The sequence below is a fragment of the Jaculus jaculus genome, chromosome 15, assembly GCF_020740685.1.
Source record: "Jaculus jaculus isolate mJacJac1 chromosome 15, mJacJac1.mat.Y.cur, whole genome shotgun sequence".
Classification (NCBI taxonomy): Eukaryota; Metazoa; Chordata; class Mammalia; order Rodentia; family Dipodidae; genus Jaculus; species Jaculus jaculus.
This window is the reverse complement of record NC_059116.1, coordinates 33,147,658-33,249,826: the sequence shown is the minus strand read 5'-3', so window position 1 is coordinate 33,249,826 and position 102,169 is coordinate 33,147,658. Positions and strand designations below refer to the sequence as shown.

The 102,169-nt window shown below is 53.0% G+C and overlaps 6 protein-coding genes and 1 non-coding gene across 9 annotated transcripts; 2 read left to right on the top strand and 5 right to left on the bottom strand.

The window, feature by feature from the left end:
• Nucleotides 1-2,347: 2,347 nt before the first annotated feature.
• Nucleotides 2,348-9,322, bottom strand: Gzmm (granzyme M). Its single transcript, XM_045135433.1, has 6 exons — nucleotides 9,261-9,322; nucleotides 6,692-6,790; nucleotides 4,677-4,836; nucleotides 3,598-3,727; nucleotides 3,256-3,519; nucleotides 2,348-2,590 (listed from the first exon to the last, which is right to left on the bottom strand). The coding sequence occupies exons 2-6, from the start codon at nucleotides 6,747-6,749 to the stop codon at nucleotides 2,387-2,389; spliced, it is 816 nt and encodes a 271-aa protein (XP_044991368.1). The 5' UTR covers nucleotides 6,750-6,790; nucleotides 9,261-9,322; the 3' UTR covers nucleotides 2,348-2,386.
• A 402-nt stretch (nucleotides 9,323-9,724) lies between these two features.
• Nucleotides 9,725-17,881, bottom strand: Cdc34 (cell division cycle 34, ubiqiutin conjugating enzyme). The gene is made up of 5 exons (XM_004654858.2): nucleotides 17,667-17,881; nucleotides 13,528-13,614; nucleotides 13,273-13,370; nucleotides 12,943-13,077; nucleotides 9,725-9,977 (listed from the first exon to the last, which is right to left on the bottom strand). Exons 1-5 carry the CDS (start codon nucleotides 17,841-17,843, stop codon nucleotides 9,767-9,769), a joined length of 708 nt encoding a protein of 235 aa, XP_004654915.1. The 5' UTR covers nucleotides 17,844-17,881; the 3' UTR covers nucleotides 9,725-9,766.
• A 5,644-nt stretch (nucleotides 17,882-23,525) lies between these two features.
• LOC123455219 lies at nucleotides 23,526-23,652 on the bottom strand. Its single transcript, XR_006633764.1, has one exon. It is a non-coding gene; the product is annotated as a U6atac minor spliceosomal RNA (small nuclear RNA).
• Nucleotides 23,653-34,355: 10,703 nt separating this feature from the next.
• Tpgs1 (tubulin polyglutamylase complex subunit 1) lies at nucleotides 34,356-39,019 on the bottom strand. The gene is made up of 2 exons (XM_004654857.2): nucleotides 38,646-39,019; nucleotides 34,356-35,049 (listed from the first exon to the last, which is right to left on the bottom strand). Exons 1-2 carry the CDS (start codon nucleotides 39,017-39,019, stop codon nucleotides 34,512-34,514), a joined length of 912 nt encoding a protein of 303 aa, XP_004654914.1. The 3' UTR covers nucleotides 34,356-34,511.
• Nucleotides 39,020-39,978: 959 nt separating this feature from the next.
• On the bottom strand, nucleotides 39,979-53,114 carry Madcam1 (mucosal vascular addressin cell adhesion molecule 1). Of its 2 annotated transcripts, XM_045135405.1 has the most exons (6): nucleotides 53,073-53,114; nucleotides 44,704-44,886; nucleotides 43,901-44,014; nucleotides 43,312-43,638; nucleotides 42,150-42,563; nucleotides 39,979-40,181 (listed from the first exon to the last, which is right to left on the bottom strand). In XM_045135405.1, the coding sequence occupies exons 2-6, from the start codon at nucleotides 44,756-44,758 to the stop codon at nucleotides 40,060-40,062; spliced, it is 1,032 nt and encodes a 343-aa protein (XP_044991340.1). In that variant the 5' UTR covers nucleotides 44,759-44,886; nucleotides 53,073-53,114; the 3' UTR covers nucleotides 39,979-40,059. The 2 variants fall into 2 exon arrangements, with proteins under 2 accessions (XP_044991340.1, XP_044991341.1); XM_045135406.1 differs by lacking the exon at nucleotides 43,901-44,014.
• A 6,720-nt stretch (nucleotides 53,115-59,834) lies between these two features.
• Nucleotides 59,835-63,859, top strand: Odf3l2 (outer dense fiber of sperm tails 3 like 2). Its single transcript, XM_004654673.2, has 4 exons — nucleotides 59,835-59,961; nucleotides 60,550-60,657; nucleotides 62,553-62,666; nucleotides 63,375-63,859. The coding sequence occupies exons 1-4, from the start codon at nucleotides 59,835-59,837 to the stop codon at nucleotides 63,857-63,859; spliced, it is 834 nt and encodes a 277-aa protein (XP_004654730.1).
• A 1,790-nt stretch (nucleotides 63,860-65,649) lies between these two features.
• On the top strand, nucleotides 65,650-101,587 carry Shc2 (SHC adaptor protein 2). 2 transcript variants are annotated; one of them, XM_045135239.1, is made up of 14 exons: nucleotides 65,650-66,042; nucleotides 77,819-77,889; nucleotides 79,088-79,148; nucleotides 79,238-79,357; nucleotides 82,041-82,094; nucleotides 82,254-82,305; nucleotides 82,410-82,536; nucleotides 83,341-83,497; nucleotides 83,642-83,705; nucleotides 85,305-85,349; nucleotides 93,415-93,576; nucleotides 96,018-96,328; nucleotides 98,537-98,670; nucleotides 100,700-101,587. In XM_045135239.1, the coding sequence occupies exons 1-13, from the start codon at nucleotides 65,650-65,652 to the stop codon at nucleotides 98,663-98,665; spliced, it is 1,746 nt and encodes a 581-aa protein (XP_044991174.1). In that variant the 3' UTR covers nucleotides 98,666-98,670; nucleotides 100,700-101,587. The 2 variants fall into 2 exon arrangements, with proteins under 2 accessions (XP_044991174.1, XP_044991175.1); XM_045135240.1 differs by lacking the exon at nucleotides 85,305-85,349.
• The last annotated feature ends 582 nt before the right edge of the window (nucleotides 101,588-102,169 follow it).

Here is a 102,169-nt window from a genome sequence, read left to right as displayed (position 1 = left end):
GGAGGCCCTAGCACACCTATTCTTATCTCTCTGTCTCCTGTCTATCTTTCTCTGCTTGAAAAGAAATAAGTTAAAAAATTTTTTTTGTTTGTTTTTTCAAGGTAGGGTTTCACTCTAGCCCAGGATGACCTGGAGTTCACTATGTAGTCTCAGGCTGGCCTCGAACTCTCAATGATCCTCTTACCTCTGCCTCTTGAGTGCTGGCATTAAAGGTGTGCGCCACCACGCCTGGTTTAAATATTTTATTTTTATTTATTTATTTATTTGACAGAGAAATAGGGAGAGAGAACAGGCACGCCAGGGCCTCCAGCCACTGAAAACAAACTGCGGATGCGTGTGCCCCCTTGCGCATCTGGTTAACGTGGGTCCTGGGGAATCGGACCTGAGTCCTTTGGCTTGCAGGCCATCCCTCCAGCCCCTGTTTTATTTTTTGATCAAGGGCCTTGCTGGAACTTTTCTATCTTTCACAGCCTCAACCTTGGGTGTTGTGCCCTGCATGTCCAGCCTTGTTTCTTCTTTTTTTGTATGTATGTATTCATTCGTGTGTGTGTGTGTACCAGGGTCTCTTGTTGCTGCAATGGAATACCTGCCTGATTCTATGTGAGTTGCTGGAGAATTGAACACAGGCTGGCAGGTTTGGCAAACAGTGACCTTAACTGCTGAACCATCTCCCCAGGCCCTATCTTTTTATTTTATTTTTGGCATTTTATTTTATTTTATTTATTATTAATTTATTTATTTTGGTTTTCCAAGGTAGGGTCTCACTCTCGCCCAGGCTGACCTGGAACTCACTATGGAGTCTCAAGGTGGCCTCGAATTTATGGCAATCCTCCTACCTCTGCCTCCCAAGTGCTGGGATTAAAGACGTGCATCACCACATCCAGCTTATTTTTGGCATTTTAAAGGTAGAGTCTCACTCTAGCCCAGGCTGACCTGAAACTCACTCTGTAGTTTATGCTAGTTATAACCCCGTGCTGATTGATCCTCCTGCCTCAGCGTCTTGAGTGCTGGGATTAAGGGCATGTCATTGCACTGACTTGTCTGCATTTTTCAAGCCCTTTTCTGAGTTCATTTGCTGAAACCTTTGAAACAATCTACTACTTTATGGAGCCCAGGTGAGGCCAGAAGGAGCCTCCCTGGGCCTGTGGGGAGGTGGCTGTGCAGAGCCAGGTTTCTAGAACAAAGTGCAATGGGGAAAATAAATCAGTATAGATCTTCCATCTGCAGTACTGTAATTTTGTCCTTTGACTTCCAGTTGACTGTTCTCAGACTTGCAAAGTTGCCTCTTGTGCAGCTCAGGCTGGCCTCAAACTTGATTTCTTCCTGTTTCAGTTTCCTGAGTGCTGATATTATAGGTCACCAAGCCCATTTGGTCTCATGTATATAATGGTGGTTTGTTTCCTGTGAATTTATTTTTTGTTTTCTGGGGGATAGGCAGGGTGTCACTCTAATCCAAGCTGACCTGGAACTCACTTTTTAGCCCAGGTTGGCCTCAAACTCGTGATCCTCATGCCTCAGCCTTCTGAGTGCTGGGATTAAAGCTGTGAGCCATTGCAGATGAATCTGTTTTTATTTATTTTTATTTTTTGGGTTTTTGGAGGTAGGGTCTCACTCTAGCTCAGGCTGACCTGGAATTCACTATGTAATCTCAGGGTGGCCTCGAACAGTCCATGATCCTCCTACCTCTGCCTCCTGAGTGCTGGAATTAAAGGTGTGCGCCAACATGCCTGGCTTTGGTTTTTGATCATTTTTAACTCATAGCTCAAGGAAGTTGAGGAAGAGAGGCTCTGACAATCACACAGTGTGGAGAAACCTCAAAGACACCTCATGCTCAGTTACAGGTGAGAAAACCAGACCGCCACAAAAGGCCACATGGTGTGGGACTCCATGATAGAAAAAGTCCAGAACAGAAAAATCCGGAAACAGGAAATGAGTCTGTGGGTGTCAGGGGAAGTTCACAGGATGGGTCTTCCTTTGGTATGATTGGATGTTCTGGAATTAAATACAGATGAAGGTTGCAGGACCTTGGATGTGTTTAAACCTTTTGGAGTGGGTAGTATTACATGGTACTTTACATCTCAATAAGTGTTAAACAAAAGACTGGAGACCTTCTGTTGGGGCCTCCTTCCATGACAGAGCCTGCACCCCCCTGCTGACCTTGAGGGCCATGGCTCGGGAGGGCAGGCCAATGCTGCCTCCAGCTGGCACTTCTGTTGTCCTGACCCTGGGGCCTCCTGGGAAGGACCGCCTCCATTTTATAGAGAAAGTCGAGACCCGACATGGACAGGTAGGTCAGCCCCAGACATACTCAGCTAATTCTTCATCACACTTTATTGTTCCTCAGAGACACACCTGGATCCACCCCATCTCTGTTCTTCCTATGACCTCAAGGGGAAAGGAGCTGCCACCCAGAGCAATAGGCCGAAGGCTGGGATGGCCAGGGGCGGGTGACCTTCCGGATCCAGGACAGGTAGGGGGCCACAGCGGTGGCCACCGGTGGTTTGAAGACATCAGTGCAGGTTTTGGAGCTGAAGGACAGGATCCCGTCCACCTGGTTTTTGCCACAGACAAGGGGACCGCCAGAGTCACCCTGCCAGAGAGAAGGACACAGATCAGCCTCTACACCTGTGGTGGGGAGCAGGGGTCCTCTGGTGCCTGGGAGACACTGAGGCTATGTCCAAGCCCCCCAGTGCCCTCCACCTGCCCCTCTCCTCCCTCCCTTCTTGTCTTCTTTCCTTCCTTCTTTGCTTTCTTTCCTCTTCCCTCCCCTCCTTTTTTGGGGGTGGTTCAAGGTAGGGTCTCACTCTAGCTCAGGCTGACCTGCAGTTCACTCAGGGTGGCCTTGAACTCACGGCAACCCTCCTACCTCTGCCTCCCAAGTGGAGTGCTGGGATTAAAGGCGTGTGCCACCTCACCCAGCTTCTCCCTCCCTTTTTGTCTTCCTTCTCTTTCTCCCTTGTCCTCCCTCCCTTGCTTCCTGCTCTTTTTCGCTCTCCCCCAACCCCACCACCCAGGACCTTTGCATGCACTGTGCTCTGGGCCCACAGGGTCTGTGGTGTTAGTTCAAATCATATCTCTGCCCTTCTGATGTAACTCTGGACATCTTCATCCTCCCCCCTGTGTCTGGTTTCTCCATCTGAGACATGGGGTGAATGCCAGTCCCGCTCTCCCAGACTCCCCAGAGAGTGGGTTGCTGGTCTGGCATGGAACAGACTTGATTTGTGTGTTGCCAGACTACGTGTTCACACCCATCACCTTGCAGGGGGCTTGGCCCTTGGTGTCAGCTGCCAAGCACAGCATGCGGCTTGTGATGGTGCCATTCCAGAAACGACTGTTATTGCACATCCGGGTGTCCAGCACGCGGAGGTCCAGCTCCTGCAGCACCTGGGCCAGGCGCCCACCCTGATGGGTCTGACCCCAGCCAGCTATGCTGCACTGTGTCCCCACTGGCACCACATGGCACTTTTTGGGCATGGCTAGGGGCCGGATGGTCCTGCTGGGCTTCACCTGTCTGTCCAGCTGAGGGGACAAGAGGGTAGTGAGCGCATGCAGAAGGGTGAAGGCCCTGGCAGACACTCAGCCCCTCTGTCCTTGCACCTTAAGCAGCATCAGATCGTTCTCCAGCCTGAGGTTGTAGCCGGGATGCTGGACAGCTGCCTTGATGTGGAAGGTGAGGCCGGGGTCGCGGAGGTCATGGAGGCCTAGCACCAGCTTCAGTCGCTGTATTCTACAGGCAAAGGGGCATCAGGTCCCAGAGCCTCATCCACTGCCCATGGATAGTGGAGGGTTGCTGCTCATCCCTTCTGACCCATTCCCGAGGACTGCAAAACCCAGCCTTCTCCCATCCAATCCCGGGAGTTTTCATGTTCTTGCCCCTGTCTAGCCCTCCCCTGGTTGGTTGAAAAGGGCCAGTCCCCTAGACAGGGGCTTCATGAAGACCCCTGACCCCAACCCCTGAGGTTGGCATGTGTCAAACCTCATGCCTTTGCCCAAACTATGAAGAAGTAAGATCTCTCACAGATCTGGCTTCACCCTTATTGTCGTATTAGAGGTCTAAGCAAGCACCTGGATCAAGCTGTAGCTGAGGCTAGGCATTTTGGTTACATAAAAGCCAACAGAAACCTTCCTGTTGCTTCATTTTGAGCAGGGGTCTGGCTCGGTTTTTTAATTTTTTAAAAATATTTTGAGAGAGATAATTGGCATGCCAGGGCCTCCAGCCACTGCAAATTAATTCTATACACATGCGTCACCTCGTGTATCTGGTGCACATGGGTCCTGGGGAATAGAACCTGGGTCTTTTGGCCTTGCAGACAAAGAGGCTTAACCACTAAGCCAGCCCTGGATTTTTTTTTTTTTTTTTTTTTTTTTCAGTGCTGGGGATAAAAACCTAGAGGCTTTACCTATGCTCGACAGGTGCTAACCCCCAACCAGGACTGCTCAATTGAATAGCTTTGTGATGGTGGTAGGGACCAGTTTTTCCTGTGCTGTTTTGCTCATAGGCAGGCTGGTGGCACACACACTCCTTAGTGTCAAAAACCCAGATAGAAGGGGACTGCTTTTTCCTGTGCCATGTGAGCTCCTTCCAACCAGAACCATCCTGTGTGGTCTCAAGAGGACGGAAAAGAGCCCCCGTGGATGGGAATGGAATCTTGGGATATCTGGGGTGGGGTACTCACGGCTTGGCTAAGCAATGAGCAGCAGTTAACACCCACCGCGGGTGCACGAGAACCCCCCCACACAGGTGGGATCCAGCTTTCTGCAGTGAGGCCATGTATGGACGGGAATGGGGGGCTGCCTCACGACCCCCGATGATTTTGGTCTCAAGTACATTTCCTTCTGGAGAGGACAAAATGGACAGGTTAGGACTGGTGACCCTCCCCCAGGCCTGGACACAACAGATCCTGATAGTTTCCCAACCCTCATGTCAGGCCCCATCAGGCTCTACCACCCAGACTCACAGCTGCCACCCTCCTGGGGTGGAGGAGGCAGGGGCAGGTGAGGGTTCAAACCCAAGGCAAGGACTCTCTAGGGCAGGTGTGTCACAGGAAACTTAAGCACCATGTCTACCAACATGAATCACAATAAGTACCTGGGAGAGGGGAGCCCGGTGTTCATGTTGGATGGACAGTATGGAACATTGCTCAGCTATAAACACCAGCCAGGTCCCAACCTACACCTCAGGGTGGAGAGACCCTGAGGACATCAGGTTGAGTGACACAATCAGACACAAAAGGCCACACTGTGGAACTCAAGACAGGAAATGTTCACAACAGGAGAACCCACAGGCAGAGGTTTGGGGGTGACTGCTCATAGGAATGGCCATTTCTTTTGGGATCATGGGATGATTGTAAACTTCAGAGGGTGAGGGTGGCAATTACTAAAAAAAGTTGCTTTGAAAAAAAAATCTCATTTTGGGGGCTGAGGAGATGGCTTAGTGGTTAAGGCACTTGCCTGAAGCCTAAGGACCCAAGTTTGATTCCCCAGAACCCATGTAAGCCAGATGTACATGGTGGCACATGCATCTGGAGTTCATTTGCACTGGTTAGAGGCCCTGGAGCACCCATTCTCTTTCTCTTTAAATGTTTTAAGAAAACTGATTTTTGTCAGGCATGGTGGTGCACGTCTTTAATCCCAGCACTTGGGAGGTAGAGGTAAGAAGATCGCTGTGAGCTTGAGGCCACCCTGAGATTACATAGTAAATTCCAGGTCAGCCTGAGCTAGAGTGAAACCCTACCTTGAAAAACCAAAAAATAAAAAATATAAATAAATAAATAAAATTGATTTTTCCCATTTGCCTAAAACCTAGCTAGATATGGTGGCACATGCCTTTAATCTTAGCACTCAAGAGGCAGAGGTAGGAGGATCACTGTGAGTTCAAGGTCAGCCTGAGACTACATAGTAAGTTCCAGGTCAGTCTGGGCAAGAATAAGACCTGCCTTGAAAATACAAAATAAAACAACAGACAAAAATAGGCTGGAGAGACGGGTTAGCGACTAAGGTGCTTGCTTGTGAAGCCTAAGGACCCAAATTTGGTTCTCCAGTACCCATGTAAGCCAGATGCACAAGAGGGTACATGTGTCTGGAGTTCGTTTGCAGTGCCTGGAGGCCCTGGGGCTCCCATTCGTCCTCCCCCCTCTCTCCAATAAACAAGTCTTAAAAAATTTATTTATTTTTTTTTCGTTTTTTGAGTCTCAGGGTGGCCTTGGAACTCACAGTAATCTTCCTCTCCTACCTCTGCCTTCCCGAGGGCTGGGATTAAAAGGTGACTGTCACCTCACCCAACTTCTCCTTCCTTTTTTTTTTTTTTTGGGTGGGGGAAAAAAAGAAGTTTGACATAAGCAGAGGGTGGACATCATCTGCTGGCCAACATCGAATGGACAGCAGCAACAGGAGTGTGGCCCCCTCCTTTTTTTTTTTTTGGACAGTGTAGCCCAGGCTTGCCTCAACGTCCTTAATGCCAGGATCCCAGGCTTGTACTATCAGGCCCGGCATGAGTCAGTTTTACTTTCTGAGTAGCAAAAACATTTAAGTAGAAAAGCCCAAGCCAGGCAAGCTATACCCAAAGAGAAGGGCGAAGGACCCAAAATCAAAAGCCGGCAGGGAGGGTCTGAGCCACTGCCAACACTCAGGACGCTGGCATCCACCCTTGCATGCCTGAGCTCCCAGCCTCAGATTCCCCAGGTCAACTCACCCACATACAGTAGTACCCCAAGGGCCAGCAGGAGCAGCAGGGACCGATGGGCCTCCATTGGGCCACGGGTCTTGTGGTGTCCTGCTCCTAACCCTTTTCCTGTGGGGGAGCAGGAGTCATTCACAGCCACGCCTCGCTGTCACAGCCCCTCCTCTGCTGGCCTACTTCACCTCAGCACAGAAAAACCACGCTACCATCACCCCCAGGAGTGACTAAATCCCCACCTCTTGTCTTTCACATGGCTTTATTACTCTAGTGGGAGGGGGTGGAGGAGAGAGGGATGAAGCATGCTGAAGCATGCTGAGTCCTTCCACACTGATCTGTATCCCAACCTCTCTCTCCTTCCCCACTCGCCCCAGGTAGGGAGGGTCTCACTCTAGCCAAGGCTGACCTGGAACTAACTCTAGTCCCAGGCTGGCCTCAAGCTCACAGAGATGCTCTCTGCCTTCTTAGAGCTGGGATTGAAGGCCTGCACCACTAGGCCTGGATCTTTTGTTTTTCAAGGTAGGGTATTGCTCTAGCCAGGCTGACCTAGAATTCACTCTGTAGTTTCAAGATGGCCTCAAACTCACAACGATCCTCCTACCTCTGCCTATCAAGTGCTGGGATTAAAGGTGTGGGCCAACACAGTTGGTTTTCATTTCTTTTAAAACAGGATCTCATGTAGCCCAGATTGGCTCCAAACCATGCACCAGAGGTTGGCCTTGAACTTCTGATGCTCTTTGCCTCAACCTTTCCAATGCCAAAATGATAGGCATGTGCTTACTGGTTCCATCCCTTTTTTTTTTTTTTTTGGTGATAAACTCACACAAAGGGCCAGGTGTGGTGGCACACACCTTTAATCCCAGCACTTGAGAGGCAGAGGTAGGAGGATCACTTTGAGTTCAACTGCACTGAGACTACATAGTGAATATTCCAGGTCAGTCTGGGCTAGATGGAGACCCTACCTTGAAAAAAAAAAAAAGAGGTGGACATGGAGGTGCATGCCTTTAATCCCAGCACTAGGGAGGCAGAGGTAGGTAGGAGGATCCCTGTGAGTTCGAGGCCACCCTGAGACTGCAGTGAGTTCCAAGACAGCCTGGGATAGAACAAGACCCTATCTCTGGGAGGGGGGGGCGCGGTTCGGAACCCCCCACAAAACTTACATTACCTACTTTAACAAGTAAAGGTTAAGAGGCATGAGATCCATTTACACAACTGTGCACCCTTGCCCACCTTTCTTCAGGACTTTTCAACTTCCCACAATGAGGTTATATCCCTTTTTGTTTTTTTCAAGGTAGGGTTTCATTCTAGCTCAGGCTGACCTGGAATTCACTATGTAGTCTCAGGGTGGCCTTGAGCTCACAGAGATCCTCCTACCTCTGCCTCCAGAGTGCTGGGACTAAAGGTGTGTGCTACCACACTGGCTGTCTCAACTTTTTTTTTTTTTTTTTTTTTTTTGAGGTAGGGTCTCACTCTAGCCTAGGCTGACCTGGATTTCACTATGGAATCTCAGGGTAGCCTTCAGCTCAGGACAATCCTCCTACTTCTTCCTCCCCAGTGCTGGGATTAGAGGCGTGCGCCACCACGCCTGGCTGTCTCAACTTTTTAAAGTATTTACTTGAGAGAGGAGCGGCAGAAAACAAGTGCACCAGAGCAAATGAATTCCAAACACATGTACCACCTTGTGCAACTGGCTTTTTTGTGGTTAGTGAGGAAGTGAAGCTAGGTCTTTTGACTTTGCTGGCACCTTAACCGCTCAGCCATCTCTCTAGCCCAACTTATTATTATTGGTTTTTCAAGGTAAGGTCTTACTCTAGCCCAGGCTGACCTGGAATTTGCTATGCAGTCTCAGGGTGGCCTCAAACTCACCATGGTCCTCCTACTGCTGCCTTCCTAGTGCTGGGATTAAAAGCCTGCTTCACCATGGCTGGTGCTTTTTTTTTTTTTTTTTAGGTAGGATCTCACTCTAGCCCAGGCTAACCTGCAATTCACTATGTAGTCTTTGGTTGGCCTCAAACTCATGGTGATCCTCCTGCCTCAGCCTTCTTAGAACTCATGGTGATCCTTTTGCCTCAAACTCCTTAGTGCTAAAACTGGCTTCAGTACTCTCTCAAACCCTAGCATGTGCTATCCCACCTCTGGTCATTTGTTCTTTGGTGTCTGGTTCCAAGATATAGGTGAGGTGACTCATGAACACCCAAAATAAGCTGGGCAAGGTAAGGCACACTTTTAATCCCAGGACTCGGAAGGCCGAGGTAGAAAGACTGTTGTTTGAGGCCACTGAAATTGCACAGTGAATTCCAGGTCAGCCTGGGTTGTGTGGGTAGGTTCCTCAACTACCATATTGAAAGCCTCGGGGCTCCAACTCTAGTGGCATATAAATCCGGTGTAGTACCTATGCCTATCTTCCCTCCCAGCCAGCCTGGCCCCCACAGAGGCTTTGTACATGGCCACACATGCCGGCATGGTGTGTGTGGCCAGGAGCCTGTTCCCCAGTGGCTTTGTGCCTCTCCTAGGGGACACTCAAGGCATAATGAAAAACAGGCCCTAAGGGTGCTGTAGACTGGATTCAGCCTTCCAAACCTACCAAGAGCAGGCCCAGAGGTTGACAAAAGCTACCGTCTAGGGCAGACACAGTTGTTGTCACCCATCAAGTGGCTTCCAAGGCCCCTGGCAATTCTGATGAACACTCTCCAGGTTACCAGAGCTCTCGCCCCTCCCAACCCAGGTGCACAGGTCTGCAGAGGCACCTGGTGACAAACAGCCTTCTTGCCTCCTCTCCTGGGCCTTCTCACAAAGCTGTTTTATTTAATTTCACACAGGAAGCAGGGGAGCCGCAGGCCCTGAGTTTCTGGCTGCCACAGCTGGCAGTCTCGGCCCTGGCCCGTTGTCTCCTGGTTTGGGGGGCCTGGGAAGTGGGTCTGCCTCACGTGAGGGCCACTGCTCCTCCTCAGGGAGGGAAACGCACAAGCAACACCTAAGGACGCTGGGACGGAGCCTACACGAGGCCTCCGTGAGGTAGTCTGCGCCCGAGGCCCACACAGGTCCTAGTGAGGTAAAATTTGTAAGTTTATTTTGGCGGGGGTTGCTGTGTCAGGACTCCTCGGCGCCAGAGTCATCCTCGTCGTCCCCGAAGCAGCTATCGGCCTCCTCCACCTCACCGTCCTCGTAGTAGTCATCATAGAAGAGGTCCGAGCCCTCCTCGGGCGCCGGCGCCTTGGTCTTCACGCAGTACTCGGCAAGCGTGGTGGGTACCTTCACACCATCACGCTCTGCGTCCACCTTGGTCCCCAGGACCTGCTTCCTGGGGGAGGGACAGATCAAATGACAGCAGCTCAGACATGGCAGGACCCTAGAAATTGACATAGGGAAACCCTATCCACAGGCTGAGTGGATGCCCTCAAGCCAGATAAGGATAAAAAATGAAGTGGGAGGGGGCTGGAGAGATGGCTTAGAGGTTACGACGCTTGCCTGCAAAGCAAAAGGACCCAGATTTGATTCTCCAGGTCCCACGTAAGCCAGATGCACATGGTGGCACATGCATCTGGAGTTCATTTGCAGTGGCTAGAGGCCCTGGTGCATCCATTCTCACTTTCTCTCTCTCCCCCTCTGTCTCAAATAAATAAATAATAAATGAATGAGGTGGGGGTTAGGAATAGTAGTGGTGCCTCCCAGCATTTGAGAGGCCAAGGTAGGAGGATCACCCTGAGTTTGAAGCTACCCTGAGAGCACATAGTGAATTCCAGGTCAGCACGAGCTAATGCGAGGAAAAAAAAAAAAAAAAAAAAAAAAAGCCAGGTATGCGTAGTGGTGCACGCCTTTAATTCCAGCACTCAGGAGGCAGAGGTAGGCGGTTCGAGGCCAACCCTGGGACGACACAGTGAATTCCAGGTCAGCCTGAGCTAGAGTGAGACCCTACCTCAACTCCTCACCTCAAAAAGAAAAAAGCCAGGTGTGGTGGTGCAAGTCTCTTCAAACCCAGCACTAAGAGGTTGAGGTAGGAGGAAAGCTGTGAGCTCAAAACCAGCCTGGGGGCTGGAGAGATGGCTTAGCGGTTAAGCGCTTGCCTGTGAAGCCTAAGGACCCCGGTTCGAGGCTTGGTTCCCTAGGTCCCATGTTAGCCAGATGCATAAGGGGGCGCACGCATCTGGAGTTCGTTTGCAGAGGCTGGAAGCCCTGGCGCGCCCATTCCCTCTCTCTCCCTCTATCTGTCTTTCTCTCTGTGTCTGTCGCTCTCAAATAAATAAATAAATAAATAAATAAATAAATAAATAAAACAAAAACCAGCCTGGACTATGTAGTGAGACCCTGTTTCAAAGCAAAACAAACCCCAGAAGACTCCCAGCCCTCAGCCTGGGGCTGTGTGCTCTGAATCATGGGCAGGTAAGGAGCTGGGGAGCTGCCGCGGCAAGAGCCATAAGGTGGAGGCAGCAAATTGCAAGGGGAGCCGTTGGGAGCCATGGCCTGTGTGGGCTTCAGGATGGACTCAGTGTCAGGGGCTGCTGGAGCAGTGAGCAGTGGACACACAGATTGCTGGGTGCAGGTTCCTATGGCACCATAGGCAGCACTATGAGGTGAGACCATCCTACAGACTGCAGGCAATGCAAGCCCCCACCCCACCAGCTGCTCCTGGGGCTTTCCTGTCCCCACACCCTCACAGGGCTAGATAGGTAAAACAGTCCAGTGCTTTCTGCTGTGTGCTGGGTATTGGCAGGGAGTAGTGGGAAGAACTGGGCCATGAGCCAACCATGTGAGCTTGACCCAGTGTCCAAGGGCTCGGCATTCCAGGACTGGTGCACGGTGGTGGCCACTGTTAAGTTGTAGTGGACAGCAGGACAGGCTGTGTTCTACCCCTGGGGATGGTGGGGTTCACACGTTCAGAGGAACAAGGATAGCATGTGGCCATGAGCAGTGTCTCAAGCTTAAAAACATGATGCATCTATACATAATGATAATTAAAAAAAAAGAACAACAACAACAAAAAACACCTCTGTTTCTGCCAGGCATGGTGGCGTATGCCTTTAATCCCAGCACACAGAAAGCTGGGGCAGGATGATTGCCACATACTGAATTCTAGGTCAGCCTGGGCTAGAGGGAAACCCTACCTTAAATAAACAAACAAACAACAACAACAAAAAACCCAAATACTTTCTGCTTCCACATGACACATCACACAAGTGTCAACAACAATAAGGCAGAACTAAGGCTGGGAAACTGCACAATCCCACCATGGAGGTCTGATGAAGCAGGGCCACTGATCCTGTCTCCTGCCAAGTGTGACAACCAAGGAGCAGCTATCAATCCCAGTGGGGGGCTGAGTGTAGCCACCAGCTCAGGACAGGTCTACCTGCAGGAGAAGGGCTGGCACCTGCCACCCTAGCCCTCAGGAGGGTGAGGCGGGAGGACTGTGAGTTCAAGACCAGTGGGAGGCCAAGGAAGTTCGGGTGCCCAGCAGATGAAATGGACTGATGCAGTGGTCTTTTCTTTGACCCAGAATCAACCAGGGTCAGGCACTTCACATGTGCTAGGCCAAACCTGATCACCAAGCTGTGGCTCCATCTAAACTCTGAGGTCTTGGACTGCTCTCTGCATGACAAGGCCAGTACAGGGGACAGGTTTAGCTCCTCTGCTGTTGGGCTTGGGCACCAGCAGTGAGGTAGTAGCAGGCTGTATGTACACTCAGTCACTGAGGTCAGCACTAGAGAAGAGAACGGCTGAGCACGTTACTTTTAGCTGAAAGGTAAATGAAGCTGGGTGTAGTGACCCTTCACTACAGAATTCTAAGCCAACCTGGGCTATGTAAGACCCTGGCTCAGCAAACACTAACATAAGGTAAATGAAAATAACTCAACAAGAACAAGTGGGGTAGCCAGGTATGGTGATAACACACCTTTAACCCCACTGCTTGGGAGGCAGAAGTGAGTTTGAAGCCACCCTGAGACTACACAGTGAATTCCAGGTCAGCCTGGGCTACAGCAAGACCCTACATCAAAAATAAATAAATAAGTAAGTAAGTAAGTAAGCAAATAAAGCTGGAGAGATAGTTCAATGGTCGGGGCACTTGCCTGCAATGCCTAGCAACTTAGTTTGATTCCCCAGTATCCCGTAAAGGCAGGTGCACAGAGGGGCACGCGCATCTAGAGTTCATTTGCAGTGGCCCGAGGCCCCACACACCTATTCATATTCATTCTCTCCCTCCTTGCAAATAAACGACAAACACAACAGAAAAAAACAGGCACAGGGAGGCTAGCACAGGGCCCCAGGCTCACCGGATGATGTCTGTGTACTCGCGGTCCTTGCCCTTGCTCTCCTTCCACTTCCTGTACATCACTGAAGCGTCCACATTGGCGGGTGAGAAGGTGTTGGGCTCGTTCAGCAGGGATATCACACTCAGCAGGATGGTCCTGGCATAGCATGGAAAGTAAGCTCCTGGCCATTTGGATGTCCCAAGGCCAACACCACTGCCCTCCCCCAACTGGGAGAACCCAGGCAGCAGGGGCTGGAGCAGCAGCAGTGTCCTTGTGGACACTACCCTAGGGCACAGTGGAGGAGGTGCCCCAGGGCTATTTCTTCCCACGTGTCCCTAGTGCCAGCTTCACCTGACATTCTGTGTGGGGTTCCACCGCTCCGAGGGCAGCTCCCCACTCTGAGGGTCATCAACCGGTGGGTGCAAGATGGAGATGCACACGTCCCCTGTCTACGTAAGGACAGGATGGTCAGTCTAGATCTGGGCTCCAAAGCTGGGTCAGATGGGCGAGGTGCAGGGAGGCACGTGGGGGGTAAGTGTGTGGAAGGTGACTGCATGCCAGGTAGGCATGTGGGAGGCCTGTGTGTATGGGAAGGCATGTGCTCACCTCATAGATGTTCGGGTGCCACATCTTGGTCAGGAACCGGAAGGCTGGTGGAGAGTAAGGGTAGTCGATGGGGAACTTGAGGCGAGCCTGTAGGTGGAAGAAAGCAGGGGTGCTTAAGTGGAAGGTGGCCCCATGAGCCCCACTGCACAGACAGGGCAATTGAGGCTTGTTCTCTAAAAGCAGGTGTTTGGGGTGTACCCAGGAAGGACAAGGTACTCCTCATTCACAAGAGACCGTCTGTCCACTCAGGGCTGACCCCAGATCCTGTGCAACCCAGTAGCTAAGCCCAGCAGAACTACAGGAAAGGTGGACCCCAATGCTCAAGCAACACAAGGGCCCCAGGCAACCAGGCCAAGGGGTTAGGCTGGAAGCTGTCCACCTGGCCGGAGCAGGCCTGGGAGATGACTCAGCAGGGCCTTCTGCCCTGGGGGAGACATTCATGCCAGCACCTTCCCACCAGTACCGCCCAGGCTCCAGGCCAAGGGCCACCTGCCTGCCAGGGCCGCTCATTCCCCGCTGCCCTCCAGGCTGAGTGGGCAGAAGAGGAAGCCTGCAGTCTGCAGCAGTTCTTAGGCTTCAGGCTCAGGACCCCACTTAGCAGAGTCCTGTGGGGCACAGGCAAGCAGCTCCTGAAGTCCGGGGGGTGGGGATGGAGTGGGACTATACTATGCTGTGCTGGGTTTCTTTTCTTTTTTTCTTGTTTTTGGTTTTTTGAGGTAAGGTCTCACTTTAGCCCAGACTGACCTGGAATTCACTATGTGGTCTCAGGGTGGCCTTGAACTCATGGTGATCCTCCTGCCTCAGCCTCCTCAGTGCTGGTACTGGCTTCAATACTCCCTCAACCCCTAGTATGTATCATTCCAATTCTGGTCATTTATCCTTTCATGTCTGGTTCTAATTTAAGGGTGAGGTGACTCAGAAAAGCCCAAAAATGAGCTGGGCATGGTGGCACACACCTTTAATTCCAGGATTCAGGAGGCAGAGGTAGGAGGATTACTGTGAGCTGGATGCCATCTTGAGACTACATAGTGAATTCCAGGTTACCCTAGGCTAAAATGAGAAACCCTACCTCAAAAAAAAGAAAGAAAAAAAAAAAAGATAAATAAATAAAATATTTTCTTTATTTGAAAGAGAAAGAGGCAGACATAGAGGGAGGGAGAAGATAGGCACAGCAAACAAACTCCAGATGCCTCCACCCACTGCAAACAAACTTCAGATGCATACACCACCTTGTGCATCTGGTTTTATTGATGGGGAATTGAAATTGGGTCCTTTGGATTTGTTGGCAAACGCCTTAACTGCTAAGCCATCTCTCCAACCTTTGGGTCCCATCCTCCCCCAACCGAGGTAGTGTCTCACTGTAGCTCAGGCTGACCTGGAATTCACTATGTAGTCTCAGGGTGGCCTCGAACTCATGGCACTCCTATCTGTCTCCCAAGTGCTGCGATTAAAGGTGTGTGCCACCACCCCCAGCTTCTGGGTTTCTTTTTTCTTTCTTAAAAGATTTATTTGAGGCAGAGAGGGGAAGGCAATGCAAATGAACTCCAGACACATATGCCACCATGTGCATCTGGCTTATGTGAGACCTGGAGACTTGAACCTGGGCTTCACAGGCAAGTGCCTTAACTGCTAAGCCATCTCTCCAGCCCTTGGTTTCTTTTCTTTTTTTAGTTTTTCGAGGTAGGGTCTCATTCTAGCTCAGGCTGACTTGGAATTCACTAGGTGGTCTCAGGGTGGCCTCAAACTCATGATGATCCTCCTACCTCTGCCTCCCGAGTGAGTGCTGCGATTAAGGGCGTGTGCCACCATGCCCGGTCCCAGCTCTTTTATTTGTTTGAGAGTGACAGACAAAGAGGCAAACTGAGAGAGAGAAAATGGGTGCACCAGGGCCTCCAGCCACTGCAAACGAACTCTAGTTGCATGTGCCACCTTGGGCATCTGGCTTACGTGGGACCTGGGGAATTGAGCCACATATCAGGGTCCTTGGACTTCACAGGCAAGAGCTTAACCGCTAAGCCATCTCTCCAGCTCTATTTTTTAAAATATTTTATTTGTGAGGAGAGAGTGCTGTGTGCATGCCAGGGCCTCTTACTGCTTCAAAGGAACTCCAGACACATGCACCACTTCATGCATCTGGCTTTTACGTGGGTACTTGGGGATGAAACCCAGGCAGTCAGGCTTTGCAAGCAAGTGCCTTACGACTGTGCCATCTCTCCAGCCCTTGTGCTGGGTTTCTAGCCCTTGGTCCTTGGGAACAACTGAGTGGGGAGAACCAGTCTCAGTCCCATCAAGTCCCATCATGCCCCTGCGCAGAAGCAACTACCAACATGCCTTGCACTGCCATGCCAACTGAGGCCCAGAGACTGAGAGCATCGTGCCTAATGGCACACAGCTGGTGGGCCATGGGGAGGGTCACCCTGTCCAGTCTAGAGCCTGCTCATGGAAGAGAATGGATGAAACTGGGAGACCCAGAGCAAGCACAGCAGAAGCTCCCAGGCAGCAGCGGTGACCCTGGGCACCTCATCACTCTGTAGACACATTCACACTCCCCCTTCCGGTTGCACAGGTCTTTCCCACATTCCAGCCACTCATAACAACAGCGAGGGTCCTATGTTGGCTTCTGAGGACACAGCCTTTGGACCCTCCCCAGCTGTTCCTAAGTTAATGAAAGCTTAGGAGTCTCCACCCACGGGTGAGAACCAGTCGCAGACACAAGCCCCTCCGGATCTCAGACATGTTTGCAGTCCTGGCCACTAGGAAGGATTCAAATGTCACTGCTCTGGGCGGAGCCTTCACCCTACCAGGGGAGGTACAGTGTGGACACATCTTAAAGGTGTCTCAATCCAGGGCCTACCAAGGTGGGAAATGAGGGCATCTGTACCCCACACCACACTCTAGCCTATACTCAGGAATCCCACTTCAAGAATTACCCCCAGCAGGAGTCTGTGGTAATACACAAACTTAGCATTCACAAAGCCTTGGGTTCTGTCCAAGCACCCCATAAACCAGGAGTAATGGTGCACGCCTGTCATCCCAGAACTCGGGGAAGGTGGAGGCAGGAGAATGCATAGGTCAAGGTCATCCTCAACTACATGTAGTAGTTTGAGGCCAGCCTGGGCTACAAGAGACCCTGTTTCCAAAAAACAAAAACAAAAAACCAAACAAACAAAGAAACAGACACCACATCACCCCCACTCCCGGCAGGAGGCTGTTGCTGTCAGTTAGAACATTAGCACAGTGCAAACACAGACACCTGTCACTCCCCCCACCTGCACAGCCACGCCTGGCTGCAGCTTCGGCTCTCACCTGCTCCACACACGGCAAGAAGGAGGGAGCCTCCAGCCTTGTCCTTCTAGCCCCACAACAAGACTGTGACCCTGTTGGGAGTCCAGATCTATGGCTGGGCTCAGGCAGAGACGAGAAAATTCCTTCTGGAGACAGCCCTGGGCTCCCAGCTCCCCACCAAAATATGAGGCATTATCAGCCAGCTGTGGTAGTTCATGCCTATAGTCGCAGTACTTGGGAGGTTGAGGCTGAATGATCACTGTGAGTTCAAGGCCAGCCTAAGCTACAGAGACCCTGCCTCGACAAACAAAACAGAACAAGACAAACAAAAGCTGGGTGTGGTGGCTCAGGTCTATAATCCCAGCACTCTGGAGGCGAGGCAAGGGCTGCCTTGAGTTCCAGGCCAGCTGGCGCTACAAATCGAGTTTCAGGTCAGGCTGAGCTAGAGAGGCATGCATACAATGGGCCCTAACCCAGCAGAGGGCAGAGGGAAAGTGCCCTGAACACGAGGCCAAGGCTCTAGTGAGCCACCTGCTTCGTGCAACCTGAGAAGGGATGGCTGGAGCTCGGGGATCAGAATGGCGGCCAGCCCCCTGCCTCCACTATCCCACTATCCAATTGCAGCCAGATCGGCTGTATGGACAAAGGGTGGCCACCATGCAAGCGGGTGTGCCTACCAAGACTCCATCTGGGTCCCTCTCCCTTCCCTGGGGTGGGAGGGAACATCTTGACCAGCAGTTTTTAGGGAACCGACTGCCGCCAGAGTGAGATCAGAAGGCGCCCCAAGAAAAATAAGTGAGACTCCTGCATCCCCTGCAAGGCCCGGCACCAAGGGGAAACTGAGGCACGCTCACCTTGAAATAGCCTCCCTCGTAGTAGGTGTTGGGGGGTCCGAAGATGGCCACCTCCCAGTTATACAGGTCGCCCTCGTCCACCAGCGTCACGCGGAAGCCCTCCACCGGTTCCTCTTGCAGTCCCTTTAGCTCCAGCAGCAGCGCCTTCTGCGAGCTGGGCACGAGCGGCCGGGCCATGGCGGCGGCGGCGGCGGCGGAAGACGGACCCGGGGCCGGACCGGGCCGCTGGACCGCCGCAAGCTCGCGGGACGGGCCGGGCCGCGCGCCGGCCGGGGGAGAGCCGCCGCCTTCCTCTTCTGCGCCGCCGCCGCCGCCACCCGGGGCCCCCGGAGGCTCCACTCGCTCTGGTGTCGCCGCCCGCCCGGCGCTGGCTTCGGCCCGGCCCGGCCCGCGCCGAATGCGCCTGCGTGTCGCTGCCGGGCCTCGAATGCGCCTGCGTGTCGCTGCCGAACCTTGAGTACGCTTGCGCACCGCCGCCGCCGGGTCGTAAATACGTCTGCGCGCCACGGCCGGGTTTCGAATGCGCCTGCGCGCTGCTTCCACTGGGTTCCGGAGTGCACCTGCGCGCCCGCCCGCGGGGCACGCTGGGAAACGGAGTCTTCTCCCACACCCCTGCCCTGCCGCGCAGGCGCCTTGCGTTTCAGGCTGTGCCCGGAGGTCGTTGTCTCCGCCGCGAAGAGCTCCGCGGATGTCTGTGTACGGGGTGGCGGGCAGGGCTGGGCTGCGCCGTGCCGCCGGGTCGTCGCGGCTTTGGGATCCTTTTTTTGTGACGTCTCGGACAGGGGTGTGGCCGCGAGCGGGAAGCGGGCGTGACTGTGGGGCGGGGCGATGCCTGCAGTCCACCCAAGGTTTTGCACTTTGAAGCTGCTAGGAGGTGGGGATGTCCTCTTTGGGCTACTCTGGGCCTGCGAGAGGGTGGCCGGCAAAGTCGGCTACAGACCCGGCTTTCAGATGGTGGAGCCTCAATTTCTCGCTGAATGGGTCCGAGCCAGGATTAGGGTGAGAGAAAATGGCTCAGCTTTTAGGGTACTGTTATTTCACCTGACACTGCCGGTCCCGCCTTGATGGAATGTAACCCTCCCGCCCTGATGGGAGTGTCACCCCATTTTGTTCTCCCACCCTGATAAGGCTCCTGAACACTGACCCTGGGAGTACCTTCATCTCAGGTTGACCTTTGACCTCACCTGTTCCATCAGAAGACCAGAATACCCTGGGGAGGCACGACGAGGGTCGTGGCGGGCGAGGAGTGTTACAAGAGAGGGGGCAGGTTGAATCCTGACCTCCCAGCTTCACCAAGACCTTACCTGATCAGCCTGGACAGCCACACTCCTTTCCTGGAACTTGATCATGAATGTTGGGGGCGTGCGTGGTATCTGTGGCCTCCAGCGGTGGGTGGTTCGGGCTCCAGGCTGCCTGTGAGTGAACCAGCAGCTGCAGCTGCGTCAACACCTAGGCTGGGCAAGGACAGCTCCCACTCACAGGTGTTCAACATCAAGCCAAACCCAAGTGAGACTGAGACCTGGTGTTGAGGCTGGGGACAGGAAAACATCATGTAGAGGTGTTCAAGAAAGAGCCTCGGGATCCAGTGGCCACTTCAAGTGCTGCCCAAGACTGGGCCTTGGCTTCCCTCCCCTAACTTGGTACTCTGGGGTCTCTCTTCAGAGTACCCTGATGACCAGAACCAGCATACTTTCTGAATATGCATGTCTTTCAGAGGGGTCCTCAGTGTTCCTGGACCCTTTTCTTTTTGTCAGGGCTCTCGGTTCTCTCATGTCAAAGTTGTCAACATACAGTAGTTAAAATTAGAGGCTGGGAAGCCGGGTGTGGTGTGCACGCCTTTGATCTCAGCATTCAGAAGGCGTAGGTAAGAGAATCATGAGTTCCAGGCCACCCTGAGACTACATAGTGAATTCCAGGGCAGCCTGGAGTAGAGTGAAACCCTACCTTGAGAAAACCAAAACAAAACAAAAATTAGGGGCTGAGGAGACGGTTAGTTGGTTAAAGGTGCTTTCTGGCAAAGCCTGCCAACTTGGGTTTGATTCCCCAGTATCCACATAAAGCCAGATACACAAAGTGGTACATAGGTCTAGAGTTTATTTGCAGTGGCAAGAAGCCTTGGCGTGTCCACTCCCCCTCATTTACCTGCCCCCCAACAAATTGAGAAAAGCAACAACAACAAAAACTAGTCATAGCTCTTCCAGGATGTGAACCTCTGGTGGGTGTTAGGAAAAGCAGGAAAATGAAACAAGAGGGAAAACCAGGCCCAACAGTAGAGTCGGCTTTATTCAGGGGCAGCTTGAGAAAGGCTCTAACCAAGCAGGTTAAAAAGCCACCTCCCTTGCAGACTTAGGTGGCTCTAGAAGTAAAGCCATACTTGAAGGCATTCTCAGAATCCCAAATAGTAACAGGTACTTTTGAGACCATTTGTAACTGGAGCTGTGAAACACACTATTGTATAGGCAAATAAAAGATTAACTCAGCTAGGCATGGTGGCACATGCCTTTAATTCCAGCACCAGACAGAGGTAGGAGGATTGCTGTGAGTTGAGGGTCACCCTGAGACTACATAGTGAATTCCAGGTCAGTCTGGGCTACAGCAAGACCCTACCTTGAAAAACCAAAAAAAGGGGGGGGGAGGGGCCTGGAGAGATAGATGGCTTAGTGGTTAAGACATTTGCCTGTGAAGCCCAAGGTCCCAGGTTTGATTCTCCAGTTTCCACGTAAGCCAGATGCACATGGTGGCACATGCGTCTGGAGTTTCTTTGCAGTGGCTAGAGACCCTGGCGTGCCCATTCTCACTCACTCTCTCCCTGTCTCAAATAAATAAATAAAAATTAAAAATAGGGGCTGGAGAGATGGTTAAAGTGAATGCCTGTGAAGCCTAAGGACCTAGGTTTGATTCTCCTGGTCCCACATACGCCAGATGCACATGGTGATGCATGACTCTGGAGTTCATTTGCAGTGGCTAGAGATCCTGGTGTGCCCATTCTCTCCCCCTTTCCCTTTCTGTTCCTAATAAGTAAATAAAAATCTTTAAAAAAATAAAACAAATAAAATATTGAGCTGGGCTTGGTGGAGCATGCCTTTAATCTCAGCACTGGGGAGGCAGAAGTAGGAGGATCACCACGAATCTGAGACTACATAGTGAATTCTAGGTCCTGGGCTAGAGTGAGACCCTATCTTGAAAAACAAAAAACAAAAAGAAAAGAAAAGAAAAAGATTGACTCATGACATTGGAAAGAGAAAAATCTCAGTAAACGTGAGAGAGGCTTGGAAGACGAGAGAGTGAGTTTTACTTCAGGAGAAATAAGGTCTGTATAGGTCCAGTTTAATAGGAACATGTCTATAAGAACTCTAACACAGGACGCTAAACCTCCCAGCTCTGAGCTTGTTTCACACCTCACCAGGGCCCCAACTGGAACCAAGAGTAATTGGGGAAGTGAGCAAGGATGCTGCTGTTTTGGTGAACCTGGAACCAGCAAAAGAGTGAAGGAGATAGTCACAGAGAATAATCAACTCCTACCAAACCAGATATCCAGAGACAGAGGCTCCCAAGACCTCATCACTAAAGTAGACCTAAAACGAATTCAACATGGCTCAGGGAAATTTACAGAAGAGGGGGCGGAAAGATTGTTAGAGCCACATGTTGGGACATTATGCACAGAGACATTGACTCTTCCCCATTAACTGATGGCCACCCCCACAATGCATGACCCACATTTCCCAATGAGGGTGGGTACCTTCAGAAGGGGGAGGACAGGGAAGAGGTTAGCGATGGTACCAACATAGCTATTTACACACTGAGTATGTACATAACTAATAAAGGAAAAAAAAGAAAAGACCTGTAACCCAGAACAACAGATGCCTCAGCTGGTCACAGAGATGTCATGTCATACACAGAAAAACATGATTGACATGGAGTACAGAGGTACATGTGGAGCACAGAAAAAGGTAATAAACTGGATTTTTTTCCCCTAAGATAAGGTTTCACTCTAGCCCAGGATGACCTGGAATTCACTATATAGTTTGAGGGTGGCCTCAAAATCATGGTGATCCTCCTACTTCTGCTTCCTGAGTGCTGAGATTAAAGATGTGAACCAACACTCTGGCATCAATTTGTATTATTATTATTATTATTATTATTATTATTATTATTTTATTATTTTAGCTTTTAGTTCCAGTTTATTTTTTTTTTTTTTATTTTTTTTTTTTTTTTGGTTTTTTGAGGTAGGGTCTCACTCTAGCCCAGGCTGACCTGGAATTCACTATGGAGTCTCAGGGTGGCCTTGAACTCACAGCGATCCTCCTACCTCTGCCTCCCAAGTGCTGGGATTAAAGGCGTGCGCCACCACGCCTGGCTCCAGTTTATTTTTTTATTAACAACTTCCATGATTATAAACAGTATCTCATGGTAATGCTCCCCCTCCCCCCACTTTCCCCTTTGAAACTCCATTCTTCATCATATCCCCTCCTCCTCTCAATTACTCTCTCTTTTATTTTGATGTAATGATTTTTTCCTCCTATTACGATGGCCTTGTGTAGGTAGTGTCAGGCACTGTGAAGTTATGGATATACAGGCCATTTTGTGTCTGGAGGAGCATGTTGTAAGATGTCCTATTCTTCCTTTGGCTCTTACATTCTTTCTGCTACCTCTTGTGCAATGGACCCTGAGCCTTGGAAGGTGTGATAGAGATATTTCAGGGCTGAGCACTCCTGTCACTTCTTCTAAGCACCATGATGCCTTTTGAGTCATCCCAAGGTCACTGCCATCTGAAAAGAGAAGCTTCTCTAACCAAAAGTGAGAGTAGCATTCATACATAGCTGTGAACATTAAATGCTTACTGGGAAGCTTGGTGAACATAGTATATCTATTTAGCTAGATACCACCAGACATTACCCCCTAGGGCTCATGACTACCTCTGTTATAGGTTTTCAGTATCAGGGATGTATTCCTTCCCATGGAGCGGACCTCCAGTCAAATTAGAGGGTGGTTGGTTTCCCCCATAACAGATGTGCCACTATTGCACCCATTGGCTCATTTGGTCTGGCTGGCCAAATACAAGATTTGCAGTGTCCACTGTTGGGGATCTTCACAGGTGATTTCTCTTTCTTCCATTGAACTGTGTACAGCATGGCTTTTTACAGCTTTCTGTCAGCTGGCCTACATGGAGGAGGTTTTCAGCTTAGCTCCAGCAGAATTTCTCAGTGGCCTTGCAGCCCAAGTATGTGGAGTCCTCAGCAATAGGGTCTTACCATCTATTTTTGATGGGAAACCAAGGGCCTTGGCAATGACCTGTAATGTTTTGGGGGCATCAGGGACCTCCCTGGTCAACAACTCACTGGAAAGTGTCCTATCCCTGGCACTGAAAATTTTCTAGTAACAATCTATGGCTCTTGTGTGTTCCATTGTCCAAAAAAGTAGGTTTCCATATGACTTGTTTATATTCTCTTAGATTTTGATTGGCCCTCCCTCCACTTTTCCTTTACTCAATCTCTTCCCCTAACCCCACTTAGGCCTTTTCACCCCATTAATCTGTTCTTCTACTTACATATATACAATACCATCCTATTAAGCCCCCCCTTCCCTCCCTTTCTATTTCCTTTATATTGCCTTTCTAGCTTACTGGCCTCTGCTTCTGAGTTTTCTTCCTACTCACACAGAAGTACAATAAAAACAGTGGTTAAAGCTGAGCATGGTGGTGCACGCCTTTAATTCCAGCACTCGGGAGGCAGAGGCAGGAGGATTGCTGTGAGTTCGAGGCCACCCTGAGAATACAGAGTTAATTCTAGGTCAGCCAGAGCTAGAGTGAGACCCTACCTTGAAAAACCAAAACCAAAACAAACAAACAAACAAAAAAACAAAACCCAGTGGTTAGATGCTACACAAAGTAGGTAGTCATGACTTAATTTATGCATGTTGTAAGGCCCAATGGCCTTTTCCATCCTTGTCAAGGGGAGTGCTAACCTTTTCTCCTTTCATACAACACATGACTTGGTTTTCAATACTCATAGCTTAACATAGTAGGAAACCTATGTATTGCCTAAACGTTTTTTAAAGCAGATTTTTAAAAATATTTTATTTTTATTTATTTATTTATTAGAGACAGAGAGAGGAAGAGAGAGAGAGAGAGAGAGAGAGAGAGAGAGAATGGGCTTATGTAGGACATGGAGAACTGAACCAGAGTTTGTAGGTTTCGCAGGCAAGCGCCTTAACCGCTAAGCCATCTCTCCAACCTTTTGTTTTGTTTGCTGACAGGAGGTTTCATTCTAGCTCAGGCTGACCTGGAACTCACTATGTTGTCCCAGAGTGGCCTTGAACTCACAACAATCCTCCTACCTCTGCCTCTCAAGTGCTGGGATTAAAGGCATGTGCCAACATGCCTGGCTTAAATATTTTATTTCTTTTTTCTTTTTTTTTTGTTTTTTTGAGGTAGGGTCTCACTCTGGCCCAGGCTGACCTGGAGTTCATTATGTAGTCTCAGGATGGCTTCAAACTCATGGTGATCCTCATACCTCTGCCTCCTGAGTGCTGGTATTAAAGGCATGCGCCACCACAACCGGCAAATATTTTATTTTTATTTATTTATTTGAGGGAGAAAAAGAGGGAGAGAGAGAATATGATTGGGCATGCCAGGCCCTCTAGCCACTGCAAAGAAACTCCAGATGCATGTGCCACCGTGTGTATCTGGTTTACTTAGGTACTGGGGAATTGAACCTGGGTCCTTAGGCTTTGCAGGCAAGCACTTTAACTATTAAGCCATTTTTCCAGCCTTCCAGCCTAGTTTTTAAAATAAAAAATTATTTAATAAAAAATTTTTTTGGTGTTTTGAGGAAGGGTCTCACTCTAGCCCAGGCTGACCTGGAATTCACTATGGAATCTCAGGGTGGCCTTGAACTCACAGTAATACTCCTACCTCTGCCTCTCGAGTGCTGGGATTAAAGGCATGTGCCACCATGCCCATCTAAAAATATTTTATTTTTATTTATTTGACATAGAAAGAGGGAGAGTGGTGCACCAGGGCCTCCAGTCAATTCAAACAAACTCCAGATATGTGCGCCCCCTTGTGCATCTGGCTAACGTGGGTCCTGGGGAATGGAACCTGGGTCCTTTGGCTTTGCAGGCAAATGCCTTAACCGCTAAGCCATCCTTTCAGCCCTAAAATTATTTATTCATTTATTTGTGAGAGAGAGTGCGAGCATGGATGTTTCAGGGTCTCTAGCCACTTCAAATGAACTCCAGACATATGCAGCACCTTGTGCATTAAGGTTTACGTGAGTATTGAGAAATTAAACCTGGGTCCTTTTTGCTTTGCTGGCAAGCACCTTAACCACTAAGCCATATCTTCAGTCCTATTGTCCAATCTATATTGTGGACAGACTGTTTTGCAATAAAAGTGTGGTATTTGGACTTTACGTCTCCTTTTGGTTCAAGGGTCTGGGACAGATGTGGGGGGTGGGGAGCTCTGCCCAGTGGAGAGGTATGAGGGGAATGTCTGGGGAAGAATGTGGTAGTCTCAAAGCTCTGGAAATAATCAGGAAGAGAGCAATGGGGTCCTGAACCCTGCCCAGAGGGACTTGATCCCAGTCACCTGGTTTATCAGAGAATGGAGCTAGCACTGAAGGAAAAGCCAAAAGGCAGGGGTGAAAGGAAAGGAGGGGAGTCTGCTGAGGCAGTCAGTTTGGAGGTACTTTCATCCCTGGTTTTATAATAGAGGACTAAAGCAGATAGCATTCTGGATCTAGGAGTTTATTAAACTGGCCATGGAGACAGTTTAGCTAGAAGGAGAGTGGAGTTTTGGAAATTTGAGAACCCATGGGGGGTAGAAGTTTTGGGGCATCAGACGGCCCTGGGCAATTGTTTCTGGCCTGAGGTGTTGCCTCAGGGCTTTGGCCACTTCAGGGAAGTGAAAATCATGATGCAGGATTTTGGGGTTCAGGAGGGGTCTCCCCAGAATTCATGAACCTTGAATTTGGGTTCTGTCTTGTCTTTAACAAGGAATTGATAAAGATGGACTCAAGCAGGATAAATCATGAATTACTATGTTTATTTAGGAAGAAATCAATTATGGGGTTTATTTAAGGGAGACTGGGAGCTAGAACAGAGTCAGAAATGTGGGAAGCAAGAAATACTGTCATGTGGAAACACTGCATGCTTTATGAGGTACATTTAAGAGAAGTTAAGGTTTGTTTTTGGGAAAAACTGGAGCAGAACTGCAAGCACGTGGAGGGGGTTAGACTGAGGGTTTCAAGGAAAGACTGAGGTAGGTCTATACGCATGTGGAAGACAGAACTTAGGTGTGTATATAGAGAGAAGGAACACTCATGGCACCATGGCCTCTGCCAGGAGCTTTCCTATGGAAGAAAGCTAAGAGAGCAAATAGTGAGACTCAAGGAAAAACAAGAGGAAAGGGGCTGGAGAGGTGGCTTAGCAGGTAAGCACTTGCCTGTGAAGCCTACGGACCCCGGTTCGAGGCTCAATTCCCCAGGATCCGGCTTACAGGTGATGCATGCATCTGAAGTTCATTTTCAGTAGCTGGAGGCCCTGGTGCACCCATTCTCTCTCCCTTTCTTTCTCTGTTTGTCACTTTCAACTAAATAAATAAACAAATAAACATAAACAAAAAAATTCTTAAAAAAAAATAAAAAAGAGGGAAAGTATCAAAGCAAAGACCAAGAAATCCAGAGGAGAAATGAGTAATGAGGAGAGCTACACTCATGGTCACCCCAACTTTTAAAAAATTACACAGGTGGCAAGCCTAGAGTTAGTGAAAGCACCCACATGGTGGATCTAGAGCGTCAGGGAAATCGCATGTGGTAGGTTAGAAGACCAGAGGAAAATCAGGCATGTAATCAAAATGAGAAGTTACCCCAAGCCATAAAGCAGAGGCAAAAACTACAAAATAGTTTTATGTCCCTCCCCACAACCCAGCCAGGCTACGTGGGGGGGATGCCAGGCTCAGGTGTGTCCCTGTGGCCAAGCGAAGAGAGGCAGAGCCACAGTTGAGCAGGAGAGCCAGAAAAACAGTGGATCTATCCGGAGCTAGCCACAGAAGAACACAGTAGGCTTTATAGGCCAGGGAAAAACCCTATTGGTTTGCAGATTTGAGGGTGGACCCCAGAGCCAAGACCAGCCAGGCGGTGGGCTAGACTGGGCAGCAGGAGGCACTGTAGATGTTTTGATCAGACATGTGTTCCATCTTTTATTTTTTAATTTTATTTTTTTCAAGGTAAGGCCTCACTCTAGCCCAGGCTCACTTGGAATTCACTAGGTAGTCTCAGCGTGGCCTTGAACTCACAGCAATCCTCCTACCTCTGTCTCCCAAGTGCTGGGATTAAAGGTGTGCGCCACCACGCCCCATGACGCGTTCTACTTTTTTTTTTTTTTGAAAATTTTTTATTTATTTATTTGAGAGCGACAGACACAGAGAGAAAGACAGATAGAGGGAGAGAGAGAATGGGTGCGCCAGGGCTTCCAGCCTCTGCAAACGAACTCCAGACGCGTGCGCCCCCTTGTGCATCTGGCTAACGTGGGACCTGGGGAACCGAGCCTCGAACCGGGGCCCTTAGGCTTCACAGGCGAGCGCTTAACCGCTAAGCCATCTCTCCAGCCCGACGAGTTCTACTTTTGCCAAGAGTTCTGTTCTTGTGTCAGGGTGAGGTGGCATGTGGGGTGGCATCTCCTGATTCTCTCTGGGCCTCAATTTCCTTTTTTAAATTTTTTACTTTTTGGTTTTTCGAGGTAGGGTCTCACTCTAGCCCAGGCTGACCTGGAATTCACGATGTAGTCTCAGGGTGACCCCGAACTCATGGTGATCCTCCTACCTCTGCCTCCCGAGTGCTGGGATTAAAGGTGTGTGCCACCATGCCCAGCTTCAATTTCCTTTTTTTAAATTAATTAATTTATTTTTATCAACAACTTCTGTAATTGTAGACAATAACCCATGATAATTCCCTCCCTCTCCCCTCTTTCCCCTTTGAAACTCCACTCTCCAATGTATCACTTCCCCTCTCAGTCCCTCTTTTATTTTGATGTCATCATCTTTTTCTCCTATTATGATGGTCATGTATAGGTAGTGTCAGGCACTGTGAGGTCATGGATATCCAAGCCATTTTGTGTCTGGAGTTGTAAGGAGTCCTGCCCCTCCTTTGGCTCTTACATTCTTTCTACCACCTTTTCCACAATGAACCCTGAGCCTTGGAAAATGTGATAGAGATATTTCAGTGCTGAGCCCTCCTCTGTCACTTCTCAGCACCATGGTGACTTCTGATTCATACCAAAGTCACTGTCATCTGAAAAAGAGAAGCTTCTCTAACCAAAAGTGAGAGTAGCATTAATATATGGGTATGCACATTAAAAGAAGTGCTGACTGCACAGTTACGTGAGCATAGTGCATACATTTAGGAAGACACCAGCAGACATTACAGCCCTCGGGCTCACAATTACCCTCTGTTGTAGCTTTTCAGTATCAGGGATGTATTCCCTCCTATGGAGTGGGCCTCCAGTCCAATTAGAGAGCAGCTGGTTTCCCCCATAATGGACATGCCACTATTGCACCTGTTGGCTCATTTGACTTGGCTGGCAAATTTAAGGCTTGCAGTGTCCACTGTTGAGTATTCCCACTGGTGATTTCTCTCTCCCAGGAACTGCATGCCGTGTAGCTTTTTTCAGCTTTCTGTCAGCTGGTCTGCATCAATTTCCTTTCTGTTCCTTTTTTTTTTTTTTTTTTTAGTTTCAAGGTAGGATCTCACTTTTGGCTCTGGTTGTCCGGGAATTCACTATGTACTCTCAGTATGGCCTTGAACTCATAGCAATTCTCCTACCTCTGCCTCCCAAGTGCTGGGGTTAAAGGCGTGTACCACCATGCCCAGCTATCTGGGCCTCAATTTCTAAATGCAACTGCCTGGGCTGGAGAGATGACTTAGCAGTTAAGGTGCTTAACTGCAAAGCCTAAAAACTCATGTTCAACTCTCCAGGTCCCACGTAGCCAGATGCACAGTGATGCAAACACCAGGGGGTGCATGTGTCTGGAGTTCATTCACAGCAGGCTGAAGGTCTTGCCATGCCCATTTTCTCTCTTTCTGCCTCCCAAATAATAATAATCAGGCTAGAGAGAAGGCTTAGCAGTTAAGGTGTTTGCCTACAAAGCCAAAGGACCCAGGTTCAACTCCCCAGGACCCATATAAACCAGATGCGCAAGGGGGTGCATGGGTCTGGAGTTTATTTCCATGGTTGGAGGCCCTGGCGTGCCTTCTCTGTCTGTCATTTCTCTTTCTCCTCTCTCTCTCTCTCAAATAAATAAATAAATAAATATGAAAAAACTTTAAACTAAAAACTGAAACTAGAGGATGATATTCAACCTTACCACTTAATTAAACAAATAATAATAAAATAAAATAAAATAAAATAAGCTAGCTTTCAACTAGCCTCCTTCAATCAGAGAGGTGGTTTGGATCATTCCAAGAATGTGATAATTGAGAAGGGTGGTTGGGTCACTCTTGGGAAACAGAGTAATAATGAAATGGCAGTCAGAGTCCAAAGATGGAGTCATTCTGGTTCTCCTGGGGCTTGCCAGCTTTTGTTGTCAGCAGTCAGTTCTCTTATGGGATTCCCTGACTCACCGCCTGAAAGGTTCAGACTTGAGTTGACTCCAATTTGCAGCAGCAGCAGCAGCAGCAGCAGTAGCAGCAGGGATGAGAATCCAATAAGAGAGTTGCAGCCTCCCTCCCCACCCCCTGCAGGGATTAGCTCAGGAGCAAGCATGTGACTTGTGTGACTATGGAGTGGCAGCCCTGGGAGCCAGTGCTGGGGTGGTGGCTGAGCTGGGAGCCTCCGGAGTGGAGTCATGCTGCTTGTGCCCTGTGAACAGTGTGACTGAGGGTGTGGAGGAACAGTGTGGCAAGGAGCCGGGACAGCCAGAGGCAGAGTCAAGGAGGGGTTAAGAAGTAAAAGGAAGGAGTGGAGCCTCTCAACTTGCCTTCTGTATGCCAGCCTTGTCCACAGGCCTCTTTGTGACAAGATGGCTACAGAATACAGCCCAGGCCCTCCAGTTCAGCATCCCAGCACCGTGTCCCCATGTTAGGGTTATAACAGGAAGATCAGGAATACCAGAGTATGTAAATAAGAGGCCTGGCAGTCAGGTATGAAGTAGCCCTTTTCTCCAGTCTTTTTTTTTTTTAAGTTTTCCGAGGTAGGGTCTCACTCTGGTCCAGGCTGACCTAGAATTCACTATGTAGTCTCAGGGTGGCCTTGAATTCACGGTGATCCTCTTACCTCTGCCTCCCAAGTGCTGGGATTAAAGGCGTGCACCACCACTCCCGGCTCCTAGTCAATTTCTTAAATCTATGGTTCTTTTATCCATATTCCCTCATTTAAGTTTTTTAAATTTTTATTTATTTGAGACAGAGAAAGAGGCAGGTAGAGGGAGAGAGAAAGAAAATGGGTATGCTAGGGCATCCAACCACTGCAAACAAACTCCAGACCCATATGCCACCATGTGCATCTGGCTCGTGTGGGACCTGGAGAATCGAATCTGAGTCCTTTGGCTTTACAGGCAAGCACCTTAACCACTAAGCCATCTCTCCAGCGGCCCCCCTCCCCCCATCGACTTTAACAGACTGATTGTGGGCAATAAAGGCTTCTAAGAAAGTCACCTGTTTCAGAACATCCAGTGAGGTTGTTTAGGGTGACTGGGCCCTGGAAAGTAAACAGCAGGAACGCCCTTGAGCCACTTTGCTAGAGATCAGAGAAGGATGGACCTTATTTCTTGCCTAATAGGGTTCCCTAGATCTGTTTTTGTATAAACTACCTGAGTCTCACCCTGGAAAGGAGTTCCCTTTTCCTAGAATTAAGATTTCTGGGGCTGGATGCTTTGTGGTTAAGGTGTTTGCCTGCAGAGCCTAACAACCCGGGATTTGATTGCCCTGTACACACCGTAAATCCAGATGCACAAGGTGGCACACACATCTGGAGTTCATCTGCAACAGCTACAGGCCCTGTTGTGCCCATTCTCTCTCTCTGCTTGCAAGTAAATACCAAAATAAATAGATTTCACTGGATGTTGTGGCACACACCTTTAATCTCAGCACTTGGGAGGCAGAGGTAGGAGGATCGCTGTGAGTTCCAGGGCAACCTGAGACTACATAGTGAATTCCAGGTCTGCTTGGGCTAGCTACAGTGAGAACCGGGTTTGGGGACGGGGGAGTCCTGGAGAGGTTAAATCTGATCCTGGCGTTGTGACTGGTTAAACTCAGCCCTGAAACTTGGTGTTATGGATGGTTAGCTCAGTCCCCATTCATCTACAAATGACCTCAATTTGGGTTACAGGTGAAGGAGGATAGGAGAAAGCTAAAGCTATCTTTTTGTTGTTGTTGCTGTTAAAGGCAGTGTCAGTTAGGGATTAAGGCTCAAAGAGAACCAAGACGTACCACCCCACTTGCCATCTCTCCCTTACCGAAGAACAGCAGAAACGGAATCATGTCTGATAGAGACTGGTCTGCAGCGCCCCCTGTTGCCCAGTCTGGTGCACTATCTAGACAGAGGTCCTGGATGGGCTGGCCCAGGGATCCGCCCTCTAAATCTACCAACCGATTGGGTCTTCCCCCTCCCTATAAAGGCCCCTGTCTTCTTCCTGTCAAAAACTGCCTGCTCGGGCTGGAGAGATGGCATAGCGGTTAAGCGCTTGCCTGTGAAGCCTAAGGACCCCGGTTCGAGGCTCGGTTCCCCAGGTCCCACGTTAGCCAGATGCACAAGGGGGCGCACGCGTCTGGAGTTCGTTTGCAGAGGCTGGAAGCCCTGGCGCGCCCATTCTCTCTCTCTCCCTCTACCTGTCTTTCTCTCTGTGTCTGTCGCTCTCAAATAAATAAATAAATAAAAATTAAAAACAAAACAAAACAAAACAAAAAAAAAAAACTGCCTGCTCATCTCAGCTTTGCCTCTCTGCTGCGCCGGCAGACCTCTCTTGGTTTGGACCACAAGGATACACTTGAGTCCAGCTTCCCGACACCCCAGCCAGGCTGGGGTGGTGGGGGAGAAGAGCATAAAATAGTTTTTTGGTTTGGATGGCTTTTCTGTTTGTTTCTGCTTTATAGTTTGGGGTAACGTCTCTCTTTTTTATTTTTATTTTGTCGAGGCAGGGTTTCACTCTAGCCCAGGCTGACCTGGAACTCACCATGTAGTCTCAGGGTAGCTTTGAACTCACAGTGATCCTCCTACCTCTGCCTCCCGAGTGCTGGGATTAAAGGAGTGCGCCACTACGCCCAGCTCTTTTTTTTTTTTTTTTTTTTTTTTTTAACGACTTTCCTCTAGTTTCTGAGTCTACCATGGGCAGATTCTTCCCAAGGTTCCCTACGCAAGCTCCTGGATCTAGTTTCCACGTCCCAGCAACTTTACTCTAGTTTCTCTTTAAGAGCCTCAGTTTCTCTTAAGTCCACACGCTTGCGGCTTTACTCCAGTCCACCCCCTCACCAAGCCTCCCAATTTATCTTAAACGTTATAAACTAAACTATGCAGTGTTTCCATATGAGACTTTCTCAAACCCCCCAATTTGTGATTTTCCCCTCAATAAACTTAATAATTCATAATTTATCCTTCTTGAGTCCATTTTTATCAATTCTTTGTTAAAGGTAGGACAGAACCCAAACTTGGGATTCATACAATGGGGGACTACTCCTGAACCCCCAAATCCTGCATCAACAGGGTGAGCTTTACCAAAGCTCTCTGTGCTTTTTTCTTTCTTTCTCTTAATCTAATAAAGTCTCCCTGAGCATGGTGGTGCACACCTTTAATCCCAGCACTTGGAAGGCAGAGGTAGGAGAATCGCCAAAAGTTCAAGGCTACCCTGAGACTACCAAGTGAATTCCAGGTCAGCTTGGGCAAGGGGATACCCTACCTCGAAAAACCAATAAAAAAAAAAAGTGGGGTGGAGAGATGGCTTAGCAGTTAAGGCGTTTGCCTGCAGAGACAAAAGATCCTGGTTCGATTCTCCAGGACCCACGTAAGCCAGATGCACAAGCAGGCACATGCATCTGGAGTTTGTTTGCAGTGGCTGTAGGCCCTGGCGTGCTCATTCTCTCTCCCTCTCTCTGCCTTTTTTTTTTCTCTCTCAAATACATAAAGAAAAATAAAGTTAAAAAATAGTTTTAAAAAAGTAATAAGGGGGCTGGAGAGATGGCTTAGCGGTTAAGCGCTTGCCTGTGAAGCCTAAGGACCCCGGTTTGAGGCTCGGTTCCCCAGGTCCCACGTTAGCCAGATGCACAAGGGGGCGCATGCGTCTGGAGTTCGTTTGCAGAGGCTGGAAGCCCTGGCGCGCTCATTCTCTCTCTCTCCCTCTATCTGTCTTTCTCTCTGTGTCTGTCGCTCTCAAATAAATAAATAAATAAATTTAAAAAAAAGTAATAAGGTCTCTCTAAACTTTACCCTCTGGTCTATGGATTTCAATTATATTATTATAGGTTTTTCAAGGTAGGATTTCACTCTAGTCCAGGGTGACCTGGAATTCACTTGGTAGTCTCAGGGTGGCTTTAAACTCACAGTGATCTTCCTACTTCTACCTCCCAAGTGGGATTAAAGGCGTGAGCCACCAAGCCCAGGTCTACTTCTGTTTTTTTTCTCTGGCAGAAATAAACCTTGATTACTTGTTAACTACCTGTGCCCAACAGTGAATTCCCTTTAGGAGCGTATGAACTGGGACTGTGTAGGTTGGATCACACGGAGTGTGGGAGGATTCCAGAGCAAGTCTGGGGTGTATCTCGTTCGATATCTGGGCTCACATGCCTATCACCATCAATGGTAGGGCTCCTGCCTAGAAATTGTGCTGGGAGTATGATCAGCTGTGGAACTCCTGCCTAGAACCCACAGTGAGGGCTGGGGGCGTGGTCAGAGGTAGAGTGACAGCCTAGAACCCACAGTGAGGGCTGGGGGCGTGGTCAGAGGTAGAGTGACAGCCTAGAACCCACAATGAGGGCTGGGGGCGTGGTCAGAGGTAGAGTGACAGCCTAGAATCCACAGGGAGGCAGGGGGCGTGGTCAGAGGTAGAGTGACAGTCTAGAACCCACAATGAGGGCTGGGGGCGTGGTCATAGGTAGAGTGACAGCCTAGAACCCACAGTGAGGGCTGGGGGCGTGGTCAGAGGTAGAGTGACAGCCTAGAACCCACAGTGAGGACTGGGGTGTGCTCAGTGGTAGTGCACCCAGGAGTCCTAGCTAGCAGAGCAGTATAGACTGAGGCCCAAGGGTGACCACTGTTATCATTTGTGGCTCTCTGAGTTCCCATGGAGTCTGCTCCACAGACCTGTGTGTGTGGACTCCTGGGGAGTTCAGGAAGGAAGAGCAGACATGCAGAGTGCAGTCCCCAACAGAGACTCTGAGTTGGCAGGCAGTGTGGGAAGTTCCTGGGTGGTTTCCTCCTGGGCTGTGTCCCTTCACCTTCCTGGACCCTGGGTCCCTCCCTACACGAACTCTTCACCTTCCCAGGGCTGCAGCTGTACTGTCGCTGGTAACTGGGAAAACAGAGGACCAGGGAGGCTCTTAGGAGAGCAGAGCTCCTCACGGGGCTCCTGCCTCTGAGAAGCTGCCACTGCCTTGTGCAGGGCCAGCCTCGGCTCCCCTTATCCTGTGCGGTAGTCATGAGGGGCCTCATGGGACCTGTAGGGGTTGCAGGCGGTGCACAGGAACACACAGGCACAGCCAGAAATCTCCGTATAGGCTTTATTTCTCCTAAGCAGGCCCGAGGGTAGGTGCAGGAGGCAGTTGAGGCAGGGCGTGGGTCTCGGGGGTGTCTCACTCCTGCATGCAGACACGCCGCAGTCCCCGACCAGTGCCATCCTAGAGCTGGGTGTGAAGTATGGACTCAACCCACAGGCTTGACCTTGGCAATGAAGAGAGCAGCAGCCTTCTCCAAGAACTCCTCCCGGGACATGGGTAAGCTGGGCCGTCGTCCAGCTGTTGCCCGGTCCAGGGCCCGTGCCAGGCTGTCGGGCCCCAGGCGTGAACCAGCCTCCAGGTAGTGTGCAGGTGTGGCAGCCTGGTCCCCAGCACCCAGGGCTCCCTCAAGGGTGTCCAGTACTGCCTGGCCCACACGGCGGTCAGCCATGGACAACCCTGGGTCTTCTAGAAGCTGGAAGAGGGCTCCAGCCCGTGCTACGAACTCCAGCAGCACGAAGCAGGACAGCATGCCAGAGCGGAAGATGCCCAGTGGCACTGCCTCATGGTCACGGCACTGGATCTTGCGTAACAGGGGTGCCACGACCTCCTTGGGGGCCCCGCCGTCCCTGCAGATGCGTGTCAGTAACTCACTGTAGGTGCGTCCATCCAGCCCTGGCTTTTTCTTGCGCCCACTGGCACTCAGGCACTCATAGGCCACGCTGACGTTGTTATTGAAGGCTGTCCTGTGGGTGGGAGGACAAAGTGTTAACGCAACGCCTGGGGGTTCCAGCATCATGCCTGTTGCTCATGCCACAGGCCTATTGGCTCCAGGGCCTTTGCACAGCTGAAGCCCTTCTCTTACCCTCTCCCACTCTCCTCTTCCACCTGCTCCAGCCGGGTCTTCTGCCCGTCATTGACTGTGACTCATACTAGGACTTTCATTTGTCTTTTTTTTTTTTTTTTTTTTTGGTTTTTCAAGGTTAGGGTCTCACTCTGGCCCAGGCTGGCCTGTAATTCACTATGTAGTCTCAGGGTGGCCTCAAACTCATGGCGATCCTCCTACCTCTGCCTCCCAAGTGCTGGGATTAAAGGCGTGTGCCACCACGCCTGGCTTTTTAAAAATAGTTTTTATTTTTACTTATTTATTTGACAAAGAGAATGAAGGAGGGAGGGAGGGAAAGAGAGAGAGAGAGAGAATGGGCACGCCAGGGCCTCTAGCCACTGCAAATGAACTCCAGATGCATGTACCACCTTGGCTTATGTGGGTCCTGGGGAATCAAACCTGGGCCCTTTGGCTTTGCAGGCAAGCGTCTTAACCACTAAGCCATCCCTCCAGCCCCTGTCGTTTGTCTAGTGTCTCCCTCTAGTGCATCACTGTAACCCCAGCACTAAGGACAGGGCCTGGCATACAGAGAGATGGAGCTCTGTGTCTGTTGAACTGGTCTCAATTCTCCTGCCTTAGCCTCCAGTGCTGGAATTCCCAGATGTGTGCCACCAGGTCCAGGTGGTAAAGTTTTTTGGGGGGACACAGCATGGCTGATCCAGATGTGGCTGCATCACAGTTCCACCCAAGAGGTGATGGTTATCGAACAACCCCAGACTTAATGACAACCACTGCCTTGGGTCTTCACAGATTGCTTGCTGGCCCTCAGTGGGTGGTTCTTCCCCTGCTACAGGTACGTACAGATGGTAGCAGAGCCCTTCATCCCACCCAGAAGCCCATGGCAGTGAGCATGCAGAAGGGAAATGGGAGGCTTTCAGTAGGCTGATGGTGTGGCTGAAGGTCCCAGAGAGGAGTTGCCTGACACTTGCAGGGCTCAGTGAATAGACTGTCCTTCCATGTTGGGGTTGCACAGTAGAGCCCTCATGCAGAACCCTGGTCATGTGAAGAGCCACAGAGGTATGGGGGCTGTTTGTTACTGAGGTGCCACACAGCTCTTCCTGACTGATACACTTTGGGTCCAAGATCCACTCATCTCTGTGGCCATTTCTGTTGATGTCCACCCACTAGCTCTCTTGTCCTGACTGTAACTTTCTAGGGACATCCTCCAGTGAGGCAAAACCTATCTGTCTGGTTTCTGAACAGAGCCTATAGCTGCCTTGCAGGGTCACCTGAGTTCCTGACATGTCACTGAGCCTTTTTCTTCTTGCCCAGGTGTGTGTGTGGGGGGGGCAGAGATGGGAGTTCTGCACCTCCAGATTTCCTAGAGGATGGAAAAGCCCAGGCCAGGTGCCCCAGCCATGCTGGCCTGTGGGAGCGCCACATCCACCTTGGTCTTCTGAATGCTGTTGATGGCCACACAAGGGATAATTACAGCCCCAAGGATTAGGGACCAGCTTGGGGATGGGGATGCCCACTTCCCAAGCCACTCACCTCTGCTTCTGGCTCCCTGTAAGTCACCCACAGGTGACAGGGAGCAGCTCCAAGGCAGTGAGCTCCAGCCTTGGGTAGGCCTCGGTTGGCTATTCCTGCTCTGCTGTGACCTAGCCAGAGGTCTCAGTTCTGCCAGAAGGCTTTGCACAACATACTCAGTTATAGACTGTCCCCATAAGGAGCTATGGGTGTGTGTGTGTGTGTGGGGGCTCCTTCCTTCTTCGACCAGTACTCCCTATCAGGAGGGACCCAGCATGATGTCTGGATGTCATGACTGGGGTGGTGGTGGGAAAGATCCTGGCATGGAGTGGTGGAGGCTGGGGACATAGCTCAGCCTCTGTAGAGCCCAGGACACCCCACAGAAAAAAGTGTGATGCTCAGGGACCTAAACCTAGGCTGGTTGGTCCTTTAGGGTGCCCTGCTTGCATTCAGGGTACCTCTTGCTGTTATACTTAGCACTGTGGTGGCCATGAAGGCCACACAGCCCTTTGGGTCTGACTCACAGTTCAGTCCCCTAATGGCTGTAGCCTTTACACATCATGTCACGTCCAGCAGAGGTGGTGGACGGAAACACTCGGCTGTGGGTGTCTTTTTCCAGATGTGATGTGCCGTCAGTGTCTCTCACTCAACCCCTTATCAATGGAGGACAAAGAGCCCAACTGAGTCAGGATGGAGATGCCCAACTTCTGGGCTGGCAGGTGATGTTCAGTCTGAGACAGGGAGGTGGCAGCCTGGGTTGCTCCCAGGGAGGATGGGACAAGCTTGGTTCCAACTTCCACCCCCACCACAAGCTTTATCTTCAGGAGCCTCACTAGCTTGCAGGTGCCTCCCCCTGTCTTCTGCTGTCTTGAGATGCCTCTAGGCCTTAGGGTGAGTAGTGACCCAAGTTTATGTCCATGCAGAACCTAGAAATGTGTCCTCCAACACATGTGTGTAAGCCGTTAGGGTGAGGCTGTGGTGGAGGACATCAGCAGTCAATCCAGTGACTGGCAGGATTAGGACAGAGACATGGAGGTCAGGTGGGGGTTGGTGAGGAAGACAAGAGATGGAATGGCGCCAGAGCTGCAGATGCGCAATGGCCCTACCCCAGAGCGCTATGACTTCAGAATTCCAGCCTCAGCTCTGAAGAACGCTTCTATTTATGCCTCCAAGTTAGTGGTAACTTTGTCAAAATGGACGTCTCCATCATGATGTCTATGGAGTGCCCCATGAGGCCTTGTGCAGTGCTTGGTCTGAACCACCATTCATGGTGGTCCTGTCACTAACCATTTTTGTCCTTAGAAGACCGCCTTCCTGATGTCCCACAGGAAGCTTCTGCATGCTCCCTCCTTCCCCGGGGACTCCCGAGGCTGTGGTCCTGAGCTCTGTTCTTCTCTCCTGAAGCCTTCATGGACTCTCTCCTGTTACCACTGCCTTAGTTGTGGACGCTCTGTCCACTTTCCTGCTGTGGGATGCTCGCTAAGTGACCAGCGAATTCCCAGAATCACGGGGCTCCTGTCCTCCGGAGTGTGCCCTTTCCACCCCCAACTCTGAGCGCCAGATTCCTCCAGGCTCAGCACGGTAGCCATTTGTTCTTTGGCTACAGGAACAGAATCTCCGCTGAGTTTTCTAAGGCTCCTCAACCTCCAAACTTCTAAGCTACGTGGGGAAACCTGGCACTTGTTCAATTGTAGCCTTCCCAGCCCTCAACCCATCAGAGGCTCAGGAAGTGGGCCGACTACAACTCCCGACACACCGCGCGCCAGGACAACAGCTCCCAGAAGCCCCGTGCCAACAATGGGCGGAGTGTCTGCGGAGCACCTTGGGAATTGTAGTTCTGCCTCTGCCCCGCTTAACCTTACCAGGCCCATGCTAAAGGCTCACAGACTACAACTCCCATCACTCCCCGTACCGGCGGTGGGATGAGTCCGCGCGGGGCTCGTCGGGAGATGTAGTCTGGCCACCCCACCCGCCGACGGCCCGCACCTCTGAGAGTGATGAGCCAGACGAAGGTGCCACAGCGCGCGGCCCAGGCGCTGCTGCTGCAGGAGGAGCTGCCCCGGAGGGTCCCCGGCGCCGCCGTTGCCTGGCGAGCGCAGGTCCACGTTTTCGAAGTAGTGAGCCAAGAAGGCTATGGGCTCCTCAGGCCGGGTTTCCAGCACTTTCAGTAAGGCTCCGCGCAGCATCTCCGTCACGCCGACCTGCCGCAGGAAGTCCTCCTCGCTCTCGGCTGCCGCAGCCGGCTGGGACACCGACGTCCGACCATTGTCCATCATACTGGCCGCTGGTGCCACCGTCGGCCGTCGCTTCTCCACTGCCGCCATCTTCGCTAAGGGCAGCGGGACCGGAAGTGCCGCCATACTTGTCAGTAGAATGAGGCCTCTTGGAAGCCATCTTTGTTATGGGCAGAGCCCAGACCCTCCCCCTGCTGGCCGACTCCTGGAAATAACAGCAGCGGGTCACCCACTTTCCTAGGTTCTAATTGGCAGAGTGCCAATTTGCTTTTATTTTTGCTATGGTGACTGAAACCTGAGTTTGCCTGACTCCGAAATATCTCCTTAGGAGGGGCTCAGTGTCTGGCATGAAGTCGAGTTGTTTGCCATCTTGGTAGTGGGCAAGTCTTAGCAACCAAGCTCTCTGGGTTCCACCGAAATCGGACCAGTCCGGCTCCAGGACTGAGTGCTGCCTGCAGACTCTTCTGACGCTCGTCCCAGCTTTTGTGTTTGGGTTGGGCCGGGGTAGGTCTTTAGTCTCGCTGGGTCTTGGACCGAGCCCTCTCGGTAGCCTGCCTCCTGCTGGGCGGGGCTTGGCTCTGGTTTCCCCAGGTCATTATCCTTCCTGACCAACAGAGGGCGAGGTTCCCCCGTTGCTTCGGCTCCACTCGCCTGCAAGCTTGCCCTTCATCCTTACTACTCTCACCACCCCTGTCTTCCAGCCACGCACAAACACATGTATTATTCCCTCTTAAATTGCATCTGTGCCTACACTCCCCCAGCTGTTTCCCCAATTTGGGAGAAGCCCCTAGTTAAACTCCACGGCAGGTCTGGGAAGATGGCGCAGTGGTTAAAGGCATTTGCGTGCAAAGCCTGTCCGCCAAGATTCAATCCCAAGCCACAGGGGTAAGAGTCCCCGGCGCACCCCTCCTCCATTCCAGTAAATAAACAAGCAAATTCCAGTACCTAAGGCCAGCCCTGCACCCCCTTGTTTCCTCTGCCTTGACCTCCCAAGGTGGACTAGGGTGTGTCCCCAGCTCTGGATGTGGGGCCAATGAGAGATGGGTAGAGGGTCTCCAGGTCCCCCAGCCCAACAGGAAACTGTGGACAGACACACAGCCTTTATTCTTTTCTGCAAGGGTGGTGGGAGGCCGAGCAGTCAGGAAGGGTGGGTTTGCAGACAGGTCCTAGGTTGATGGTCGGCAGCGTTTCCACAGGGAGTAGACGAGGAACCCCAACACGAGCAGCCCCAGCACCAAGCTGCCAATCCACAGGGCAACAGGCGGCCCAACCATCTCAGGGGCTGAAGCTGGAAGAGCAGGAGGAAGGACAGTGAGGAACCCTGACTCCTGTAGACCCACAGAGCTTCTGCACTGATTAGGGCCCTAGCTCTGGCAAACTTCTGAAATGTTCACAGGACCTTAGAGTTTGTGAAGTGGCTACTGGACTGGAAAGAAAAGAGCCATCTCACACATCTGCTTTGCACCTCAAGACTTAGTGTGAAAAATTCAGAGTAGATTAAAAAGAAAAGAATGGGAAGCTGAGCGTGCACAAGACTTGAATCCCAGCACTCAGGAGGCAGAGGTAGGAGGATTGCTGTGAGTTCAAGGCCAACTTGAGGCTACAGAGTAAGTTCCAGGTCAGCCTGGGCTAGAGTGAAAACCTACCTTGAAAAAAAAAGTGCACCACTATGCCTGTCTCTAAATCTAACATATTTTTAACCTTTAATTTTTTTATTTATTTGAGGGAGAGGGGCGTGTGGGAGAATGGGCACGCCAGGGCCTCCAGCCACTGCAAACAAACTCCAGATGCATGTGTCATCTTGTGAGACTGGGGTTTATGTGGGTACTGGGGAATGGAACTGGGGTCCTTTGGCTTGCAGGCAAGCACCTTAACCATTTAGCCATCTCTCCAGTTAACCTAATTTTTTCAAATTTTGAGGCAGGATCTCACTCTAGCCAAGGTTGACCTGGCCCTTATTCTGTACCATAGACTGGCTTGGTATTCAGTTATTCTCTGACTTTAGCCTCCCAGTTGCTGGGATTATAGGATTAAAGGTGTAAGTCAACACACTTGACTTTACCTTTAATTTCAGTTACCAAGTTGGCATGGTGGTGCCGATCTATAATCTCATCACTCAGGAAGTGGAGGCAGGAGGATCAGGAGTTTGAGGTCATCCTTGGCTACATAGCAAGTTGCAGGCCAACCTAGGATACATACATGAGACCCTTTATCCTTTCTTTTTCTGTTTTGTTTTTTCTTTTTTTAAAATTTTTTAATTTTTATTAACATTTTCCATGATTATAAAAAAATATCCCATGGCAATTCCCTCCCTCCCCCCCCCCCGACACTTTCCCCTTTCTGTTTTGTTTTTTCGAGGTAGGGTCTCACTCTGGCCCAGGCTGACCTGGAATTCACCATGTAGTCTCCAGGTGGCCTTGAACTTGTGACAATCCTCCTACCTCTAACTTCCGAGTGGTGGGATTAAATAAAGGCGTGCCCCACCACACCTGGTTTGAGACCGTTTTCCAAACAGTATATATTTCTTTCAATTTCTCTATGTGTCTGCACACACACACACACACACACGAAATAATGAACTCCAGTTGCATTGCATTTACCACCTTGTGCATCTGGCTTTATGTGTGTACTGGGGAATTGAACCTTGGTCCTTTGGTTTTGCAGGCAAATGCCTTAAACACTAAGCCCCTTTTCTAGCTCTGTATTCTTTTTTTGCTTGTTTGTTTTTTCTAGCCCAGGCTGGCCTGGAATTCACTATGTAGTCTCAGGGTGGCCTAAAACATACAGGGATCCTCCTACCTCTGCCTCCCGAGCCCTGGGATTAAAGGTGTGCACCACTACACCCGGGTTCTACATTCTTTTTCTGTATTTGTTCTGTGGTCTGTTCTGATCTCTTAGAATCCACCCAGTGTTTTGAATTTTACCTGATCCCTAAAATCTACCCAATACCCACAGCCAGGAAAGCCTACCGAGGCTGGGCAGGGTAGTTTTAAACCTAATTGCCAGGCTGGGGAGATGGCTTAGTGGTTAAGGCGCTTGCCTGCATAGCCAAAGGACCTAGGCTCGATTCTCTAGGACCCATGTAAGCCAGATGCACAAGGTGGCACATGTGTCTGGGTTCGCTTGCAGTGGCTGGAGGCCCTGGCGTGCCCATTCTCTGTCTCTGCTTCTTTCTCTCAAATAAATGAATAAAATGAAAGTAGTTTGAACCTAATTGCCTGTCTCTCCCAAGCCCGCTCCAAGCCCCAGCACTCACGGGATTTTGGGAACACTTGGCCGGGCACATACAGACTGGTCATTTGCCCTCCAGGGTCCAGGCGGCATTGGAACCAACCCTTGGGGATAGAACTGGAGGGTGACACACTCAGCCATGCCTGGGCCCCAGCTTCCCTCTTCTTGTAAGCCTCCAGGCCCCCTGGGGCCACAGTCCAGTGAACAGCCACTCCAGGGCCACAGCGCGCCTCACACACTAGCTCCCAGGTGGTCTTCCTCTCCTGGTGAATCTCTGGGCGGCAAGTCCCAGTGGAGCTCAGAGCCTTGGCACTGAGCGTGGAGTCCTGTTGGGGTGTGGTCAGCAACGTGGGGATGTCCAGGGCTTCTGTGGAGACAGCTTCGGGGGGATCTGAAGACGTTGGGCTCTGGGGCTTCAGGGAGGTCTGACTCTGCAAGACTGGAAACATTGTGGCCATTTTACCTTTATGCTGCCCTAGGCCATTCTCCTTGCATCAGCCTTCTCACGTGGATTCCTGTGTTAGTCCAGAACCTTTTTAAAGTCCCCTCTCTGGACCACCAAATGACATGGGATATTCTAGTGGCTTGGACTGGAAGCTGATGATGTGAACGGAGCACCTACTATATGCCAGGTCACAGGTTGTGTCCACTTAGCCTACACTTATAAAGCACCTAGCTGGTGCTGATGCCATCCCAGCTGCTCAGAAAAGAGGTCCATCTTGGGCTGGAGAGGTGGCTTAGTGGTTAAGGCACTTGCCTGTGAAGTCTAAGGACCCATGTTCAATTCTCCAGATCCCACACAAGCTAGATGCACAAAGGTGAGGCAAGTGCAAGGCTGCACTTGCCCACTAGGTGGTGCAAGTGTCTGGAGTTCGAATACAGTGGCTGGGGCCCTGGTGTGCTAATTCTCTCTCCCCCTCTGTCTCTCTAAATCAATAAATAAAATTTAAGAAAGAAGTTCGTCTTGGCACAGCCAATGATGTGGGGACAGAAAGAGACAGGTGTGGAGCAGGGTGCCATCTCAGAGTAGTCACACACTTACTGTGTTAGCACAAAAGGTCACAGGAGGATGGCCTGAGGCCAACTCCCAGGCTGCCCCACAGAGCGGGCACTATTACCAGTCCTGTTGGGTACGCATAGGTGGGGATTCCTGGTCCAGACTCCAAAGCAGCTGGGCTTGGGCTCACCTGGAAGAGCCTTGCGGTGGGTCAGCTGCAGGCCGGGTAGCTGCATAGTAACTTGGCAGTGGAGGGTACGTGGGGCAGGGGTCTCCAGGATGGGCAAGAGCCAGCGTTGTGTGACTTGGAACAATGGGTCCTCCTCAGCCTCCTGGATCTCCTCCTCTTGCTCTGGCTCCAGGGCTTGGACACCCTCCAGTTCCTGATCCCCCAGGAGCAGGGCAAAGGAGAGCATGTCTGGGTCTGTATGCGAGACATTATGGGCCGTGCAGGACACTTCTTGGTCCTGTCCAGGTACCAGGGACGCAGGCAACGTCACCAGCTCATTCGGGAAGGCTGTGGATACAGGGTGCGGACCCAGGGCTGAGTTCAGAGGCCAGGGCTGGACCTGGCAGAGGCTCTGGGCTCATAGTGAGGTTGGGGCTCTGGGACTTGGGGAACCAGAGATGTAGGGGCGAGGTGTTTGGCCCTGCAGGCTGGGGTTGACTGGGGACAGTGAAGTTTGAGGACCTGGTGAGGTGGTGGGCATTGGGGCTGTGGGCAGCATCGGGGCCTTCAGAGCAGAAAGCACCTGGAGGGGCAGAGCTGTGGATCTCACCATACACAAGGATCTCAACCCGGTGCTGGAAATTTTGATTCCCACAGGTGCCCACGCACACACGTGTGCCTGCGTCTGACAGCTTGGCGCTGCTCACAGAGAGGACGCTGCTGCCTGGGACGGATTGCACGGCGCCTAAGACAGTGTCCAGGCCGCGCCACTGCACCCGGGCTGTGCCCTCTGTGCAGGGCAGGCTGCAGGTGAACTGGCGTGATGCTCCCATGGCCATGGCCACCACAGGCTCAGGGGGATCCACGTGGAGGGGCAGTCCTGGGGGTAGACGCTATGCTAGCCATGTGGAGGGTGACATGGCCCCAGAATCCAGCCCCTCATGTATAGCCAGACCCTTACCCATACCTGACACTGGCTCTTCCCCAACCCCAAGACTCTAGCCTCAGAGGCTATCCTATCCCTAACCTTAGCACTGACCCGATGCCTAGCCTGTGCCTCAGACCCCACCACTAGACTGGAACCCCAGACGTCACCCAGGTCATTGCTTCAGACACAGACCCTGATTCTCACCTGACCCTCACCCAGTCCCCAGACCTCACCGCACCTTGTCAGAAGCAGCCAGAGCCTCTCGAGACGTCCCCACGGCCTCTCCGTTCCCATGGCCTCTCCATCCCCACGCCCTCTCCATCCCCACGCCCTCTCCATCCCCATGCCCTCTCCATCCCCACGCCCTCTCCGTCCCCCCTGGCCTCTCCGTCCCCACGGCCTCTCTGTCCCCATGCCCTCTCCATCCCCATGGCCTCTTCCCTTGGATTCGTCCTCTCTCCATGATTCCCCTCTCCCCTTCTCACCACAGCTCGGCTGGAGGAGCCCTAGGGTCAGCAGGACGGCAAGGCTAAGCTTCATACTTGTTCCCTCTGCCTTCTGTCCGTTGGGGAAGCAGTTTAAATAGCAGTGGCCTCGTGGTGACCCAGCTTCTCCGCCCCCTTCTCTCTGCTCTCTGGGGGGTTTCCCAGCAGGGGGGCTTTCCCAGCCTGTTGAAAACCAGGAGAGGGAGGTCGGGAACAGAATTGGGGTGAGGACCCTAGGACCAGAGTCAGAAGGACCAGGAAGGACTGAGCCTCTTCCAGAGAGGAAGGCTGAGGCTGGAGGTGGGGGTTTCAGTGGGTCAAGAGCATGTGAATCAGACCTCCCCTCCCCCACCACACTGCTTCTCCTGGCTGGCCTCTGCAGAATGGCCTGGGCTGGCTCCTGGCTGGCTGGAATCCCCTGGTGTAATGTGTTTCCGGGTGGTGATTCTTTGGGACTGGCTCCTGCCCACCTGTTTGTGCCCCTCCATCACAAACAGGCAGAACAGCCTCAAGCCTGGGCGGAGAGCTGGTTCCCTACCATGTCCCATGTGAAGACCCAGATCTGGGGTGTATTCTGAGCTCTGAGAGCATCTTCCACAGCTCTGGACTTCATTTCCACCCTCCTCCAAGCCCAGCACGCTGCCTGTTTCCTGACTGGCTCTTCATGGCCTGTCCCTCCCTCAGACCCAGGGTGATGTTGGAGCACCCCCAGACTGTGCTTGGCATAAACAAGGCAAATCCACAACCTTGTGTGACCCATCCCTCTCAGGCGGCCACCGGGCCTTTGCACGGCATTTTCTGTGTCCAGTTTCTAGAGTCCTCCTCCTTCTCTGACTTCCTCAAGCCCTATCCCACTAAGGTCATGCCTGCAGACACCTACAGCCCTTTGGCATTCCACGTGGGAGGGCCTGTGTCTGCTCCCACCGTGACCCCAGACCCCTACACGGCAGACGCAAGGAACAAACTGCACGAGGTGGTGGTGGTCTCTTCTAATCTCAGGTGTGGCCTGTCGGTGCCTCAGTCTCCCTGACTGAGCAGTAGAAGAAAGCAAGCAATCCCTGCCTGACTGGGTTTTCTTAGAAGTGAAAGTGAGAGCCTGGCGTGGTGGCCCACGACTTTAACCCCAGCACTCGGGGGGTGGCAGAGGTAGGAAGATCGCAGTGAGTTCGAGGCCACCCTGAGACTACAGAGTGAATTCCAGGTCAGCCTGGGCTAGAGTGAGACCCTCCCTCGAAAAAACAAAACAAACAAACCAACAAAAAAGGTGAGAGCTGGGCATGGCGACTGCACACGTTTTTAGTCCCAGCACTCTGGAGGCTGACTTAGGAAGATCGCTGTGAGTTTGAGACCAGCCAGGAGTGAGCTCCAGGTCAGAGTGGGTTACAGTGAGACACTGCTTGCAAAAATAAAGCGACAACAAAAAGGACAAGTAGAAAGTGAGGTCGAGAGGGGGCTGCTGGAGCAACGTGAGGAAACAGGCCCACAGAGAGTGGTCCCCATCAGGTGTGTGAAGTCAGGGCTGCTGCTCCCTGGGACCCATCCCCCTGGCGCCCGCATGGTGCCGGAAGCAGCACAGGAAGACAGCTCCAAGGCACAGGCCCTTCCCGGGGAAGCTGGGCCCTTAACCCGGGTGGGGGGCCCCTGGCTTGGTGAATGGGCTGCTTCCTAGCCCCTGACCCGGCTTCCTGCTGCCCTTGAAGGCAGCCCGGGGCAGGTGGGGAGGGGGCTGGCGGGCGCCAGGCTGGCAGGGGCCCTGTAGGCCGGTCCCTGAACTTGGTTCAGAGCCTACCTGAAGGACTGTGGAGTTCATGGTGGGGAAGGGAAGGTGGGCTGGAGCCATGGCTGTGCTATGCCGAGTGTAAATGGCCAGAAGGAAGGACGGATGGGGACAGAGACACAGGGACAGAGAGCAAGAGCGACAGAATGACAGTGACAGAGACAGAGACAGCAACAGAGAGAGAGAGAGTCAGAGAGAGAACAAAGAGATGGAGACAGTTATAGAGAAACAGAGATAGACAGAGACATAGAGGGACAGGGACAATGGGAGAGGATGCCAGAGAGGGCATAGGGACCTGCAATGCTGGCTCGAGGACAGCATGAAAAGCCACCAGAGGTTTTGTGCCCAGCAAGGCAGAGCACCAGCAGAATCTTGAGCTTTATTTCCTGCCACACCTGAGGCCCTCGTCCTCACCCCTGAGAATCCAGCCTGCTTTTCCTGCAGCCCAGGGCCCCCGACCACCCTTCCCGGCATTGTCCTGCTGGGAGGAAGCTCTCCTGGATCTGCTAGGAAGCCTTCTTCCCATAGAGGTCCCGCTCTCTCCACAGACCTGACAGCCTGGCCTTCCTGTCCAAAGCCTGGCAACGAAGGTTCCAGAAGACAGCCCTGCTTCAAAAGGGGCCCTTCTGCATGCCTTTATCTACCTGTCAGTTCTGCTTCTTCACAGCTCCCAGGATCCTAGGTCTGGGGTGTCGGCCGTGGTCTCACGGGCCACGCTGTGGTGGATATCCACGGATTCCCACCTATACCTTCACCATCCATAGCACTAAGGGTTGGGGTCTGAGCCACCCAACCATCCATGGGGGGCATAGCCAACTGTAGTTCACACCGCCCTGGAATCACCTCCGTTGAGCCCCCTTAGCCTGATGGGTGCAGTGATGCTAAAGGCCCCATGGTGAAGGGATGAATAAACCACAGGAAATGTCTTTTTCTTCAGAACCAGGCATAATAGCTGGGTGTTGTGGCGTACACCTTTAGTCCTAGCACTCTAGAGGCAGAGGTAGGAGGATTGCTGTGAGTTCGAGGCTGGCCTGAGACTACATAGTGAATTCCAGGTCAGCCTGGGCTAGAGCGTGACCCTGCCTAAAAAAAAAACAAAAACAAAAATAAAAACAAACAAATAAAAAAAAACAACAAGCAAAACAAGCATAATCTGGCAAAATGAGGTGGATAGTGGTCGTTTCAGTTTTCACACTGCCCACTGGCTGCCATCTGAAGAGAGGGCAGGGGAGGAGGCCCACCTGCCAGGCTTTGGAGGTCATGAAATTCCAGACCTCACTAGCCATGGAGGCTCTGGGTGCTGAGGGACCCATTGAGGCCTCAGGGGACCCCTGTTAGGGGTAGGTGTGGCTCTGTTATAAGAGTCAGGGTGGCTCATGTGGGTCTCTACATCAAGGATCAGGTTGCTAAGGCTGGGGCTCTGTTGCTAGGGGCTGAGGTCACATGACCAAGGCTGGGGTCCTGTTGCTAGGGCTTGGACCAGGTTGCCAAGCCTGAGGCTCCATTGCTAAGACTGGGGTCCTGTTGCTATGGATGTGAAGTTATGGCAAGGTTGCTAGGCAGCAGGCCTTGTCACCAGAATGGAGTCATGTGTTGGGGCCTGGTCTCACTGCTCTGCTTGAGATGTTGTTGGGGAATTTCAGTGCTTTATTTTAATAAATAAATAAATAATAATAATAATTACGATTTTTTATTTATCTGAGAAACAGAGAGTGAGCGTGGGCATGCCAGGGCCTTTTAACCCTGCAAACTCCAGACACAGGCACCATCTTGTGTGTCTGGCTTTATGTGGGTATTGGGGAGCAAAGAGGGGCCATCACGCTTTACAAACAAGCACCTTTAACCATGGAGCCATCTTTCCACTCCCTTGATGCGGGGCTCCTTCCCGGTCAGGTAGTGCCGAGGGAAGGACCAGGCCTGATGGTTCCTCCCTAGGGGTTGCGGGGATGATGAGCGTCAGACGACTCAGAAACCTCTCCTGGCCACCGGGGAAAAACCACACTGAGTCGGGAGTCTTTTCAATGCAGGAACTCGCAGAAACCACTCGCTTTATTACTCTGAGCAGTTGCCTATATCATGTTGGGGACGAAGGTGGGGATTTTAGGATGGGCAAACAGGTAAGGGCCAATAGTAAACTTTAACTATTGAAATGGTAATTACAAGTGCCACGTGGAAGTGGCAGGTCAGAAGCCATTAGGCATCCTGCTGAGTCCTAGCTGGCCAGAGACAGGTCGCCAAACCTTAGCTAGGCTCGGGAAGTTCCACTAGATCTCACTCCTGGGCCTTTCAGAGCCCAACACCTTGGTACTACTATTTTTGAGACAGTGTCTCATTGTATAGCTCAGGCTGTCCTGAAACTTACTATGTAGCCCAGGCTGTCGTCAAGTTCTGAATCCTGTCTCAGCCTCACAACCACTGGGATTACAGGTGTGCATCACCACACCTGGCCAGTGCTTTACCTAATGTCCTCAGAGTGGTTCTGGGAATGGCAGAGCCGTGCTGGAGGCGAGGGGCCTTTTGAGGTGATGGTTTAGTGGCAAATGCCTTGAGGTCTGAAATCAGAGAGCAATTACTAGCAAATACACACGTATTGACTGGCTACAGAGAACCAAGCACTGTTCTAGGTGTCAAGAAGACAGCGGGGCAGAGAGCACACAGACCTTACCTCAAAGAGCTTATGTTCCACAGTCACTGCTGGGTGGTGTTGCGGGATGGAACTGAGGGCCCTGTGCGTGCCAGGCAAGAACTCTGCCTCTGACCACGCCCCCAGCCCTCACTGTGGGTTCTAGGCTGTCACTCTACCTCTGACCACGCCCCCAGCCCTCACTGTGGGTTCCAGGCTGTCACTCTACCTCTGACCACGCCCCCAGCCCTCACTGTGGGTTCTAGGCTGTCACTCTACCTCTGACCACGCCCCCAGCCCTCACTGTGGGTTCTAGGCTGTCACTCTACCACTCACCACGCCCCCAGCCTCACTGTGGGTTCTAGGCTGTCACTCTACCTCTGACCACGCCCCCAGTCCTCACTGTGGGTTCCAGACTGTCACTCTACCTCTGACCACGCCCCCAGCCCTCACTGTGGGTTCCAGGCTGTCACTCTACCTCTGACCACGCCCCCAGCCCTCACTGTGGGTTCCAGACTGTCACTCTACCTCTGACCACGCCCCCAGCCCTCACTGTGGGTTCTAGGCTGTCACTCTACCTCTGACCACGCCCCCAGCCCTCACTGTGGGTTCTAGGCTGTCACTCTACCACTGACCACGCCCCCAGCCCTCACTGTGGGTTCTAGGCTGTCACCCTACCTCTGACCACGCCCCCAGCCCTCACTGTGGATTCTAGACTGTCACTCTACCTCTGACCACGCCCCCAGCCCTCACTGTGGGTTCTAGGCTGTCACTCCACCTCTGACCACGCCCCCAGCCTCACTGTGGGTTCCAGGCTGTCACTCTACCTCTGACCACGCCACCAGCCCTCACTGTGGGTTCTAGACTGTCACTCTACCTCTGACCACGCCCCCAGCCCTCACTGTGGGTTCTAGGCTGTCACTCCACCTCTGACCACGCCCCCAGCCCTCACTGTGGGTTCTAGACTGTCACTCTGTCACTGACCACGCCCCCAGCCCTCACTCTGGGTTCTAGGCTGTCACTCTACCACTGACCACGCCCCCAGCCCTCACTGTGGGTTCTAGGCTGTCACTCTGCCACTGACCATGCCCCTAGCCCTCACTGTGGGTTCTAGGCTGTCACTATGCCTCTGATCACACCCCCAGCCCTCACTGTGGGTTCTAGGCTGTCACTATGCCTCTGACTATGCCCCCAGCCTCACTGTGGGTTCTAGGCAGGTGTTTACCACTGACCACGCCTCCAGGCCTGAAGTTTAGGTTCTTTGAGGGGGAACCTGAGCCCTGGGTTACTGTTACTGTGAAGTGCAAAGGTTTGTTGTGTCTCACACCCAAAATCCAAATCACACTTGATTGGTCTTGTTGCTTTGGGGCCTGTGGTGAGACAACATGTCATGGTGGAGCGCACAGAGCAGAGCAAGCTGTTTGCCTCATGGTTAGGTAACAAGACAGTATCTATCATTTCAGCACTCAGGAGGTTGAGACAGGAGTCTCGCCAGGAATAGGAGACCAGCTGGATTACGTAGTGACACCTGGGTGGTTATATTGTCATGGGAACCATGTGGGGTTCGATTGTGTGGACAGAGGAAGGTTGTTCAGATGGGAGGTCAAAATCCTTCAGGTCTGGAAGCCAGGGAGATGCAATGTCAGACGAGCAAGGACATGCCAGGTAGAAGGCACGGCAGGGCTGTGGTGTGAGGCTTCTGGAAGCCACCAGAGACTAGAGGAGGGAGGACTTTGTGGGTACATAGTGCCTGCTAGGACCCCTCTCTAGCCCCCCATATCCTCAGCTCACAGACATTTGCTCATCACGATGTTCGTGTGCTGGACCTGGGCTTAGACACCAGCGGAGCACAAGAAGTGGTCCTGGCCTCACTCCTCAGTGACCCTGGGGGACGGTGACTCTGGGAAGGAAGGGCAGAAACTCAGCAGTTTCTCTGTATCCTCAAAGGAGGGACATGACTCCCTTTGAAGAGTCCTTTGGGATGCAGAGGGTAGGTGGCTGCCCAGCTTCATGACTGAATCAGAGAGCCAGGACATAGGACAGAAACCAGCACCCCCTCACACACACCGGAAGTGGGAGGACAAATCACGGTGGCTTAGAGGTCAGAGCATGGGCTGGCATCTGCAGACACCCAGCTTCCTCTGGTCCTGTTGCCACCATGGGCCAGGGATATAACAGGAGCCCAGCCTCTAGCAGGAGGTGCTTGACTGGCCCTGGATTTTTTTTTTTAATTAACAACTTATATGATTGTAAACAACATCCCATGGTAAAGCCCTCCCTCCATTTTCCCCTTTGGAACTCCATTCTCTATCATATCCCCAACCCCTCTCAATCAGTCTGTCTTTTATTTTCATGACATGATCTTTTCCTCCTATTATGATGGCTTTGTTACACCTTGGGTGCTGGGGAATCTAATTAGGATTTTCAAGCAAGTGCTTTAACTGCTGAGCCATCTCCCTAGCCCAAACCTATACTGTTTTAATCCATTAAGTTATTAATTGTGAGCTGGGTATGGTGGTGCACACTTTTAATCCCAACACCCTGGGGGCCAAGGGTAAGAGGGTCATTGTGAGTTCAAGGCCACTCTGAGATTACATAGTGAATTCCAGGTCAACTTGGGTTACAGCGAGAGTCTACCTCAAAAAACCAAAAAAGAAAAGAAAAGAAAAGAAAAAAAAAAAGCTGGGTGTGGGGCACACACCTTTAATCCCAGCACTTGGGAGGCAGAGGTAGTAGGATCACTGTGAGTTCAAGGCCACTGTGAGAGTATGTAGTGAATTCCAGGTCAGCCTGGGCTAGAACAAGACCCTACCTCAAAAAAAAAAAAAAAAAAGAAAAAGAAAAAGAAAAAGAAAAGAGGGGTGAAGAGTTGTCTGTGGTTAAGGCACTGGCCTCAAAGCCTAAGGACCCATGTTCAACTCTCCAGATCCCATGTAAGCTAGACTCACAAAGGTGAGGCAAGTGCAAGGTCGTACATGCCCACTAGGTGGCGCAAGCATATAGAGTGCAATTGCAGTGGCTGAGGCCCTGGCATGCCAGTTCTCTTTCTCTCTCGGTCTCTCTTTTTCCCTCTCTAAAATAAATTAAAAAAACTAATTGTGCAAACCATGGTGACAAGCCAGCACATAAAGGTAAGGACAAGGCACAGAGGCAGAGGCAAGTACTGGGGTCTTCAGGGAGGACTGGAAAAGTCTGTGATGCCAAATAAGAAATTATTACAGGGCTGGAGAAGATGGCTTAGCAGTTAAGGCGTTTGCTTGCAAAGCTAAAGGACCCCGGTTTGATTCCCCAGGACTCACGATACACAAGCCAGATACACAAGGAGGCGCATGCATCTGGAATTCGTTTGCAGCGGCTGGAGGCCCTGGCGTACCCATTCTCTCCCTCCCTTCCTCCTTTTTTTCCTCCCTCTCTCTCCCTACATCTCTCTCCCTCTCTCTCTCTTAAATAAATAAAATGTAGTTTTAAAAAAGAAATTATGGGCTGGAGAGATGGCTTAGCGGTTAAGCGCTTGCCTGTGAAGCCTAAGGACCCCGGTTCGAGGCTCGGTTCCCCAGGTCCCACGTTAGCCAGATGCACAAGGGGGCGCACGCATCTGGAGTTCGTTTGCAGAGGCTGGAAGCCCTGGTGCGCCCATTCTCTCTCTCCCTCTATGTGTCTTTCTCTCTATGTCTGTCGCTCTCAAATAAATAAATAAATAAAATTAAAAAAAAAGAAATTATTACAGCTAAAGCATCCTAGTAACACAGGGCAATAGACAAACGCCGTGTCTCTCCTGTCTTCAGCCACCCCACCCTCCACCCCACCGCCCCTTCTCCATCGTTTAGCATCCTCCCGCTGCCCTCCCACAATTCTCCAGCCATCCCCCAGGACCATTCTACCATCCTCCATCATCCTCCACCTCTCCCCCAATGCCGGCACCCTCCCACTACCCTAGATCACCCTCCAGCATCATCCCACTGTCCTCACCCTCCTCCACCGTCTTCTCATCATGTTTTCAGTCCATCTCCGCATCTCTGCCTTCAACTCTCTCCTCCCACCCGGTCCTTCCCACCACGCCTGCTGGTTTAGTGCTGTTCTCATTGAGTCCACCAGAGGGCGCGCGTGAGCTCCCACCGCAGAGTGGAAGCGCCGGGTTCGGGGGTTCGCCGCAGCGAAGGCTCCCTTGCCTACGATTCACAGCACGCCACAGGCCTTGTGTGACCTGCCCTGTCCTCTCCCGGCTCCCTCTTACCCCAGCCCTGTGCGCACACTTCATTTCTTCAGCACTGAAGGCTGAAGTCTTGCCTTAGGGCCTCCACTTGCTTCCTTTCCCAGTCACAATGGAGACAGGGACGCCCAAGGGTGGATGGAGTCCTGGCTTCCTGTACTTCATGGCTGTCTGGATGGACTAGGCCTGGGGACCGGCCTTGGATGAGGCTCAGGGAGCTAACTCCTCCGGCCCTGCCCTCCCACAATTCTCCAGCCATCCCCCAGGACCATTCTAGCATCCTCCATCATCCTCCACCTCTCCCCCAATGCCGGCACCCTCCCACTACCCTAGATCACCCTCCAGCATCATCCCACTGTCCTCACCCTCCTCCACCGTCTTCTCATCATGTTTTCAGTCCATGCTCTCTGCTGACAAGTTCCTGAGGACTTGATACTCATACCTCCTTGAGCTTCCGTTTCCTCCGTCTGTGACCAGAGAAGAAGGCGTTGGACAAAATGTGGTGCTGTGACAACTGTGATGGTGCCTGCAGAATGCTGTGTGGCAGGGGACTGCAAATGATCCTACTCGACAAGGGAAGACCAGTGAATGTGGGGTCCATGATGATGTCACATTAGTTAATTAATTAATTAATATTATTATTTTGTTTTTTCGAGGTAGGGTCTCACTCTGGCCCAGGCTGCCCTGGAATTCACTATGGAGTCTCAGGGTGGCCTCGAATTCTCGGCAATCCTCCCACCCCTGCCTCCCAAGTGCTGGAATTAAAAGGGTGTGCCACCACACCTGGCCTTAATTTATTTTTTCAAAATAAAAAAAAAATGGGGGCTGAAGAGATGGCTTAGAGGTTAAGGCGGTTGTCTGCATAGCCAAAGGACCCAGGTTTGATTCCCCAGTACCCATGTAAGCCAGATGCACAAGGTAGCACATGTGTCTGGAGTTTGCAGCAGCTTAAGGGTCTGGTGTGCTCTCTCTTTCTCTCTCTCTCTCTCCATCTTTCTCTCTTAAATAAATAAATAAATAAATAAATAAATAAATAAATAAAAAATCTTTAAGAAATTGCCAGGCTTGGTGGTGCATGCCTTTAATCCCAGCACTCGGGAGGCTGAGGTAGGAAGATTGCTGTGAATTCAAAGTCACCCTAAGACTACATAGTGAATTCCAGGTAAGCCTGGACTAGAGAAAGACCCAACCTTGAAGCCAAGCAAACAAAAATATAGGGCTGGAAAGATTGCTTAGTGGTTAAGGCACTTGCTTACAATGACTAATGATCTGGGTTCTATTGCCCAGTACCCACATAAAACCAGATGCACAAGGTAGGGCATGTGTCTGGAGTTCATTTACAGTGGCTAGAGGCCCAGGCACACCCATTCTCATTCTCTCTTTCTCTGTATCTCTCTGCTTGCAAATAAATAAATAACACACACACACACACTCACACATACACAGGTTTGGAGAGATGGCTTAGTGGTTAAGGCACTTGTTAGCAAAGCCAAAGAACGCAGGTTTGATTTCCCTGTACCCATGTAAAGCCAAAGCACAAGGTGGCACATGCATCTGGATTTCCTTTGCAGTGGTTAGAGGCCCTGGCATGCCCATTCTCTCTCTCTCTCTCTGCTTTTTTTCCTCTCATTCAAGTAAATAAATAAAATATTTTAGAAAGTACATATATATATGTGTGTACATATATATATAAGTATGCATATTTTATATATATATGGCTAGAAAGAGCTCAACAGTTAAGGCACTTGCCTGCAAAGCCTAATGACCTGAGTTCAATTCCTCAGTACCCTTGTAGGATCAGATGCACAAAGTGGGCACAGGCATCTGGAATCCATTTGCAGTGGCTGGAGGCCCTGTCATGCCCACTCTCTCTCTCTGTCTCTCTTCTATCTCTCTCTGCTTGCAAATAAATAAAAATATTTTTAAAAAGGCTAGAGAAGCTGGGCATGGTGGTGTACACCTTTAATCCCAGCAAGCACTCGGGAAGCAGAGGTAGGATCACCATGAGCTCGAGGCCACCCTGAGACTCCATAGTGAATTCCAGGTCAGCCTGGACTAGAGTGAGACCCTACCTAGAAAAACAAAAACAAAACAAAAGAAAAAGGTGTGCTCCATCACGCCCTGCACATATGCCTTGTTCTTGCTTAGCTTGTGTAGAGAACTTTTTTGTTTCAAATTTAATATTTTTGTTTATTTCCTTGAGAAAGAGGGGGGGGAGAGGGAGTGCTCCAGGGCCTCTAGCCACTGCAGGTGAACTCCAGATGCATGCATCACCTTTTGCATTTGGTTTATGTGAATACTGGGCAATCAAACCTGGGTCCTTAGGTTTTGATACAGGAAACTAAGACACACAGAACTGGCACCGACAAATGAGTGGAGAATCAGTTTATTTTCACACCAGCATGGTCCCAGAGGAATCTCTTGCAAAGCCTGGACCCTGAGCTCTGATGGCTCGGAGTTTATATACCTTATCTTGGGCTAATCACTATTGTTAGTTCTCAGAGCTCAGAGCCCTGGCCTAATGCCAGAGACTTTGAGTCTGCGATAGGTAAAGTTTTACAGAAACAGAGAAAAAAATGGTTGACTAGTGAGCAGATGTCTGTAGGTGAGCTATGGAGATAAAAAGAAGCAAAAGCTCATTTACAATAAGGGCTTCAATACAGCTCATGGTCTTGAAACAGTACAAAAACTTTAGTGTCAGCACAAAACAATATGTAGTACAGGACATAATTAATACAAAAGTCTATGCAGGGCCTGGAGAGATGGCTTAATAATTAACGTGCTTGCTGGCAAAGCCAATGGACCCAGGTTTGTTTCCCCAGGACCCACGTAAAGCCAGATGTGCAAGGTGGCGCATGCATCTAGAGTTCATTTGCAGTAGCTGGAGGCCCTGGTGTGCCCATTTCTCTCTCTCAAATAAATAAGTAAATAAAAACTAAGCGGCTTTATGGGCTGGAGAGATGGCTTAGCAGTTAAGTTCTTGTCTGTGAAGCCTAAGGACCCTGGTTCGAGGCTTGATTCCTCAGTACCCATGTAAGCCATGTACACAAGGTAGTGTATGCATCTGGAGTTTGTTTGCAGTGGCCGGAGAGCCTGGTGTGCCCATTATCTCTCTCTCAAATAATATAAGCAAATAAAATTAAAAAAAAAAATTTAAGCTGGGTGTGGTGGCGCATGCCTTTAATCCCAGCACTCAGGAGGCAGAGGCAGGAGGATCGCCATGAGTTTGAGGCCACTCTGAGAATATAGAGTGAATTCCAAGTCAGCCTAGACTAAAGGGAGACCCTACTTCAAATTTTTTTTTTTAAAATTATTTATTTATTTATTTATTTGAGAGCAACAGACACAGAGAGAAAGACACATAGAGGGAGAGAGAGAGAATGGGCACGCCAGGGCTTCCAGCCTCTGCAAACGAACTCCAGATGCGTGCGCCCCCTTGTGCATCTGGCTAACGTGGGACCTGGGGAACCGAGCCTCGAACCGGGGTCCTTAGGCTTTTCAGGCAAGTGCTTAACCGCTAAGCCATCTCTCCAGCCCTCAAATTTTTTTTTTAACTCTGTGTAGTTCAAGACATAACTTTGGGTTTGGGAGCTTCTAAATTTTCCTTCATCCAATTTCCACCTCAGCTTCACAGGCAAGCACCTTAATACCTAAGCCGTCTCTCCAGTCCTCCAATTTATTGATTGATTAATTGTGTGTGTGTGTGTGTATGCACATGTGCCAGGGGACAACCTCAGGTGTCATTTCTTAGGAATGCTACTGTATTAGTCAGGGTTCTCTAGAGGAACAGAATTACTAGAATGAATTATTTTAAAAAGGGAATTTATTGGATTATCTTACAGTAGTCCAATAGCAGTTGCAGGCCCGAGAATCACGAACCTGGTAGCTGCTCAGTCCACGTGTCCAGATACCTCAGCAGTCCCGACCGGCACTGCAGATGGTGCCGGAAAGCCTGGAGGCTTCCTGGGGAGCCGCTGGGTTTCGATCCACGTGGATCTTCAGTTGATGTTGGTCTTTAATCAGTAGTCCAATAGCAGTTGCAGGCCCAAGAATCACCGAACCTGGTAGCTGCTCAGTCCACGCTAGAAGGTAGGGAGCAGCTCCGGCAGCCAAGTGGAAGGAAGGAAGGAAAAGGGAACTCTTCTGCCCAGAGCTTCCTTATATCAAGTCCCTCTCTGAGCGGGGCCGCCCACTCTGGGGGAAGGGCTCACCCTGGGAGAAAGACCTCCTCCTTTAGTTGATCCTTCCTAGAAGCAGCCTGTGGATTACTAAACAGATCAAGTTGACAACACCTTAACTATCACAGCTACCCACCCCTTTTTAGGTCAGTGTCTCTCTGAACCTGGAGCTCACCACTTAGGCTAGACTGGCTGGTCAAAGAAGCCAGGGACTCTCCTGTCTGCACCTCTGCAGGGCTGGAGATGGACGCATTGCATAGTACATGCTGTCATGCCTGGCATTGCTTTTGTCTGTTTTTTAGTTTCCGAGGTAGGGTCTCACTCTGGCCCAGGCTGACCTGGAATTCACTATGTAGTCTCAGCGTGGCCTTGAACTCACGGCAGTCTTCCTACCACTCACTCCCAAGTGCTGGGGATTAAAGTTGTGCGCCACCATGCCCGGCTCTGGCATTATTTTATGGTGTGTGTGTGTGTGTGTGTGTGTGTGTGTGTGTGTGTAGACCAGAGGTTGATGTTGGGTGCCTTCCTCAATCATTCTCCACTTTATTTGCTAAGGCAGAGTCTCTCACTTGAGCCCAGACCTTGAAGATTCAGCTAGTCTACCTAGACAGCTCCCCTGGGGAATCCCACCTCCGCCTGTTGAGAGCTGGGATTACTGCCCACCTGGTATTTATGTGACTGCTAGGGACCTGAACTCAGGCCCTCACGCCCAGCTCCCAGCTCCATACCTGGCATTTTATTATATGGGTTCTGAGGACTGAACTCGGGTCCCTGAGCCGTGAGGTAAACATCTCACAGACTGAGCCGTCTGCCTGCCAGGTTGCTCTTTTTTTTTTCTTGAGGCAAGCCCAACAGACTGACCTCTTTCTTTTGAAAAAGATTTTATTTTTATTTACTTATTAGAGACACAGAGAGAGAGAGGGGGGGAGGGAGAGAATGGGCACACCAGGGCCTCTAGCTACTGCAAATGAACTCCAGATGCATGTGCCACCATGTGCATTTGGCTTACATGGGCCCTGGAGAATTGAACCTGGCTCCTTAGGCTTCACAGGCAAGCACCTTAACTGCTAAGCCATCTCTCCAGCCCCCCTTTTTTTAAATATGAGTGAGAGAGAAAGACAGGGAATGAATATTGGTGCACCAGGGCATCCAGCCACTGCAGTCAAACTCCAGATGTGTGCAGCCCCCTGTGCACACGTGTGGCCTTGCACACTTGTGTCACTGGGCATCTGGCTTACGTGGGCCCTGGAGAATTGAACATGAGTGTTTAGGCTTTGTAGGCAAGCGCCTTAACCGCTAAGCCATCTCTCCAGCCCCAGGCTTGCTCTTTAGAAGCAGCAGTTCTGGGGGCTGAGGCTGTTGTCCCTATTCCTATAGTGTTCTGGGTCATGAATTTTTCTCTCTTTTTTTTTTAGTAGCCCAGGTTGGCACTGAACCCACCATGCAGTAGAGGATGACCTTGGATTCCTGAGTCTTTTGCCTCCACCTCCTGAGTGCTGAGATGACAGATGGGTGTCACCAGGCCTAGTTTATGCGGCGCTAGGGACGGAACCAGGGAAAGGTGTGTCATTCCAATATATTGGCAAGTCGCGGCAGAGGATCAGAATTCAAGGTCATCCTCAGCTATACAGCGAGTTTGAAGTCAGCCTGGAATACACGAGAGTCTTTCCTAGCCCCTGCCTCAGGGCCTTTGCGCAGCATGCCAGGATAGCACATGTTCCCTCATTAGGTTCCCGTGCTCATGGCTCATTGTGTTTTCCCTACCAAGCACATCAGCCCCTTGCCTGTGAACTCCTGTCCCATCCCTAGTGCCCCAAACAGAGCTTGTGCACAGCAGGTGCTCAGTACACTTGCTGGAGGGATGAAGTAAGGGAGGAATCAGTGAGGCGGGTCAGGACTGTGTGGTGCGTGACTGTGGTCTGCTGTGGAAACGCCCCTCCCCAGCGCCTTGGCCTCCCATCCCTACCGCTGCTGTGGGTGTCGTGTTGTGAGCCCCGTCTCCCTGGGGCCTGCTCTGGCCCCATGGCCCAGCTTGGCCAGCTCCCCGGAGACCTGCTCTGCTGACATCAGATTCTTTCCTGGACCATCCAGACACCTGGCAGATACTTGATCTCGGCTCCACTTCCAGGCCAGCGTCCGGCCGACCAGCCTGGCTTGGGCCCCGGGGCTCCGAGATCCTTGCTCAGGGACAAGGCTTCGTCTGTGCCTGTGGCAGGAGGGTGTGGTGAGGCCCGGGCTCTGCCAGCACCTGCCGGGCTGTGAGGATTGGGTCCAGTGCCTGGCCAGTCGAGGCTTAGCCGTAGGGCCGAGGAGGAGCCGGCAGCAGACTCTTACCTGCTGGCCATGGGGACCCTGGGCTGTGACCTCCAGACAAGGTCGGCTACGGTGCCCCTGGCCCAACGGGTGGCCGAGGGCCACATTCCAGAGACAGGGCTGAGGAAGTCCTGTGGGATGGCTGCTCTGGAAAACGGTGGGTGCTGGCCTGGGGGAGGGCCCCTCCTGTCCCCCCCCTTCTGGAATGTTCTGGAACTCAGCAGGAGGCAGGTCCTCCCCACAGCATGGGCCCTGCACACATGTCCTTGCACGGGGCTGTGTTCCCTGGGTGGTAGCTTCTCAGGGAGGGAGGGCCCTGGAGTGCGGGGCGCACAGCGGCACAGAGGGAGGTGCCGGGGGTGGGTGGCAGCGGCGGCGGGGGGCTCAGGAGGAGCAACTTCAGCGTGGCGTCCAGGCTGCAGCCTTTGCCTCAGTTTCCCCACCTGTGACACACTGTTTCCCGGGGACTGGCTTCAGTCTGCACCAGTGATGGTCTCTCTGGCCCAGCCTCCGTTTCTCCCCAATGACTTTCTCTTTGGCCCCAGTTTCGGTTCCTAAGTGCCCCTCACCCCCATCATCCCCTATGACGGTCTCTAGCTGGCCTCTTCTCCCCAGCTCTGATTCATGACTGGCACACAATCCAGGTGTTACTTGGTCCTCCTGGGTAGGTGGGCCCTGGGTAGAGCTCCTTCCTGGCCTCTCAGGGTTGCCAGCCTCCAGCCCTGACCTGGTCCCTGGGTCACAGGCTCTGGCCCAGGCTTGTACGTTCTCCCCTCCACCGTGGGCTACGTCAACCACGACTGCACCAAGGCAGCGGGGCCCGCCTACTCGCTCGCAAGGAGGCCCAGCGAAGGTAAGGATAGCTGGGAGTGCGGGGGGGGGGGGGGCTCCTTGAGCCTCTAGTATCCCCCTGGAGCAAATCACCCTTCAGATCCAGGCCCCAGGGTGAGTGAGGCAGGAAGAAGGTTGGGCTGTCTCTCACTTGTTTTGTGAGTTCTGGCCAGTTGCTGCCACCCTCTGGTCCTTCCCCCACCCCCAGGGTCTCACTCTAGCTCAGGCCGACAGAATTCACTATGGAGTCTCAGGGTGGCCTCGAACTCTCGGCAATCCACTTACCTCCGCCTCCCAAGTGCCGGGATTAAAGGAGCGCACCCCCACCCCGCTACCTTTATTATGTTTTTTTTTTTGTTTGTTTGTTTTTTAAGTTTTTTGAGGTAGGGTCTCGCTGTAGCCCAGGCTGACCTGGAATTCACTATGTAGTCTCAGTCTGGCCTCAAACTCACTGGGATCCTCCTAACTCCACCTCCTGAGTGCTGGGATTAAAGGCGTGTGCCAGCATGCCTGGCTTTTTTTTTTTTTTTTTTTTTTTTTTACTGATTTGCATAGGGGCGGTGTGGGTGTGTGCGGAGAATGGGCCCATCAGAGTCTCAGCTGCTGCAAAGGAACTCCAAGTATGCACCACTTTGTACATCTGGCTTTATGTGGGTGCTAGGGAATCAGATCTGGGTCTTCAGGCTTTGCGGGCAAGTGCCTTAATGGCTGAGCCATCTCTCTATCCCTGTGTTTTTTTTTTTTTTTAATATTTTATTTATTCATTTGAGAGTGACAGACACAGAGAGAAAGACAGATAGAGGGGGAGAGAGAGAATGGGCGCGCCAGGGCTTCCAGCCTCTGCAAACGAACTCCAGACGCGTGCGCCCCCTTGTGCATCTGGCTAACGTGGGACCTGGGGAACCGAGCCTCAAACCGGGGTCCTTAGGCTTCACAGGCAAGCGCTTAACCGCTAAGCCATCTCTCCAGCCCTCCCTGTGTTTTTTTTTTGAGACAGAGTCTAATGTAACTCAAACTGGTCTTATACTTGTTAAGTGGCCAAGGGTGGCCTAGCACTTTCTAATCCTCCTGCCTCTACTGCCCAAATGTCAGTACAGCCATATCTGGCCTAGATATCAAGATTTTGAGGGGTCAGAAGTGTTGGGTGATTGGGAGTGTGGTCAATGATAGAGCCCCTGCATAGAACCCACAGTGAGGGCTGGGGGCATGGTCAGAGGTAGAGTGACAGCCTAGAACCCACAGTGAGGGCTGGGGGCGTGGTCAGAGGTAGAGTGACAGCCTGGAACCCACAGTGAGAGCTGGGGGCGTGGTCAGAGGTAGAGTGACAGCCTGGAACCCACAGTGAGGACTGGGGGCGTGGTCAGAGGTAGAGTGACAGCCTAGAACCCACAGTGAGGGCTGGGGGCGTGGTCAGAGGTTGATTCCCTGCCTAGTACATATGACACTTGGGTTCCAGCTCCAACACTACAAAATAAAAATAATGGCAACCTAGCCAGGCATGGTGGTACATTGCCTTTAATACCAGCACTCCAAAGCCTCAGGCAGGAGAGTCACTGTGAGTTCTGAGCCAGTCTTGACTACAGAGTGAGTTCCAGGTCAGCCTGGGTGAGAGAGCCCTACCTAGAAAAAAAGCAACCACCCTCTCAAAAAACATGGTGACCCTAGTCATGATTCCAGTGCCCACTTTGTTCCATGAACCACGCTAATGTCAGCATGTTTGTGGGGGTGGCATGCTGCTCAGCCTGTAAGCCCCTGAGGTCCTGCTGGTCCTAACAAGGGGCTTTCTCCGCTCAGGCTCTTCTGGGTGCCTCAGTGCCTCTGTTTGGGACATCCTTCAGGCTATCTGGGGGGCTCTGGGCTGGGCAACGGGTGGGCTCACCTTAGGGGCACCCTTGGGACTCTGGGTCCACTTCTCAGCACCTCTGCAGGACGCCAGCCCTGGGCCTGTCTATTTCCTGGATCCAAAAGTCACCCGCTTTGGCCGCATCTGCCCCCCTGCCTACTCTATGCAGGGCCGGGGTAAGACTCGGGGTGAGTATGCACGAGTGGGACACAAGCATTCGCCTGCAAGGTCTCCTTGTCCTCTCCTCCCCTGAGCCCTCCCAGCTCCGAGAACTTCCTCGGGTTGTTAGATGAGCGATCACTGCTCCGGCGCCCGCGGGCCTTGAGGGGGTCTGCGTGTTTGAGATGACCTGACACCCTGCTCAACTGGGTCTCATCGCCTGACTCCATTCTCAGCTCACGTCATCCATCTACCCGTCCACGGCTAGGGCTAGGGTTAGATGGATCTATCCATCTCCCTGTGCTTCGTGCTGCTGGGGAGGAGTAGCTTAGATGTCCACCTTCTGTGGACTCCCAGCCTGGGAGTGGACTCATGTTCAGGCAGAGTGCCTCCTCAGGGTCTCAGGTCTTCAGAGAAGCCAACCTAGGGTATGAGTAGGGTGTGAGGTGGGGTCTCAGGAAGGGTGGAGGGCTCTGCCCAGGAAGGGTGTGGAGGCAGCAAGGGGCAAGGCTAGGCTGGGTGGTGGCTGGCAGGAGGAAGAGTGGCAGTGGGAAGTAGGCTTGGCTGGCCAGGGGCTGAGTGTGGGAGGCTTGGGAAATAGAACATGCTGGAGACTGGAAGAAGGGAGACTGATGGCTGAATGAGCTCAGGAGCTAGGGTAGGCTGTGGGGCACCATGGAGGGTCTTCGAGCAGGTGAGGCCTCTGTCCTGTGTCAATGGCTTGATCCACTCTCTAGGTCTGGAGGTGACACCGGGCCCTGGGGCCTACAGCCCTGAGAAGGCACCCCCTGTGCGCCAGCGGAACCCCCCAGCCTTCACCCTGGGACCCCGCCTGCCACCCAAGGCCCTGGACACCTCAGCTCCTGCCCCCAATGCCTATACCATGCCACCGCTCTGGGGCTCTCAGGTCTTCACCAAGCGCAGCAGCCCCAGCTACAGCGTGGTGGGCCGCACACCCCCCGCCCGGCCCCCACAGGATCCTGCCGAGATGCCAGGCCCCGGCCAGTACGACAGCCCGGACCCCAATAACTACAGGCAGCGCCGGCCTGCCTTTACCATCCTGGGCCGGCCCAGGGCCCCGCGGCCCCTGGAGGAGACTCCTGGCCCTGGTACACACAGTCCTGAGCAGGTCACCGTGAACCGGGTCAGGGCCCCGGCGTACACCATGGGCATCCGCCACTCCAAGCGGGCGTCTACCATGGCTGCTGCCACCATACCTTGACAGCTGCAGGCCGCAGGCATCAGGGCCCTTCCTGGGGCTTATTTCCTGCATAGGTCAAGGGGTGCTGGCACGGGAGCTGCCTCCTTCCCGTTCTGCAGTCTGAGGTCCTTCCAGGCTACCTGAGCCTCCTGTCCCCTGGGGCCATGACCTGAGGCCTTGGAAAGGGTGCAGGGTGAGTCCTCTTCCAGGGCCCCAGTTTCTTTTCACTGGGTCAGGGCCATGCCAGGCCAGACAGGGAGACGCATTCCTTTTCCTAGCTGGACATGGAGCTAAGTGTCCTAGAACTTGGTGTCCGGACCCACTCGGGTTTCTGCAAATTGAGGTATGCACTGGCCTGGAGGTGGCCCCCCCACCTCAGGCCTCTGCCTGCCCCGACTCCACCTTCTAGAATTGCTTGCCAATAAAGCTGCCGTCAGCACCTACGCCTGAGCACCATCACCCTCTGGTTCAATGTCTCTATTCACACCACGGAAAGCCAGCTCTGCCCTCCAGGGCCAGATCTACAGCTGCGCAACCCCCACGGGGCTCAGGAGGGACCTGACTGGGAACCCAGACTGTATACTTGGTGCAGTCTGCCACTCAGAGACCCTAAGTCGAGCCACATGCACAGGGTGCAGCCCAGCACCCTGAGAACTGCAGCCTGCATGCACACAGCCCCCAGACACCACAAGGCACTCTGGGTGACTGCAGGTGACCTGGCTCCTCTAGCATCACTGGGGCTCGGCTTCGGCCCTCCACCCCTCCCCTACACTGTGATCTCATTTCTGCTATTATCGACCCGCGTGCTGCCTGGCCCCTCCTCCTCACCTGCCCCTCCCTGGCCTGCCTTTGTTTCCTGGCAGGACTGTTCGGGGCTGGGCGGGCCACCGAGGCAGGGTGATAGAGACAGACATTTCCTCCACGCGCATTTCTCCTTGGCTAGCTCTGAACTCCTTTGCAGCGGCTGGGACAGAACGGGTCTCAGGTCTGGGAGGCCAGAGTTCAGGCCATCTTATATACTCCAGGAACGGATGGAGGAGGGCCTCAGCCCGGGAAACTGGGGCCAGCAGGAAACAGCAGGGGTGGCCCGTGCTTGCTTTTCAGATGCCCTTGTAGACTTCCTTCCCATGCCTCAGTTTCCCCATTGTGTGTCTGTCCTGCCCCAGGCCTGTTTCTCCATCCAGAAGTAAAGTGTGGACACCATCTGGATGGAAGAGTGGTGAAGTCGAGGACCAGATCTTGCCTCCACCCCTCTTCAGGGACCTTTGCCTCAGTTTCCCCATTGTATCCCCTGCCCCGCTCCAGGCCTGAGCTTCTCCACTGTGTCTCTGCCTCTCTCCAGGCCTCAGCAATAAAGTATGAGCTCGATACGGATGGAACAGAGGAGAGGCTGAGGGCCAGATCTCACCTCCGTTCTGTCCCAGGGACCCCCCTGCCTCAGTTTTCCCATTGCATCTCTGCCCTGACCCCGGCCCCTCTCCAGGCCCGTTTCCCCATTCGGAGAATAGTCTGGGCGTGATCTGGCTGGAAGGGCAGCGAAGGCGAGGAACTGATGGTTCCTCCGCCCTGCCTCAAGGGCGCCTGCCTCAGTTTCCCCCTCCGTCCAAGGGTAACTTCGGGAGCCGGGGCGGGGCCTGGCCTCTCGCCCGTTCCTCTCTCTCTCTCTCTCTCGCCCCGGGCCGGGGTCCCAGGGGTACAGCCCCCCGCGGCTGCGCGCTGGGCCCGCGGTGACATCACCGGCGGCGGCGGCGGGGAGGAGCGCGCGCGGCTCGGCGCAGGCAGCCGGGGCGGCTCGGTCGGCGGCCGCGGCCATGACGCAGGGTCCGGGCGGCCGCGCGGCCCCCGAGCCCGAGGCGCCCACCACGTTCTGCGCGCTGCTGCCGCGCGTGCCGCTCTGGAAGCTCGCGGCGCCCGGCGGCATCCTGGGCCGAGCCCCGCCGCGCGCGGGCACCCCGGAGCCGCAGCCCGAGCCCGCCGCGCCCGCGCTCCTCCCCGCTGTGCTGGGCGCCTGCGAGCCGCGCTGCGCCGCGCCCTGTCCGCTGCCCGCGCTCGGCCGCTGCCGGGGCTCCGGGGCGCGCGGCACGCGGGGCGCCCCCGACGCCGCCGAGTGGGCGCGCAAGGGCGGCTTCATCCACAAGCCCGCGCACGGCTGGCTGCACCCTGATGCCCGCGTCCTGGGGCCCGGGGTCTCCTACGTCGTTCGGGTGAGTGCGCCGGGTCCCTCAGGTCCGTTTCCCACTACCCGGGAACCCCACCCCCCCAATCTCCAGCTCGGCTACTCCCCACCAGGTTCCCACGCGTCACGTGGGGAGGAGGGGGACACGCATGCGCAGGTTGTGCACCCCCTTGCTGTCGGTGGGGAGTATCCATAGGATGAGGACCACGAAGGCGATGTCCGTCCACCCTCAACGCTGGAGCAGAGGTTGGGGGGGGGGGAACCAGATGCAGGGCTCTAGATGTGGCACCCAGACCTTGTGATGGGGCTCTGTTTCTTCACCCCCCCTTTATGAGGGGAGATTTTGAGACCTGGTTTCACACTGTAGCCCACCTCTGTCTCCAGTTCACGGCAGTCCTCTTGCCTCGCCAGATGAGCCTTAACTGCTGAGCCATCACTCCAGTCCTGTCCCCCCCACCTTTTTTTTTTTTTTTTTAAATAACGGACCTTTTCAAGCATGGGGCGAGGCGTGGGGGTTGGTTGTGATCTGCTGTGTGTCCACCTGTCACTGCTGACATTTTACTCTGCTCCATGCATCAGGAAGGGCAATGTTGGATAAACCATTTGAACGTTCGCCTCGTGTGCGACACTCATCCTCAGGGACCCCTCATGAACCACAGTGTACGCCAGAAGCCATCCCCAAAGCCGTGGAGCACGGGACTGGACTGGCATAGCTCTGCTGCTGGCTGTCCCCACAGGGGTCCTGAGAGGGGCCTGGCTTTCTCTACAGCAGTCCTCTTTATGACCTCCTCCCTCTGGGATGGGTTGAATGTATGCCAACATTCACAAACTTAGAGATCTGCAAATGGGACCTTAAGAGTTGCTTCACTCAAGCATGGGGGCACACACCTTTAGTCCCAGCACTTTGAGGTAGGAAGAACCACGAGTTTGAGGCCAGCCTGGGCTACGGTGAGACCCTGCCTCAAACAACAACAGTAGAGTTGCTTCAGCCAAGCATGGTGGTGAACTCCTATAATTTTAGCACTGGAGCAGGTAGAGACAAGAGTTCAAGGTCAATCTAGGCTACATGAGATCATCTCAAACATACCGCTAATGCAGCCACAAGCTGAGGGCCCATAGAGATTTCTGGAAGTCCATAGACACTGGAAGAGGTCAAGGACCCTCTGTAGAGTCCCTGAGAGGCGCTGCCTGCACAGACCTGACCTCCCACGTCCAGTCTTCATAAGGGAGAGAGATCAAATGTCTGTTGTTTTCAGTCCCTGGTTTATAGTACTTTGTTGCAGGGAGAACTGAGAAGCCTCCCCCATTGGTGGCCTCCACTGAGAATGTTGCAAATGCTCCATGCGTGGTCCAGGCCAGGGCTTTGAATTCCATGCAGATGTTTAGCTCAGCTCTAACCATGGTTCCCAGGTCTGTGCGGATGTGGGCTGGCTTTGGCTGTCTGGATCCAGCTTTTGTCCTCTTTGGGTCTGGCTAGGATGTGGTGTGACACCCTGAGCCAGACCATCCCTTGGAGGCTACTACACACCCATCCCACCAGGGCTGGGTCACACCTGGCGGATATATGTTCAGAATTCAGAAACTCAAATTACTGGGGCTCATGATGTTGGGTTATAAGAAGCGTGAGGCTCTGTATCTCTGCCTGCTCCTTCAGCTGCTGACCATTTGGAGGACACAGAAACGTTCTGGGCTCTGCTCCCAGGAGCTTTGTTTGTAGTGGGAGAGATACAGCGAATTGAGGGGAAGCTGTGGTCCCAGTAAGGGTCAAATCATGGGATGTGAGAGTGAGAGACCTGCAGCTACTTGTGCTGTGGTGATCAGGAGCTGGCGCTGAAGCTGAGACCCGAAGCCTTGGAAGCCAAGAAATATCCAGGAGAGGTCTTCTGGCAGTGCAAAGGCCCTGTGGCAGGGAGCACGCCTGGCCTTTCTCCCTAACAGTGGACAGAGCTTCTAGTTGAATGGCACTAAGCCATTTGGTAGCAAGGTGGAGCTTGGGTTTTTCCAAAGGTCTCTCCAGGGTCTTGTGGAGATGGCATCTAGGGGTACTCGGGGAGGGACCAAGGAGAAACGAAGAGTGTTGACAGTGGCCTGCTCTGGAGTGACTTTGGGAGGCACGTATCAGTGTTGGAGTCCAGAGAAGTTGGGCAGGGTAAGGGCCAGCGTGGTTGGGTGGTGGAGAGGAGGAGCATCCTCGGAGATCACTCTGCTCCCAGGAAACTGCCCCTAGCTTGAGATATCTGTCAAGAGCCGAGTTGGCCTCCTGGTTGTTGAGGGAGGAGATGGAGGTGGGAGGCAGCCACAGTGCCACACAGGGAGACGGATGAGGGGACCAATGGGGCTCTTGGAAGAGGTCATGCCACCTCGCTTACAGACGGAAACTCCAGTCGCAGCTGTGAGCAAAGTTGCCCTGTGCACATCATAAGCACCAGACCTGGGACAGAGGCTGTGGGGGCCAGCACGCTCCCAACACCTGCCACTGTGGCCAGCTGAAGAATGACCCATGGCCGGGCGTGATGGTGCACGCCTTTAATTCCAGCACTCAGGAGGCAGAGGTGGGAGGATCGCTGTGAGTTTGAGGCCACCCTGAGACTACAGAGTGAATTCCAGGCCAGCTTGGGATAGAGCGAGGCCCTACCTGGAAAACACACACACACACACACACACACACACACACAAATGACCCTCATGGCAGCTCCTCATGTCCACAGCCCATGAATCTGTCATCTGTGGCAGAGGGGCCTCTGCAGGTAGGGACCATCCTGGATCATCGAGGGCCCAGCAGCATCACACTCTGGACACTTCTGGGCCTCACAGACAGAGTTGCTGAGGAGTGAGTGGCCGAGCACCCCCTCGGGGCTTTGGCATGGGGCGTGAGTGCTCCGGTCAGGCCAGCCTGGTTTGGTGGTGACACAGACAGGCCCACATCTCTTTTGAGAAGAAATCCCTGGTTGTAGGGTCAGCTCAGCAGGCCGCTCAGTGGCTTTGCCTGTGTTGAGGCTGTTGGCGTATGTCCTGGGGTGAGCTGTGCCCCTTCAAAACCACGTCCACTCAGGATCTCAGGATAGAACCTGCAACACAACCACTGCGGGGTCGTCAGTTGAGATGGGCTGGTGCCAGAGGAGGCTGAGCCCCAAAGCCAGTGCCTGCTGTCCTTGTAATGCCGTGGGAAGACATGGGCAGGGACACCATGAGATCATAGAGCCTGAGATGTGAGTGAGGTGACCATGAGCTGAGGGACACAGAGGACCACGGCAATCCAGGTGCTGGGAGAGACAGGAACGAGCCTCTCTTGGCCTGCACGGATCTGAGTCTCAGAACATAAATGGACACGTTTCTGTGTGTCAACTGTCCAGTGTGGGCATTGTTAGGATGTCCCCAAGAGATGTTCTGACCTTGTCGTTCTGTCCTTGGTGTCTCCACTGTTCTGGGTCAGCTCTCCTCCTGGTGGCTGTGGACCTGGACAAAGGACCCCCTTTTCCTGTGGGTCTCCTTCAGGGTGATGACCCTGCTCCTGAGTCTCCAGCTGCTTCCTGGTCCAGCCAGTTGGAATGGGCCGCATGGCTCCCCGGACCACACCACCTGGGGACTTCCTGTTTTTTTTTTTTTTTTTTTTTTTTCGAGGTAGGGTCACACTCTAGCTCAGGCTGGCCTGGAATTCGCTAGGTAGTCTCAGGGTGGCCTCGAACTCACAGCGATCCTCCTACCTCTGCCTCCTGAGTGCTGGGATTAAAGGCGTGCGCCACCACGCCCGGCACCTGGGGACTTTTTATAGCTGTGCTGCGTAGCCTCCCTCGAAAGTGGCTCCCGCAACCACAGGACTACATTTTGAATCTTACTTTTAGCTGAAAGGGGGCCATACCATGTGAGCGGGAGCCCTGTGGATACCTCATCTCTGGCCTTTGCACTTGTCGTGTGGAGGAGTAGAGGTGACAGCAAGGACTGCACTCCCAGGGCTCTCTGCCTGTACTCATGCGGGGCTCCTCCCAACACAAAACTCACTACGAGAGCTTCCTGTTTTCCACAGCACCATCACAGGGCAGCCATGATCCCTGCCCAAGAGAAGAAGGACCTGGGTGCTTGCTTCTGCAGCGGAGCTGGGTGGGGGAAGCTGCCTGTCCACAGGACACCTTCGCTGCCAGGGAAGGATGCAGAATGCTCCTCGGTGCGATGACAGGGCCTGCTGCCCCTTCCCCTGAGTCTGGCTCTAAAGCCAGCAGGGCAGGGGATATAGGATGTCACCAAGTGGCAAGAGAAGCTCCAGCCATCACTTGTGGACCCAACCTTTCCACTGGAAGATAAGAAGACCCTTCCCTGGGCTTCCTTTCCCCCTCTCTTCCTCCTCCTTCTCCTCCTCTTCTTCTTTAAATATATATTTACTTATTTGAGAAAGAGAGACAGAGAGAAAGGCAGACAGAATGAGAGTATGGGTGTGCCAGGGCCTCTAGCCCCTGTAAATGAATTCCAGATGCATGTGCCATTTTGTGCATCTAGCTTTGTGTGCGTACTGGGGAATGGAACCCAGGCTATCAGGCTTTGGAAGCAAGTACCTTTAACCACTGATCCAGCCCCCCACCTTTTTTCTTGAAGTAGGGTCTCACTCTAGCCCAGGCTGACCTGGAACTTAGTCCATTGTCCCAGGCTGGACTTGAACTCACAGAGATCCTCCTACTTTTGCCTTCCCAGTGCTGGGATTAAAGCATTGCCAACCACACCTGTCCACCCTACCCCCCAGCCTTTTTTTTTTTTTTTTGGTTTTTTTTTTTGTTTTGTTTTTCAAGGTAGGGTTTCACTCTAGCTCAGGCTGACCTGGAATTCACTGTGTAGTCTCAGGGTGGCCTTGAACTCACAGCAATCTTCCTACCTTTGCCCCCCAAGTGCTGGGATTAAAGGCATGCACCACCACTCTTTTTTGAAGCATGGTCTCACTTTACCCTAGGCTGGTCTTGAGCTCATTGCAGCCCTCCTGCTTGCACAGCCTTCTGAATGCTGGGATTAAAGGTGTGGGCCACCATGCTGGCCAATCATCCTCCTCTTCTTTGTAGGAGGCTCCATCTCTGTCTCCCACAGTTCATTGCAGGCAAAATGGGGCCACTCCTTTAAGGCCATGATGAGCAGAGTGGGGACCACAGACAGTGGCACCATAGAATCCTTTACCCTTTGACCCCGGGACAGCAAATACTCATAGGGATGCCTAACACAGAGAAGATGTTGTGCGTGAGGGAGGGAGGAAGGAGCAGTTGAGTCCTTCCAGAGTTGTCCTCTCTGGTCCAGGAGACAGGAACCTTGGCTGATTGACTCTGATGTGCCACATGACTGAGACATGCTCCATCTGCTGCCCACTGTGCATTGATTCTGCATCCACCAGCATCACCTATCCACCCACCCATCCATCCATCCACCTGTCCACCCAGCTTTCATCCATCCACCCATCCATCCACCTGTCCACCCACCTTCCATCCATCCCTCCACCTGTCCACACACCTTCTATCCATCTGCCCATCCACCCACCTGCCCATCTATCTATCCATCATCTACCCGTCCATTCATCTATCTATCCATCCACCCACCTCTCTGTCCATCTGTCTATCTCTCTCTCCCTCCCTCTATCCCTCCCTCCCTCTATCCTCCAGCAAGGCTGTCAGTGTGCTTCTGTCTGCACCCCCCTCCGTACTTCCTCAGCTCACTCAGCTCACTCATGGCCCCTTCACAGCCCCAGGTCCCGTGGCCTCCTGGTCTTTGCCCCTTCAACTCTGCCCCAGCCACATTGAGGGCGTCAGGTCCGCCACACTGTCTCCCACTTCAGTCCTGGCATTGCTGCTCCTGTCATCTGCGTCCTTGCTCTCTGCCTGCTCCCTTTGCTTGGACACTGTATCAGTCAGAGTTCTCCAGAGGCACAGAGCCAAGTGAATGAATGGGCATTAAAAAGGGAATTTAGGGCTGGAGTGATGACTTAGAGGTTAAGGCGCTTGCCAGCAAAGCCAAAGGACCCAGGTTTGATTCCCTAGGACCCATGTAAAGTCCTATGCACAAGGTAACTGTTACACCTAGAGTTCATTAGCAGTCGCTGGGGGCCCTGCCATACCCATTCTTTATCTATCTGCCTCTTTCTCTTTCAAATAAATAAATAAATAAATAAATAAACTATTTTATTTTTATTTATTTATGAGAGGGAGGGAGGGAGGGAGGGAAGGAGAGAGAGAGAGAGAGAGAGAGAGAGAGAGAGAGAGAGAGAGAGAGAGAGAAAGGATACACCAGAGCCTTCAGGCACTGCAAACAAATTCCAGAAACATGCACCACCTTGTGCATCTGGCTTATGTGGGTACTGGGGAATCAAACATGGGTCCTTTGGCTTTGTAGGCAAGTGCCTTAACTACTAAGCCATCCCTCCAGCCCTAAAATATTTTTAAAAAGGGAATTTAGGGCTGGAGAGATGGCTTAGTGGTTAAGCGCTTGCCTGTGAGGCCTAAGGACTCTGGTTTGAGGCTCAATTCCCCAGGACCCAAGTTAGCTAGATGCACAAGGGAGCGCACATGTCTGGAGTTCTTTTGCAGTAGCTGGAGGTCCTGGCACACACATTCACCCATTCTCTCTTTCTCTCTCTCTCTGCCTCTTTCTCTCTGTGTCTGTTGTTCTCAAATAAATAAATAAACCAAAAAAAAAGGGCGGGGGGAATTTAGGCCGGGCATGGTGGCTCACACCTTCAATCCCAGTACTTTTGAGATCTAGGTAGGAGAATCGCCGTGAGTTTGAGCCCAGCCTGAAACTACATAGCGAATTCCAGATCAGCCTGGGCTAGAACGAGATCCTACCTTGAAAAACAACACAGAAAGGGTGGAGGTGGTGGAATTTATTGAGTTGGCTTATGGCAATCTGACAATAACAGGCTTGAGAGTCAGGGAACCCTGTAGCCGCTCAGTGTGGGACTTGGATGCCTCAGCAGCTCCAATCCGACTCGGAGGGTCTGGGGCTTTCTGGAGAGCCGCTGGCCTTCAGTTCACTGGAAGGCTGAGGAAACTTGGGTCCAATGGCAAGGAAGGACAGCCGAGCAGGACAGATGTTTGTGCAAGTGAAGCAGTCAGCAGCGGGAGCACAGGCAGCAGGCGGGAAAGGAACTGTTTCCTCTCGGGGCTCCTGGGGTAAAGCCCACCCCTGGGGAGGCCGCCCACTCTGGAGGAAGGACTTCCTCCTTCCGTTAGGTTAATCCTTCCTGCCACTTGAGCAGTGGATTCTTTTTAAAACATACTTTTATTTTTATTTATTTATTTGAGAGTGAGAGAAAGAGGCAGTGGGGGGTGGAGAGAGAATGGGTGCATCAGGGCAGCCAGCCATTTCAAACAAACCCCAGACACATGCGCCACCTTGTGCATCTGGCTAACATGGGTCCTGGGGAATTGAACCTGGGTCCTTTGGCTTCACAGGCAAATACCTTAACTGCTAAGCCATCTCTCCAGCCCTGTCTGTGGATTCTTAATCCCCTCAAGTTGACAACAGGACTGAACCGTCTTATTACCTGTATGTTTTAGGTTAGTGGAGTGATCGTGGACTCTTGTCACTTGTTTTTTTTTTTTTTTTTCTTTTGAGGTAAGGTTTTACTCTAGCTCAGGCTTACCTGGAATTCACTATGTAGTCTCACGGTGGCCTCCTACCTCTGCCTCCTGACCTTGTCACCATTTTGTTTGTTTGTTTGGTGAGGGTTAAGTGCTTTCTTTCCTCATGCCCTCTGTGTGGTGATGGTAGATGGGTCATGTGACTTGTCATCAGTGGCTGGGGTGGTCACGGGACCCTGGAGCACCGCCAGGGGCATGTCCAGGGCATCTGCGCTTCTGAGACTCAGGGTCCCCTTCTCTGATGTCCAGTTGGTGGCAAAATTGTTTATGTGGTCAGCCTGAGGGTGGGTGGGGGAGGACGGCCTGAAGCTGCTTCCAGTAAGCTAGGGGCAGCCTGGTCCTCCTCCTCCTGGGCCACAGACTGAACCCCACATTCGTCATCTGCTCCACATAAGTGCTCTCTCGCAGCATCTGGCTTAAAACTTGTCAATCAAAACTGTACCCGATTCACACATTGCAAACTCAAGCCCTGTGTGTGATGCTCCTCATCTGCTCCTCACAAGTGCTGTCTCGAAGCACCTCGACTCATCACTCAAAACTGCCTTTAAAAAAATATTATTATTTTTTAAATTTTTTTGGTTTATTTTTATTTATTTATTTGAGAGCGACAGACAGAGAAAGAGGCAGAGAGAGAGAGAGAGAGAGAGAGAGAGAGAGAGAGAGAGAGAGAGAATGGGCACGCCAGGGCTTCCAGCCACTGCAGATGAATTCTAGATGCATGTGCCCCCTTGTGCATCTGGCTAACGTGGGTCCTGGGGAATCGAGCCTTGAACCGGGGTCCTTAGGCTTCACAGGCAAACTCTTAACCGCTAAGCCATCTCTCCAGCCCTAAAATATATATACATACATACATATTTATTTATTTATTTATAGGACTTATTTATTTTTGGGTTTTTGGAATTAGGGTTTCAGTCTAGCTCAAGATGACCTGGAATTCACTATGTAGTCTTAGGGTGGCCTCAAACTCACGGTGATCCTCCTCCTTCTGTATCCCGAGTGCTGGGATGATTAAAGGAGTGCGCCATCGTGCCCGGCTTTCAAAACTGTCTTGTAGATGATTTTATAAAACCTTTGCTTGCTTGCCTGCTTGCCTGCTTGCTTCCTTCCTTCCTTCCTTCCTTCCTTCCTTCCTTTCTTCTTTCTTTCTTTCTTTCTTTTTGCTTTTAAAAAAAAATTTTATTTTCTTTCTTTATGAGAGAGGGGAAGAGAGAATGGGCACGCCAGGGCCTCCAACCACTGTAAACAAACTCCAGATGCACGTGCCATATTGTGCATCTGGCTTACGTGGGTACTGGGGAATTGAACCTGGGTCCTTAGGCTTCGTAGGCAAGTGCCTTAATGGCTAAGCTATCTCTCCAGCCCCAAAATCTTTTTTTTTTAATTTTTAAATTTTTATTAGCATTTTCCATGATTTAAAAAAAAAATCCCATGGTAATTCCCCTCCCCCCACCACTTTCCCCTTTGAAATTCCATTCTCCATCATATTACCTCCCCATCACAATCATTGTACTTACATATATACAATATCAACCTATTAAGTACCCTCCTCCCTTCTTTTCTCTTCCGTTTATGTCTCCTTTTTAACTTACTGGCCTCTGCTACTAAGTATTTTCATTCTCACACATAAGCCCAATCACCTGTAGCTAGTATCCACATATGAGAGAGAACATTATTTATTTATTTATTTGAGAGAGACAGGAAGGGAGAGGAAGATAGAATGGGCATGTCAGGGCCTTCAGCTACTGCAAAGGAACTAGAGACGCATACACCACTTTGTGCATCTGGCTTATGTGGGTCCTCTGGCTTTGCAGGCAAGCCCCTTAACCACTAAGCCATCTCTCCAGCTCATAAAACCTTTTCTTTTAGCAGGTGTGGTGGTGCATGCCTTTAAGCCCAGCACTCGTGAGGCTGAGGTAGGAGAATCACCTTGAGTTTGAAGCGAGCCTAGAGCTACAGAGTGAGTTCCAGGTCAACCGGAAGAATGAGAACCTGCTTCGAAAAAAACAAAACAAATTTTTTTTTTTTTCTAGGTAGGGGTCTCACTCTAGCCCAGGCTGACCTGGACTTCATTATGTAGTCTCAGGGTGGCCTTGAATTTATGGCAATCCTCCTACCTCTGCCTCCCAAGTGCTGGGATTAAAGGGGTGTGTCACCATGCCAGCCTACAAAACTTAAAAAAAAACAAACAAAAAAACACTTGTCTGGTTCAGGATGCCCCTAACTTACTGCAGGCTATTTCAATTAAATGCCACCATAAGCACAAAATAGACTGATTTAATTTTTTTTTTGTTGTTGTTTTGATGTAGGGTCTCGCTTTGGTCTAGGATGACTTGGAATTCACGATGTAGTCTCAGGGTGGACTTGAACTCACAGCAATCATCCTACCTCTGCCTCCCGAGTGCTGGGATTAGAGAGACATGGGCCACCACACCTGGCTGCATCTGGCTTTTACATGGGTCCTGGGGAATTGAACCTTAGCCGTCAGGCTTTAGAAGCCATTGCCCTTAACCTCTGAGCCATTTCTCCAGTCTTGATTTAAATTTCTAGGAAACAACAGATAAGTCTCAGGCTCCATGCAAACCATGCATGGCTGGCAATATACTTAATGCTGGAAAACCATTTATTTGTTTATGGCAAATTCAGCTGTAAGGCGTGTCTGTAAGGCCTGTCTGCAGATCCTGCCCCTGCTGGGTTTAGGGTGTCTCTGGTTTCTCTTGGAGCTGTAGGGCCTGTCACAGCTGCTCAAGCAGAACTTGCAAGTGGAGGCCAGGATGGCAAGAGCCTGCAGGGGAAGGATCTCGGCAGTAGGTGTTTCCTCAGCCCCATGAGAACCCTGCCCACATGGCATGGGGCTGGTGTGGCTGTCCGCGGGGCAGGCCTTGGAATGGAGTCAAAAGCGTGGGTTCAGTCATCATTTCTTTTGGAGACAGGCTCTCCTGTAGCCTAAGTTGGTCTCGAACTATATAAATCAAGGGTGACCTTGAACTCCTGATCCTCCTGCCTCAGCTGCCTGAGTACTGGGATGACAGGTGTGTGCCACCACGCCCTGCTTCCCCGCCAGCTTTGAAGGCAGGCTTGGGGGCTGTGTCTCGTCCTTCTCTGAATGTTTGTCCTTTTCCATGGAGATACGTGTCTGGATAGGAGATGGCAATTTCTGTACAAGGTGCATGGCTAGTATTTTCCTATTTGTCAGCCACATGGTTTCTTTCTTTCATTCTTCTTCTTTTTTTTTTTTTTTTTTTTTTATTTTCCTTGAGGTAGGGTCTCACTCTTGCCCAGACTGACCTGGAATTCACTATGTAGTCTCAGGGTGGCCTCGAACTCACACTGATCCTCCTACCTCTGCCTCCCAAGTGCTGAGATTAAAGGTGTGCGCCACCACGCCTGGCTTCAGCCACATGGTTTCTATCCTTATTATTTACTTAGCCTGTGCCCAGCACCTGTGTTCAAGTTACATGAGTGTCACTGGTCTTTTTTTACACACACACACACACACACACACACACGCACCGAGAGAGAGAGAGAGAGAGAGAGAGAGAGAGAGAAAGAGAAAGAGAGAGAGAGAGAATGATGGGCACAGCAGTTGCCACTGCACACAAACTCCAGACACATGTGCCCTTTGTACATCTGGCTTACGTGGGTCCTGGGGAATTGAACTTGGGTCCTTTGGCTTTGCAGGCCAAACACCTTAACTGCTAAGCCGTCTCTCCAGCCCTCTCTTATGTTTTAGAGGAAACAATTATGAGCCAGAGGCAGCATCAGGCAGAGTCTGGACTTTTTTTTTTTTAATTTTTTTATTTATTTATTTGAGAGCGACAGACACAGAGAGAAAGACAGATAGAGGGAGACAGAGAGAATGGGCGCGCCAGGGCCTCCAACCACTGCAAACGAACTCCAGATGCGTGCGCCCCCCTTGTGCATCTGGCTAACGTGGGACCTGGGGAACTGAGCCTCGAACTGGGGTCCTTAGGCTTCACAGGCAAGCGCTTAACCGCTAAGCCATCCATCACTCCAGCCCGAGTCTGGACTTTTATAATTGATCCTTAGGATCAGGGAGGAGCTGGGCTAAGTGGTAGGTGGGTGAGAGGTCATGCTGGACAGCAGGTGCCAAGGCCCTGGGGCAGCAGCTGCAGCAATCCAGGGCGGGAGAAAGGGCCCTGCAGCTTCTTGCTGGACTTTGTTGTTCTCTCTCTTCAGTACATGGGCTGCATCGAGGTGCTTCGATCCATGCGCTCCCTGGATTTCAACACCAGGACCCAGGTGACCAGGTGAAGCCTTGGGATGGGCTGGGAGGCAGGCGAGGGTGGCAGTGCCAGGTTGGAGATGACCTGCCAGCCACCCAGAGACAGCGGCTGATGGCCGTTCCCTTCAACATGTCCACTTAGGGGTTTGGCATGGGTCACATGTGGGCTCTGTGTCTCGGTTCTGTCCCTGCTTGTCTTGCATTGGGTATGGTTTCAGGGGACCGCTGGGAGAGGCTTGCATGGGCAGGACCCACAGATATTGGCTGCTCTCCTGGACCCTCTTGGCCACTGCTGGGACAGAGGGCAGGTTTGTGTCACCAGGTTAGGGCCCAGAAGGGTCACCACACATTTAGGCCTTTGTGGGGAGGGAACCATGTCTTCCGAGAAAACTGCTTTATCTAACTGATTATCTACTTGTGACGGGTCTCACGCACTTGTGATTCTTTCCCTGAGGGCTGCTCTGCAGTGGACTGTGTCCGAGCCTTCTGTGCGTGGCTGAGTGGTATCCAGTGTGTGGCTGGACCATACTGCATGTCCACTCATCGGCATAGACACTGGGCACGCAGGACCCTGCATCCCCCATCATCCCAGTGTCCTCTTTTTGTCCTGACCCTCCCCTTTTTTCTTTTCTTCTTTTCTTTTTGAGGTAGAGTCTCACCCTAGTCCAGGCTGACCTGGAATTCACTAAGGAGTCTCAGGGTAGCTTCAAACTCATGGCAATCCTCCTACCTCTGCCTCCCAAGTGCTGGGAATAAAGGCGTGCACTACCACACCCAGATTTTTTTTTTAATTATATAGATAGATAGATAGATAGATAGATAGATAGATAGATAGATAGAAAGAAACAAAGAAAGGCAGATAGATAGAGAAAGGGTGCACTGGGGCCTTCAGCCACTGTAAACGAACTCCAGATGCATAAGCTACCTTGTGCATCTGGCTTAGATGGGAATCGAACCTGGGCCCCTTGGCTTCGCGGGCAAACGCCTTAACCGCTAAGCCATCTCTCCAGCCCTGTTCTTAAGTTTTTGAGCCGGTGTCATGCAGCCCAGGCTGGACTCCGACTTACTATGAGGCCGGGGACGACTTTGAGCTCCTGATCGTCCTGCCTTCACCTCTCCAATGCCGGGATGACCTACGTGTGTCACCTCATCTGCCGCCCTCGCCTTCTCTGAGTTCCCACTCTTCCCTGTGACCCCTCTGAGCTGGTCCCTTCCTCCTGCAGGGAAGCCATCAACCGTCTGCACGAGGCTGTGCCTGGCGTCCGCGGCTCCTGGAAGAAGAAGGTGGGTGCGCGCGGTGGCTGGGCGCAGGACCGCTGGGCGCCTCCCCTGGCCCGTGTGACTGCTCATTGCGCTTTGTCCCCCCACCCCAGGCCCCCAACAAGGCGCTGGCTTCCATCCTGGGCAAGAGCAACCTCCGTTTCGCGGGCATGAGCATCTCAGTTAACATATCTGTGGACGGCCTCAACCTCTCTGTGCCGGCCACACGCCAGGTGGGAGCCATGCCCTCGTCTCTCAGACCTCAGCCATGCTCACAGCCTTGCCTACAATTCCTGCCTCACTCGCCCGCTCGCCTAAACCCGACCCGCATCCCTGCCTGAGCCCCACCCCTTAACAACGCCATAGCGCACCCGCATCCCTGCCTAAGCCCCTTCCTCAGCCACATTTCTTGCCCCCTACCCACCAGCCCTCTTATTAGCTCCACCCACCTCTCAACTATGCCCACAGCTCTTAAACCCCGGAACACCGCCCATCTCACTTGACCCCTGCTCACAGCTCCTCCCCGCGCACAGCCCCACCCGCAACAGAGCCTCAGCCCTGCGCACAGTGCCATCCTCTCCGCCCCAGCCGTGCCCTCTGTTGTACCATCCCCGCGCCCCGCAGCCCCACCTAAAGCCTACCTTTTGCTCTGCCCTTTCCCCACTCCTGCCCCCTTCAGTCCTGCCCTCAGCGCTGCCCTAGGCCTCCGCACAGCCCATCCCCATCCCCAGCCTCCAGCCTTCCTCCCCGTAGTCCCACCAACGGTTCACCCATAGCCGCTCCCTCGGCCCCCTGCAGCCGCAAGCCCCGCTTGGAATGCCAGGACTCAAGGATTCCCACCTGCCCGGAGCTTGGAGGGTGGTGGGAATGAGGGCTGGCCTGGTATTCGTGTGTGTGTGGGGGGCAAGGACGCTGCTCAGCACCCCACACTGCCCAGTTTAGTGTCCACCATACCTAGGAGCGATCCCAGCTTCCAATCTCCCGGTGGAAACAAAGGATCAAATCCACGGTTGCCCAAGAGAGGGGGGAAAATGACCAATCCTGAGCTCTGTGCGGTGGGGGAGGGCTGCTGCCAGCTCCTATAGAAGGGGCCTGCGAGGTTGACTGAGGAAGCTCCAGGAGGGCGGGGGCAGCAGTGGTCAGCGCGACCCGGGGTCAAGGTCAGAGTCTGTCTGCAGAGCAGGACCAGCAGAGTTCCAGTCTCCCCGTGCTTGTCACAGGCCAGGGCCAGGCTGAGCAGTCCTGGCAGGAGGAAGACTCCAGGGTAGGTCCCATAAGCAAGGGAATTGAGGCCGGGCGTGGTGTTGTTAATCCCAGCACTCGGGAGGCAGAGGTAGGAGGATTGCCATGAGTTCGAGGCCACCCTGAGACTACATAGCTAATTCCAGGTCAGCCTGGGCTAGAGTGAGACCCTACCTCGAAAAACCAAAAAAAAAAAAAAAAAAAAAAGGGAATTGAGGACAATACCTACACAAGACCATCATAATAGGAGGGAAAGATCATGACATCAAAATAAAAGAGAGACTGAGATGGAGAGGGGCTATTCAATCCTAATTCTGATCAGGTCACCAGGTCTGGGGCAGTCCTGGGTCTCTGGTGCTTTGAACACAATTCTGACTCTGTTGGTGTGGAGTTGTATCATCTGGCTAGACGCAGGCTGTGTGGCAACCCTAACTGTGGGACCCTGAATATGCCTTCAACTGGTGGTGGCTCCACCGGTGGTTCGACAGGCCTCTCGTGCTCCTGGGCACGGCCAGCCCAGGCGCCTGTCATGGTGGAGACATGGTAGAGCCCAAGAGGCCATGCAAAACCACGCAGGCTGCCTCAAAGGCCAGCTTCACGTCACGTGGGGCTGGCACCAACCTCATGTAGTTGAGAAATGGGCTGTGGCTCTTTCAGTGGGAAGATCCCCACCACAGAGTGAGGCCTGGATCCCTGAGGTGTGGCATTGGGAACCATAAGGCCAATTGCCATGAAAGCCATGGGGGGGTGGGGGTGGAATCCCTTCCTGAGCCCAGGATTTGGCCCTGGGCTGTGGCCGGTGAAACGCCTGGCTGGAATGTAGGGCCCTTGGTGTTGGGAGTTAGTGAGGAGCAGTCAACTTGGGTGTGAGTGGGCCTCACCACCAGCCTAGTGAGTGAGTGGGGCTTTGGGGGCCCTGTGGCATGGAAGGGTGTCTCTGAAGAGCTTCCTGGAGGTGGTGACTCTAGGACTGAGTGGACAGAACATGAGAGGCCACCTAGGAGAGGCCCAGGGAGCAGAGCAGGAGCTGAAGCCAGAGAGGGTGGTGGGAATAAGGAGAAGGATCTGGGGGCTCAGCAGTGGCCTTGATCCTTAGAAGGGGTGGTGTGCTCTTCCTGCGTCTCCCTGACTTATGGTCCTGCAGAAAGGTCATTGGGATCTCCTGGCAGGGAGTGCCAAGCAGTGGAGAGCCTCAAGGGTTCCTGAAGGCTGAGCAGTAGCCATTTTTGTATATGGAAGACATGGCTGCATGGCCCTCCCTAGGTCAGGAAGGAACCCGAGTGAATGACAGCTGGCAGACGAGACTGAGGCCATGGAAATGCATGCAAATGAACACAGAGATGGGAGCATGTGTGTCACTGTCCCTCTGAGGGTATCTGTCCACAGTGGCAGTTTGCTCTCTCACACATCTGGCCCCTTGACCTGGCCCTGCCACCCCCTCCCTAGGCCCTAGAGTCCCATCCTCACAGGGGTTCCACATCTAGTGCGACTCTTGGGTCTTAACTGAGTGAGGCCCAGCTCCAGTGGACACCAGTGAGAGAGACAAACGTCCATCCCATGTCCCTGCCTCACACTGCGTCCCTGTGGCTGGCTCTGGTTCATCTGCGGGGCTAAGCCGTCCCTGGAAGTGACCTGTGACCACTTTTGACCACACCTGCCTCCCTGTCGCCACAGACCATTGCCAACCATCACATGCAGTCCATCTCCTTTGCGTCGGGTGGCGACACGGTAAGACTGGGACAGGGCACACCCCTGTGTCCTTCACCCGTACAGCCCTGAGACCCCGTGGCCCTTCCCCAGACCCTGTCTGCCTCTCCACTGTCTGTGTACCCCCTGGCGGGGGGTCCGGCGTGTCCCTCTGACCCCTTGCATTTGGCCTCTCCCCAGGACATGGCAGATTACGTGGCCTATGTTGCCAAGGACCCAATTAATCAGAGAGGTGAGTCATGCTAGGACACCGAGGCCTGGGCCGAGGACATCCTGGAGTGCTGTCGGGGCGGGGAGGTGAGAGGACGGGTGCCACCTGACCCTGTCGTCCCCCAGCCTGCCACATCTTGGAATGTTGTGAGGGCCTTGCCCAGAGTGTCATCAGCACCGTGGGCCAAGCCTTCGAGCTCCGCTTCAAGCAGTACCTGCACAGTCCTCCCAAGGCCGTCGTGCCCCCCGAAAGGTAACAGCACACCCGGGCTAGGCGGCCGACTTCTGTCTTTTCACTCCAGGCCTGGGCCTGGCTTTGCCCGTTCCCTTGTGGCCCTGAGTCACGGGCGTCGTCATGTCACCCTCAGGCTGGGAGCCCGGTTCCCCCCGAGCATGTGACTGTCCTTGCTGCCATCCTCCTGTTGCTGCGCAGGCTAGCCGCCCCCGCCTTGCCAGCCAACATGACTGACTGTGCTGGTGTGGAGGCAGCTGGGAAACCAGACAGACGCCAGGAAGTTGACTCTCGGTGCGCCAGTCTCACCTTCCCTGTGAGACTGTGAATTCCTTCCCGAGCCCAGGATTTGGCTCTGGGCTGCGGCTGGTCAAGCACCGGTGGCGATCAGTGTGACAGTGTCCCGCGTGCACGTTTGTCCCCTCCCACGAGTAGGAATCGCTGCGTTTCCTTCCCACGGGGCTTCTCCACCTTCACTTACCCCATTGTGGCTGAGCAGCCAGCCCCACGGGGCTCTGAGGAACTTCCTTGCCAGACCCTGTGGGGTGACCTAGGAGGGCAGGCAAGGGCCCCCAGGGCGGGGTGTCTTGTGCCTGGGCGTTCTGATCCCCCCCACCCCGCCCGTTGTTGGTTCTGATACAGATCAGTGTTGCGCGCTGGGTGCTGGTGTTTGTGCCAGTGGTCTGGAAAGGGTGAGGCCTGTCACGTCCTAGCTCAGTTACTGTCCCTAGCATTTCCCGGGGGAAGGCATGGTTGACCGGTTGGGGGGGTCGGGAAGAGGTAGGCCAAGTGTCTCTCCCACAGCCGCCTTGCTCTGTCCCCCAGGTTGACAGGGCTGGAGGAGTCAGCCTGGGGAGATGAGGACGAGGCCACGGAACACAACTACTACAACAGCATTCCCGGGAAGGAGCCACCCCTGGGCGGTCTGGTGGACTCCAGACTGGCGGTCACACAGCCCTGCGCACTGGCGGCCCTTGGACAGGTTAGCCTTTGCCATCCCTGGGGGCCCTGGGACAGACGTGGGGCAGTGCTTCTGCACCAAGTCTCCAGCCGTCGGGGATGAAGTGGGGAGTGCGATGCTGGCAGAGCGGGCCTTGCACCCACTGGGTCCCCGTCCCTCTTTTAGGGAACATCGCCTGTGAGGAGAGATGCCCGTGCCTTGCAGTGGGACCTGGGTCCCCCTGGTCTGGGTAGGTCATGCCCAGCCTTACAGGGACTGGGTCCCCACCTGTCCCCGATGTCCCTTTCTGTGTTATTGGCGTACCCTGGCGGCTATGTGCCCCACGCTCTGCTCCGATCAGGACCATCCTTGCCTGGGCACAAAGTCTTTGCCATGGGGCTGGATTCCTCATAACGTGGTTCAGCACCCCAGGGAGCATGGCTGTCTGTGTTTGCATCTCTCTACCCTGACCATGCGCGTGTGTGCTCAGTGATCCTGAGATTTCCAGAATTCTCTGTGCATACTCAAGCATTTCTTTGCTTTTTTTTTTTTAAATTGTTTTTATTTATTTGAGAGTGACAGAGAGAGAGAGAATGGGTGCCCCAGGACCTCCAGCTACTGCAGACGAACTCCAGATGCATGCGCCCCCTTGTGCATCTGGCTTACGTGGGTCCTGGGGAATCGAGCCTCGAACTGGGGTCCTTAGGCTTCACAGGCAAGCACTTAAATGCTAAGGCATCTTTCCAGCCCCCTATACTCAAGCATTTCTAATATGTCTGCCTTACTGAGGCATGCCAAGCAGATTTTACACTTTGCTTTCATCCACGTGACAGCCCATACCTGTGCACCACAGACTTCGTGTTTTTGTTTTTTTTTTTCGAGGTAGGGTCTTGCTCGAATTTACTATGTAGTCTCAGGGTGGCCTTGAATTCACGGAGATCCTCCTACCTCTGCCTCCTGAGTGCTGGGATTAAAGGTGTGTGCCACCATGCCCGGCAACTTCTTCTGTTTCTTAAAAGTACTTATTTTTAGTTATTGGGGTGGGTAGGGAGAGGATGGGCATGCCAGGGCTTCTAGTCACTAGAAATGAACTCCATCTGACATCTGCACGTGCCACCATGTGCATCTGACTTACCTGGGTACTGAGGAACTGAACGAGGGTTCTTAGGCTTCGCAGGCAAGTGCCTTAACCACTGAGCCACCTCTCCAGCCCCACAGACCGCTTTTCTGTGACTGCATCCTGCTCCTCCTCACAGAGGATGGTGACTGCTCTTGCCCACTCTGATGTTTGATATTTCCCGGGACAGTCATGAGTGACATAAGCCCTCACTGTCGCCTCTCACTCTCCCCGAGGTGGTGAGGCTCCTCTGTCTTCACAGAGATCATGCCTGGCACCTGCTTTCCCATCTGGAGTTGGGGCATCAGTTCCAACAAAGTCCCTCCACGCTCAGCCAAGCAGTCAAAACAGACCACAGCTCGCACCTGGCAATAGCCTTGTGGGAGTTTTTGAGTTAGTTTAAGACAGGGTCTCATGTAGCCCAAGCTGGCCTTGAACTTCTGATCATGCCTCAGCCTCCCAAGGGCTGGGATGACAGGCATAGGTCATCACGTCCAACTAGGTCTTTCTTTCTTTTCTTTTTCTTTTTTCATCTTTTTTTTTTTTTTTTTGAGGTAGGGTCTCACTCTAGTCCAGGCTGACCTGGAATCCACTATGTAGTCTGAGGGTGGCCTTGAAATATTTTAATATTGAAACAAAGTCTCACTGTGCAAACCAGGCTGGTCTCAAACTCACCACCCTCCTGTCTCAGCTCCTGGCTTAGTTAAGTGAAGCTTTCTTCCTATTTTACAGAGGAGGACACAGGCACAGGGAGACAAGTGACCATGTCCACAGAGGGTAAGGCTTTGATGTCCTTGAAGCTGTTGGTTAAGTCACATGGGCAGAGATCGAGGACTACAGGTCTGGGAAGGAACATTAGATATTGACTTTCCAGGATTAAATTCGGAGAGACAGTGACTAGAATGTCCTCTGACTTGGGAAAAGAGACTCAGTAGAGCTCAGATCGGAGAAATGAAACATTATCTCAGAATGCTATTTTCTGTCCGTGAAGTGACCCATGGGGTTTGACCCAGTGGGCAGATGATCCACCTGCCATGGGGCAGAGATGAACTGGTCAGGACCTCACAGGACATGGATGACCTCTGAGAGATGCTGAGGGCCCTTGTGATGCCATCACTGAGTTGTAAATGCTTCATACAGTTCAAAAGTAAACGAAGAGCTGGAGAGACGACTTAGCACTTACAGCATTTGCCTTCAAAGTAAAAGGACTCAGGTTCAATTCCCCAGGAACCACGTAAACCAGATACACAACGGGGCACATATGTCTGGAGTTTGATTGTAGCGGCTGAAGGCTCTGGCAAACCCATTCCCTCTGTCTACCTTTTTCTCTCTATCTCATATAAATAAAAAATAAAATATTTATTAAAAAAAGAAATGAAGGGCCGGACAGATAACTTACCAGTTAAGACACTTGCCTGCAAAGCCAAAGGACCCAGGTTCGATTCCCCAGAACCCATGTAAACCAGAGGCGCTGAGTGGCGCATGAGTCTGGAGTTTGATTGCAGCAGCAGAAGGCCCTGGTGTATCCATTGTCTCTCTCTCCCTAGCACCCTAGAGTAAATAAATAAATAAGAAGAAAAAAGCTAGTCCTAAATTAGAGGCAAGACAGCAGGCCCATTGTCCTGTGGCTGAGCACAGCCAGGGATATTACTATTTAAACGAGGTAATGATGTAAACATGGAGGTCCCCTGAGCCTGGAAACCCTGACCTTGTTGCATGGGTGATGACAGGAATCGGGATACCATTTCCTGACTCAGGCCCCCTCTCCCCTGTCCACTGACAGACACTCAGTACGTTAGCAGACCCAAGCAACCCCTCCCTCTCCTCCGACACACACTCAGCGTGTTCTCTGACTCAGGCGCCCTCCCTCTCCTCCGACACACACTCAGCGTGTTCTCCGACTCAGACACCCTCCCTCTCCTCCGACACACACTCAGCGTGTTCTCCGACTCAGGCGCCCTCCCTCTCCTCCGACACACACTCAGCGTGTTCTCCGACTCAGGCGCCCTCCCTCTCCTCCGACACACACTCAGCGTGTTCTCCGACTCAGGCGCCCTCCCTCTCCTCCGACACACACTCAGCGTGTTCTCCGACTCAGGCGCCCTCCCTCTCCTCCGACACACACTCAGCGTGTTCTCCGACTCAGGCGCCCTCCCTCTCCTCCGACACACACTCAGCGTGTTCTCCGACTCAGGCGCCCTCCCTCTCCTCTGACACACACTCAGCGTGTTCTCCGACTCAGGCGCCCTCCCTCTCCTCCGACACACACTCAGCGTGTTCTCCGACTCAGGCGTCCTCCCTCTCCTCCGACACACACTCAGTGTGTTCTCTGATTCAGGCATCCTCCCTCTCCTCCGACACACACTCAGCGTGTTCTCCGACTCAGGCATTCTCCCTCTCCTCTGACACACACTCAGCGTGTTCTCCGACTCAGGCGTCCTCCCTCTCCTCCGACACAAACTCAGCGTGTTCTCCGACTCAGGCGTCCTCCCTCTCCTCCGACACACACTCAGTGTGTTCTCTGATTCAGGCATCCTCCCTCTCCTCCGACACACACTCAGCATGTTCTCCGACTCAGGCATCCTCCTTCTCCTCCGACACACACTCAGCGTGTTCTCCGAGTCAGGTGCCATCCCTCTCCTCTGACACACACTCAGCGTGTTCTCCAAGTCAGGCGCCCTCCCTCTCCACCGACACACACTCAGCGTGTTCTCCGACTCAGGCGTCCTCCCTCTCCTCTGACACACACTCAGCGTGTTCTCCGACTCAGGCGCCCTCCCTCTCCTCGGACACACACTCAGCGTGTTCTCCGACTCAGGCAACCTCCCTCTCCTCTGACACACACTCAGCGTGTTCTCCGACTCAGGCATCATCCCTCTCCTTCAACACACACTCAGTGTGTTCTCCGCCTCAGGCGTCCTCCCTCTCCTCCGACACACACTCAGTGTGTTCTCTGATTCAGGCATCCTCCCTATCCTCCGACACACATTCAGGATGTTCTCCGACTCAGACATCCTCCTTCTCCTCCGACACACACTCAGCATGTTCTCCGACTCAGGCATCCTCCTTCTCCTCCGACACACACTCAGCGTGTTCTCCGAGTCAGGCGCCCTCCCTCTCCTCTGACACACACTCAGCGTGTTCTCTGAGTCAGGCGCCCTCCCTCTCCTCTGACACACACTCAGCGTGTTCTCCGAGTCAGGCGCCCTCCCTCTCCGACACACACTCAGTGTGTTCTCTGATTCAGGCGCCCTCCCTCTCCTGCAACACACACTCAGCGTGTTCTCTGGCTCAGGCGCCCTCCCTCTCCTCCGACACACACTCAGCGTGTTCTCCGACTCAGGTGTCCTCCCTCTCCTCGGACACACAGTCAGCGTGTTCTCCGAATCAGGCATCCTCCCTCTCCTCCGACACACACTCAGCGTGTTCTCTGGCTCAGGCGCCCTCCCTCTCCTCCAACACACACTCAGCGTGTTCTCCGACTCAGGCGCCCTCCCTCTGCTCCGACAAACACTCAGCATGTCCTCCGACTCAGGCGTCCTCCCTGTCCTCCAACACACACTCAGCGTGTTCTCCGACTCAGGCATCCTCCTTCTCCTCCGACACACACTCAGCGTGTTCTCCGAGTCAGGCGCCCTCCCTCTCCTCTGACACACACTCAGCGTGTTCTCCGAGTCAGGCGCCCTCCCTCTCTTCTGACACACACTCAGCGTGTTCTCCGAGTCAGGCGCCCTCCCTCTCCTCCGACACACACTCAGTGTGTTCTCTGATTCAGGCGCCCTCCCTCTCCTGCGACACACACTCAGCGTGTTCTCTGGCTCAGGCGCCCTCCCTCTCCACCGACACACACTCAGCGTGTTCTCCGACTCAGGCGTCCTCCCTCTCCTCGGACACACAGTCAGCGTGTTCTCCGAATCAGGCACCCTCCCTCTCCTCCGACACACACTCAGCATGTTCTCCGACTCAGGCATCCTCCTTCTCCTCCGACACACACTCAGCGTGTTCTCCGACTCAGGCGCCCTCCCTCTCCTCCGACACACACTCAGCTTGTCCTCCGACTCAGGCGTCCTCCCTGTCCTCCAACAAACACTCAGCGTGTTCTCCGACTCAGGCGTCATCCTTCTCCTTCAACACACACTCAGCGTGTTCTCCGACTCAGGCGCCCTCCCACTCCTCTCACACACACTCAGCGTGTTCTCTGGCTCAGGCGCCCTCCCTCTCCTCCGACACACACTCAGCGTGTTCTCCGACTCAGGCGCCCTCCCTCTCCTCCGACACACACTCAGCGTGTTCTCCAAATCAGCCGTCCTCCCTCTCCTCCGACACACACTCAGCGTGTTCTCTGGCTCAGGCGCTCTCCCTCTCCTCTGACACACACTCAGCGTGTTCTCCGACTCAGGCGTCATCCCTCTCCTTCAACACACACTCAGCGTGTTCTCCGACTCAGGCGCCCTCCCACTCCTCTCACACACACTCAGCGTGTTCTCCGATTCAGGCGTCCTCCCTCTCCTCGGACACACAGTCAGCATGTTCTCCGACTCAGGCATTTTCCTTCTCCTCCGACACACACTCAGCGTGTTCTCTGACTCAGGCGCCCTCCCTCTGCTCCGAAACACACTCAGCGTGTCCTCCGACTCAGGCGTCCTCCCTGTCCTCCAACACACACTCAGCGTGTTCTCCGACTCAGGCGTCATCCCTCTCCTTCAACACACACTCAGCGTGTTCTCCGACTCAGGCGCCCTCCCACTCCTCTCACACACACTCAGCGTGTTCTCTGGCTCAGGCGCCCTCCCTCTCCTCCGACACACACTCAGCGTGTTCTCCGACTCAGGCATCCTCCCTCTCCTCCGACACACACTCAGCGTGTTCTCCGACTCAGGCGCCCTCCCTCTCCTCCGACACACACTCAGCGTGTTCTCCGACTCAGGCGCCCTCCCTCTCCTCCGACACACACTCAGCGTGTTCTCCGACTCAGGCGTCCTCCCTCTCCTCCGACACACACTCAGCGTGTTCTCCGACTCAGGCATCCTCCCTCTCCTCCGACACACACTCAGCGTGTTCTCCGACTCAGGCATCCTCCCTCTCCTCCGACACACACTCAGCGTGTTCTCCGACTCAGGCATCCTCCCTCTCCTCCGACACACACTCAGCGTGTTCTCTGACTCAGGCATCCTCCCTCTCCTCCGACACACACTCAGCGTGTCCTCAGACTCAGGCGTCCTCCCTGTCCTCCAACACACACTCAGCGTGTTCCTCGACTCAGGCATCCTCCCTCCTCTCCGACACACACTCAGCGTGTTCTCCGACTCAGGCGCCCTCCCTCTCCTCCGACACACACTCAGCGTGTTCTCCGAATCAGCCGTCCTCCCTCTCCTCCGACACACACTCAGCGTGTTCTCTGGCTCAGGTGCCCTCCCTCTCCTCTGACACACACTCAGCGTGTTCTCTGGCTCAGGCGCCCTCCCTCTCCTCTGACACACACTCAGCGTGTTCTCCGACTCAGGCGTCCTCCCTCTCCTCCGACACACACTCAGAGTGTTCTCCAACTCAGGAACCACTCCCTCTCCTCTGACACACACTCAGCGTGTTCTCCGACTCAGGCGCCCTCCCTCTCCTCCGACACACACTCAGCGTATTATCCGACTCAGGCGCCCTCCCTGTCCTCCGACACACACTCAGCGTGTTCTCCGACTCAGGCGCCCTCTCTCGCCTCTGACACACACTCAGCGTGTTCTCCGACTCAGGCGCCCTCCCTGTCCTCCAACACACACTCAGCGTGTTCTCCGACTCAGGCGCCCTCCATCTCCTCCAACACACACTCAGTGTGTTCTCTGACTCAGGCATCCTCCCTCTCCTCTGACACACACTCAGCGTGTTCTCAGTCTCAGGCACCCTACCTCTCCTCTGACACACATCAAGGTGTTCTCCGACTCAGGCATCCTCCCTCTCCTCCGACACACACTCAGAGTGTTCTCCGATCAGGCGCCCTCCCTCTCCTCTGACACACACTCAGCGTGTTCTGCGACTCAGGCGTCCTCCCTGTCCTCCATCACACACTCAGCGTGTTCTCTGACTCAGGCGTCCTCCCTCTCCTCCGACACACACTCAGCCTGTTCTCCGACACAGCCGTCCTCCCTGTCCTCTGACACACACTCAGCGTGTTCTCCGACTCAGGCGCCCTCGCTCTCCTCCGTCACACACTCAGCGTGTTCTCCGACTCAGGCTCCCTCCCTCTCCTCCGACACACACTCAGCGTGTTCTCCGACTCAGGCGCCCTCCCTCTCCTCCGACACACACTCAGCGTGTTCTCTGACTCAGGCGCCCTCCCTCTCCTCTGACACACACTCAGCGTGTTCTCCAACTCAGGCGCCCTCCCTCTCCTCCGACACACACTCAGCGTGTTCTCCGACTCAGGCATCCTCCCTCTCCTCCGACACACACTCAGCGTGTTCTCTGACTCAGGCATCCTCCCTCTCCTCCGACACACACTCAGCGTGTTCTCCGACTCAGGCTTCCTCCCTCTCCTCCGACACACACTCAGCGTGTTCTCCGACTCAGGCTTCCTCCCTCTCCTCCGACACACACTCAGCGTGTTCTCCGACTCAGGCTTCCTCCCTCTCCTCCGACACACACTCAGCGTGTTCTCCGACTCAGGCATCCTCCCTCTCCTCCGACACACACTCAGCGTGTTCTCCGACTCAGGCATCCTCCCTCTCCTCCGACACACACTCAGCGTGTTCTCCGACTCAGGCTTCCTCCCTCTCCTCCGACACACACTCAGCGTGTTCTCCGACTCAGGCTTCCTCCCTCTCCTCCGACACACACTCAGCGTGTTCTCCGACTCAGGCTTCCTCCCTCTCCTCCGACACACACTCAGCGTGTTCTCCGACTCAGGCATCCTCCCTCTCCTCCGACACACACTCAGCGTGTTCTCCGACTCAGGCATCCTCCCTCTCCTCCGACACACACTCAGCGTGTTCTCCGACTCAGGCGTCCTCCCTCTCCTCCGACACACACTCAGCGTGTTCTCCGACTCAGGCATCCTCCCTCTCCTCCGACACACACTCAGCGTGTTCTCCGACTCAGGCATCCTCCCTCCTCTCCGACACACACTCAGCGTGTTCTCCGACTCAGGCGTCCTCCCTCTCCTCCAACACACACTCAGCGTGTTCTCCGACTCAGGCGCCCTCCTTCTCCTCTGACACACACTCAGTGTGTTTTCTGATTCAGGCATCCTCCCTCTCCTCCGACACACACTCAGCATGTCCTCCGACTCAGGCATCCTCCTTCTCCTCCGACACACACTCAGCGTGTTTCCCGAGTCAGGTGCCCTCCCTCTCCTCTGACACACACTCAGCGTGTTCTCCGAGTCAGGCTCCCTCCCTCTCCTCCGACACACACTCAGCGTGTTCCTCGACTCAGGCATCCTTCCTCTCCTCCGACACACACTCAGCGTGTTCTCCGACTCAGGCGTCCTCCCTCTCCTCCAACACACACTCAGCGTGTTCTCCGACTCAGGCGCCCTCCTTCTCCTCTGACACACTCTCAGCGTGTTCTCCGACTCAGGCATCCTCCCTCTCCTCCGACACACACTCGTGTTCTCCGACTCAGGCATCCTCCCTCTCCTTCGACACACACTCAGCGTGTCCTCCGACTCAGGCATCCTCCCTCTCCTCCGACACACACTCAGCGTGTCCTCAGACTCAGGCGTCCTCCCTCTCCTCCGACACACACTCAGCGTGTTCGCCGACTCAGGCGCCCTCCCTCTCCTCCGACACACACTCAGCGTGTTCTCTGATTCAGGCGCCCTCCCTCTCCTCCGACACACACTCAGCGTGTTCTCTGACTCAGGCGCCCTCCCTCTCCTCCGACACACACTCAGCGTGTTCTCCGACTCAGGCGTCCTCCCTCTCCCCGGACACACAGTCAGCGTGTTCTCCGAATCAGGCACCCTCCCTCTCCTCCGACACACACTCAGCGTGTTCTCCGACTCAGGCATCCTCCCTCTCCTCCGACACACACTCACTGTGTTCTCCGACTCAGGCATCCTCCCTCTCCTCCGACACACACTCAGTGTGTTCTCTCACTCAGGCATCCTCCCTCTCCTCTGACACACACTCAGCGTGTTCTCCGACTCAGGCATCCTCCCTCTCCTCTGACATACACTCAGCGTGTTCTCTGACTCGGCATCCTCCCTCTCCTCTGACACACACTCAGCGTGTTCTCTGACGCAGGCACCCTCCCTCTCCTCCGACACACACTCAGCGTGTTCTCCGACTCAGGCATCCTCCCTCTCCTCTGACACACACTCAGCGTGTTCTCCGACTCAGGCATCCTCCCTCTCCTCTGACACACACTCAGCGTGTTCTCTGACTCAGGCACCCTCACTGTCCTCCGACACACACTCAGCGTGTTCTCCGACTCAGGCATCCTCCCTCTCCTCTGACACACACTCAGCGTGTTCTCTGACTCAGGCGCCCTCACTGTCCTCCGACACACACTCAGTGTGTTCTCCGACTCAGGCACCCTCCCTCTCCTCCGACACATACTCAGTGTTTCTCCGACTCAGGCGTCCTCCCTCTCCTCTGACACACACTCAGTGTGTTCTCTGACTCAGGCGCCCTCACTGTCCTCCGACACACACTCAGTGTTTTCTGTGACTCAGGCGTCCACTCCCTGTCCTTTCAGATACTCAGTATGTTTCTGACTCTGGTACCCCTCCCTGTCCTGTGACAGACACTGGATATGTTTCCTTACTCGGTGCATTGCTTCCCTCTCCTGCTCCTTGTCCTCTGATTCTCTATTGTCCTTCCTTACCCCTCCACCAATGTCCTTCCTCCAGCCCTCCCAGGGGATGGCTATGTGCAGGCAGATGCCCGTGGCCCCCGTGACTATGAGGAGCACCTGTATGTCAACACCCAGGGTCTGGACCCAGCAGAGTTTGAGGGTGCCCCTGAGGCTACTTTGCCAGAGGACAGCCCCAAGAAGGACTTATTTGACATGCGTAAGTGAGGTGTTCTGCCCTCTGGGATTGCTTGGGGAAGGCCTAGGGGACCTGGGGAATTGAGGAGCTTGTCTAATGGGTGTAGGTGCCCTACCGAGTTCCCTGGTCATGTAGGTGTGTCTGAGGCTCAGCATGTCATGTTGGGGGGTTAAGGCTCAGCCTTTATTTTTTTTCTTTTTAATTTTTTTATTAACGACTTCCATGATTGTAAACAATATCCCATTCCAATGCCCCCCCCCTTTGAAACTCCATTCTCCATCATATCCCTTCTCTCTCTCAATCAGTCTCTCTTTTATTTTGATGTCATGATCTTTTCCTCCTGTTATGATGGTCTTGTGTAGGCAGTGTCAGGCACTGTGAGGTCATGGATATCCAGGCCATTTTGTGTCTGGGGGGAGCATGTTGTAAGGAGTCCTACCCTTCCTTTGTCAGCCTTTTTTTTTTTTAAAAAAAAGATTTTATTTTAATTTATTTATTTATTAGAGACACAGAGAGGGAGAGAGATGCTTGTGCCCCCTTTTGTATCTGGATTACATTGGACAAGGAGAATTGAACCTGGGTCCTTAGGCTTCAGAGTCATGTGCCTTAACTGCTAAGCCATCTCTCCAGCCCAAGGTTCAGCTTTTGTGGTGGGGGGTCCTCAGTTCTCACCGAGTACACTGTAGGAGGCTTGCTCCCAGCTCTGGGGTCTCACTGGCCTGCTGAGTCTGGGGTTTGACCTGTTTGGATAGGGTCCCCCTTCTTCCCAAGTAGGCCACCAGCCAGAGGATGGGTAGGGCTGATGGAGGAAGCTTGTCTTTCTTCTCTGAGGCCTGTAACAGCCTTCTTATTTCCCGTCCTCTTTCTTGGGCACAGTGGGGTGCCAGCTCCTCAAGAGCTTCCCAGTTTCAGTGAAACCCTGTCTGAAAAAGAGGGCTGAGAGTGTAGAGGTAGAGCTCCTGCCTAAAACACACAATGAGGGCTGGGCCCATGGTCAGAGGTAGAGTGACAGCCTAGAACCCACAGTGAGGGCTGGGGGCGTGGTCAGTGGTAGAGTGACAGCCTAGAACCCACAGTGAGGGCTGGGGGCGTGGTCAGAGGTAGAGTGACAGCCTAGAACCCACAGTGAGGGCTGGGGGCGTGGTCAGAGGTAGAGTGACAGCCTGGAACCCACAGCGAGGGCTGGGGCGTGGTCAGAGGTAGAGTGACAGCCTAGAACCCACAGTGGGGCGGGGGGCGTGGTCAGAGGTAGAGTGACAGCTTAGAACCCACAGTGAGGGCTGGGGGCGTGGTCAGAGGTAGAGTGACAGCCTAGAACCCACAGTGAGGGCTGGGGGCGTGGTCAGAGGTAGAGTGACAGCCTAGACTCCACAGAGAGGGCTGGGGGCGTGGTCAGAGGTAGAGTGACAGCCTAGACTCCACAGAGAGGGCTGGGGGCGTGGTCAGAGGTAGAGTGACAGCTTAGAACCCACAGTGAGGGCTGGGGGCGTGGTCAGAGGTAGAGTGACAGCCTAGAACCCACAGTGGGGCGGGGGGCGTGGTCAGAGGTAGAGTGACAGCTTAGAACCCACAGTGAGGGCTGGGGGCGTGGTCAGAGGTAGAGTGACAGCCTAGAACCCACAGTGAGGACTGGGGGCGTGGTCAGAGGTAGAGTGACAGCCTAGAACCCACAGTGAGGGCTGGGGGCGTGGTCAGAGGTAGAGTGACAGCCTAGAACCCACAGTGAGGGCTGGGGGTGTGGTCAGAGGTAGAGTGACAGCCTAGAACCCACAGTGAGGGCTGGGGGTGTGGTCAGAGGTAGAGTGACAGCCTGGAACCCACAGTGAGGCTGGGGGCGTGGTCAGAGGTAGAGTGACAGCCTAGAACCCACAGTGAGGGCTGGGGCCGTGGTCAGAGGTAGAGTGACAGCCTAGAACCCACAGTGAGGGCTGGGGCCGTGGTCAGAGGTAGAGTGACAGCCTGGAACCCACAGTGAGGGCTGGGGGCGTGGTCAGAGGTAGAGTGACAGCCTAGAACCCACAGTGAGGGCTGGGGGCGTGGTCAGTGGTAGAGTGACAGCCTGGAACCCACAGTGAGGGCTGGGGGCGTGGTCAGCGGTAGAATGACAGCCTGGAACCCACAGTGAGGGCTGGGGGCGTGGTCAGAGGTAGAGTGACAGCCTAGAACCCACAGTGAGGGCAGGGGGCGTGGTCAGAGGTAGAGTGACAGCCTGGAACCCACAGTGAGGGCTGGGGACATGGTCAGATGTAGAGTGACAGTCTAGAACCCACAATAAGGGCTCAGGGCATGGTCAGTGGTAGGGTGACAGCCTACAACCTACATTGAGGGCTGTGAGTGTGATCAGAGGTAGGGTGACAGCCTAGAATCCACAGTCAGGTCATGATTAGCAGTAGAATGCCTACTTGGTAAGAATGAGGCTCTGGGTTCCATTCTAGTATTGTTTAAAAAGAAATGACTCACAGGACCCTTCGAGGATGCTCTGAAGCTTCATGAGTGCTCCGTGGCGGTGGGTGTGACAACATCCCCTCTTACCTTGGAAGACCAATGGCCCAGTCCCCCCACACGCCGGGCTCCCATTGCACCCACTGAAGAGCAACTGAGACAGGAACCTTGGTACCATGGCCGCATGAGCCGCCGGGCGGCCGAGAAGCTGCTTCGTGCCGATGGGGACTTCCTTGTGCGAGACAGTGTCACCAATCCTGGGCAGTATGTCCTTACAGGCATGCACGCTGGGCAGCCCAAACACCTGCTGCTGGTGGACCCTGAGGGCGTGGTAAGGTGGCTCTTAGTGGGAGGGAGAACGGGACTTCAGGGCCATGGGACATTTTCCAGACAACAGAGCTTTGTGTAGACAGAGACAGCTTCAACTCACCCGCCGATGCAGAATTGAAAGTTATTTTCCAGTTTGAAAGGAATTTTTAAGCTAGGTTTGGTGCTCCTGCCTGTCATCCCAGCACTCAGGAGCTAAGGCTGGAAGACTGCTGTAAGTTCAAGGCCAGCCTGGTGTGCTACAGAGTGAGACAATGTCTTATAACTTGTTTTTGTTTTTTATTTTTGCTTTTGTGTGTGTGTGTACATCTGTGTCCCGTGTGGTCATCTGTGGCAGGACACTCTCTTGTGTGGCTGGAACCCAATGTCAGGTATCCAGTTCCACCACTCTTGCCCGTTCTTGCCTGAGCTGGGGTCTTACTGGTACCCGAGCGTACTGTTGTTCACAAGCCTGGCTGACTGACGCTCTGCTCTCTGCTCCCCTTCACACATGCCACACCCAGCTGTTTAGTGGGATCTGGTTTGGTGAATCCTCCCAGACCCTCATGCTTGCATGCGAAGCTCAGTTACTTAACCACAGAGAAAGCTATCTCTCCAGCCCATGTTTGAACTTTCTTTCTTTTCTTCTTTTTTCTTTCTTTCTTTATTTCTTCCTTCCTTCCTTCCTTCTCTTTCTTTTGTTCTTTCTTTTTCTCTTCCTCCTCCTTTTCTTCTTCCTTTTTTTTTTTTTCAAGGTAGGGTCTCACTCTAGCTAAGGCTGACCTGGAACTCATTTGTTGGCTTCAAACTCACAGTCATCCTCCCATCTCATCAATCTATCTTAAACTTTTATTTATTTATGTGAGAAAGAGGGGAGAAAGAGAGTGAGTATGAGTATCGGTGTGCCAGGGCTTCCTACCATTCCAAATGAACCCCAGGCACATGTGCTACTTTGGGCATCTGGTTTTACGTGGGTACTGGGGATTTGAACCTGGGCCATCAGACTTTGCAAGCAAGCACTTTTTTTTTTTTTTTTGGTTTTTCGAGGTAGGGTCTCACTCTAGTCCAGGCTGACCTGGAATTCATTATGGAGTCTCAGGGTGGCCTTGAACTCACAGTGATCCTCCTACTTCTGCCTTCCTGGTGCTGGGATTAAAGGCATTGCGCCACCACCATGCCCAGCTCAGACTCACTTTTTATTTATTTGCAAGGAGAGAGAGAGAGCAAAAGGGTGCACCAGGGAGGGCCTCTTCCTACTGCAAATGAACTCCAGATGCACATGCCACTTTGTGCATCTGCCTTTACGTGGGTACCGGAGATTCAAACCTGGGTCTCCAGCCTTTGTGGGCTAGCACCTTTAATGATTGAGCCATCTCTCCAGTGCTCAGGCTTGCTTTTTTCCCCCCTCCCCTAAACCACCAATTACCTCTCAGAAGGAAGGGCACCACTGTTGACCTGGGTCTTCTCAGGCTTCTTCTGCTGAGGTATCTGACAGCTGTTTGCTCAGATCCACTGAGTGGAGTATTTTTCCAGCCACTGCACCCTCAGGTGATGTTCGGTTCTGTCTCTCTAACACTTGAAGGGTGTGTTTGTTTTCTGGTGTTTCCTTTACCAAATGACCACACATGATACAGCGCAACAGAGATTTATTCTATCCCAGTTCTGGAGCTCAGAAGTCCAAGGCCAGGGGTTGGGCAGGGCTGGGCCTTCTGAAGTGGTGGTTAGAATTCTCAGCATCACATCATCCCATCTCTGCCTCTGCCTTTTTCCTGTGTCTGTTTTCCTCTCTCTCCCACTCTTTCCCTCTCTGTTTTGGTTTTTCCAGGTAGGGTCTCACTCTGGCCCAGGCTGACCTGGAATTCACTATGCAGTGTTAGGGGTGGTCTCGAACTCACAGATAGCGATTCTTCTACCTCTAAAGGTGTGCCACCACCACGCCTGGCCTTTTTTTTTTTTTGAGACAGTGTCTTACATAGCTCAGGCTGACCTCAAACTTGCAATCCTCCTGACTCAGCCTACCAATGCTGGGATCACCGGCGTGTGCCACCATGCCAGGTCCTTAGTTCTGGAATCTCAAGGTCCATTCTAGGGTGTGTGTGGGGGATCCTTTGTTTCAGCGTGGCACCTCAGTCTCCTGGAGGGTTGTAGCAACAGACTTCACTCAGAAGGCCTAGGGGGTGGAGACTTGGTGTCTGGGGCATTAGGAGAGGCCACTGAGGTTTCTGGCCCACAGGTGCGGACGAAAGACGTGCTCTTCGAGAGTATCAGCCATCTCATTGACTACCACCTGAAGAACGGTCAGCCCATCGTGGCCGCCGAGAGCGAGCTGCACCTGCGCGGTGTGGTCTCCCGGGAGCCCTGAGCCAGGTGCGTACCCGCCTGCGTCTGTCCTCTGCCCTGCGCGCTTTTCCTGCACAGGCTGATGGGAAACAGGAAGCCACCCGTGGTGGCACACACCTTTAGTCCCAGCACTCAGGAGGCTGAGGCAGGAGGATCACCGTGGGCTCCTGGCCAGCCTGTGCTGCAGCCTGACTTTCAAGTCACCTTGGGCTGGAATGAGACCCTACCTCTAAAAACAACAAAAAAGACCGACGTGCAGGTCACATACCACGCAGTTGTCCCCCTCATTGTATGTCCGTGGATTTAAAATACAAAGCTGTGCAACCATCTCCATAGCTGATTCCAGAACATTCCACGGCCCCAAAGTAGCCCTGCCTCTGCAAATAGTTGCCCCAACACTTCCCCAGCCTCTGGCATCTACAGATCCACCTGCGGTCTCTGGATTTGCCTATTCTGGGCATTTCTCATCATGGAGTTCCACACTTTGTGACCGTTTGTGTCTGGTTCTCACTGAGCACCTTGTCCTTGGGTCCCTCCAGGTTGTGTTGTGTGTGTGTGTGTGTGTGTGTGTGTGTGTGCGTGTGCACGGGGGCCTCGCTCCCATTCATGGCTGAGTACTGCTCGCGTCTGTGGAGAGAACACATTCCGTGTGTCCCTCATCTGTCTGTGGATCCTGGGCTCTTCCCCCTTTGGTTGCTTCAAATGTGTGCACAGGTTTATGCATGGACATGTGTGTGCACATTTCTAGGTTTGGAATTTGCTGATTTTCATAACTTGACTGGTTAAAAAAAAAAAAAAAAAAGGTTTCAGTGTTTCTGCTGTCCCCAAAGGGATTTGTGAGCTATGAAGAAACACTAAGGGCTGTCATCGTGATACTTGTGTCCATCTCTCCGACCCACTCAAGGTCCCCTGAATCTCTCTGTCCCCACTGGGTGCTGAATGGCCTGGCCTCCTATGTGGAGGAAGGTGGGCACCCTCTTGGGGTGTCAGGGGCTGGCGTGCAGATGAGGCTAGATGGCCCAGCACAGATGTGGCTTTTGGGGTTTTGGTGTGGAGGCTTCGGGAAGGAGAGACAGGTGGGCTGGTGGCTCCTGGGTTTTAGGGAGGTGGTCATGGTAGGGGAGAGCAGGAAGCAGCAGCTGGATGTGGAGTCTGGAGAGGGGGGGTTGTGGAACTTCCCCGGGAGCTGCTGGCCAGGTCAAGCTGCTCTCCTGTCCCCATGGCAACATCTTCTTCCTGTCCCCTACTGTGTTGCTGTCCCTCACCCAGCAGGGTGGGAGCTCAAGAACTAGGCTGTGGGCAGAGCCGCTGTTGGGATGGAGAGGGGGTGACCTTGTGAACCTCCCAGAGGACCATACCATGCTGGGGCGCATGCTGCTTGTGGCAAGGATTCCAGTGTCTCTTCTACCCCCAGCGGGGTTTGTGATCTGAGAAGAGGCACTCAGGGCTGTTGTGATATTTGTGTTCATTCTAAATCAGGCGTGGGGCTAGCTGGAGTCACAGTCTGCAGGGAGAGGCTCAGGCATTACTGTAGGACCTTCACGAGGGTGGGGAGGGTGGAGGCCTTGGGGGCTGATAGGTTGTGGTCCTTACAGGAGATTAAGGCACTTTCTGTTTTGTTTTGTTTTGTTTTGTTTTGTTTTTTGAGGTAGGGTCTCACTCTAGCTCAGGCTGACCTGGAATTCATTATGTAGTCTCAGGCTAGCCTCGAACTCACAGTAATCCTCCTACCTCTGCCTCCCAGGGATTAAAGGCGTGTGCCACCACGCTCAGCCTTTTTCAATATTTCTTATTTTATTTTATTTATTTGAGGGAGAGGAGGAGGCAGATAGACAGAATGGATGTGCCTCCAGCCACTGCAAATGAACTTCAGACACTTGCGCCACCTAGTGGGTTCTGGGGAATTGAACCTGGGTCCTTTGGCTTTTCAGGCAAGCCCCTTAAGCAGTCTCTCCGGCCCAGCCCTTCCTGTTTTACTGAGGCTGAGGTGTGCCTGGAACTTGCAGCCAAATGTAGCCGCTGTCACAGTGCTTTTGCTTTCTCTTCCTGCCCACAGGTGACTGACGGCTCTCAGACCGTGCCTGCCTCCAGACGCTCCTGGTATGGCCTTGCAGGCTCTCAGCCTTTCTCTTGGACCCTGTCAGCCTGGAACTACCAGAATCAGAACCCACCACATCTCTCCTTTCTCCGCATGAGCCTCAGGAAGCCTCTTCCTTCCAGCTGTGTGCTCAGAGGGCCAGTGAGCCGGTTGGAGCCCCTGCCCTGCCCTGCCATGCCTGCCCCGCACTGGGGCGAGGCCCTCTAAACCAAAGACAGACCAAGTCGCCTTTAACAAAAAGACATCCACACGCAGGCATTGTGGGGAGCCCTGGCCTTGGGTCTTCCATGGGCAGAAATGGCACTCTTTCCTCCTGGCTGGACAGCGAGCTGTGTCCCTGGGATGGAGGGTGAGGCCCCATGGACACAGACTCCTTCCCTGGCTGGGATTTATTTTCCCACCTCGGGAACCAGGTGCAGCATTCATTGCCTTTGAATGGGAGGGAGGCCGTGGAATTAAGGTGCTTTGGGGTTTCGAGCCTCTGCGAGGGAACAGCCCTGGGGCTCACCTGGGTTGGTGGAGCACTGACGAGGCCAGTGTGAGGACCTGTCCACCCGGGGCAGGAGGAAGCACAGTGGCGTGTGCTGTTTACCCATCGCCTTCCCAACTGTCACCCCCTGTGGACGATTGGCTGTATGTCATTAACTCGAACAACAACAGCATCTCGTTGAGTGTGAGCTGCTGGGAGGGTGCCCAGGGGCTGAGGGGGAAGGTGTGCTAACGCCTGCGGCTGGAGGGGACCATGGGAAGGACTGTGGGGGGGGGGGTCTCTCCTCCCAGCCCCTTCCCACTCTCCCAGATGCCTCTGTTTTTATTCTGAGATAAAGCTTGCTTCTCTGTCCAGTGCGTCCCTAGCTGCTCTTTGGAGTCACCGTGCGCCTCCCCAAGCCTCTCACAAGAATCCCGCTTCTTGTCAAAGCCCTTCTCCTTCCCCTCAAAGCCCCTTGACACCCTCAAAGTGTGGCCTAACTTCTTAGCAGCCAACACCGCCACCATTTCTCCCATCACCTCAGATACCCCATCACCCCCGAGGCCCTGGAAACAGAGCAGCTCTGTCCTCAAATCTCCCAAGCTGTGCTTCAGACCTATCTCATGGGGGTTCCCCTGCCTCTCCTAGCCAGGCCTGGGCCCACAAAGGATGGGCTTTTCTGTGACTTGTGCTGGAGTACTGGGAGACAGCCCTGTTCTGTTCCAAACTCCTGACACCTTCAAAGGCAGAGCCAGAGGAAACTGAAGCCTTCTTCGTAAATATGGTGACTGAGAGACACAAACCCATCCATCATCTCCCTACTGACTCACCCATCCATCCATTCATATCTATCCATTCCATTCACCCATCCATCCATTCACCTACCCACCCATCTATCCACCACCCACTACATATTCACCTACCCACCCGTCCATCCATTCATCCATCCATCTGCCCAC

Excerpts from the sequence above, each read along its gene's own strand:
- Gzmm (XM_045135433.1), bottom strand. The coding sequence starts at position 6,749 with ATGGAGGCCCATCGGTCCCTGCTGCTCCTGCTGGCCCTTGGGGTACTA. Across the intron at positions 4,837-6,691 it reads TGGGGTACTACTGTATGTGG|AAGGAAATGTACTTGAGACC; the intron begins GTGAGTTGACCT and ends TGTCCTCTCCAG. Across the intron at positions 3,520-3,597 it reads ACGATCTGATGCTGCTTAAG|CTGGACAGACAGGTGAAGCC; the intron begins GTGCAAGGACAG and ends TTGTCCCCTCAG.
- Cdc34 (XM_004654858.2), bottom strand. The coding sequence starts at position 17,843 with ATGGCCCGGCCGCTCGTGCCCAGCTCGCAGAAGGCGCTGCTGCTGGAG. Across the intron at positions 13,615-17,666 it reads ACGAGGGAGGCTATTTCAAG|GCTCGCCTCAAGTTCCCCAT; the intron begins GTGAGCGTGCCT and ends TTCCACCTACAG. Across the intron at positions 13,371-13,527 it reads GGCACCCGAACATCTATGAG|ACAGGGGACGTGTGCATCTC; the intron begins GTGAGCACATGC and ends GTCCTTACGTAG.
- Tpgs1 (XM_004654857.2), bottom strand. The coding sequence starts at position 39,019 with ATGGCGGCACTTCCGGTCCCGCTGCCCTTAGCGAAGATGGCGGCAGTG. Across the intron at positions 35,050-38,645 it reads CTGGCTCATCACTCTCAGAG|GACAGCCTTCAATAACAACG; the intron begins GTGCGGGCCGTC and ends TCCCACCCACAG.
- Madcam1 (XM_045135405.1), bottom strand. The coding sequence starts at position 44,758 with ATGAAGCTTAGCCTTGCCGTCCTGCTGACCCTAGGGCTCCTCCAGCCG. Across the intron at positions 44,015-44,703 it reads GCTCCTCCAGCCGAGCTGTG|GCAGCAGCGTCCTCTCTGTG; the intron begins GTGAGAAGGGGA and ends AATCCGTCCCAG. Across the intron at positions 43,639-43,900 it reads GGTTGAGATCCTTGTGTATG|CCTTCCCGAATGAGCTGGTG; the intron begins GTGAGATCCACA and ends CTGTATCCACAG.
- Odf3l2 (XM_004654673.2), top strand. The coding sequence starts at position 59,835 with ATGGGGACCCTGGGCTGTGACCTCCAGACAAGGTCGGCTACGGTGCCC. Across the intron at positions 60,658-62,552 it reads CGCAAGGAGGCCCAGCGAAG|CACCTCTGCAGGACGCCAGC; the intron begins GTAAGGATAGCT and ends TCCACTTCTCAG. Across the intron at positions 62,667-63,374 it reads GGGCCGGGGTAAGACTCGGG|GTCTGGAGGTGACACCGGGC; the intron begins GTGAGTATGCAC and ends TCCACTCTCTAG.
- Shc2 (XM_045135239.1), top strand. The coding sequence starts at position 65,650 with ATGACGCAGGGTCCGGGCGGCCGCGCGGCCCCCGAGCCCGAGGCGCCC. Across the intron at positions 82,306-82,409 it reads GGACCCAATTAATCAGAGAG|CCTGCCACATCTTGGAATGT; the intron begins GTGAGTCATGCT and ends GTCGTCCCCCAG. Across the intron at positions 83,706-85,304 it reads CCTGGGTCCCCCTGGTCTGG|AGGAGGACACAGGCACAGGG; the intron begins GTAGGTCATGCC and ends CCTATTTTACAG.